At 43.6% G+C, this 144,179-nt stretch overlaps 1 protein-coding gene and 1 pseudogene across 2 annotated transcripts; both read left to right on the plus strand.

The window, feature by feature from the left end:
* Positions 1-468: 468 nt before the first annotated feature.
* Positions 469-62,633, plus strand: LOC147708588 (uncharacterized). 2 transcript variants are annotated; one of them, XM_086927266.1, is made up of 8 exons: positions 469-641; positions 7,615-7,741; positions 22,023-22,133; positions 46,108-46,215; positions 49,584-49,685; positions 57,092-57,190; positions 57,522-57,623; positions 61,642-62,633. In XM_086927266.1, the coding sequence occupies exons 1-8, from the start codon at positions 618-620 to the stop codon at positions 62,310-62,312; spliced, it is 1,344 nt and encodes a 447-aa protein (XP_086783392.1). In that variant the 5' UTR covers positions 469-617; the 3' UTR covers positions 62,313-62,633. The 2 variants fall into 2 exon arrangements, with proteins under 2 accessions (XP_086783392.1, XP_086783393.1); XM_086927267.1 differs by lacking the exon at positions 57,092-57,190 and having other exon boundaries at positions 61,642-62,455.
* LOC147708589 (5S ribosomal RNA) lies at positions 8,073-8,191 on the plus strand (annotated as a pseudogene).
* Positions 62,634-144,179: the final 81,546 nt, after the last annotated feature.

Below are 144,179 nucleotides of genomic sequence, written 5' to 3' on the forward strand. Positions count from 1 at the left end.
CTATATAAAAACTGCAAAACAAAAAAGAACCACAAGAGACGCTTAGAACCCCCTCTAAAACAATCGTCACAAGAACTGCTGCATGAAAAGCGAGCTCGTCGAGTGCTAACCATGCAGCCTCAGTTTAAAAAAAAAGATATTCTTACGCACTTGCAAAGAACCAGCATTTATTTCCCCTTTCTACCGCCATGGCCTGGGCATCATTTAAAGCTATTATGAAGTTGCCTTTCTTTGAGTACAGCGTGCTACTCGCCGTAAAGCGCTTCGACGCCCGTCAGGGTAGTAAGCGCTATAAAATCCAATTAAAATGACATGTTAGTTGCAATGTTAAACTTATCACTCAGACGAGCCTGCAACATAGTAGCCCTGTGCCACTTCCGAGCATGTCCATGGTGATCAGTGTCTCACATGTTGGTGAGTATGTCCTAGTAAGCAGCGTCTCGTGTTTGAGGCATGTTCCGTGGATGACACAGCGGTCCCTCTTATGTTCCTGCTACCTGTATTTTGGGGCTAGGAAGCTGTGTTTTAGGGTTCGATGCCCAATAAATGTTTTTAATTTTTAGTTACGCTCCGACACTAATTTTTCTACTGAAAATATAATCGAAATTGGGAAGAAAATGTTTCGCCAGGATCCAGGTAAGGTAAGTAATGCGTAGGGTTTCAATCTTTATTGAAAACAAACCTGGCCATTTGTTTACGTTTGCTGCACCGGAACAGCCATAGCTGGTGACGTTCTTACGTTCATTCTGTAACACCGTATCAACAGAGAACGTGATTTATCTAGAGTCGGGCAGTTTTAACTACTGATATCATGCATTAAGTCCAATTTAGGAGACCACTAAGCTCTGTTGACTTTGGCCTATGTTTCGTCAGTTTTCTCTGCTGCAACGCAAAAACGCGCCTGTCACAATTGTGCCTGTGTAGTATTCTGATGTGATTTAGGTGTAGGGTGACCAACTGGCATGGGTGCAAATTGAGGACAGTGAATGTAAACATTCAGGACAAAGGGTCAAAATTCGGGACAAAAATTCAGGACATGAGGTCAAAATTCAGGACAAAAGGTAAGTTTGACAGACACATCAGAGAAGGTTGCGCAATAGTATATAAGTAAATAGACAACTACTAAAGTACAAGTGAAAATACGTTTATATTAGGTTGAGACAATTGTGCACGTCATGGTTTGTCAGTATACGCGCAGATTTAAGCAAATGTGCAGGTCTTTTTGTGGTAACAAAACCGCCCCCACCTTTACAGCTCCCAGAGAAAACGCTTGACGCCCGGTCCGGCCAGTCTGGCCTTGCTACCAGCCTCCAATGGCACCCCTCATCTTCACATAGACCCTCTCTCATGTGTATTTAATTTTTTCTATAGTGCTACTCTTCCCAAGTATGTTGGAGTGCATTACAACACACACATATTATACAGAGACAATCACTCATATAAATGTGAAAGTCAATGTAAAGGAAATATTGATTAAGATGATGGGGCTTACATTGTGTAATCATACTTTCATCCATCATTCAGTCTTTCACCATTCAGTCTGTTATTCTATCTGTGTGCCCATCCACGTCCATATTCATCCATTTACAAACCTATCCATCACACATCCTTCCATCCATCATTTCACTCATCCATCCCTTAATCCACCCTTTTACTTATCCATCATCCACCCTTTCACCCTATCCATCCGTACACTCATCCATCCACTCTTCCACCCATCCATCCATTCACTCATCCATTCAGCCATTTACCTATCCAGCCATCCTTTCACTTACTCATTCATCCATCCATCCAGTCACTCACCCTTCCACCCATTCACCCGTTCAGTCATTCATTTACCCATCCCCCTTTCTCTTTCAATTCCCCTTTCACTTAGCCATCCATCCTTCCATCCACCCACCGATCCATCTACTCATCCACTCATGAATCCATCCATTGAACCTATCATTCATCCATCCTTTCACTCATCCATCCATCCTCTCTCATCCATCCACCCTTTCACTCCTTCACTCATCTATACATTCTTTTGTCCATCTACCCGCCCTTTCACTCACTCATCCAGCCTTACATCCACCCTTCCACTAAGCTGTCCATCCATTCACCCTTTCACTTATCAATTAATCAATCCACCCTTTCACTTATCGATTCATCAATCCATCCATCTTTTCACTCATCCATCCACCCATTCACTCACCCGTCATCCACCCATCCCTTCACTTACTTACTCACTCACCGTTTCACATTAATTATGAGACCCATCAAGACCTCCGCCCTCGCTCTAGATCCTAAAGCAAGGAGTGGGGTGGGGCAGGGTTCACTATGCCCCTGCACATAGTCAATCTGAAAAAGTGGAAGGCATGAGTCATGCATGATGCACAGTGCCTGGACGTGGGGCGACTGTGACATGGTGTTGTTTCCAGAGCTTTAAGTGGGATGTAAAAACTAGGGGGGTCTCTCCAGAAGGTTGCTTAATGTAATAAAATGCGCGACTTAAAACACATTAGCTAAAAATCTGTGCTTAATATAATGTGCCGCCAGACTGGTATTTTTGTTGCTTCTGTCATTGCATCCAGATGTATTATACAACAAGTAACGTTACACCTAGAACAAGTAACGTTACACCTACAACAAGCTAGAACTATTGGCTTTGCCAATCGTTGTTAGTTGCATAAAATAAAAAAGCAGTAACCATGGCTGCTATACTATTACTAAATTCCTTTCCTTTGAACTTCTTTCACTGCCTTCCTTCCATTAACTGGATTCCCACCTAGCAGCAGCATGGGCGTTTTTGCACTTCCATGTGACCAAATGCCCTGCCCTGGACTCAGGCTGGAGGAGGCCGCCACGCGTTGTGCCAGCCCAGACTGACCCATTGTCATTCTGTATGTGGCAATCAGCCCAACACAGAATGACAATGGGCGGGTGGGGCTGCTCTTTTGCTCAGAGGAGTGCAAGGCGGCCCCATCAGGGAGCTGAGGCCTTATGCAGGAACAGCTCTGTTGCATGCCTAAAATGACAGACAAAAGGCGTCCATAAAAAGAATCCTCACGGACAACGGACATGAGGTCCAATTTACGGACTGTCCGTGAAATTTACGGACGGTTGGTCACCCTATTCAGGTGTGACCACTTAAATGTTTAAATTTTTCTGACTAAAAAGATGACGTCTGCTCTTCACTTTCATAGTCCATTTGCCGGACAGTAGTCTTTCCTCTGTCTCCATGCCCTGTTGTAGAGCTGCCCTCCTGCTGGTGCTGAGCTGCTGGCCGGGCTTCCCATAGGACAGGGTAACCTCACAGCTAGCTGCCAGTGTGGAGAATGGTTGTTCTTTCACAAGATTCTCACCTCTTTTGGTCGGAGTGCCTGTCAACATGTGGAGTTTGGCCCCCACATTATCCACATTCTTTTTTCTTTTTTCGATGTACTGCTTACTTTTCTTGTTTTTTGAGTGAAGCTGTTTTTCTCTCGAAGAAATGTTGTATTCCTTATTTCATGGTTCATCCTGAAGGGCAGTACAATGATTACCTCAATATGTTCTTCAGGGAGTGAGCGCATTGGTCCCGTAGATGTTGTAATTGAAAGATCAATGTATCATGGAGTGGGCATATCTCTTCCTCTGTGTCAGCGGGAGTAACTGTCATTTCAAGCAGCCTTGCACAAAAAGTGTACAGGGACTGCCCTTAAAAAATGAAAAGAAAACGTTTAATGTTTTTTTTTTAAATGCATCCCTTTTTTTCCTTTAAGGGAATAAAAAAAAAAGTTCCTTTATTTAATAGTCCGAGACATGGTGGGCTCCTGAGCCCAGCAGGCCAGCATCCCTGGGAGGGCCTGTCATTCCTAATGGGCTCGCAAATTGCGAGAGGCTCATTAATATTCATGAGCCTCGCAATTTGCGACCCCATTGGGAATTGCAAACAGTGTTAAACACACTGTTGTACATGCCAAATAGTGCCTTGCAAATTGCGAGTCGCAAATGAGATGCGCTATTTGGCAGGTCGTACATTTGGCCCCACGTTCTTTTGTGTAAAAGCAAGACATGCCTAATTTGGAATTGGCATGTATATGCAGCAACCAGATTCAAAAGTGCAATTTACTGTGGGGGTGAAAACAGTATACCAAGGGCTGTTGTCAGTACAAAATGATATTTTCAAAAATTGGCTTAGGAAAGGGCAAGCGGTCTTGCAGCATTGATATATCTATCAAAATTAGAGGAACAATAACCTATTGTTGTCTATGAACGTGAAGGCCGGAGAGAGATCAGATCACACCAACTGATGGTATTTTTAATAGAAAAGTTATTCTGGCTTGAGGCTGCCTTTAAGTAGTCAGTCTGGGCCCTGTCTTCCCAGAAGGTGACATGGTGGTGGAAATGAGGTTTCTTTCATTTTAATAGATGAACCTTTGGGTAGGATGGCAGAGCTCAACACAGTGGCATAGGGTTCCTGTCTTTTTGGAAGATTCTCAGAATAGTGGATCATTTTCCCTAATTCGTTCTAAGTACTGCACAGCTGGGAAAGGGCTCTACATGGGAAAATGCCAGGGATAGGTCTAAGGGCTCCCACCAACTAATGAAGAGATGCTAATATTTCTAGGGGCTCCCACCAGCGCAAAATCAAAATTAATCTGGACTTAAAATAAGGCGAGAAAGGAAGAAGCCTGTTGCTGTGTCTACCTCATAAAAGATCGATGTGTGGATTTAGTTCTCTCTAGCATTCAAGATTTCGAGGTGTGTCTGAAAGGTCGGACCTGCTGACCCACTGTAGTCCTAGAGAGCTACAGAAAAAAGAAGGGCTTCCTATAGGAGACCAGGCGATCAGTTGGAACTGGGACTTGTGCTGGAGCAATGGCTGCAGAGAGTAGTTGACCCTGTCCCCCACTTCTGTTTCTGTCCTGGAAGCTGTCCATGCCAGCTTGGGAGCTTTAGAAGTGCTCCAGAAGAAAGTGTGCGATTTCTAGCACAGTTGGGAATGGCCCTTTGAAAATGGCTTGAAGCAGGGGGATAAAGATCTGTTTCTCCTTGTAATATGTGGCCTGGACCCCCAAAAGAGCTCTTGGAGGTTATTATTTGAGTATAACAGTCTCAAAGGTATCTGCATATGTCCTGACCTCCTGGCTTGTACATGGCAGACCTAATCAACAAATTAGGGCGACTGTTCCTAAAGAGAAAGAGAGAGGATCAGCAGGTTGTCTGGGGCATATGAAAGGTGGCAGTCAGCAGGACTGTTTCATGTTGCCCTCACACATCTCTCTTTCTCTTTAGGAACAGTGGCCCTAATGTTTTTATTGAGTCATAAACCAAGGAGCACAGGCCCTGGACCTCCTATCTAGCTCCCAGTCCCCCTCCTCCTTTCCTTAGGGAATCATTTGCTACATTGTACATGGTAGAGCCAGGTGCTTGTAACTATATTTTGTATTTGGTGCAAGAATGTCATCTAGTAGATGCTGTAGGTAATGCACAGAGTATAATATTGACATTTAAAATTGCATTGTTCTCCTACTGGTGCTCTTTCACATTTCCTTTAGAATTTTATATTTCCTGAATTCATTATCCGTATTTGGCTACTATTTCACTCAATTTGCTTTCTTAACAGTGTTGCTTTGGGAATTTTACTGTACTATAATGTTTTTTTGGAGCTGCCTAAATACTTTATTCACATTTCTCAGAAGAAAGTCTTTCCCTTTTGTGCCATAGCTATGGGGATTAAACATCAGATTTCTCAGTGAAACTATATTGACATAAGGTATTGCATTATTAACTTTTTGGGTGTTCATACCTCGCTCTTCGTCTAGTCAGGCGCTTTCCCAGTAAAAGGCTAATCTAGGGACCAGAAGTCACAATATGAGATTAAAGAGGTTTATGTTTAACCTGAAAAAACAAAACCATTAAACTGTCATTGTATCAAGTAGCCTCTATGTTTAGGTGGCGGAGATAGATACAAAAAGGGAAATACATTATTTGGGATACTGTTGCACGGTGACCTAAAAACTCCAGAATTAAAAAAAGACACAGACTCGTCTTGGCAATACAAAGACAGCTCTTTACTGACTGTCGCGACAGGGAGAAAGACCCTCCGTACACCCAGGCAGGTTGTTGGTCTCTCTCAAATTGCTGCTTCATGGGCAGCTCTTTTTATAGACATCTTTCATAATACTTTATAGTATACTAATTTACTTGCAGGTTATAGATTGGAGACGGAGAAACTCCCATAGTCTTGTGACCCCATAACCCCAAATTCTGACCTAATCCTCTACACATTCTTTATTGCACTTCCTACAATGCTTAACAAACTAAGTATTCTTCTGCTCATGAACGCATGTGTAATCACGGTAAATGCAATTTAAATGGAGTGTGTGCTTTATCATTGTGCACCGAAGACCTCAGTCTGTTTTAGGATAATTTAATTTTTCTGCACCCTTTGTCTAATCAGGTTAAACAGGTAGATTCATCAAAGACACGTTTTGCGAGTCTGTAATAGCGATTCATAAGGAATCGCTATTACAGACTTGCAAAACGGGATTCATGTAGGAATCGCAAAAAGTATTGTGATTCCTACACATTCCTTATTTGCGATTAGCAAATTGCTAATCGCAAATAAGGAATAACTCCCCATTCATTCCTATGGGCCTAAAGGCCCATAGGAATGAATGGGGAGTATTCCTTATTTACGATTAGCAATTAGCTAATCGCAAATAAGATAGCGATTTCAAGGGTTCCAGGGGTGTCCAAAGGACACCCTGTAGCCCCCCTGAAATGCAAATTTACACAGGTGTTGCGCACACACATGTCCAAAGGACATGTCTGTGTGTAACATGCAAAAGAGAAAAATGCACTTAAGTGCTTTTTTCTATTTTTTCGCAATTTACCACAAAGTCAGACTTCGTGGTAAATAGCGACCAAATATTGCGATTTTGCAACTTCAAATTGGTTGATGAATTGCATTTAAGGAATCTCTATTAGAGATTCCTTAAATCCAATTCCTCGCAAATATGAGACTTCGCAAATAGCGATTTTTGCATTTGGGATGATGAATCCCAAATGCAATAATTGCACTTGCAAAGGGCCAGATTCTCAGAATCTGGCCCTTTGCGAGCGCAATTTAGTTTGATGAATCGGGCTGAAAATCTGTTTTGAAGCAGGGAATGCATGCTGGTGATCTCGTGTGCTAAACCCATTAATATTTTCATGCTTGCTAAACATGAGTTAGCCTTTGACTGAAACCCTTTCAAGTTACATATCCCATTGTGCCCACACGTGAACTGTTTACCTTACTCTTGTCAGCGCAAGACTTGGGCCTAATCTTTTTTTAACCATGCACAGCTGTGCTTTCTTCTTGTGTTTGTTGTTATGCTACGTTCTTGTGTTTTACATTTTCTGCATATTTTATATTGTCTGCTGTGTTCATATTTTACATTTCCCACATACAATATACCCAGGGTAAGAGAGGGTAGACTTGGGCACTACCTGGCCTCTGTGGCAATCATTCGCAGGAAATGAGCTGACCAGACTGGATCTGCCCAACAGTCAATATTTATTGTCAAATCCTATCTTTCTGTTATCTTTTATAGTACATACATTAGTGTTTCAGTGTTTGTTATACATATTGTTTTCTTCCAGGTTCCAGTTACATTCCGGGATGTTGCTGCCTATTTCTCAGAAGAGGAGTGGAAACTGCTACATGAATGGCAAAAGGAACTTTACCAGAATGTGATGAAGGAAATTCACCAAGCCATGATATCTCTGGGTATGCATGCGCAGTTCATTGTTTATATCCAGACTGTGCTTTCTTCAATCAATATGCCTTTTGCTATTCCTCAAAGTTTGAGTTCCACTATCAGAGAAATAGCTTCATGGGAGTGATTGAGGTGTAACCCTGATAAAAGCATTCTCAGGTTGGTAGGGGTGATTTCCTTTCAGACTGGCGTTGGAATCTGCAGCACTCCATGCCCAGGTTTGTGTCCCCAGATCTTTGAGGTGCCTAGCCAATCCATTTTCTCCATCCCAGATTTATGACAAGGCTAAGAAAACAAGAGAAACCATTTACAAACGTTGAACCCTGAGGGCCCTGTAATGTAATCTACGGCCATATCACCCTGAAAGCTCCTAATCTCGTTTGATCTCAGATGTTATGCAGGCTCAGGCCTGGTTAGTACCTGGGTTGGAGACAGCCTGGAAATACCAGGTGCTGTAGGCCTAAAAGCCTAACGCCATACCGCCCAGAAAACACCTGTTCTCGCCTGATCCCTTTAATATTACCATCATACGTTACCATCCACCACCAACTCATCATATTTTGGTTGTGTAATCATCTTTCAATCACACCCAATACACAAAGTACTGCTGTACTTGCAACACCTCAAGTTTGAAATGTACTGGCTTGCAGAAAAATGATTCTGTGCAAAGCCATCTCCTACTTCTTGAAGTTAGGTCTGCTACAGTGTATCTTGGACTGGCACAGAGATCTGCTGACTTTCAGCTATTTTTATGTTTTATAATCATGATATACATACATACTGGTTGAGTAGCGAAAGATAGTTGTCGTTCAGTGGCAACTTTCACATGTGAGACACCGTGGCACTGATCCTGCTGAACTAGTGATACCTGTAGTTTTGAATATTCCTATTCTTCCAAATTCTGAAAGAACTGTATTGCAGACAGGCACTGGCCAGACAAGTCATCACTATCTTTGGTTTCTCAGAAATCTCTTACAACCCAGGAAGGGAGTAGTGCCTTTTCACCTTTAGCCTATTAATGCTAGCCAGGATACCCTTGGTTAACATATCATGGGACCATCTGGCAGCAAAGTTCTATCTACACTGAAATTCACATATGTGTCTATCATCTCTTGCTTTGCTTTATCCAGAAATATGAAATTAGGGCCACCTTGGAAATCACCACACCTTCTCCCTCTGCAACCAGTATTTCTGATCCCCTTGTTCTTACACATTTTATTACTTGTTCTAAGTATTTGTATTAATTGAAACTTAATTCTAGGGGCTTCCCGTCTGTTGCTCTAATGTAGTAACTGATTATAGGTCTGACATATTCTATTCAGTCTAGCAATGGTTTAATTAACACACCAGGACCCTAAGAGGTGTTAACATTAACAATCTGGTCACTGCACCAGAAATCCAAGTAAAATTGTAACACTGTTTTATAAAAAAAAACAGTGTCTCTCTTGCCCTACACTATTCCTGCTGTACGGCACTTAACAGCTTCATTCAATAACATCTTGTGTTCTACCTTCTGGCATGGTAGTGAATACCTATGATGGAAGTGTGTTAAGATCAATCCAGGATATAGAACTTGTCTCTAAATCTTTTATTCCAATCCACCAACATACAGCACAGATTCAGCCTCTGTCGTAACCTCTCTATATCTCCCCTCTCTCTGCTCAGAATGTTCAAAGTTTCTGTGGTGCAGTTTAATGGCTCATGATCAATATGGAAGACCATTAAGCCAATGGCATATACGTTAAAACACATCTCTCTTCCCTAAAATGCAATATTTAAGGAAAACGGGTTACATAAAACTAGTTGGTAAAACAAATATACATAGGTACAGCATAGGCCACAACACCAAACTACATAACGGAAAAGCAATAATGGTGTTGTAGAAATAACAAATCATAAATAGATAGTATTGAAATCAGGTCAAGTTAACAAACGTACTCATTGAAGTAAAGGCACTTCTTGCTCCCCCTAAAGGTTAACCATTCTTCACATCAACTCATAGACATCGAGATACAGTGATTTCCTCCTGTACCGAGAGCTTCCTCGATTCTCCCCTTTGATGAATGTAGACTTATTCCCTGGATTGTTATCATCATCAGACTCATGCAATGGAGGACCAGACCGCTGGGTTTCGGAGCCTTCATCACCTAATACATCTTCTTTTCGTCACCTAGCTAAATGTGACATACTCCACACTCAACATCACTGAGTCTAGCCACATTCTTCTTCACCTGAGTGAAGCGTTTTGGGCCTATGTACTTGGACTTCCCTTAAGGTGACCAAACAAGCCTTTTCACAATGACTAGGTCACCTACTCTCCATTTTTGTTCACAACCATGCCTCTCACCAAATTGTTTCTTATACCTCATTTGATGATTCCTGACTGCACACAAATTCACATCCTTGGTGCACTTTCTATAATCCAACCATATTGGATTAAGCTTGGTGCCCGCCAATCTCTCTTCAAAACACTGACATTTTGATATTTTGGTTAGTGTGTTGGGGTATTGCAATATGATCACAGTTTCTCACATAGAACTATCTTGAGGTGCACCTCATCTCAAATGCAGTCTGGGCACAGGCTCTCACCAGCCGGTTCATGCTTTCCACACGACCATTTGCTTGTGGGGAATGCATCACAGTGTAGAGGTGTGTAAAAGCTAGAACCTTTCAAAATCCTTTCATCTCATCAGAGACTAACTGTACACCATTTTTTCATGATGATGGTCTTTGTTACTCATTCACATGCAAAGACATCTCCCAACAATTCTAGAACGCACTTACTTGGTGGTGACAGAATTTATGCAAGAGGCAGAGACCCACTTGGATGTGTAATCCAACAAAACCAACACAAATCTCTGGCTAGGGGACAGTAACTCAAATGGGCCAATAATGTCCAAACCCAACTTACTCTAAGGTTCTTCTGGGATTTCAGCTGGAGATAACGGAACATCCCCAACTGACCTGGACTTGTTCATACGCGCACATTAGAGACAATCCTGCACCCCTCTTTCTCCATATCTGTCTAGAACAGGCCACCAATAGCACTCATGCAGCCTGACTTGATCAGATTTCTACTTAAGTGCTCTTGGGCAATGTTAACACCTTGGCTGCTAAAGGTATTTTCCTTCTGCGCTGCATTCCCAGATTTACCATTGTTCATGACGAGCTCAGCTCGTCATCAGCACAGCTCAACTGTGCCTCATGACGAGCTGAGCTCGTCATGAGCATGGAAGGGGTTAATGATTTTATTCCACAAACCTACTGGTGGGACCATCCGATCACTACAGTTCATTTCACCATTCACAATGCTCAACTCCCCTCTGACATTCCAGAAACCTTTAGCAAATTCATCTAACCCTTAAAGACTAGGCCAACCTCCCACTACATAGCCCATTATCAACTTTCTTGCATCATATTTTGCTACTGACTTCCACTCTGTCTAGTGAATTTTTGATTCCCTGACCCACATGATTGGATGTTCAGCTTCGGTAAGACTTTATCTTGCTACAGTCCATCTGGATAAACAGTTAGCTGGGGCATTCCTTGCACAAGATAAATACTCAACACAATAGTTGAATTCAATTAGACCCTCCATCCATCTTTTAATTCATGGTGTAGTGCTCTTAATGTTCCTCATACCTAATAGCTGGACCATTGGCGTATAGTCTGTCCTAAGTATAAAAGGTACACCTCACAGGAAAAACATAAAATGATGAACCACCCACATACATGCCAACACCTCCTGTTCAATAACAGAACACCTTTCTTCAGCCCCTCTAAGAGAGCATGCAGCAAAGGCTACACTTTTCTTCTCCATCTGCCACCTGGGACTAAACTGCTCCTAACCCTTTCAAACTGGCATCAGTTGTGGGAATAGTTTTCTTAGAGACATCGAAATGCTCCAGAGTGAGCATCTTCGAAATAGCTTCCTTCACTACCTGGAAGGCTCCTTCACAATCTCTAGACCAATCAAAGTTCACAAGTTTGAGTTGGAGTCATATGGGTTCAATCACACTTGAATCACACTTGCAACATTAGGGATGAATTTGGAGTAGTTCTCCACCAGACCCAGGGGAGATCTGACCTGTTCCTTATTACTGGGAGAAGGTGCTGCAATGATAAAGTTGACTAAATCTAGCTTGGGACTTATTCCGTCACCCAATATCGTGTGTCCTAAATATGTAACAGACTCCCACCAAACTTGCACTTTCCCTTCTTGCATGTTAGTCTACTGTCTCTGAGTCTTGCTAACACTTACCTCAATGTGACGCCATGACTCTGCTTGTTCTACCATACACCGATATGTCTTCTTAGAAAAACATGACCGAATCTACTCCCTTCAGCACACCCTTCATAATTCATTGAAAATACGCTGCAGCTGAAGCTAAACCAATATAAATCTGACTGCCCACAGTGGTATGACAAAAGGTGTGAATGCTTTAAAGTCCTAGTGCAATTTCACCTGGTGATACACAGTGGATAGGTTTTATCACACTGAACACAGGCCCCTTTTAAAGCATGGCCAAAGCTTCAGTAATATTAGCTAAGGGTTGGCAATCTACCCAAATGTACTTGTTAAGATCCACACACATTCTCAACTTATTCCTGTTATCTTTAGGGGCCAAGACTTTGGGGGCCTACCACTCTGAGGATTCTATCTACGCAATTACTCCCATCCGTAACAGTTTTTCAAGTTCCTCCTGTAAAGGTTTCAACATCAGATTAGGTACCCTCATCACCTTGTGTGCCACCCGTTTGGCAATGTTTTTGTAGAATAATTCCTTGTTTAAAATCTTTCAAAGGGTAAAGTTCCTCTATAAACACATTCTGGCATTTCCTCACCACTCACAAACCTTCGCCAATTTTTGCCACCGAAAGGACTTGCCCTGGAGAATTGAAGTTAAGAATGATCCCCAAGTCCCTTTGGTAACACCATCTGAGGAGGTTATCACCTTGTTTAACCACATCAACATTCCCCATGGTCACCCTGCCTTTGAATTTAATGTTCATTACCATGTACCCAATTAAATCAATCTTCAAACCACACTACCCTTCCGGATTTATGCCAAGTGCTAACAACTTAATGCGCTCGCTCTCAAAAGTTTTGTCCTAGATCTTATCTCCCACTAAGGTGAATGGGGAACCTGAATAAGCCAAGAATTTAAGATTCTTCCCACACATCATCATCTCATATTCAGGCATCTTGATCTGACGTTCATCAATTCCTCTCTCCACCTGTATGTTACCTCCCATGGAAGACATGGCTTGCAAAATAGCTTGTTGGCTGACCTCAAGCATTTCTGTCACTTCATGTATCTTGATGTTTTTACACATGTGAGCAAAGTGCCCCCTTTTCCCACAACTCGACAACCAGCATTATGGGCATAACAATTTAGGTTGTTCGACAAATGAGTGGATCTGACATATTTGAAACATTTAAACCTGGAACCTTTCCCTTGATCAAAATTCTTTACCTGGCCTTTTCCACATGGTTTTCTGGCAGTTTTTTTTCATTAATTCCCTTACGGCCTTCGTTTGCATCTTTCACTACAGTGGAATTCGTAACTCTTTCTACAGAGTGCGGAACTAATCCCAGTCTTTCCCCAGAGTGCGGAAGAGAGGCTCATGTATCTTTGACCCAACCGGAAGTGTGTTCCATGGCTTCAACAATATCCATTGCTTTTTTCAAAGAGGGATTTTTCGCTAGAAGCTTTTCTTGAACTCTTGTATCAATAGGGCAATGTACCAATTGATTGATTACTTATGAACTAACCAGTCAGGTCACCAAATTCACATGTACGGGCTAAGCTTTTTAACAAGGCTATATAATGTACCACTCTTTCACTATTGATTTGGTTTCTTGTAAGGAATTTGTGTCTTTCCATCACAACATTTATGCGTGGACCAAAATTTGTGCCCAACATCAAGCCCTGATCTTTGGACTGGGTAAGAGTGGTCTGCTTAATTCAGACACTCTGTTCATCACCACCCCCTTTTCTGAATCATTTTTGTCCACCATAAGCGTGGAAGGGTATACTCAGATGTGAGTCCCTAGCTCATTGCACCATCAGGATTCAAGCAAGCCGGGCCGAAGACGGCTGAAATGCCAGAAACCGGTCCCCGGTAGCTTGTTTCCTTCCCAGTATAAGAATTGGCTTGGTAGTTTGGTCTGCCCTGTTCCCATGATGCACTGGGCCAGGGTCAGACTAATTTGCATATAGCCAAGTTCTGAGCTGGGATGGTGCAGTGAGCTAAAAAACGGTGATGGATCAAGCCCTGATCTTTGGACTGGGTAAGAGTGGTCTGCTTAATTCAGACACTCTGTTCATCACCACCCCATTTTCTGAATCATTTTTGTCCACCATAAGCGTGGAAGGGTATACTCAGATGTGAGTCCCTAGCTCATTGCACCATCAGGATTCAAGCAAGCCGGGCCGAAGACGGCTGAAATGCCAGAAACCGGTCCCCGGTAGCTTGTTTCCTTCCCAGTATAAGAATTGGCTTGGTAGTTTGGTCTGCCCTGTTCCCATGATGCACTGGGCCAGGGTCAGACTAATTTGCATATAGCCAAGTTCTGAGCTGGGATGGTGCAGTGAGCGAAAAAACGGTGATGATCAAGCCCTGATCTTTGGACTGGGTAAGAGTGGTCTGCTTAATTCAGACACTCTGTTCATCACCACCCCTTTTTATGAATCAACATCAAAACTGGCATTTCATTTAAGTCCCTAGGCTCTCTCTCAGCATTGCTAACAGTAATTTCATCCAAGCTCCCATATATATCACGCCCCTCTATAAACCTAAATTGTGAAGTCGAATTCCTTGCAGCAAACTTCCTTCACCAATAGCTATGAGGTAAGAATCAAATAATTTTTTAAATATCTTCCAGGGCAATAATGGTTCGCTATAGCCAGATAAGAACTGCGGAGGCTATGACATAGTAGGAATAGCCATAATGACCTCCAAAGGTAAACTCAAATAACAAGCTAAAGAAATTGACTGACAAAATAAACTAAAACAACAATTCAGAAATGAATAAACTAACACAATGGATCAAAATAATAACTGCATCACCAATATATTGGAATGACAAATAATAACACTAAGAGTTGCATGGTAGAATCAAGAACTGTGCTAAAAATTCCACTTGAGCAAGAAGAAGGTGTTCCAAATCACCATAGTAATACCGTGCAATTCTCCACAATTACCCGGAAAGTCGGAAACTCCGTTTTCCAGTACGTAGCTATAAAGATTTCAACGATTCAGCAAAACAAACAGATAATCCTTAGGTTTTCATACAGAAATTATTAGTGCGGTGTAGTCTTTGTTAATACGGCGTAATGGCATGACCGCGCTATGCACTGTGTGACCTCAATGAGTTATCCAGTTGGCTCTGTGCGGCTAGGCACGCTTGTGAATCTGCATGCGCTGGCCACCAGGGAGACTGCACTTGACCTTCACATGAGGGGTTCTAACTCGCTCAGTGGCAGACTTCCAGATGGCAGCACACAGTGAATGCGGCTTACCATGAAAGATGCATGTTTTAAATGCTGGTCACATACACCTCCAAAGAACCTTCCCCACAGCAGCATGTAGTGAATGCGGCGTGCAACGAGAATAATGCAAGTTTTAAATGCAGGCAATAACAGTAAACTTATAGAAAATCAATATTTTATTTCCAAAGAAAACAAACTCCCCGTATTTCTCATGATCCCCAGTTCCACAACTTCTGGTGTATGGCAAGAGCTTTATTTCAATTATCTCCTACAACTTCATCTCTCTCCAATTAGGGAACAACACACTGGGTTCTGTCAGGATCCTTGAGAAGTGTTGGTGGAGGTACCTCGTCGCCAATGTTAAGATCAATCCAGCACAACTTCAGCCTCCGCCTCCATCATAACAGCGCTATTTCTCCCCTCTCTCTGCTTAGAATGTTCCAAAGTTACCATGCGACAAACCAATAGCTAATGGTCAGGATGGAACACCATTGAGCCAATGGCATATAATTATAACACAGTGTTTACACTTCCAATAATGTCCCTTAAACTGAGGTTCCTGAAGATTCTGCTTTTTCCTTTAATATGACATCCACCTTTCAATGCCTTATTTGTTAAGGGTTGGTGATCTAGAACAAGACTCCAGACACCTGGGACCTTTTTATGATCTACCAAGAGGAAGTCCAAAAAGGTTTATGGAAATAAAATTCTACCCTCGGTCTACTTTCATGAAGATTCTTCTTGGAAGAAACTGATCACAGGTTCTTCCAGTCTTCAGGCTCGGTTCCTTTTTGTTGCCTCTATGTTAGCTCATTCTCTCTTAACTCCTTGCTGACAATGAACCTGCCAACTTCATTCAGTCGGCTTCAAACAATCCATCATTCCATAGATGACATAATCTCTTACTCATCTCAGGATGTTCCTAGAACATTCTCTTCCTCAGTATACAATGCATACTGTTCAGGCGCACAAACAACAACCCATATTGCAGATTAAGCAGTCTTGGATTGTCAGACTGGTACTCTCAAACCTTGGGTTACAAAATGAGCTTATGTCACAATGATGCCATAGATTATCTGGGGGCACATGCATCAATGTAAGGAATTGTGATTCCTTAATAGCGATTTGTAAGGAATCGCTATTAAGGACTCGCAATTCCCTATGCATGTTGGAATCGCAAAATAAATTGTGATTCCTGCACATTCCCTAATAGCGAATCGCAAATTGCGATTCGCTGATAGGGAATGCCTTCCCATTCATTCCTATGGGCCTAGAGGTCCATAGGAATGAAAGGAAAACCATTCGCAATTTGCGATTACCAAAAAGGTAATTGCAAATTGCGCATGCAATTTCAAGGGTGCTAGTGAACCAAAAGGCTGCCCTGATGCACCCCCAAAATTTGCATGTGTACACATGTGGGCACTCACATGCCCCAAGGGCCTGTGTGTACACCACATGGCACTCAGAATAATGCAATTTAGTGCATTGTTCTAAGGAATTGCAACTTACCATCAACTTGAAGTTGATAGTAATTTGCGATTCCTTAATGCAAAATTGCATTCTTAGAAAGCTTATTGCATTGCATTTCGGGAGTCGCAAATCGCGATTCCCTAACTGCACTCGCAAAATAGGTAATCGCAAATTTTGCTATTACAGATTTTGCGAATGGCTTAGGACTTGATGCACTCCAAAAGGCTAATTACCAGTCGCGAAGGGGCCGATTCTGCGAATCGGCCCGTTTGCGACAGGTAATTTAGCTTGATGCATGTACTCCCTGGTCCTGCATCCTGCTCCCATACAAGAACTATATTTGTAGAATGGATTCTCCAGCTGTAGAACAATCTTCTGTTCCTCGGAATAGATTTTGTCTGTACTGATATGTTTATCTTAAAAAATGCATTGCTTTATGTGACCCTAGGACCTACGTGTTTTGCATAAATATTTGCTTTCCTCTTATGATTAGTGAATAAAGTGGTGTTTGGGATATGTTATTGTTACTAGGGTTCCTGTTATACAGGATTATTGCTTATGGTAGTGGTTATTCCTAGACTTGTGCTCATCTCTCTTTCCATGTGCTACTCACTGTCCGTGTTGCACCTCTGAGCGTAGGGCAAGGCAGCTTACCTCACACACATATATTAAAAGGGAAGCGAAAGCTATACAAATTCTCCTGGAGGTACTTACTGTCATTCCTTTTCAATCCTACTTCAGACTTAGGTCAGACCCTGCTTTTTTCGGCCATGCACACCTAGTGAAGCCAGTGAGAAAAACTCCTGTTACTTATCCCCTTACCACTAAGCACCAAATCTCAGCTACGCATTGCTTTCATTGGGGGTCGTTCTACACTAATGCGTTCATAGACTCCAGCTACTCTTTTTTTTAGGTCTGGTGTTAACCAAGACCTTTTGATTTTACTACAGTAATATTTACTACAGTTATGTGTCTGAGATGCATAGTTATAGGTAGGCCTGAGCGGAGTACGCGGAACTCCGTGAAGTGACAAAAAAACTCTGTGGAGTTCCGCAAGTGGCAAGGCGCAGCGTGAACGGCCATTTGCGCTGGTCTTCCTGCCGCTCGAATATAAATTCTACCCAAGCGGCAGCTCGCGCTCGCAACTTACCTTTGGCAAGTGGGGAAAACAACTGTACTACGCGGAGCAGAGTTTTCAGCACTCAGTGAGCTCCGCGGAGTGCAGAAAACTGCATACGGAGCAGAGTTCACCGCTCAAGCCTAGTTATAGGGGCTTACTTGTAAAATGATGCATTTCTCTGGCATGCTTATAGATTCAAAACTGAAGCAATATAGAGCTTACTTTTCTGTTTTGCATAAACCTATCAGCAGTTTGGCTTCCTTATCACTTGGTGCCTTGCTCATGTCTGGACTTAGGTATACTAATTTGATGCACTCTAGTTAGAGAGAAACCCATACCAGAAGTTACTTTATTTATTTTTCCATAACCATTGATGATATTTCAGTTAAAAATCACGACATCTGCATGCCCGAGGTGTACATTTGTAGACGCAGATCTATTACACATGCTATGGTCATGCTCCGCACTGCAGTCATATTGGCACACTGTGACAACTTCCCTTGCGGAAGTTTTTGGCAGGGAAATGTAGCACACATGGGAGATGTGCATATTGGGTCTATATAAAAGGACGAAGCAAACTAAAGTCCCCTCTAGATTCTTGGACCTTGGTCTTATCACAGCGAAGAGATTAATCACTAAGCGCTGGAAATGCAGCGAACCTCCGCAAGCGACGCACTGGCGCAATTCTTTTGATAATTGGGCGAAAGCGGAAAGCGCAACCCTTCATAGGGCGGAAACGGCGGGACTATGAAAATACCCCATAGCACAGTCCTGGGATGACACCCTGAAGGCTTTTCATCAAGCATACCTTCGAAGAGGAGTTCACTAGGCATACCCTTCCTGGCCCTGCCTGGGGGAGTGGCGACACCGGGGGCTATGGGCAAGTACGATCACTTTGTGCCTTACACCTACATACAGAACACCTTTGTAACGCTGCATTGACGCGTTACTGACCCAAACACTAGCAGCCCTACTCCCACTACGCCGTGAGCCTAACGCTGGTGTTGCACAAGATGATGGCCCTTCCCTGCTCGACAGATCCTGAACACAGTAGCAGCATGTTTCCTGGCCTCCACACAGGATATACCCCACAACTAATATCTCGCACTTGCGGTAGCACACCAATGATTTCTTTATTTGTCTATCATTCTTTTCCTTTTCTCTTGCTTTTATTATCTTGTGTTTCGTTATTGTTTTAGTTTTAACTGTTGTTATAATGTTATGAATAACGAAACGTACACATATTGCCCCATACCTGCTTGCATCTGTCAACAATAACTGTTTCGGACGATCCATTCTGTGACTGGTTAATGAGGCAGGCTAATGGAAGCGCATAGATAAGAGCATATCCTTTGTATTGCATCACCAGAGACCATGGCGAATAGTTATTATGGCCATGTTGCTATATACTCTCTGAAGTTCATCTTAGTTTACGAACCCCTTTGGTCATCCTACACCTTGGGCTTTGTTGTGGTTTGCTGTTTCCCACTAGATCCTCCTTTCCTAAATGGACCTACCATTTATTAGATATATATTTCCTCAAACGACACGCCCTTGTGTGCATATTTGATTTGTATAGTATGAAACCAGTGTAATATACTGTGGCAAACTGTTGTTTATACTGAATATTTCTGTATGGCTACTAGATGTAATGTTAAATTTTTACATCTATGTCTATGGTATGCACTGTGAATAAAGAATGAAATGCAATAAAAGATATTCAAACAAAAAAATTGATGATATTTGACTATTTAAATGCTGAAATACTTTTGAAGGAATGGTCACGTCTTTTCCGAAAATTGTATTTCACATATCCAAGATTTAAACAGGGGCAGACTGGGGATCCAAAAGCAGCCCTGGCAAAACTTTAAAAAAACAGCCCACTGCCTAGCTCTTGTATGCTCATAGGCCGAGAGACACTGGACTGGGAGTCCTGGTGATCAGGGAGCGTCAACACTCTCGGACAGATAATGGACCTTACGCAATATATTTGGCTTCCCACCGCACCAGCTCTGGAGGTACCTTCAGCTCTGGCATTGCCTCAGTCTCTGCCTAGGCATATGGCCCTGGGTCTTACAATCCTCTCCTGTGTTCGCCTATCCATGGAAGTGGGGCCAGTTCCGCACTGTTATGTTTAGCTTCTATGGCCTCTTAAACAGAGACACCAGTTCTCCTTAACTCTCTCCATAACCTTCGCAGAAAGTGGCAAGCCAGATTGCAGAGGGACTACGAGGCAGAGGATTGGGCTGCCTTCTTGGAAGCGCTTGACCTTGGGGCTAGAGAGACAAGTGTGAAATTCTGACTGTTTACCTTCCACGAATGGCACGGGACCCCCGTGAAATTGCATGCAGTGGGCTTGTTGCCCATGCCACTTTTTGTCGCTGCCCCCATGAACACTGAGACCTGATGCATATCCCTAGTGACTGTCCCTTGATCCGCCCATTCTGGGAGGCGGTTGGCAACACTCTGAGTGTGGCCCTGTGATCAAGACCCCTCTTTTTCATCCTTTGAGCTTTCAGCATGACATTGCAGATTCCCCTGATCCTTCCCTGCCTCCAGGGCCATCTCCTGTACACGTTGCTCGCCACGGCTAAGATATGTATCCTGCGTCACTGCCAGTCCCATGCATCTCCACCCCACGATGTGGGGCTCACTGCAATGTTTTTGATGGCCTCCTTTGAATGGGTCATCTACAACCCCCAGAACTGAGCTGAGGCTTTCCTCCACACATGGGCACCATTTCTCCAGGGTGATAACCGGTAGTCCATTGAAGTACGCTCTCATTTCTTCCCATGTCTTCCCATGCCCCATCACACATTCTCTTCTTTTTGTTTCTTCGTTTTCCTCTTTCCCTTCCCTTTTCTTTCCTTGTTTTCTAGCTGCCCCTCTTCTCTCTCCGATCCTCACCCCGGACGTGTGGAAGCAAGTAAGACCAACCAACATGCCCCTTTTTCTCCCTCTATTCTTCCCTGCTTGTTCTCAGTATCCCATTCTTTTGTCCCCTGCCACACCGTGTTACGGGTTTCTTCTCAGTAATGTCTTCGCACATGAGGTCCTGTGTGCCCTCCATGCTAATGGCCCCCTCGATCTTCGTTTTGGGAGTATATTGTCTGTTGTTTGGGCACAGTTTTGTATAACTTTGAACTGTAATCTTTGGTACCATATTATTACTATATGACTTGTCATTGTCGTTCCATGCTCCCTCTTCTTTCTTCTTTTGTAATGATATGTGTTGACTTTCTCAATAAAGAATTGCAAAAGAAAAAAAAAGCCCTGCCCAGCCTGGGATTAAAGACTATTCTGGAAAACAGTTTTATTGGACAGGCAAAAAGAAAATTTGATGGGAATTACTTTTTTATCTAAATCTGAAGTATTCCAGAGCAGGAATAGTTTTCAAGTGTCAATAATCATGACTTCTACTGTGTGTGCTTTTTGTCTAGTGAACTTTGAACTGTTGGCTGCATTCTAGTTACAATCTTCCCAGACTTGAATTCATGATGAAACTTGAAGTGAATACAATCCTGAAACAAAGGGCTAGATGTAGGTAAAGTACATTTACCGATTCAAAAAAACCGAATTTTACTGATTCGGTATTTTAGAATTGGTAAATGCAATGTAGGAAACAATTCGGTAAAAATGGAGCCCCATAGGAATGAATGTTAATTACCGAATCGGTAAATACCGATTCGGTAAAATAGGGAAACATTCAAGGTTGGCAGGATGTCACATTGACATTGACATTCAAGGGTGGCAGGGTGTCACATTGACACCCTGTTTCACCCCTGAATAGTGCTTGTGTGCACATGTGGCACACATACATGCCCTAAGGGCATATATGTCTGTCACATGGCACTGTTGAAAATGCACAGATTTGCATTTTCAAAGGTATTTGTTATTTACCACCAACTAATAGTTGGTGGTAAATAACGAATCCTTAAAGCACATGAGCACTCTTTAAAGTGCTTCCTACATGCCATTTACCGATTCGGTAAATACCGAATCAGTAATAATGATTCGGTAAATACCGAATCGGTAAATACCGATTCGGTATTTACTGAGTCATCCCCTACATAGGAAATGGCCAAATACCGGTCGGTAAGCCTGAAATTTACTGAATTTCGGGTTTACTGACCGGTAATGGGCCACCTACATCTGGCCCAAAGTGCTGTGGATAAACTAATAGTTTATGTTTACTTTTAATGACAGGTCCTCTTATCGCCACCTCTGTCTTTTCATTGAGAGCGACAGAGAAGGAAGAGAAGTGTCCTTCTGACCACAATGATCCTGAAAGAAGACACATCCCTGATCTACCAACAAGTAAGTGAGAAGTACACAATAGCTTTATATGTAATCTTACAGTAAGAGTATTTTCCTCACTGCTGCATAAGAGATAGAAACATGAAAATTGTATGACTCAGCACACACTTCAGAGCAATATCCTTTTTATTCAAGACAGCATGACTTTATGGTTATACTATATAATGCACAGACTCCCAATGTCTTTTTACTGATAAAATCATTTCTGTAGTCATTCTTTCATTTAAATTTTATTTCTTATATTGCTGTAGCCTGCTGTAGCCAACGTGTTTTGTCCAAATGAAAAAAAACTACTTTTTCTGAGATTGCTAAGAGCGCTTTGTCTTCGATACGATTCATGGAGACATGTCCCTTCGACCACACATGAACATTTATCGGAGGATTACTTTTTGAGCACGCTCAACCTTTGAACCAGTACTCTATTTTGTACGTGTGTTGCTGTGTTGCGTAATGATGGAGAACCTGTAGTTCTACTTTCTATACAATATCACCTTAGACCAGAAATAACACATATACAAAATCCCTGAAGAAGTAATTTAAGGCAAAATGCATTGCTACAGCAATATAAGAAAAGAAATGTCTTGAATAAAAAGGATATTGTTCTGACGGCTGGTCTTCTATATTCTAGCACCACTATGTTTGCTTAATAATTCACCCACTAATGTGTTAGGTGCAGTGTCTCTATGCCTCAGCCTCTCTTTTGTAAATCGCTTAGAGATAGAAACATGATTTCCACAGGGGTATTAGCCAGCATGTCAGCTGCATTCCTCCCCTTCCCCCATAAGGCTTTTTTTACAAGACTGTTCAATACAGAATTCGAAAAGTACATTTTGCAACATTTATTGTCCAGTCATAAGTGATGTTATAGAATTGTAGGAGCTGAGAGTAGAGCGCTGAACTGGGAGGAAACTAGGGGAATGCTGAAGCCTCATTGCTTCGATATTCCCGGATGGCAGAGGAGGCTGCCTGATAACATAAGAGCCCATAACAGAGGGGCAGGCGTGCGAGCATAGAAGAGCCTGATTGTGATTGAGAAGCCCTCCAAGTGGCCCAAGTCTCATTTATTAGCTGATACCAACACATACACCTCCCCTGAGAACTCAAGCTCACCGCCTTTCTGCACAAGGTTTTTGTTGGTTGTTTGGTTTATAAAACTGATCCCTTAAGCATAGATGACATTACCGAGCCCGGTCTGGTCCTGGAGGCCATCCAAAAGGGAGAGGCTGGAGAAAAACGAGATATGTTCAGGAGTGTGCATAGTTGTGAATCACTAATTTGTCAATGATTATGGACCATACTCACATTCTGAAGAAGCCAATGCAAAGAATTAGAATGTGAAATCAGAAAGGAACGTATACACGGGTGCCTCAATAGTAACTATAAAACTGATACCTTATGACATTGTGTAATAGGCAATCTCTGATCCCGCTATCATCACTGCCCTAGACATCCTCTCACGTCAGTCCTGACATCCTCAAGCTTGATAGCAACGTGCAATTCTCTTCATGTAAACTCAACACAGGAATCTACAACTTTCTGGTCAAAGCCACCACACCAATTCTCAGCCCATCCTAGTACCTAGTAAAAGAACAAGTACCCTCATCTCTAAAACAAGCACTAGTTAGCCCAGGTACCCTAAAATTAAACCTGATTCAAAGGAACCAGGAACCTATCACCTTAAATCCATTGTGTCATCTCTAATATGGGAAATAGTAACATTTACTGTCCACGGCGTAGCTCTGCATCTCTGCCAATTCACATTTAGCCTTGTCAATCTGGTTCTGCTACCTGAGCAGCACATAATGCATTCCCTATCAGAGATCATTGTTTAATCGCCACCTATGACACCAGCAAATTGGCAGCCCTAGAGACTGTGGATCTACAGTCCAACTTTACCCCTATAGTCACAACTAATTAATACAAATCCTACAACATAATATAGGTCTGAAATTATCTATTTTTAACAATATCAACTATTTCCTCAAAAATGCCTCCTATAATGGGGGAATGTTGCTTGAACAATCATTCCTCTTGACCTGTCCGCTCACCATTGCTATTTAATACGCACATATACCCACGAGGGAACCTGAACACACATATGGATTTTCTATCAGATAGTCTGCTAATGATACTCAAGAATTCGGAAAAAAGAAGGTACCTATAAAACCCTTTGATCAACTCTACTATTTTCTGTGAATACAAAAGATACTAAATCCACTTGTATTGTGTGTGTGGAGCCGCAGCAAATCCTGAAGAATCTTCACGCACATACCCCAGATGCATTCCATCCCTCACATCGACCTTTGACTCAACACCATTATCTAGTACTCGCATAAAAAACCCTCATATTGCAGTTTTAATCAACTCTGGCATCTGAATAATGAAAACTCCAAATTGCCGGGGACGACCTCGCATCTGGCCCACAAGCATTCAGCGGGCCCTGGAATACAGTATTTTTTTTGGTGTGGGTATCAGTGGGTACACTATTAATGATCTACATTTAGGGCAAAATCACACAGCCCAGTGCCTCCCCAGTCCTGAGAAATGACGATGGAACTCCCAAACGTGAAATCTCCTAGACTGGTTAGCCTGAAGCCCGAGCTAAATTCAGTTTTCTTCCTTTTCCATCCAAAAGCCTAGATTCCTGGTCTGCTGGCTCTCTCCTCTATCTGAAAAATGTATCTTGGGATTTTACTGCCTTCACTCTTTCAGTTTCTCAACTGCACATAAATATCTTATTCTGTTGCTCCTATTTAATGAGTCAGGCGACTACAGAGCTCCATATCTACTAAACCGGGTGAACAATTGCTGATCTTCAGGAAAAAAAATCCATGAATCCCCTCATCGCCCAGCCACCCACTCCTGTGTGAAAGCTCTATCTCTATTCACTAACATTTCCACTGCATCCAGCACCTAACTCTCTCCACTATACCCTCAGAGCTGACAGTCACTGTTCTATCCACCAGCTCAATCCCTGGTCAACTGTAAATGAATGTAGCTTTGGCTCTGTGCAGCAATCTCTGTAAAACCAAATAAAAACACTGACACTAGTAAATATATAAACAGCTGGTCTACAAATGTGAACTGTTGATGGCTATATAAGAGAAATGAATAAATGATCATCAATATTGCTGTAATTCATCTTATCTTTTTTCTACTGTAGCAGTTAGTTTTTGCTAGTGTAGTAAGAGTAAAGTAAATTCACATCCATAGGTTTTATAAATAAAATTAAAAAAAGAGGTGCCAAATGCGGGTCAGTCACGGTATTGTGAACACTTACAAAAATGTGGCAGACATCAGAGATTGGCAACCATATGTAGAAGCTTGAGCAGGTGTGGTGTACTACCACCAGGATTTTCCATTAAAGCGAAGCTTGCCACCAGATGAGTGGACCAATGAAACAAGGGGGCCGGCTTTAGAGCTTGTGTCACCCAGAGAAACAATTTATGTTGGCCCCCCAAAAAAAGCCTTCTTCTCCATGAATTCCCTCAGTACTGACTCCACCAGTGCCCCTCATCTTTCCATAAACCATCTCACATAAATTTCATTCGTTCTATAGCGCTACCCATACCAGTGTAGGGTGTCAGAGCACTTCACATTACACACACTTTATATAGAGCCATTGAATAATACATGTATAAATCAGTCTATAGGAAATGCTACATTATACAATGAGGATTATAAAATATAGGAGTGACGTGTCACTGATATTAGTAGGCAGTATGTTTTAAGCACAAACTTAGGATTTAAAACGTACCACAGTGGTTGGTGTTGACTTTACTAATAAGTAAGTATTTCTACCCAAATGAACCCTTGGTGGCAAAAAGTAGGATAATAATGGACTTGGGGAAAAAACAAAACATTCTAAATTATACCATGCAGTCTGCTTTCAGCTCTTTAATAGCAGGCCATAGCTCACTGTGCTGAATCAAGGTTGTAACTTATGAAGTGTAATTAACAAAATGATCCACTGACAACAGCAGTAACCCAAGGACCCTTCCACATACAAAATACAGTTAGGTGATTTACGTGGTACAGGTTCTTTGCAGCAGACATACTGACCCTCTACATTATTTTATCATGAGTGGAAACTACCACTTGACAAAACTATGATTTCTCCAGCAGGAATATTCGTCACCAGAATTAGCTCAACGTTTTTGTTGTTGCCTGAAAACTGCCGGACACACAAGGAACTCAACAGCCTGTGTTTTTAAAGCTATGGTACTTCCAAAAATGGCACCCACCGAGATCAGTGCCAGGTGCGGCTGAACTAGTCGCACCACCCTAGAACTGGCTAAAGGTGCAGGCTTGGCTAATGAATATGCATGATTGAGGTGGGTGCTATGTTCTGTATTGCATTGGGATTTTATTCAAGGAATGGAAACGTGCATGGAACAGCAGGCTACCATTCATATATTGCATGGTACAAACAAAGCGTTTAACGTTCTTAAAGACAGGCGTCTCAATTGTAATAGGGAGAGGATTGTGGTGGGTGTGGCTCACCTGCGACCAATAACTTGATCACTGCTTTCCAGGATTGCATTAGCAGCAATTCTGTTTTGTGTGAGGGCCGAAATTAACAAAACTGTTTTGTGAATGTGCTCTGCATTGCAAAGCACTCAAAGGCTATGAGAGGTCATCATACAGGTTTGTGAGTTGTTACATGCTTTGTGATTGACAATTAGCATTTACTGTATTGGGACATTATTTGCACCAACATAAACCCACCAACTGCATTGCACTGGTTTTGGAGACCTGAAAATGATTATTAAGTCATGTGCTAATTGATAAAATAACTATATAATACATGTAAGCCTGAAATCTATATAAGCCTGTCTTTTATTACCTTATTACTGATGAGTTGTGACATCTCTGGTCACCTGTACTAACAAAATAGTGTAGCAGTTCAACTGTAATAACCTATTACAGTTGAGCTTTGGCATAACACTGCCTGCTGCCAGAATCCACAGCAAGTGTAAAGGTAGGACAGGGAGTATAATCAAAGTTTCAGTTGAAACAGTGAAACCTAGACCTGGCTTTTTCTTAAGCTCTTCTTTCTGCTAGCTAAACAGAGATCAGCAGAAAGGAGATACTTAGGCCAAAATTTTGATTTTTTTTTCATTCTTTAGGTAATTGGGTAATATAGGAAACATAGAATGTCTCTACATGTTTCTACAGATTCTGAGCAAGAGTATTTTTATCTGACTTGTATTAAGCTCATTCTAATATCTTTGTGCCACAAATATCCAACTAGTTTTTGGTGTGCTCAATTTTGTACTACAGATTCTACATGTGCCTATGTATTATTAGGAATAAAGTACCCTGTCCTACAATATAAGGATATTGCAAGTCACCTGGGAGTTCCAGGACCTCTGTATAGTCACAGACCTCCTTGGTGATTTGCAGTATCCTCATAATGTATCACAGTGGGTACTTTATCCAATACTAATAGACAATGAACAATCGGGAGTATCCCCGCTTTCCCAACACTCTTCCTAATTATAACTTTACCTTTATTGGATATAATTACATGAAAATAGTTCAAAGTACTACAGGCTAAACAAATCTACACATAATGGGTTGTGTAATTAATTTCTATCTGCATTACTATTGCATTACAATATTTGACGTGTAAAATAAATTTTCTGTTGAATTCATTTTGTTAAATATATAAACTGCCCAAAAATATCCCGGAGTTCCCTTCAATTTCCCAGCTAAGAAATATGCACTGCTGTATTTTTCAGGAAGTGTTCTTTCATGTGTTTTCAGTGTGGGGAGCAAAAAGCTCATGAATATCCTTAACGTACTCATTTGTGGGTGTTCCAGGCAAATTGCATGATCCCCTCTCCTGTCATATTCCATTTTGCACCCTAACATACTTAGTACTGTGGAAAATATACTATGCTAGCGAATAATAAACAATTAACAGCCTCCATAGAATCAAATCCTGGATTCTTCGATATCCGGCTTTTGACCAGGCCACAGCACGGAAACTGTGCTTTTGACAGAGACTGACTCTCTGCGACTTGCACTTGATGCAGGCAGTCCTGCCAGGCTTATGCTATTAGATCTCTCAGCAGCTTTTGACACGGTCTCTCATGCCAAGATGTTGGAGAGGCTACATGAGATTGGGATACAAGGCCCGCACTTAAATAGCTCCACCATTTCCTGAAAGACAGATATCAAAATGTCATCCTTGGCCCCTACACCTCTCGCAAAATGTGACTAGACAGGGGTGTCCCACAAGGCTCTTGTTTGAGCCCCACTCTGTTTAATATCTATATGTCCCCCCTTGCTAAGATCGTAGAACCTTATGTCTTTGATATATTCTCTTGTGCGGATGATACCTACATGATGTTTACATTCGAGTCAGATCTGGCCGCTACTAAAAAGTGCATTGCCTTGGGCATGTTAGCCATCTCCAGCTGGATGAATGTCAATTATCTCCCACTAAATGTAGACAAGATGGAGATTATCCTGTTTGGCAAGGCCTTCCCTGTCTGGTCAGATGAGTGGTGGCCTCCCCAACTGGGACCTATCCCTATGCCCAAACAATCTGTTAAGAATCTTGGTATGAAAATTGACCAGGCTCCTATGATGAAAGATCACATCTGACCACCACCGTATTATGTTATCAGAATATGCATCTTCTGTGCAGAATATTTCTGTACCTCCCTACATCTGCCAGAAGAACATTAGTTCAAGCCCTAGTAGTAAGCAAATAAGACTGCGGCACTCAATCAATCAATTGATTGATTGATCGATTATGGCAATGCTCTTTTGGCGGCAGCAAATGAGACACTTGTAGCCAAATTACAGGTTGTCCAAAACATGGCAGCCAGGCTCGTTTTCAACCTCCCTCCTGGCACCTCTTCTGCCTCAATGTTAAAGGAGCTGCACTGGCTGTCAGTGAAAAAAGATGAATTTTCAAGCTCTGCTCATTTACTTACAACGTGCTAAGAAGCAAAGGACCCAGATATGTTCAACTAAAAATCAAACTGTACATACCCAGCAAAAACCTACGATCACGTGATAAAGCCCTATTGTGTGTCTCCCGGAGATGCGGGGGAAGAGCTTTTTCTTATCTTGCCCCCTTTTATTGGAATAAGCTTCCGCTGCACGCTTGCACCTGTACAAACTATTGCAAATTTAGGAAATAGTTGAAAGCCCACCTATTCTAATTCTATACGACTCTTTCTGCTGATATTTGTTAAATTGACGCAGTGCTGAGATGCCCATGAGTGAGTTGTGCACTATATTAAATTTTAATAAAATAACATAACATTTCTCATTCTACTAAGTTTAATTCACAGCTCTAAATATCAGCAGATCCTGGTCTAAATCTCTGAATTTGTGAACTTAGATAGATTTTTGTGCACATAACTTGATTTAGTACTGATGGGCTGGATAAAACTGTAAACCTTATAGGTGATGGAAAATGGCCGATGGACCATTAAGGTGTTTTTTTATTTTATTGAACAAAATTAATGTATGGTAAATGCATGGGACTGCCCCTTAGGTTTCTATTCCATTCACTCTATAGTCTGCAGTACGAATACAGTATTGGTAAGATCCCCAGATTTTCTTTCCTTTGTCTATGATGTCATTAGTCAAAATGCTTTGAATACTCATCTCTGATCTCATTAATGTACTTTACCTTGCTTATCCCATTCCTTACATAATTAGAGATGTACACACCCTAGAGAAATTTACACTACTGCCTGTCTAAAATAGGTTTTAACTCCTCCACTGTCAGGGATACCTCCAAAGGACAGCTTCTACCCAGAAGTCTCCAGCATAGACTACAAGAGCAACCCAAGAGACCGCGATCTAAGCCAGATACACATTAACTAGAGTAGAATGGTTGGCAGGGATGGGATGAGGAAGAAGAATCATAGTAAAATGATACTGATAAAGTAATAAAAATACTACTTCCATATCACTTCCTCATTCAGACTTGTATCTTGACGTTGAACTCAATCACCCACCATGTTGTCCAATTAGAAATGGCGAGGCAGAAAGAAGAAGGATGAAATCTAGAATGCAACACATCTACAAGCACAGCTGTCAAAGAAAGATGCACTGAATGCCTGTAAGGTACAAGGCAGAGCCAGTTGCACCCAGAATAGCAGACCCACAAAAATGAAGTACCAGAAAACTCTGACTCAGATAAGAAAATATTAGAACAATGAATGCCAAAGCAATGCCACCCAAAGAATCCATCATGCACCTCTCGACATGAGGAAAGAAACCCATTAGGGATCAAAAGGTCAGGAGGGGAACGTGGCTAACCGCAGAGCATGGCGGAAGCTGTTTAGCCGAGTTCCGAGCCCGGGCTGAAAAAATCCTGTAGATCCACCACTCTTTACAGACTATCGAAGCCTGACTGCAGCAGCAATGGAACGGTGTGCCAATATTCGTAAAATCTCCCACCTGCTCTCCCATGAAGCATTGGTGCAAATTGTCATTTCCCTTGTTCTCTCCCGTCTTGACTTCTCCAACTCTCTTTACTGGGGCCTACCCAAGTCCCTGCTCCATCGTCTCCAGATGGTGCAGAACCAGGCAGCAAGGCTCATTTGCAAAGCCCCTAAATGGCAATCAGCAAGACCCTTTCTGTCCAAGCTGCACTGGCTGCCCATCGACCAAAGGGCTACTTTTAAAATCGGCTGCCTAACTTACAAGGCCCGGCAGACCAAGTGCCCGGTCTTCTTGAAATCTCTCATCAACCCGCATTGTCCGGCCCGTAACCTCCGATCTGCCCATCTCCACCTCCTTACCACCCCGGTGGTTAAACTAAAGAAACTGGGTGGCCGCAGATTCAGCTATCTGGCACCTAAACTGTGGAACTCCCTCCCCTTACGAATCAAAACCTCTGACACCCTGCTGAGCTTCAGAAAGAGCTTAAAGACCTGGCTCTTCTCGAACTCCCACTAGCCCACTAGCCCTCTGCCATCACCTTCAATCCCAATCTCAGCGCCAGGAAACCTCCGGTGTCAGTGCGCTTTACAAGTGTAGCTTAACATTAACATTAACATATGCAAAGGAAAAGCAGATCCCAGCGAGGCTTTCACAGGCGGGGAGAACGATTTCCAGTGTTCTGCCTACCCAGCAGCGGGGTATAGTTTTGTTGAGGCGGCCGAGGAACCTAGGAGACCAGAGCCGAATTGACATCGCACGGAGGACCCCGCACGGAGAGTGCTGAAGACCGTACAAATAAGACCCCAGCTCCCATAAAATCAATAACTTTCCGGGGGGGGGGGGGGGGGGGGGGGTGATAACGCTGCATATTCAGAGAGACCGCCCCGACATTGACCCCCTGCGACCTACCGAAGAGAAATCGGCAAGCGGATAGTGCTCCCGGCACCGTACATTCAACCAACAGCGCGGTTTGGGTGCTCCATAGAGTGTGTCTGCCCTGGTCTGGAGGCACTGGAGGGTACTGCCCGTTAACTGACTCCACCCAAGCCCTTCATGGACGAGCCAGAGTGGAGAGACATGCTTGGTGCTCATTGCTGCGTCCCTGGCATTGAACTGGGGTGGGGAGCGGCAAGTCAGAGCTGGACTGCCAATGGCTCCGATGTCTGCTTGCTGCATGTTACTGCGAAGATACAGGGTCTGACGAGTTGCCCGCAGGGACGGAGACCCGGACTGCGGCCCACGAAGAAAGCAGCCGATTTCCCTCCTTCTTACATCTGCAGGTGAGAGGGTTACACAAGGGGGTCCCCCTTCCAAACAGTAACCGTGTGTATCATGAAATTGCCTCCTTCCCCCATGTTACAGCCTATAAGTCGGGGCAGACATACACGGGACTGCTGGGGACTCCCTTTCCACATCCCACTGGTGCATCAATGCTGTGCTCAATAAACACTGTGGGGGTAACCCCAGAGGACTGCCACCGTCATTAGCTGGGGGCATCACATTGAACCCCACGCAGAGAGAGGGGAGAAGCTCCTAACCAAGCCTACTTCCACAGGCAACCCTGTGCACCGTGCGGCCAGCGAATTGTGACTGCCTGGCGGTGTTCCTCAATAGACTGGAATCTAATCAGGGAACCCCAACCGAATGCTGGTGGCCTGCTGGGTGGAAGTGGGATTTTACCACCTTTTCCCTACTGTTGATATAGTATGGGCCTCATAGAGAACATTACATTCAGATACTAGACAGCCTGTGGGAAAATTGATACATCTCCTGTACTCAATAACTGGAGATGCAGCATACATCAGGGCAAAGTGGTGGCACCCAAACCCAGCTGAACTACTGACCGTGGGCATGTGACTCCTGCCTGTTCTGCAATCACACCCATCCATAGCTGGGTGGAGGCCCACCTGCGACAGCCCCTCTACTACGCAACTTGAGAAGGACTCTGGGTAATCACACATAGTCACGACATGGGGCGACCCAAGGGGAAGAACCAGGAGACGACCACGAATACCACGCAACCTGTGGAGGACCCAGACCACACGACAGTCCAGATGTCACTCAATAGTGTCACACCACCTAATGAGGGGGCCCGGTGGACAAGCTGGACGTGATATTCCAGGAGGTCAGAGAATCGCGAAAAGCCATAGAACGCTCTCACAACTGGGCTTACCCTCCTCAAAGCCGACCACGCCAAACTGGCAAACAAGGTGAAGATGCAGAGCATAACTTTGTACGAAGTAGTGCCGCAACATAAAGAGCATATGTCGAAGATTCAGCAATTACAGAAGCAAGTCACGGTCCTCCAAGACCGAATAGAAGATGCAGAAGGTAGGTTCAGGTGTAACAATGTACGAGTCATAGGCCTACCGGAGCGCTGCGAGGGACCGGACACTGCTTGATACATGGAGCAATGTTTCAAAGATGAAGTGACACCTGTGGGACTTTCCACATCTCATTTACGCATCAACGCTGTGCTCAATAAACACTGTGGGGGTTACCCCGGAGGTCTGCTACCGTCATTAGCTGGGGGCATCACATTGAACCTCAAGTAGAGAGAGGGGAGAACCTCCTAACCAAGCCTACTTCCACAGGCAACCCTGTGCACCTTGCGGCCAGCGAATTGTGACTCTGTCTGGCGGTGGGCCTCAATAGATTGGGATTCGGGAACCCTAACCGAATGCTGGTGGCCGGCTGGGTGGAAGCAGGATTTTACCACCTTTTCCCTACTGTTGATGCGTTATGGGCCGCATAGAGAACATTACATTCAGATACTAGACAGCCTGTGGGAAAATTGATACATCTCCTGTTCTCAATAACTGGAGATGCAGCGCACATCGGGGAAAAGTGGTGGCACCCAAACACGGCTGAATGCACATATTGGTTCTGCAGACAAGTAACCACGAGAAAGAATGCGGTGTGTGAACTACTGACCGTGGGCACGTGACTCCTGCCTGTTCTGCAATCTCACCCATCCACAGCTGAGTGAAGGCCCACCAGCGACAGCCCCTCTACTACACCACTTGAGAAGGAATCAGGATAATCACACAGAGCCAGGACATGAGGCGCCCCAAGGAGAAGAACCAGGAGATGACCACACAACCTGTGGAGGACCCAGACCACACAACAGTTGAACTATCTTTATTCATTGATATTGGGATTGGGTGAATATAAGATTAATTAAGAAAGTATAATTCTTGGCTGACACAAAGCAAGACGTTTGTATTGTTTCAAGATAATAGAATGTAAAGCAAAATGTATATTTATATGCTGAACACCATGCTATATACTACCACCTTCTATGCCCCATCTCCGGGGTTACCTGTGGCAGCTCTCAAGCTACACCTGAAGCTAGGTTCTAGTAAATCCAAATCCAGAACCACACAGCAAAGTACATTTCCTTGCTTCAATTTATCAGGGAAGATCTTGCTCATTTGTTGTTCAAGGAACTAAACATCATAAATGCCTCTGGTTTTCGTTGAGGAGCTTTGTTTTGTGAACAGCAAATTGACACTCTGGGTAAAGAAATGGACATCAGGGACAAGTCAGTCACCAGATCGAGGTACCTCATTAAAAACAGACCCAAGCATGATATTTAGAAAACTAGTACAGGCAACATTTGTTGCCAAAACCTTGCATAAATCAAAAATTACTCAGAAAGTAAAATTCAATTGCTATGTATGTTAAGTAGCACACACAAATAGAAATGAAAATACTAATTTAATAAAAACATTGTTTTAATATAACAATTCTGGACAGTTCCATTTTCTGAAGGAAAATGTGAATCAGTCTTTCCATCACAAAAATACATTAGAAAATGAAAGAGTCGTCATTGATATTTATGCTTATTGCCAAAGGCAACATTTAGGTCCGAATGAGTATCCCAGAGCAGCTTCTTACTGCTGTACTGGTTTATGGTGGTGTATGGCCCACTCCCACGTCATCATGTGTGAAAGTTGTGGTTGGGCCTGGTGCAAGCTTCTCACTGTCACATTTTAAGTTGAAATGTCCACCCTCATTAAGTTCTAATATTAAACGAAATAATTAATCTCTAGAAGCATCTATCCCTCTACTGCCCATCAGTTGGGAAAGTATCTGGAGTTTGTGTGAGCAGTGAGTCACTCATACAAAGACTTGAACACTTTTCTAGCAGATTAGAAAAAGCCATAAAGGAAGATACAAATGTGAACTCAAAGGGCCTGATTCTCAGCCTACGTTTTTGTAGTATGTTAAGTTGTACTAAAGTAGTACTACTTACTTACTACAAAATGCAATTCACAAACCTATGAGTGTAAATAGTTTTGTCTGTGGGGAGATCCTCAAACATACTCACACAATACTAAGTCACCCTAAGTAACAAGTTTCAAGTCCTGCAAGAACTAGAGTACGACAGGGACCCAGTAGAAAGTGAGTTGGAGAAGATAAAGAAAACAGTGACATCAACATGCCAAGAGGTACTGATTTCCAAGGAATACCAGCATAATGAATGGATCTCCGTGAGACTCTCCACAAATTCCAAGAAAGAAAGAGAAAGAAAGCTGCAGTCAACACCAGCCGAACAAAAGCAGAAAAAGCGAAAGCTCAAGGCGTATACACCAAAATGACAAGGAAGAAAAGATAAGCTTAAGAGAAGAGTCGTGAAGATTCATCAGTGGTCTTCTCATAGAAGCCCAAGAAGCAACACGCCATAGAAACTTAAAATAACTCTACAGCATAACAAGGAAACTGTCCAGCAGATAAAGCAAGCCAGAAAGACCAGTCACAGACATAGGTGGGAAGAAGATCATGGTTAACTAATGCAAACAACGAAGATGGGTTGTGAAACTGAACTATAGGGCCCACTACCTGGTCTCTGATCTGGATTGTTTACTCCGTGTGGTATTACTTTGTTGACCTCGTATGTACTAAACGTATTCATGCTTTTGCCTCTACGTACGGTGCTCTGAACCTGCAATGGTCATGTTCGCTCTCTATAAAACATTTTAAATAAATAAATGGGTGGAGCACTTTGAAGCCCATGCCAGTGTCCATGACTCTCTTGATTGTAGCAGACCAACCACGGATGAAATATGGCAAGCCATCAAACATCTGTGAAATAAAAAGCAGCAGGACCTGACAACATTCCTGCAGAGGGACTGAAGGCAGTCATTGAAACATAAGTACACACGTTCTACTCCATGTTTGGAAGGATCTGGAAAGAGGAAAAGGTGCCATCAGACTGGAAGGAGGGATATCTCGTCAAGTTTCCCAAGAAAGGTGACCTAAGTAACAGAGGTATAACTCTTCTATCAACCCCAGGCCAAGTGTTCAATAGAGCCATCCTGAACAGAATGAAGGAACAAGTCGACACTCAGTTGCAAGACTAGCAAGCTGGCTTCTGCAAAGATAGATCCTGCACAGACCAGATTGCAATACTGCGCATCATCATTTAGCCATCGATGGACTGGAACTCCCCCCTCTCTGTCAACTTCATCGACTATGAGAAGGTATCCGACAGCTGCACAGAGAGACCCTTTGGAAACTCCACCGCCACTACGGTGTGCCACATAAACTTGTAAGAATCAATAGGAACTCTTATGAGGGAATGACCTGCAAGATAGTCAAAAGAGGACAACTCACGAAACCTTCCAAGTGGGGACCGGAGTCTGCCAGGTTTGTTTGCTCTTGCTTTTTCTCTTCCTACTGGATATAGACTGGATCACAAAAACATCCACAGTAAGGAAAAGAAATGGGATCCAATGGACACCGTGGACGCAACTCGGTGACATGAACTTTGCACACAACCTGGCCCTACTCTACTGTGCCCATCTGTAGTTGCAAGAGAAGATCGACAATGTGGCAGCCACATCAACACAATTTGGTCTCAACATCCACAGGGGAAAACCGAGATCCTGAAGGCTAACACAGGCAGAACAACTGCAGTCACTCTTGCAGGCGGTGCACTGAAAGAGGTTGAAGCCTTCACCCATCTCAGCACTGTAATAGACAATTAGGGCGGCACAGACACCAATGTGAAGGCAAGAATCGACAAAGCAAGGGCTGCCTTCAGTCAGCTAAAGAAGATCTGTAGCTCCAAGGATCCAACGTGCAAACCAAGATCAGGCTTTTTAATACCAATGTACAACTGGTCCTTCTGTATGGAGCAGAAATGTGGAGGACAACAGTGACCACCACCAACAAAGTCCAGACCTTCAGCAACACCTGTCTGAAGAAAATCCTCCAAATCCACTGCACAAACACCATCAGCAACAACAATCTATGGCAGCAAACTTACCAACTCCCTGCTCCTGAAGAAATCATGAAAATACACTGTGACTGGATAGATCACATCCTGTGCAAGCCTGCATCAATTGCCAGCAGTCAAGCCTTGACCTGGAACCCCCAAGGGAAGAGGAAACGAGGCAGGCGAAGAAACAATTGGCACCGAGGGGAGGCTGACTGCAAGCAGATGGGTCACACCTAGACTCAGATTTAAAGAATAGAGATGGCAGGAGTGTCCTGGTTGATGGTTTATACCCCGTGAGGGGTTCTAGGCATAAGAAAGTAAGTAAGTAAGTATCCAGACACCTGTAAGTTACTACTTAGGGCCGATTCCGATGCGTCAGAAATGGCTCTGACAGTCGGTCAGAGCCATTCTGACCGCATATGAATTGCCAGTTCGTATTCCTTTCCGACCGACCCATTTTGATGGGGTCAGTCGGAAAGGAATCCTAACTGGATTTCCGAATGGCCTCTGACGGGCCCGGAGAGCCCGGCTGCCATTCAGAAATCCTCCATCAATCTCTCAGGCAGCATTTTGCGGCCGAGGGATTCCGATGGAAGATTCCCTCAGCCTTTCTCTGCCAGCCTTTCTGACACAGAAAGGCTTTGGGAATCCTACCTTTGGGCTCCCCAGCATTGATCCCATCAGTGCAAGGCTTCTGAATGGTGGCCTAGGGGACACCTAAGGTGCCCCCCTGTTGATCCCTGCACCCGGTGAAAGACACCTTGAGGTGCCTGCCACGGGGTGCAGGAATGAACTGCACCTCTGCTCATTGCAATGAGAGCATGCATTCTGTTCGGAATGCATGCTCCCATTGTAAAGAATAGGATTGCGACCTAACAGGATTCGGTTGTATCCTACTTCCTGGGCTGGAATCGACAACAGGAGGTTGTTCGGTTTCAGTTTCCAAACGTGTCCGTCCGACATCGGAATTGACCTCTTTGTGCCTGATTACAAGTTTGTCTGCGTATTCCGACCTGTGCATAAACCCCTGTTTACACACAGTTTGGAAAATGTAAAGGTATTTAATGCATCCGATAATGATCAGATGCGCTAAATACCTCAACCTTATTGAAATTTCGGCTGGTTCAACTTGCCGAAATTTAACAAGGGAAAAGCGTACAGTATTTACCGTATTATGCAGATTTTGGCATGCTAAACACTAAAATCTGCATGTTATTTCCCACAAACTCATAATAAGTGTTATGTATTGCACCAAATAAATGACATACCACGTGGTATTGTTATTTATCAGGTGCTAAAAATAGCACCTATTCTCGTAATCAGGCCAATAGTATTAAATGTGAGAGGGACCAGGGGAATTTGCTGGTAAAAGGTACATACTTACTACTAAAGGGGAGTGGTTTAGGAAGGAGAAAATATAGGTTTTAGGTCGAAATAACGAGGGGCTTTTACCCACCCACAAAACAATAAGCCGTTGATATTCACAAACTGCAATTACTACACCGAAAAAGGACCCAAAACTGTTGTAAATATACTCCAGCTCAAAGCTGGATTAAGTCCCTTGGCACTGCAAAACCCTCCCATAAAAAAGAATGGAGGTAGGAACTTACAAAAAAAAAAGATATGAAATAATGTTAAATTAAATTAAATATTTGAACTGGTTAAAAATATAAATTATTTTATTTTAATGTTAAACAATTATCTAAAAATTAAACACCTTCATTATTTTAGTTAAAATATTGTGTTAACCTTTCTTGAATTTAATAATTCATGTAACATAAATTTTTATTAAAATATAATTAAATTACTTTTGATTAATTCTATACATCACATTTAATAATGTAATACTTTAAAAAAGATGATAATTTTTTGTTTTACCGTAGGTGATTTTTAAAATTTAAACTTCACAAAAAACATTAGTAATTTAATATATTCAAAATAATTGCATTTTAAATTAAAATTAAGTTATTTTATTTTTTATTTATTTTAGAAGTTTTCTATAGCGCTGGCCAGACCCGAGGGTATCGGAGCGCTTTACAGAGGAAGAGGAAAAGACAGGAATAAAACAATTCAACAAAATAGAGTCATACAAGTGTCAGGATTAAAATAGTCTGGCGCCTGAGAGGCGACTTTGAGGTAGCGATGTAGCGGTAGTCAGAGTTTCAGGATGTGCTTAAGTTCGGGAATGCACGGTTGAGGTAGAGTATTTTTAGTCAAGCCTTAAATTCTGGAAAGGAAGGGGTAGTTCTGATGTCCACAGGGATGGAGTTCCAGATTTTTGGAGCGTTTCCTGCAAAAGAGCGGGCTGCAGTTTTTTGTTTCCGTGTTTTCATTGGGATGAGTAGTAAGGAGTTGGAGCTTCTGAGACTTCTGGATTCAGATTTTTGGAGCGTTTCCTGCAAAAGAGTGGGCTGCAGTTTTTTGTTTCCGTGTTTTCATTGGGATGAGTAGTAAGGAGTTGGAGCTTCTGAGACTTCTGGATTGACCAGCTTTCTTGAGTTTAGAGCTTAAGTATTCTGGTTTCCCTGTGTGTAAGGCTTTGTGTGTAAGGCAGGCTGTTCTGAAGCTAGCTCGCATTTGCACTGGTAGCCATTTAAGATCTCTGAGCGTGGGGGATATGTGGTCGAATTTCTTTGCACCGGAGACCATTCTGGCAGCTGCATTGAGGGCAGGTTTGAGTGGTGCTAGGTGAGATAGAGCTGTTCCGGATAGGGTTACGATCCCATAGTCGAGTCTGGACAACACCAGTGATTGGGTGGCTTGTTTGAGATCTTTCTGTGGAATGTGCGGTTTGATTTTGTTGAGGAGTTTCAGATTGAGGAAGGCGCTCTTAGCGGAGTTCTTGATGTGGTTCGTCATTGATAGTTTGTGGTCGAGGGTGATTCCCAGTGATTTCACCGAGTTAGTTAGGGTGAGGTTTCCATTGAGGGCATTGATGGCTTTTACCCATTCAATGATTTGCGGGTTGTCCTCCTTGTTAGAGATGAGGAGGATCTCGGTTTTTCCTTGATTGAGTTTAAGGTGGCTCGTTGCTAGCCAGTCTTGGACTTCTTTGAATGTCATTATAGGAGGAGGTTTCAATGTAGATCTGCGTGTCGTCTGCATAGAGGTGGAAGGGGATGTTGGCTTTTTTCAGTATGGTGGTGAGGGGTACCATATATATGTTGAACAGTTGTGGAGAGAGAACATATCCTTGTGGGACACCTCTGGTCACGGGGAGAGGGTCGGATGTGAAGGATTTGATTTTAACTCTTTGGAAACGATTCTGAAAGAAGGAGGAGAACCATTGAAGGACCATATCGTTCGCACCTACTCGTTCTTTGAGGGCCTTGATGAGCAGCTTGTGGTCTACCGTGTCGAAGGCTGCTGACAGGTCTAGGAGGATGAGTAGGCAACAGTGGTCTGAGTCAAGTGAGTTGCGGATGTCATCCACTATGTTCAGGATTGCGGTTTCAGTGCTATAGCCTTTTCTGAAGCCTGATTGGTTATGGTCTAGAAGATTGATGTTGTCTATCCGGTTCTTCAGTTGACGTAGCACACATTTTTCTAGGATTTTGGCTAAGAAGGGCAGACTGGAGACTGGTGTAAAGTTGTTCAGGTAGTTCGTGTCTAGGCCTGCTTTCTTCAGAAGAGGTGTTATCTGGCCGACTTTGAGGCAGTCAGGGATGGTGCCAGTTTTTAAGGAGCTGTTGATGATTTCGCACCAGAGCGGAGCAAGGATCAACTTCAGGTCTTTGGCCATTTGGGAGTGGATTGGATCAAGGTTGTGTGATGAGGGTTTGGAGGATGAGATTAGATTGAGGATCTCGGCTTCGTGGATGTGGTCGAAGGAGGACCAAGCGGATGTGGTAGGATCGCTAGAGGTGGTTTCGGTTGTTATTAGGTCGAAATTGCCATGCGAGTGGGCGTTGATGTCGAGAGATAGTTCGATCTAGGCGATTTTATCGTTAAAGAAGGTGGCGAAGCTGTCACATAGGGTTTTGGAGGGTTGGGGATGGATAGTAGATGGTTTGGATGTTTGTTTTTTTGATGATATGAAAGAGTTCTCTTGGTCTGTTCCTAGCTTTGTCCAGTTCCTTGCAAAAGAAGTTTGTTTTTTCGTTATTGATGTGCTTCTTGTAATTTCTTCTTACTGCTCTGAGTTCCTCGCAGCGGCTGGAGGAGGGGTTCTTTCTCCATTGCCGTTCAGTGGCTCTGAGATGTCTTCTTTCTTCGTTGATGTCCTTGTTAAACCAGGTTCTAGATGGGATGTTCCTAGGTATTTTCTGTCTTCGTGGAGCCAATTGATCTAGGATGGCGGACGTGGTAGTGTTGTAGTGAGAGGTGAGGTCAGTAGTGGAGAGGCCTTCCGAGGAGATTGGTAGGGAGGAGGCTATTCTTTCTTCTAGTATGGCTGTGTTGATCTGGGAAATGTTCCTGGACCATGTGGGGGGGATTGTGATGGGTGGTTGGCACAGGATCCGTTGCGTGGGGTGGAATAGGATTAGGTGATGGACTGACCAATCTACCGGTAGGATGTGGTCTATATAGATTGCATCATGTTGGGCGGTGATGGCGTCCAGTGTTGCCCCTTTGTGGTGGGTCTCTTTTGAGCAGTGTTGTGTAAGGTTGTTAGAATGTAGAAGTTCGTTTAGGGAGTGTATTGTGGGACTGTTCTCATTGTTCCAGTGGAGGTTGAGATCGCCTAGAATGAGGCTGTTGGTCTCTTTGAGAGAGCAGTGGGCGATCAGGTCTGATAGTTGTTCAGTGATCATGGAGTTATTGCCCGGGGGATGATATAGTAAGTGGCATTGTAGTAGCTTGTTGTTGGTGGTCTTAATGTTGGTAGTAAGGCATTCGAAGGAGTTGTAGTTGAAGGTAGTGGTTTCGACCACTGATAAGTTGTTGTTGTGGATGATTTCCACTCCTCCGCCTTTTTGGACCTTCCTGTCTTTATTAATGATGGAGAAGCCTGGAGGGACGAGCGTGTCTAGGATAGGTAGGGAGGAGTTGTTTAGCCATGTCTCGGTGATGAAGGCTACGTCTATGTTGTGGTTGAGGATGGATTCTGCTAGTTCTGTAGAGTGTTTTGTGGCCGATCTGCAGTCTATGAGCATGCAGTTGGTCTGGGAGGAGTCTTTTTCTAGTGGTACGGTAGGGATGGTAATGCGGGAGGCTGGGGGTCTCGGAGGTTTTGGGAGGAGATGTTCATTTCTGAAACCGGTGATTGCCTGGATGTTGGATTGGGAGGAGCGTGTGATGGGGGTTGTGTAAGAGGCGGCAGCTCAAGCGCCTCTTTCGCGGGCATAGCTTTCTCCGCTCTGTTAGGTCTCCGGGCCTGTGACGAGGAAGGGGAGTGTGAGTTAGTTGGGAGAGATGATTCGGTAGTCCTGGGGTGAGTGGTGGTGTAGGAGAAGGTGGTGGGGTGGGTGTTAGGGGGAGGGTTACCGAGTGTCGAGAGTTTGGTGAGGATAAGATTCAGGCCTTGTATTATAATGTCGAGTTGGTTTTCGACACGGGTGAGGCGGCGGTGTGATCCTTCCTGAGTGGGGGGGTGTTGTTTTTGGGAATTGTCTCCTAGGTAGGGGAGAGAGGGCAGATGGTTGTGATGGCTTTTGGCGTTAATTAGGCTGTCTGATTGGGTTGTGAGGTCAGATTGGGTTGTGGTCTGGGATTGAGGAGTGGGGGGAATTGAGGGGGGTGGAGTGCGAATTGGGGATTGAGGGTCTTGAGGCTGGTCTTGCGATCCCCAGGTGCTACTTGGAGGGTGTTCGCATTAATGGTGATTCTGGGGTGTGGGCTGTGGTGGGGGGAGGGCCAATTCTTTGGTGGTGTTGGAAGGATGTTCAATGGGGGTTGGTGGTCATCAATCGGGATAGAGTTGGTGTGAAGAGAAGGAAATAGGATGTCAAAGGCCTCCAGATTGGCGTTCTTGGCTTGTATCAGGACAGTGCCGTTGGAATATATGGTCACAGAAGTGAACCCGTAATGGGGCAGGAGGTTGGGGGGGTAGAATGAGAGTTTGCAGCTATGGATCGTCTTAGTGGTTTTGGTAATTTGACCAGTAGTCTGGTCTGGCTGTGTGGAAGATGAGGTCCATTTTTATTTGACTTTTCGAGGGACAGTGATAGACATCCACAAAGAGGGATTCGGGGAACTGTCTGATCAATTTGTGTTTGAGGGATTTTTTGGCATTGTGTGTGAGGTTGGGGGGGGTGATAAATAAGGAGTTTGGTCCATGACGTTTTACGAGGGGGGAGGAGAGGGGGTTGGAGTCTGTTATCATGGTGGAAGGAATTTGGGTTGGGGTGCTCGAGTGAGAGATCTATGTGGAGGTGGATGAAATCTAGTAACCCGTTATGTGGCAGGAATGGCTGTGGGCTATGTGTAGGAGGTGGTAGGAGCGATGTGCAAGGGGTGAAAAGAGTCCGCTTATAACTGTAGGTGGATGAGTCTAACAGCTCGGTGGACTTGTCGTTGGGGGTGAGGAAGGGGAGGGAGTGTTAGAGGATGGGGGCAACTGGGAGTTCGAAAAAGAGAGTGGTGGACTAAGGAGTTAGGAGTACCAGTAATGTCGGTCTAGTGACAGGGGGGAGAGGGGGGCTTACCTGGGAATTTGGGATTCACTCGGAGCTAGGATCTGTGTATCCAGACAGCGGTTCTCGTTGCTCCAGTCTTTTTAGGACACGAGGAAGGGGTTGTTATGAGGAGGTAGGGTATGATGGGGATTACAGGGATGCTGATCCCTGCGTCCTAGTCTCTGTCCTCGATGTGATTATGGGCAAGTGTTTCAGGGTATCTAGGTGTCGGGGAAGACAGTTGGAGGCTCCGTTCCCCAGTGGAGAGCACTATCTCAGTCTAGCCAGGCGATTTATGTTCATTAGCCCACTGAGGGTGCCATCTTGAGGTCAGGCATGGGGGAATAGATGTGGTACAGTCAGTCGCGGGCCGGATCTCCGCGATTTCGGGTCGGTCACGGCGTTTTAACTGTTCCTGTTGTCCATGATGACAGGGGAGGACAGGTGGGGGCTCCGCTTCCCCATGGACAGCTCGGTCTCGGACTTACCAGGCTAATATTATCTTCGATGTCTTACTGTGGGCGCCATCTTGAGGTCAGGTAGGGTGGAGTCAGGTTGTGGCCCTTGTCTCCGGATCGTTGATTGCAGATTCTTCGAGTTTTTGGAGGCCTGGAGTCATGGAAGACGGTCGGAGGCACTTTTCTCCATGTTGCTTGATGTATGGCTTTCTTGGACAGGGTTAGTGAGCGCGATGTCCTGTTCTGGGCGTCATTTTAGGGGCAGGCACGAAGGAGTCGGTTTCGATTCGTGGTTATCGGCGATCTCCGTGACCTGGTTCTGTTGCCGCCTTTTTTTGTTCAGTCCCGCAGCTCTCTTGGGATCCGGGAATGGGTGTCCTGATGTCGTGGAGGGCGGGCGGGGGCGCCGATTGTCTGTGGAGGCAGCGGGCTGCCGGTGTTCTAACTATATTTCCACCCCCATATTTTTGTACACCCCCTACGTCAGAGGGGTGGCGATTCATGCAGGTTCTGCCTGTCTATTCGTGCTTCCTCGTCTGGCTGCACACCCTTCGAGTGTCACTCACTGTGGGCATGCGTGCTTCGGTTTATTGATTTTTTCTCTCGTGACATTATTCCCATTTGTGCGGGGGAAAAATAACCCAATCTGGTCACAGTGGTTGCGGCGGCATTTATAATTTAATTGGGGACAGTAGACACTACTGTCACTGAGTCACCAAATAAATGATAAATGCCGCCGCAACGGACCTGGAGTGCAGCGCGGCCCCCCCCCTCCTCTCCTCGAGTGCAGCGCGACCCCCCCCCCCTGGAGTGCAGCGCGGCCGCCCCCCCCCTGGAGTGCAGCGCGACCCCCCCTCCCCCCTGGAGTGCAGCGCGACCCCCACTGCCCCCTGGAGTGCAGCGCGACCCTCCCTCCCCCCTGGAGTGCAGCGCGGCCGCCCCCCCCCCCCTAGCTACGCCGCTGAGAGGAGGGCTGCTGTAGCAGCGGGTGTGGTGAGGCAGGGCTCTCCTCAGAGCCTCGGCCGGGCCCTGTGGCTGCCGGAGACTCGGCTAGGCAGGAGCTCTCCCTGGTGAACCGGGGTTAACGCTGCTCAAGCAGGAGTAGTGTTCGCCCTGGATCTTGACAGCGCATGCGTTCAATTACACGCATGCGCAGTAAACGGGCAGAAGAGTGGGGAGCTTAAAAATACATGCAGCCAAGACATGGGGTTTCCACGCATGCGCATAATTATGCGCATGCGTGGAAAGGCGGGGGGTGTAAAGACAGATGGGGTGGGTCTATTGATAGTACACCGGCGCTCCTCGTCGCAGGCACGTCTCAGGCTTAACCTGCCCGGAGGTCCGGTGAGTAGTCGTATCTGTCACATTTAAATTGTTCTAGGAGGCAAAAGCATTTCGTGGTGGCCAACCGAACTCCTATATCAAATAACGGGGATCTACTCATACCACCTTAACCCTGAAATAGTACTTGAGTCACTTGTCAATCAATCAATCAATCAATCAATCAGTGACACTTATAAAGCGCTCTACATACCCATAGGGTCTCAAGGCGCTGGGGGGGTGCCGCTACTGCTTGTATGTCCTTTGTGTTACAAAAATGGCTACGCCGTGTTTATAAAGGCTTACCTTAATGTGCCTAATAGCTTATGTTTAGTACATGCAGAAAGCTGGACTGATCCATCTGCATGACCGGTGCATCTGTGTACATCCCTTACTCACAAACGGATGAATACACAGTAGAACTCCCTCAATTCTTTACTTCCTTGTTTGATCAAGTCAGGCGCAAGTGAAGAGGGAAGGCAGACTGTGGTTATTTCTCATCCCTGACTGCTATGCAACGCACCCTATAGCAATGATCATGCATAATACTTCATAAGTGTTGCTTTACTGTCACTTTTGTCCTGTAATGGGGACAAACATGGAAAACAAATGTCTGAGGTGCGGTTCCATTATATCCGTGGTTGGATGGTGAGGAGCCTGTTGGCGTTGGAAACCCTTTGTCACTTGACCCACATGAATAATGGGAAGCACTGGATAACAAACTACCGGGCTCATGCGGGTCCTGCTTGTTCTGCAGCTGGTCTAGTTCATCACACTCGTGGGAAAAATTCACAATGTGTGACAAGCCCCTTTTGAGAGTCAGCCTTTGATGTCTACAGGTTAAAATTGATATCTGTTTTCGAAGTTCTACATCGTTGTTTGGGCTTACGAAAAGTAAGCAGGGGTCATTGATCATAGAATAGAGCAACACAATGGTCCAATGAAAATGTTTATTTTTAGCATATGACACATTGATTTCCACCTTTGTTTAACAGGTGATACGGTCACAAATCCTGTTGGAATGTTTGGAGGAAACAGAGAAGAAACCCTTCATTCAACAAATCCTCAAGAAGAAGAAGATCTTAATGAGCGTTCCACTATAGGTGAAGTTAAACAGTGGGATTCAAATGCTTTTTTTCATGCAGGAAACATTGAGAAGTATCTAATTGTACATCAACTATTGTATGTAGGAATATTTTCCAAACTAGAAACTTTGTGATATTTAAAAAGTAATGTAAAAAAAACTTATTACTTTCTGTGATGCCTAACTCATTTATGAATGGTGAGTAATAACTTTGCTCGGAAAACACCATACTTTTATTTCCCATATCAACTACCGCCATAATATCATTTCTTATTAGGGCGGTGTAGATTGGTGTCTGCATTTTTTTAAAGTGTTTATCCACAAAATCCTTTATAGAATTTGTTTCTGACAATCCACCAGCCTCACTTGGTGTTGGGCTGCCAAGGATCTTCTTTAATACTTTATCGAGTTATTCCTTGTCATAACATTTTCATCCGTAGAGTCTCCTGTGCGAACCTTTTTCTCTGCTGCTTATCCTTTCCCTTTTCACTGCTTTGGTGTCTGTACTTGTTGTGCTTTAGCACTTTCGGGCCACTCTTTTATTAGTGGTGTATTTATATCCCTCTCCCTTTATTGGATTTATAGTTCAATTAGGTCAATTGATCAGAAATCAGGTATCTGCAGCAACCGACAGCAGATTACAACGAGTTACCACCAATTTACCAGCTGCCCAATGTCCAGTATATGTATAAAATAAAACTACAAGTGTCACACAGGATTCGTCCGCACTTAACTCCACGCTCCTGCGTGGCTGCTTTTAAGGCTGCAGCTGCCACCACCCATTCTCCTGTCCTGCTCTGTCTCTATTTTCTTCCTCCTCCTCAAGGTGCTGAATTAGTGAGCTCTTTCACCAAATATCTCTGAGTATCTCCCAATGTCCACCATTCTTGTTTCCCGGCAACATGCACACTTTGCGGCTCACCAGTCTCCTCCCGGCTCCCCGGCTGAGCTGGCTCAAGAGTGGCACTGTAAGACCGCCTGGGTCCTATTTGACGTCACTTAGTTTCTTACTGCTTTTAAGGTCGAGCCTGGACAGCGCTTGCGCTGCTCTGCGAGGTATACTGTACTCTCCGTCAATATTTTTCATTGGCTTGTGTCGTTGTCCTTTGTAAAGGCTGGCTTCTGATTGGTTAATAGGCTTGTTAGTTCCTCCTTAGTACCACGTTGTCTTCATTTGTAACCTCCCTTGACGACTGGCCCTTTTACTTCTGCTGTTACAAGGTATGTCTTATGCCTGTAAGCACTATTTCTTTTAATGAGTTTCTCGTACTGCAGGCACAACATGCTTTTTTGCAACATTCTGCACTCCATGCGTGCTATCACTTTTCAAGCAGCCCGGGATAACGGCGGCCACTTCTTTGAAGTGAAATAGGTCTCGCGTTTAAAAGTTTAAGCTATTGGCATTGTAAATGACAATGCCTTTTATTTATGTGTTAATTATCAAAACAGATAAATAAAAGGCATTGTCATTTACAATGCCAATAGCTCAAACTCTTGCATATGTGAGAACTATTGCATTGCAAATGGTTGTTGATCCTTGCAGCGGCGATGAAACTCCAGGCCCTCGCAGGCCTAGCGGTCCAGAGGTCTAATGGCTGCTGCTGCTAATTCTAGGCCCGCGCAGGCCTAGCGGTCCAGTGGTCTACTGGCTGCTGCTGCTAATTCTAACTATAAGGTTTAATCAGTCTGGTCTCTACCACCAGCTGAGTGGGCCATCACATTTCTTTTTACCCCTCCATCCTGCCAGCCTCTGTATTGCAGCAAGGCAGAAATATCGCCGGAAAGGGAAACGAGTGGTCTGGCGTTGTGGGCGTTACAGTAGGAAAGCGGCCCCGGCATGCAGCACTGTGGGACTTAGGAGCTCATAATGAGAGCCTAGATGCATTGTACACTAACCTATAAATCTCTTAAACTGATACAGAATGCATACATGGTATACACCACAGTGTATATGGAGTGATATATAGTTCAGTTTTAATCTTAGTTATGTGCATGAAATAAAATATGTTTTTTCAGTGTAGGGCATTCTCAGGCTGTATGTTGTTACCTGACCTATAATGAAAACTTTACATGGCTCAATGTCTTTGAGCTTTATTTTAAACTATGGCTAGAAATAGTTGTTCAGTGTAACGTAAACATCACGTGTAGCATGTCCTGGTCTTATTTTCTATGTGCCCCTGAAGGCCCTTCAGGCACGATCTCTTAATATGAAACAGTCTTGTTTGTCTTCACTGTGCCAACTTAAAATGACTTTTTAATTATAAATCAAAATAAGTATTTTTTGTGAGCATTAAGAAAGATGAAATACATATTTTCCTTTTACTTTGAAGTTTGAGTTTTTGCCACTCAAATCTCTGGCTTTTGGACCTTCACTAGTCTAAGATTGTAATCAAGAATAAGGGTGAATGAATAGTGAAATCACTTGGGACCTGGGTTCATTAATTTATATCTTACACAACAGTGGCACCTAATCTAATATTTGTAAAATAAAATGAAGTAGAATAGCAGTTAATGCTTATTTATTGAATATTTTGAGGACAACAATCAATAGTGAACATTGTGCGAGGTGAAAGAAAACGTGCACAGTGCTCATATGTGACACACAAGGGATGCAAAATTGGTGCATCGCACACAGTTAGAAAAGACCCTAACAAAATAACAAAAGTAATAAGGTTTGTGAGTCCAAAAGGTTTACTGCATTTTGATCGTATAGGGATAAAGGATTATCATCAGGACCTATAAATTTACTTGGCCCGAGTAAGGGTAACATAGTGTACTGGAACAGAAAGAAGGAGAAAGAGAGTAAGGAAACAATTAATTATTGAATGCAATTTTTATTTTCTGGTGAATTGAGTCCAATTAGTCTGAGGAAACAGAAGAAAAAATATGTAGAGAAGTGTTACACCAATGGAACAAGGATAAGATAGTCCATCAAAGAGGAGGACTTGGATAAATCTAGCTCACCTAGCCTGCCAAGCAGAGTAAAATGCTTGAATTCCAAGGACAGGCCAATTTTGTTAAATTTGTTTTTACTAATTTCAGATTAGGGGCCACTGATGTGTTAATATATACATTCTTGCAAAGACAGCTCACTTAATCACAGTAGGTGCTATACTGTGATACAGTTCAGTCTCAGTAAAATAAACAGTTTCTTTGGAAGATAGAGTTCAACCTGATTCTGTCTGCCATAGCTTAACTGTTGTCTCTCCTCTCTCTGATCCATCGTGCCTCGAAAGCCTACTTGTGCGACAATCGTGTTTTTTAAATATCACAAATACTGTACTAACTCATGTAAATATAGTTGTAAATTATTCATTTAGATCTAAAATAGAGGCGTTAATTTTCATTGGTCCTCCATATATGTAACAGTTTTTATCTTGCTTACAGGATTTCAGTTTCTCAGTCCTGAACCTTTTGTGAGGAAAGACAAAGAGTCAAGACCAAATGCAATAGAGGTGATTAATGAAGCTGGAGAAGAAATAGACTCAAGTGAGTGACCAAGCACCTGGCTTTTATAGATATGGGGTTGGTTAAGGAGTAACCCATTTTGGACCCAATATAGATGCTTTAAGGTTACTGTAGACTGTGGCCTTGACTGGGGGGTATGACAAGATTTGCAACTGCTCCTGCCCTGTTATCCTATATTAAAGGAAAAATGTTACTACCTAGAGCTCCTATCAGGAGACAGTGATTGTTCTGATGCAAAGCAGACCTTTTTCTCTATTAAGCTTGCAGCTTAGGAAGGGAGGGCTACTGTGAAATTAGAACATTGGAATGTTGGGGGCTCTGTTTAAACAATGGAGGGTTCTGGGTTTCTAATGGCTGTTAGAAGCCTGGAGCTTCATCATTCCAATGTTTGTTCATAGCTGTTGCTGTGGACAAAGGCCTCACGGACCACAATGATATTTCAATCCCTCCAGGCTCCGTGAGCCCTTTGTTTTCATAAATTAGAACATTCTGCCTTCTAGGAGAGGAATGTTTTAATAGCCTTACAGCCTTCTGTAGCAGGCTTTACCTGCCTTTATAGGCCCGCTCCCTAGTTAAAGGCCCTCACCTTTGGTTCGCCCATTTGACGATGGTACAGGCCTTTAATGGCCGATAGAGCCCGCTACAGCGGGCTCTAAGGATATATTAGACTGCATGTCTTTTAGGCTGCCTGCATGTCTTTAGGTTGACCTCCTTCGCCATGGCGAATCCTCCTGAAGTTAATTTAGCTCACAGTAAAGTACACCTTACTAGATAGCAGTAGTGTTGATAAATCAGTACCATAGAGTTTAGACCTGTTAAACCACTTGCAGGCCAATGAAGATCCTCCAAAGCCATGTTATGGTTTTAAATGTAAATTGGTCTTGGTTTCAGTTTCAGTTACTAAAATTCTGTGTGATACTGGCATAAAGATGTGCCCTACTATGCCATTGGTAGAGCTGTTGGTGTTTTGCCAGCATCTCCTCAACACACTCATTTATTCCGACCACAAAACTCCACAGTGAGCTGGGACTACTACTAGCTGATGGAGGCTGAAGGGCTGATGGTGATTAACTGGATGACCATCATGGAACTACTAGTTTGGTAGGGACGGCTGGCTTATAAGTGTGTGGAAGGGCTACTGGTTGCTCATGTTACTACTTGCTCTTAAGGGAGCTGTTGCTAATGTGGAGCCAGGATTTGATGATTGAACTGGTGGAGTTCTACCTGGAGAAATGCATGAAGATCCCATTGGCTGATGCTTAAATATTGGTCAACAATAAACAACGATTACATACATTTGATCACCAAAATAATTTGATTAATTTATAAGTGTCCAAAGGTAAATCAAGTTTACGGAAACCATAGAATGGTACTATATAGGTATTAAACAAAATGTGTGTGAATATTTAAATACCATGGTTTGTGATTCGAGATTAGGTCCTGAAGCATCCTAACCCAAACTGGGGAAAACTCAGTTAAGTACTTGGTGTAAGAAATTGGGTTATTGGTTGAGAGGGGTGGACACCCTACTCAAGCACAAACGTAATCCTTGCAGGGAAAACCACAAAAATTAACCCCACCTCAACTCCCTGTTAGATTGGCACATAAGCAGTCAGGCAAATGTTATGGTGAATGTGTAAAGCATTTGTTGAGCATTCAAACATTAATAAAGTGAAAACACAACACAAGAAAAATCCTAAGCCAATTTAGAAAAATATAGTCAATTTCAATAAATATAACCATCCAAAAACAGCTAAAATCCGATCAGTAGATCAGAAGATTTTCAATTGCAAATGTTTTACGTGAAAATTTTGCCTAAAAACACAAAGCGCCACTTACAGTCATCAGGTCGTGGAGAAATGTCACAAGTTCAGGCTGACTGCAATGGAGCAAGATTCAGATACAGGGATCAGGTTAGTCCTGCTGAAGTGTTACCTTCTCAAGTCCTGCATTAAAAAAGTTCCATTTGCGTTGGAGTAGGCTGCAAGGAGAAGGCTTTCATCGTAAAGAGCAGGTCGTTGGTGATTGTGGATGGTCACTGTCAGCGCGAAAAGCAGGCCTCACTTGAGATTCTCATTGGAGGTCATTGATGGCATCAGTTTCAGCATTAACAGGCCTGTTTGCAGTCATTAGGTGCCCAAACTTCAAGATTTTCACCTTTTTATCTGGGAAGAGCTTCCAATGATGCCAGCTAAGTCCACGACCTGAGGAGCCCCTATTGGTGATCAGGAGTCACTCCATCAGAGGCCAGGAGCAGGGCTGTCCTCTAGCAGCAGGGCAGTCTTTCTTCCATAGGTCCTGGAGTGATCTATTAAGTGGCTCTGGAGGTCTAGTATTTATACCTGGTGTCAGCCTTTGTGTGAGGAGACTCCCTTTCCTACCCCAGTGGCAGAAAGGCTAAGTTTGTTTGTACCAGACAATACCAACTTTCTAAAGGTGGAATTTTCTGAAATGTGACTTCAAATCCTACTTTGCCATTAGAGAGGAGTTTAAATTAAAATTAATTTGATGGTGAACAGAAGATCTCTACTAAGCTCCCTATCGGACGTTAGCACTTATTGAATGTAATAAGGTAACCCAGTCTTAGTCAATGGGAGAGATGGCTTTTGAAGAGAGACAAACACGTTTAGGAGTTTTTCACTGCCAAAACATGTTAAATATACATGTCCTACTTTGTAAATACAATGCACCCTACCCCATGAGCCTTTAGGTACTACCTTAGGGTGACTTATAACTATTAAAAAGGAAGGTTTATCCCTGGCAAAAGGTTTACTTTGTAGGTAAGCATTTGCAATTGGGAAGAAGTCCCCAAAGGACCCTTTCCCATTTGTGTTGCAGAAACCAATTCTTTTTAAGAGCAGGCAGTGGTCAATTGGACCACTGCCTGCTCTTAAAAAATTAAACTTAAAGGCTTCATTTTCTTTTTTTTAAACACATCATCTAAATGGGCTGCATTTAAAGAAACAAAACAAAAATATTGCTTTATAAAAAACCAATCAAAGACATGGTGGTCTGCAGACCACCATCCATGTGATGGCTGCAATTCCTAATGGGTTGTAAATTGTGACTTGCCTCTTTAATATTAATAAGGTAGGTCTATTTGCAACCACTTTAGGAATCGCGAAATGAAGTTTGTAAGTGTTCTTACATTATGAATTGCGAATTCCTAATTGTGTTTCGTAAAAATCACAATTAGGAAATCACAATTCCTATTATTTATACATATAGCCCTTTGTCCTTGTTTAAAATACATGTCCTTATGTGCTTATTTCACCAACTCTGATGATTTAACTACTGTACTTTAAAATAATATTCCCATTACTAAGACTGTGGTGAATCTGTTGGTGAATGTATAAATATGTGACCTACAAGACTCCTTGCTGTCAATTTCTTTGCTCCTATTCAATACCATTTTCTCAGTCAAAGCTACCAATGCACCGAATTTACTTAAAAACAAAATTAGGGAATACCTTACTTGCATCAGTGATGCTTAATATATGAATTCCCGGAGGTCCACATGAAATACTAGTTCTCTCAGACTTTCTGTCACATCTTTAGCTCTTCTGATGTGGAAGGATAGTTGGTTCGATAAGGAAATCTTAGGTTTCAGGAACATCGGACCTCTGTCAGTTTAAGCTTAATAGATACCCCAAAATTCAAAAGTGTAACTTAGCCATCTGACTATGGCTATGAAGGTGTTTAACAGGTTAGCTGTCAATTCTGTGGCTTGTGGCCTCTGACATAACTACAAGGTCTAACTCCTATCTCAGAGGTTCCCAAACATTTTCAACCAGACTTTTTGTTCAATTGCTGACCCATTGGCCATTGCCAGTGGCTCCCCCATTGTTACTTTTTTTGGAGGTGGGGGGATGGAAGCCTGGCCTCTGGAGTACTTTCCTTTTTCTCCATGAAAATAATTGGGATGAAGCTGATGAAGGTGTTATAATCATAGAGGCAGGGTGTTTTGTATAGCTAAGGCAGCGCCACTAATAAAAGATTCCTATTTACACTTCTTTCCCCATGCCTTTTTTAGAGTACCCTCTTAAATGTTTTATCCCACTTACAGTGCTAGATAGCACCTCTATGCATGTAGGCCCCATTGCCAAAGTGTTTCTGCGCTTGAAGAATATTTGCACGCACTTCCATTTATAGGCATGTCATACGTGCCAACACGCACAGCTTTATTTTTGCTATCTCCTCCCTAAAATTGCCTCCAAATCAATGCAAGTAAAATAAATTACTGAGATTTGTTTTTTAAACGTCCTTCTTCCTTGCTTTAAATGTTGGCATTATGCAGTATATGGTGTTTTACTTCCCTGTGTTCAAGTAGAGAGCAGGCCTGTCTGGAAGTGTGTGTACTGAAAGAAATATGTACTGGAAGTACCTATTATTCAAGCACAAATGTCAATATTTAATAATACTTAGTGTGTTTAATAGACAGACAGGCAACTGTACTTTCCTGATAACTTGCATTGGTGTAAAATGCATTTAGAAAAAAATTAAACTGTTAACAAGTCTAACAAAATAAATCCGGCATCTTCTGCCTACTTTGGGAGTGTTGGAGTGTGGGGATCCAGTGAAATATGGAGGTCATCTCCCTCAACTTGCCATCAATTAAACAATACATTTGCAGCTTTAGGCATGTCACTGACAAATCATCAACATCAAATGTTTAAGTCTAATTAGTTTACCTGAAGCCAACAACCCCTTCAACATTAAATGCATTAAAGTGCTTGGTGCGCGGCTCCCCTGGCTAGGTTTGACAGTTCCACAGGGAGCCTCGGCGCACATTTTGGGAACCACTGTCCTATCTCTTCAAAGCCCTACTCTCGGTTGCCTCACTTTGTTATCCTCAGGCCCAGAATTCTATTGATGACATTACAGGTATTTGAGCCCTGGATCATCCCAGAATTGTATGTACAAAAGCACTCACAGAGAAATCTACCATACAGACAATTACTCAAAGAACCATAAAACAGGCAACGCCTATTTGATAAACAGCACTCTACAATAAAGGCTGTTTAGACTAAATAACAAACCAGTACTGTACCAATGTTACTCCTGCTATAACATGTACTCCTATGCAAGCACTGGAATCCTCTTTCTCACAAATTATTTGGCAGTCACAGCGTCTTCCAAATAGAATGGTCAAAGCTGCAGACCTCATTTTGAGCGTGGCACGCCTATGAATCAACTATGGCTGATTCTGAAATGAGCCACAGTGTAGCTGGAGGGTTTGTCCTTCTTTCTTTCTGATTCCCTCCCTGTCGTTTGGGGTTTGCATGCAGACTTTGACTTTCAAGCTGTTTCATATAGGTGTTTAATTGATTGGTAATCAAAGTATGGTCACTGAGATCTCCGAGGTATCACAGGAAACCTGCTAGTAAACTTGCACAATTGATCACTGGGAAATCCACAGTCATAAACAAGCCCATTTGTCTTATTTTTTTCTTTCACTTGGTTATCTACTATTGCTCAAAAGCAACCTTGGTAATTATCCTTAAACTGTCTTCACTTGTACATTGTGGCACTGGCTTCAATGGTAACTGGTTCCAAGTTTTCTATAAGACTTTTTGTTTTTTAATTGCTGGAGTCAAATTTGGCTGTCCCTGGTAATGTGTTTAGTGAAGGGTAATACGTTAATATTTTCTATTAATAGAAACATTTGTCGTTGTTCGGACTTCGTTGTTCAGGTAAGTCGTAATTTAAACTTCGTTGTTAAGGTTGTTTCCCGTTTCTATTTTCAGTGATTTCTGCAGTTTTTTTAACTTTGCCTTAGTTCTGCGGTACTTATACCAAGTTACTTTTACACATTGTATCTCTTCAGTTTTCAAATTTCATCAGAACATCAAATTATAAGCCATCTTCCATCCTCATTGGGGTAGAGTATGTATTGACATCAGTGTGGATTGACCTTTGGAGGAAGACCATCAGTGACTTTGTAATTGCGTTAGGTCTTTTCGACCTACACTACATTTAGATATCTTCAACAATGACAATCTGTTCGCCCCTCTTCGAGATGCTGGGACCATTCTGCCCTAGTTATATACATTCCCAGCCAAACAGCTTAGGCTGTTTCTCTCTCTTTATACGTATGCATTCTGCTATATTTCTTCTGCCCTTCCCTAGTGGTCTGCTGTGCCTCCTAGCCATTTTAACGTATGTGTTGAGCCTCTGTGACTTCATGGTTTTTAAATGTGCTTCACTTTCAATTGTTCACCAGTAATTCCCGATCCTCATGAATTTGCAAGGGATTCTGTGCAGGCATATGCAAAGTGACACTGAAAGGAGGGATCAGAAGCCATTGGTTTAAGTTGAAATCTGATAAGATGGAAATGTAAGAGATAGGTCTTACTACAAAGCCCCACAATGTGTTTGGATGCTATGAACACCTGCCTTGAGTAATGAATGAGGTGAGATATAAGCGGCCTCGCTCAAGTTTGATGGAAGAAGAAGTTGTCCTACATGTTATCTGTGGTGTGCACTTTTATAGACTTCTAAATTACGTAAATCCACTGTTGAGTTTGCTTGACCTTCTCCTGTACTTCTGAAGTTCAACTCATTCAAAACACTGCAACTGTTTCATCTTTTAGCATTTGGAAATTTGAACTTGTCTTTAAGTTGTTTTAAAAGCTGGACATATATAGGGATCCACTTACCCAGTTTTGTTTACCAGCCTCGCCTGTATTTTTAAGTGCAGGCTGGTAAAAAAGGTGGAAACCCTATATATGTTGCACATTGCTTGCATAGATTGCTTCCAAGTGGTCTGTTTGAATCACAGATCCACTAACAGAAGTTACTACAATTATAAAACACAAGCTGATGCTTTGCTAGCCTTCTTGGACTATAAGTGCAGCATATAGCTGTCTGCTGTGCATTACTTCATTCTTCGAACAAAGGATGGCACCTACTGTTTTGTTCTGGCACAATTCTCTAGAGTTACGATTCTCATTTTGGCACCGGACCACAAATTATCTTCATTTTCCATGCCTGGGGGTATAGCCAATGGATTTTTTTCTTCTAAAAATTAGTCCTTTGGATTATTTAACTTTCAGGCCATCTGAATGAGTAAGTCTTAGGGATGAAGAGTAGACATGGAAATCTGCCAAATCGAGATGAGTCTGAGCCAGACTTGCTCCAGAGCATACCAGAGCTGAGGCAGGGAACATGATAGTGCGGAAGTTGTTGCCCAGAAGGACTATGGGACAGAAATCAGAATTACCTGCCCCCAAAAACCTCCTACCTTCCTGACTATCCTATGAAAACAGATTGCCTGTGCACAGAAGGAATACTGTATACTTGACAATGGTAAAAGAAAACCTTCTAACAATAATATGGTTGTTTCGACAAAGTGTTTATCACACACACACCTTAAAGATAGCCCAGCTATTTTTTTTATATATTGTGCATTTTATGTCGCTCAACAGGAATCCCATTTCTTTGTTTACGGAAAGAAGAGCAGCCTACTACGTGTTTAATGAATCGGCTTGTTTCAGAAGAGGAGCAAATAATGGATTCCAGCTCAGGTAGCGCCCAAAAGCTCTACATTTCACAAAACTGTGCTTTGGCAGCGAGAGCCCCTTGTTATGATCTGTATTTTCTTAAACAGTCTATTTTTAATCTTTTCCATCTAATGGCACTTACAGAAACGTGAACTCGTCTTGATTTCTGAATGTTCAGTTCCTGTTTATTTTCCTGTTCTTGCTTGGTCCCTTTAATGAACTTGGAATGTGTGAATGGTTCTCCCTGGCTATGGTAAAGCCTTTTATTTATTTATTGTTTTTACTAAATGGATAGTGTTTCGATAGACTTATAATTGTGTTTGTCTTATATTGTTATGTATGTTTTTAAACACAGATCAGGCAGTTTATCCATCGATTCACATTAAAAAGGAGAAAGAGTCTTATGCTGTTGAACATCATGACAACGCGACGGAAGAAAACCTTAGTAGTCTAGTAGGTGAGTAAATGCACTTGGGCCACTATTTAAAGATGGATGTGTGATGTTGTGTTCCATTTGAACTCCCAATTGCAACTGAGCGATATCTCAGGCTTCCAGAAGGCATATAATAACATGACAGCCCAGTGGCGGCAGTGTTTACCTTGAAATTATCCACATGGTCACTTTTATAGGCCCACCAACCTAGCTTTCTCTCCTTGCTTTTATTACTCCCCGACAGAATGTAATAATTCATAAACTCATTCATACACACTTCAGCTCCTGTACTTCCTACTATAGGCACATCTGTCATACTCTCCCCACAAAGACACTGCACTCCCTTACTGTACCCTCTCTAGCTGTCCAAAATCCTCACCCCATGACACAACTGCCATGTAGTTGGAAGTGCACTGTTAATTCAACAACACTCTTTCACCCCACAACAATATACATCTGAGAACCATTCAAACACAGTTATGTTGAAAGTACCCAGCCATCACTCTCCTAATTTCACTTCATGGCTATTTACATCGGGTTGCTTTCTAGAATGCAATTAGCATAGATTGGGATATGGACAACTAAACACCTAGCTCATAAAAAAACAATTGTTCTTTGGCACAACCATCTATACATTTAAAATAGCACACAGACCTTGAGGAGATTCAAACAAATTTTTCTCTCACATTAACCAATAGGAATTGTAAATTATGTTTAGCAATGTATCAAGCAAAACTGAAACCATGGAGGGGAGCATTTTCTATGTCCAATATATTAGCTTTAGAAATTGGCCATCACTTACGTCATTATTATGAAATTATTTTGTTTCCCTGTGCAGTTGCATGCAATGTACTGGTAAAGTATTTTTGTCTTCTTCACCTTTCACATTCATCATTTCTATGAGTAATCATTCGTCCACTAATTACCTAATGTACCAATGTGTTTCTTTGTGCAATTTTTTATTCTTAAATAAAATATGAAGTTAAGAATAAACACAAGTAACACAGCCAAAAGTTGTTAAAAACCTTCATTGAAAATACTTTCTCTTTCTCTCTGCTGCGTGTGGTTCGGAAAATGTGCTTTTAAGCATGTGATAGGGTAGTAACAGTAGTGATTTTCTTCTCCACACAAACACATCACATTTTTAATTTTTGGTGTTATATACATGTGAAAAATATTGGGGCATTTAAACCCATACATGATATAGTACCTATTTAGACTGCCAGCGGAACCAGAAATGATTTGCCATACCAATTTTTGTTTCCTTAATGAGCTAATTGAGGATTTTGAATTAAAAAAAATATATGCACACATTCAGGCAGGGTTGCTCCAGTATGAGTGTATTCTATAAGAAGAAGCCTTGGGCATAGGGTTGTGGTTATTGTTGGGATGTGCATGTCGCCTGCATCATAAATACTGTGTGTTCCACTTCCCTTAGTGCCCAACTGCATGTGAAATTGATATCCTGTCTTTTATTTTGGCCCAGGTGTCACGCTAATTTAGCACATGTGCAGAGGCCTAGCCCTATCCCTGACAATGTGAGGTCCATGACCTACCTTGTGCCCTGGAGACACGCACCAAAAGTACACTCATATTAGGCAACATACTACTATACTTTCCCTCGAAGAGTGCACCACAAATGCCCTCTTATTAGGCAAAGGGCTACTGTTCTTGCCCTGGGTACATCACTTAAAATGGTGGTGGTGTTTTTGTAGTGTGACCAGTCTAGTGTCTCGTCTCATGAAAAGTTCACTGTTATGTGAAACCTAGAGCCTTGTGCTGTGTGTGTATTTAGAGAGCGTGAATATGCATAGAGCGTTTGTCGCACATGTATCATAGTAGGATTCTTTGTGTTGCATGAGTCTGAGTACTGGTGCCAGTTGGATTCTATTTGGATGCCCCTGGTTTATCATGCAACAAATCCTAGGGGGAGAATAGATTCTCCAGACAGTGAAAGTCTATTGCCTGTATTCCTGTGGCTAGAGGGTTGAGACCCAGACACTGAAATGAGGGGGAAGAAGAAACCTCTCCCTTCAGTAATTCCTTCAGGGGCTTGTTAACAAAGGACAACTGATTAGTACTTCCTGAGCACCGTCAGTTGGTGCATTCTGGAGGCTGAGGGGTGGAACTGCAGTTTCTTTTGTTCAACATGAGGACGTTTCTAGGCAGGGCCTGCCCTTTTGTTTGCCTCTGATTATTACTTCAGGAACCGGATGGTAGCCAGGTGCAGAGAACTCACACTTCATTGTGCCCATGTTAGGGCCACCCCCATTCCCACCTGCTATGAGAGACATCACTTTGCATGAAGGCAGTGTCTGGAGAGCAGCATGAAATAGCATTTGAAAGCAAACCAAGTGTGAAGGCTTAGATAACGGGTCCACTTTCCCAACTTGGAAAGTCTGTATAAAAGTGGGATCTAATTACCCCACTTTGTTCCAGGTTCTTCATGAACAAGGAAGGCAGTGCTCCCCAGATTACTTAAAGGGCTGCTTTGTGGTTAGCTCTTTTGTCTGCATGACAGCCAGACCTCTACCTGTGAGGGAGCATCACCCGTAGTCCTCAGTGTCTGCTGGAGGAGCAGCAGATGTGCATAGAACCTAAAAGCTAAGAGGGAAGGTGCGAGCCGTACCTGTCCAGCCAGCATCTGTGCAATCCCTGTACTAGGGAGGCAGCAACTGCTTAAGGTGGGAAGCTGCCAGAGAAGTCTTTTGCAAGGAGATCTCCAGTATCTCTACATTCAGAAACAAGCTGCTGCCGCTGCTCCGGAAGATCCTTAGCCCGTCTTTACCTGGGCTGCTGCACGTTTCCATCCCACATCCACCAGGACTCCCACTGCTAAAAGCAGGTGACCATAGTGCTTAAGAACTGTGTGAGAATGAGAGAATAAGAACCCGGGATAAAGCCTGCCACAAAAGCTAAAACTTTTCAGTGCTAATATTGAGCTGAAGGAAAAGAGAGCTGATCTTTTGGTTCATATACACCTTGGGGGTGTGTATATGCACCAACGCTTCAGTACTAGCACTGGCCTGAACAATACTCTTCTATGTCTGTTAGTAGATTTTTGAGGTCTGAGCTCTAACTGTGTGAGGCCTGGGATGGCTTCTCCTGGCTGTCCTGGGAGTATGGAAAGGGTTATACTTGGCCCAGTTTCTAAGGTCCATAGTCGAAGGACCCCAGGACTACCAAACATCTTCAACCACCACATTAAAGGTCCAGAAGCCCCAGTTTGCATGTGAGCCCCCCAAACAAGGTCTGGCAGTTACCCTCTGGAGAAATTACCCAAACAATTGGATTTGTTGAAGGAAACAAATAGTTCACTGATCGACCTATATAGTATTAGAACCATCTATGAGTTTTCAGCGGGACTGTCTGCTAATACAGGTAGATAAATAAGGATATTTTTTGTTTGTCACACCTTGCCTTTAAGAATCATCTAAGAGAGATATACCTAATTTTTGCTGCTAGCCACATGTCAGTATAGACGATCACAATTTAACACTTCCTTAGCAAACAATTCCTCTGCAATAGAAGAGCAATGCATTTAGACAAAAAAACATTGATCCTTTTTTATATCACATAGTAAGATCCTTAAGGGCTATGGTCCGATTAATTTACTCTGCGGAAATGTAATGGTTTAAGATTGCCATAAGGTATTTTAAAGAAACAGCATATTCAGCATCTTGCATTTGTGTCTGCATTAGGATGGCATTTCAGACTGTTGTCAGCAGGAGCATAACAAATGCACGGCGAGTCATATTGTTTATATTTAGTTACCCAGAAGGTCAGCTATTTAAAATGAGATGTACTTTAAAATGCTATTACTGTATTCATATCTTCCTGACATGCTCCTTTGCACTCTTTTGTAAATATGTCATTTTATTAAAATACACATCTGAAAAGGTTTAATGCAAATCCATAATTTTGTAATAAGTACATTAGTACTATACATGTTAATGTTCCTGTTTTTAAACCATCTATATCGTTTTTCTGTTCTGATTGATTTTCCATATGCTACAGACTTGATTTCTGTTTTTCTAAACAGGTGATGAAACCATGAACAGTCAATGTAAAGATAATAGTTCAATGGTATTTACAGAACAAACTCAACCTTCCATATGTTCATCAGTACCAACAAACAAAGAGTTGCAGAGGTGTAATAAGCTGCCATTTTCTAGGAGACAGTTATGGCCCCGACGCAACCGGGAATTGGTAGAAAAAAAGACTTCTCAGCGTGAAAGTTTTTTTCAGAATCCAGCGCCTTTCAGTTTACATCATGGACCCACCAAACTAGGAAAGTCTTATAAATGTAATGAATATGATATCAATCAAAGGAATTTGGTTACTGATGCAAGCCTTGAAAACACATTCCACAAACAGAGACAAAACTTGTCTGTACAATATGACAAAAACACTAGCCTAAATGAAAGCTTCATTCATTTCAGAAGAGCACATACCGCTGTGAGTCCACGAGAGAGACCCTTTGAGTGTGCTCACTGTGAGAAAAGCTTCAGTCTAAAAAGTGATCGTAACCGGCATCAACGAATACATACAGGGGAAAAGCCGTACACTTGCGTTGATTGTCAGAAACGGTTCAGTCGCAAGGATCATTTCAATAAACACAGAAGAATACATATTGGAGAGGAAGAGAAAAGGCCCAAAGACCCACATCCAAATATCAGGACACACATGGATCCACAGAGTTGGAAACTTTGAAATGAACTTCTGCAGCTGAAAAAAAAACTTGTGTTCTGTTTCTAATTTAGAAGGACATCTTAACACCCTTAAACTGGGATGAAGTTAGTGGATTAAACCACAAGATCATAAACCAACCTCGAGAAAGTAACGGCCAGTGATTTTACAAAAAACAGACTAAAAAAATAGTAATTTCAAGCATTGGATAGGGACTTAGGGCCCTCAGAGTATCATTTCTTCCCAAGCTGCTATAATATGAGGCACAGTATTCGGATATTGCAGTTGTTGCATAGTCGGACATTGCAGCTTCTACAGAAACAAAGTTGGTAGAATGTCATCCCTAAAATAGACATATGAAAAAACACAATGGATTCAGAAAATCATGAAATAAGGTACAGAACTATACTAACTGAGAGAACCATATTTAAAAGAACACCAATGCAGAGGATAGAGGGTGAGAGGCAAGAAATTGCATGAAAATCCTTGAGGTCTATTGTAAGCACTTTTGTTGACAGGAACAGGCAACTGTTGTATAACAACTAATACATTCTAGATTTCCCTCAGGATTTCTTACAATGGTGTAGCTACTAATTTCAGATACATAATCAACCGCCATGTAGAAATAAGCTGTTTCGAAAGACAAAGGAACCCAATAAGCAATTGGTCAGGGACCTTGGGTGTGCATTTATTTTCTAAAGACAGGGGTCCCTCGACAAATTAGAATACTTTAGTTATTAAATATAGACTAAGTAGGAGGTATATTCTTTGTTCAGCCGTACGGAATTTAATATTCAATAGATATATAACATAAAGTACACAAAAAATTCAAGTGGGACACAGCCAGCGACTCAGGTAACGTGGGAACACCATTGCACAATAAACTTTACAATATATTACATACATATGGTGTACTGATTGTCGATGCCTGTGTACATTCTGCAATTGAGCTGCCGGGACCTTGCCAAACGGATTGAAACCGAGATACCCCTCGGTATTCCTCATTGAAGACAGCTGCTACCTCCCTTGATTCACTGCGATCCGACTGACCCGATCCCCAATGAAGAATTCCAGTTACTCCAGGGATCCTGGTGCCCACTGCTCATTTTGTTACCCCCGACACTACTGACCCAGAGGCACTTAAAGCAACCACGCACTTCCAATCGATGCCTCGCATCGAGCTCTCACCTGGTTTGTGCAATATAGCATCAATTGCAGAATGTACACAAGCATGACTCAATTAATGTCCTGAGCTAACTGTACACAGGCATGAATAATTCAATGTCCTGAAGATGCCCCCCCTATTTTTCCAAGGGATCGAAACGCTGTCGAGTATCTTTACACCATATGCATGTAATATATCGTAAAGCTTATTGTGCAATGGTGTTCCCACGTTACCTGAGTCTGCTATATTGAATGTTTTGCAGACAAGTTCCTCTTGCCTAAACCCTTCCCTAACTGTTGTCCGTCTTTTTGTGTTGGTAGGACGCTGGCTGTGTCCCACTTGAATTTTTTGTGTACTTTATGTTATATATCTATTGAATATTAAATTCTGTTCGGCTGGACAAAGAATATAGAGCCTATTTAGTCTATATTTATTACCTAAAGTATTTTAATCTGTCTAGGGACCCCTGTCTTTAGAAACTAAATGTAGAAATGAGCAGCCAATGAATTTCAAACGTAGAGTGAGATGTCAATGTATACATTCCCTGTTTTATTAACTTTTCTGTTTTGGTAACATTTAGACCCATTGCCACACATTTCACCCCTATACTATGAAGAAGAAAATTCTCAGCTTATGTATACTGATTAGCTGCAGAATAAATTGAAGTGGAAATTGAGGGAAACTACTGTCCAGAGGGAAAATTAGACAAAAACTGTTTTACAGAGTAGAAAGATTATCTAAGGCTCAGTTCATTCTTCTAAATGTATTGATTGCAAACCTTGAGATTTCCACTTACTCTATGTTTCGGAACAACTCAACACCATGCCCAAAACCTTTTTTCACAGATTAAGCAAATTTTCCCACATCCCAGGCATGCGCATGCTATGAACGCCATAGTATTGAGTTTGGCCTGCTATTCACATTCACCCGCTACATTACAAAGCTAACTGGTCACAGCTGTGGAAATGCTGCTTAGCCACTGCATCCCTACCTTGTCACTCTCCTTCACTCCCATGCCTATGTCCTGCTAGTGTGGCAAGGGGGACATAGAGGCCTGGTTTCTCTTCTTGGTCCTTGGAAGGTCTGACATTCATTTCCTACAATTAATCCAAACTTTTGCAGCCAATGTTGTAGCTCAGGCTGTGATTTAATAGAGTGTTCAGAGTTTCTTAAACCCTCAGTTTCCCCATGAGCTCCAGAATCTGGTGAAAATGTTTTTGTGTGCAACACAGAACTCTTGATCTACAAATATTCTGATCTCATGGGAAGACTAACCTCCCTCATATAGAATGATTCTGCCTCTAACAATACATCCTCTATGAGAATTTGGTATATTGATCTGTTTTCCACCCAGCCTTCACCCCTCCTTCCCCTGTACAGCAAAGAGTTGAACTGATTTTGCAGCAGGATGGTTGGTTCTACACCCCAGTCATCTGACAATGCAGCTGCATGTGTGGAGATTGAGCAGTCCAACTAACAACCTTCTGTTTGCCAATGGAAATGGCCTACATTATTGTGGCAGCCAGGAAACCTGCTACAAAATCTGTGCATGCCAATGGCCAAACTTTGTTGCCTAGTGCAAGCTGGAAGATTTTAATCCCTTCTAATATTGCCTCTCAAATGTTCTGCATTTTGCTCTTTCCTCTGCCCAGTAAAGCTTAACAGTCACCACTGTTAAAATATATTTGTCTGTCTTGACCACCTACAAATGTGTGATCACCTTCTCGGTTTAAGTCACCCTAAGTGGCATTTTTTCTTAAGCATTAACTGTATGTTTTGTCCCACACCATTTGTTATTCCACAGTTGGTGTTAACCTTTCTCATGGGTTTGCCATTCCAATGAATGAACAGTTGCCCAATACTTTTTCTCACATTAAAACTGTATTTCTTGTGCTGATGACTTTGGCCCACAATTTACTCCCCTTTCCGTCAAGCCACCTTTAACTGCTTTCTACCCAGATAAACGTGTTCTTTTCACATATCATTCCTTCTTACTGAAAGTCGTGCCTGCCCTCTACATTGTCCAGTCCTCACTTGTATGTCCTTCTTTCTTCCTTCTCATCCCTAAAAGGAAGAGGAGAGACTGATGAACTGAACCCCCAGGCATACAGTATCGTACTGCAACTACTGCACAAGACAAGACAGAGTGGATGATCAGCTCTTTGTGGTGGTTCATTGGAGCTACACCTGACCTACAAAACGCCTTTGCCTTATCCACAAGGGCCAAAGCTGCTTCCACTGCTTTCACAGAGTGCATCTCCGTGGATGAAATTTACAAGGCAGCGACTTGGTCTTTTGTGGAGAAAATACTGTATCACAGCTCAGGCATGCAGTGATATATATTTTGCAAGGGCTGTGTTGCATGTCTTCCTTGGTTAATTAGCACTACTCCATTCCAGGTTACTGTTTAGGCACTCATTCATAAGGGGATCATTCACAAGTAAGAAGTATCCATTAGAAGTAAATGTTATTTACCTTCTGTAAAGATATTTCCAGTGGGTATTTTTCCTGCACATTCCTCAATATCTTTCTTCATCTGATGAATTAGTGGTTTAAATAAATACATATCCTTCCCTGCTGGAGATTTAGCACATCAGATAGCTGTAGCCTTCAGACTGTTGATGGGTATAAGCTCTGCCATTTCTCTCCTGCTCACCTCCCTTTCCTCCCACACCGGAATGACTCCTGGGTGAGCACCCTGGTATGCTGATGCAGAAAGTCAACCTTTTGTTGTCCATTGGTGCCATCGAGAGGGTACTGGACTGAGAGAAAAGGGAATTATTCTATTCATTGTACTTTCTCATGCTATTTTGGTCATTCACCTGCTGAATTATTTTCTCAGGAAGGGCAGGTTCACAATGTTTGCTCTTGCTCAGTGCCTGTCAGCAGTGGGTACAAGAGACTGGATTGACTTGAAGGACGTGTATAATCCATATATCTGTCCTGCAGTCCCACATGTGTTCCCTGCAGTTCAAGGTAGGCCAGGACCACTTGATGTTCTGTGCTCCTCTTAGTCTTTACCGCTGTCCCTTGGGTGTTCACAAAAGTGTTGTCAGTGGTCCCAACCCACCTCCTGAGGTTTAAAGTATGCGTTGTTCCATACCTTGCCCACTGATTGCTGAAGGCGGGCTCATCGCAATCAGTCATAAATCACCTTTGGATGATGGATGTTTGACGAACCTCCGACATTGTTGTGGTTTACAGTCAATGAGCCAAAGGCCCACCTGATCCCCATGTAGAGAACCCGAGAACCCCATTCATTAGGGGTAACTCTTGGAAAACTTGGCATTCAAAGCATTTCCTCTACTGCAGCAAGTCTGGCATATTTAAGATATAATCCTGATGTTTTGGGATCAGTCCTGAGTGTTCATGAGGAAGGCGTTGAGGCTTCTTTGCCTTCTGCCTTTTTTATCCTTCTTATTCTGAACAGTAGTTGGCAATTGCCGGCCCTGTAGTGGACTCTTAGATCTTGGTGAGCCCAACTTCTCGGCTGCCTCTCCAACTCTATTCAGATCCTAAAGGAAATGGCGTAGGACCCAGTGTGGTAGCTGGTAGATGCCAACCTGACCTGCGGCAGGCCACTCTCTTGTCTCCACACCAGATTTCACAGTGGTGACAGACTCATCACGCTTTGGTTCGGGAGGCCATCAGGGTGGTGGTGGTGGCGATCAGACGCCTCTGATCTCTGCTGAAGAGCCAGCTCCATATTAGTCTTCTGGAGCTTTCATGGATCCATCTGTCCTTAAACCCCTTCCAGGCATCCATCAAAGGGAGGTGGGTGCAAGTCCTCAGGGACAACACAACTGCCTTGTGGTAATGACAGAAGCAGGGTAGAGTTGGGTCCTGGGTCCTGGATCCTGTGCAGGAGGAGCAATGCCTCAGGACATGGGTACTTTTACATCAACTATCACACAAATGGGTAGCTCTTTGTGGGTTTCTCCAGGGTAAAGAAAGGGAAGGCAGTGCAAAAGAGGACCCTTTCAAGGTGAATAGTCCTCTGTATTGAAAAATGCTACATGTGGCCAAGAAGCAATATATGGCATTACAGCACATGCCCCTACCATGCATGCCTTTTCCACACAGCCTTTACCACGCCAATGCCTTTACCATGGTTGCCTTTTCCATGCATGGTAAGTATATGTCATCTTAGTAAAATACTTATATATGTGATCAAGGCAGGAAATGCCAAAACACTTTACAGTGTGCAAGAACTAAACGGAGACAGCATTATTAACGCTACCCCCTGTCGGTCTCGTATTGGGATTCGGAAGTGGTGTTCATTTGTATATACATTATATATATATATATATTTTTTTTTTTTAATTTATTCCTATATTTTTAATTTATTCCTAACCTTCCTTTACCACTACCCACAGCTAAACCCTAAAATTACCCATCCCTTCCTCTACCCAGCCCTAAACCCTAAAATTAACTTTACCTCCCTTTACTACTACCCAATCCTACATTTACCCTTATGTCTCCTTTCCTCTGCCCACCCCTAAAACCAACAATTTTTTGTTACCTCCCTTTACTACCCGCACCTAACCCTTTTTAAAAAAAAACATAATAATGCTGTTGTTTTAAAAAAAGTATGTGCGAGGTAAAGGCAAAGGCACAAATACCTGTGTGATACTTACCTACGTGGTAAAGGCTGGGCGGTGAAGGCACTACATGGTATATACTTTGTTGTAAAGGTTCTTATCTGCCAAGAAGCAACCCCCTGTGGGCCCATTCCATCACAGCCGAAGCTGCTACAACGCCTTTGGTGTGAGGGGCATATGTTCTAGACATCTGCTAGGTTGCCACCTGGGCATCAGTTTGTACAATCACAAAACACTACTGCCTTGACAGCCAGGTCTAGCAAGAACGTCTTTTCACCTGCTCAGTTCTTTGGGAATTTATGGTCTGAGTCTGCTCTCCAGACCCTTCACCTTTGGGAAGTACTGCTATTGTAATCCTTTCTAAGAGGAGCAATCCACGGGTGGTAGTATCCCTCAGAAGAACTAGTTACTTACCTTTGGTAGCAATGTTTCTGGTGGCTATTCTAGAAAACCACAAATTCCTTACTCCCCACCCACCAAACCATACTGTGAAGTTGCTTTTTAGCACATAAAGTGGTCCCAAGTTAGAAATCAGTACATTATCTCAGGCAATTTATTCTACTCTCTGCGGGTGTGGAAGGAGAAAGACACAAGGAACTGATGTAGGTGTGCTAGGGTGGTGTTTGTTGCTGCACACCATCACTTCTGGGCCAGTATGGAGTCACTGCAGAGCCATATGGTGCCTGCTACCTGCACATAGGATGATTGCTGGAAGAATTCTCTACTTCCCATCTGGTGCCTGTGGAGATTCCAAGGGTGAGGAATCTGCAGTTAAATATGGTATCCGCCAGAAAGAGTACTAACGAAGGTAACTGAGTTTGATTTTGTTTTTTGTTCTTAAGGGATTAGACCCTCTTCATCCTTTTACCATTCTACTCCTCTTTCTGCGTCCTCCACCCGCACATTATGGCCTTGTTTCTTCCATTTCTTTTTTTTCCCCCAATACACTTGCAATTCCACCCTCCCCTCTCCCTACTCCTGTCTTCTACTGTGTTTTTGTTTCTTCTCCCTCTGTTTTCGTTTTTCCTACCCCCTCACCAGCTTGCTAGACTTCACTTTTGTGTTCCTCCTTACCTTCAGCCTTACTAATTTCTCATTTGGCTGCTATCTCCAACTTTCGTCCTTATTTTTCCTACCTGTGTGAGCGGAAGTAGATATGCTTTTAAGTCTTTTAAAATTAAAATAAAAGCACACTTTACAAACAATTCCTTGTAGCTTTGGAATTATCTGAACAGATTTCTTTCTTTCCCCTGACAAATCCTATTTCTCATCCCAGACAAACCGACGGGTATTTTTTCCATGAAATCTTCCTAATATTCCTCTCTCTAGTTTCGCTTTTTGTCAATTCTGATTTTGGTCACATTTGACCTATCAGAAGTGTATTTGTCACACTTGAAAATCATTCCAATAACTTAGTCTCTACAGAGTGCTCTACAGAAAAAATGACGGACAACCTTGCTTAAATTTCTCCATCTATGTGAGATAAAATAAGAAAGGCGTAATTTCAGGAAATGTAGATCACATGTGGGCCAAAAGGGATATGGAAGGCTGAAAATAATTTTAAGATAATCACAGAGATTTTATAAAAGTACACCCAAAGGTTTAAAGGGTTACTAAGCCTTAGGCAGAATGTGGCAAGGTTTATATTGGCTACCCTCATTTTTCTTGTATTTTTCAGAAGGCGAGTCATTTCTGACAGGTGTGTTTTGTAGGGAAGAACGAAAGGGTAAGTGAGGTTCTGCTCCTTGATGGAAACCAAAATATCTTAATTGAAAAGATTAAAAAGTACTCTCTCATAGTAAGTTTTAGTTGATACTCTTGAATTAAATCAGTTATTTGATATAAAATAATATCTGCTTTCAGTAAGCTGGAATAAAATATCATTACATTTTCAGAATTAGTCTAGTAAAATTAGGTTGGCAAAGCATTAGGCATCTTTGTGAGATTTGTACTAAACCACAGTAAATTTAATATGTTGCTCTGTATGTGATTCTGTTATAAATTGTATATGTAAATTTGTTTGTGGATGTCCATGAACAGAAAAAACTGAGATAATTGACTTTTAAGTTTTATGAATCTAAGCATAGGTGTGAAAAAAAGTAATATAATTGTATTTTTTACTTTATTTAACTTTAAAAGAATATGTGTACTTTTTATTTTGATTATTATTTTGTATGTTTATACAGTGTTTATACAGTTAGTTAGAACCTACACATTTAACAGCAATCGGGATGTGAATCAGATTAAATTATAGCATTGTAAAGCTAAGAGAAATAATCCCGGTATCTCTGGAAATCTGAATGTATATGTTAAAGCATGCATACAAAAATATCAGGGAAACACATTCTTACCATGGAATTTTGTAAACAATCGCATATCTAAACTTCCAGTTGAATGTGTGCATTACTGTGGAATTCTGCACAGAAAATACACAATATTGAAAACTGACTCATTGACTGTGACTTTGAAAATTGTAACATTTGTTATTTCTTAATATGATTTGGAAAACAGAAAATGCAGAACTACAAGAAGAAGCTCTTCCCACTGAGTTTTACATCCTCTCCAAGGTGATGCAGAATATTATTAAATTATGTGAGATGCGATCACATACAATTTGTAATTACAATGTTGAACCAGAACTCATTTTGATAGCAAATGGCTTACCATTCAAAATGTAAAAAGCTCACCAAAGTTCGCAGCTATAAACTTGTAATCATATTTAAAAAGCATTGGCAAAGCCAATAGATCTCGTTTTGAATGAAGGTAGCTGACCTTTTAGCTTTGCCTATGCTTATTGCCAAAGCTGAAAAGCTTTGGAAAAAAGAAAAAAACTAGCATTAACATAGCTAAAATTGTCTTTTGTACTACGGCCGATTGGCTTTGCCAGTGCTTTATGTGGTGGAAGTGAGCACAGATAAAATAATTTGAAAATGTATGCTACCGAAAATAAGCACTGGCAAATTCCAAAAGATCTGGGTTCGTTAACACCTTAGCTGCGTGTAAACATCCCTCCCCAGTGCTGCGCTGTCCATTGGAACCAGTGCTGAATGGACGTCCAATGGTCGTGCGCAGCACTGGGGAGGTAGCGCTGCTGACGACCGTTGGCCGTCAGCAGCACTTAAGGGGTTAAAATGAATGAGCTTTAATGTTTGCTACTTCCATTTTTCACCTATTAAAGATCTCCATAAGACAAATACATGCGTAAAATAGAGAAAGACATTGTAGAAATATGAGTAATGGTGACAGATCTGAGAGACGTGCTCAATGGGAAAAGTTGTTACAGAAAAATTAGCATTAGTGGCAGGAATGGAATGGTTATTTAAAGTGATGACAAACGAACAAAGAGGAGTGGAATGCTGAAAGGTTGAGCAGAAACGCAAACAAGTAAGAGGAAATACAGAACTGTGTCCAGAAGTGAAAAGATTCACAGAAATGTCATTAAGGACAAACATACATAAGTACGTTAACAGTCAGTCAGTCAGTCAAAGTACTTTATTTCGGTAACATACCATAAAAAGGCCATACATACACAATAAGCATAACACAATAGCAAAGGATAAAAGAAGTAAAACCTTGTATTAAAAATCACATACAAAAAGTTCCTGCAAATATTAAAAAACATCGGATATTACACCGAAATGTCGGTATATAAAATATCTAAAATTGGATAAAAAGTGTGGCACCTCCTAAAAGTAGCCCTTAGTGCGAAATATGAGCTTCCAGCTTTAGTATTGCACATCTCATGTACCACATAGATTGGAGAAATCTTGCTGTGGCAAAAACTATCAGGGGGGAAGTGTCGTATTTAAGAATCCTGAAGACCTCCCTGTAATCCCTAAAGCCCCTAGCCACACATAGCCGCAAAATCCATTTCTCCCTAGCCCTAGCATAAGTGGGGCAGAAGAGCAGAACGTGCAGATCTGTCTCACTGCCGCTCTAACACCCCGGGCAGGTACTTGCCATTGAGGAGACGTTCCGCCATTTGTGCGTTACCGCCCTCAATGGCAATGCGCTATGTCTGAACTCGGTGTAAAGTTTCTTAGCCAAGGGGGGCTGGATATCGTTCAAAAAGACTTCAAAGCGGGGATAAGCCTTGATGTTCAAGAAAGTGTCTGTTAGCCTACCCGTCGAGAGATTGGTTGTTGTAGACTCTATGCGGTACCTCCTAAGAGCTACATTCAGTAGTATTTTAGAAAGCAAAGGACAGGAATCTTGGGGAAACGACCACATGTCTCCTCTGCCTAAAGCATGGCAGAGGTGCTTGATGTAATTCAACCAGGGTATTTTCCCCGAGGTCCCCCTCTGCAGAATGTCTCTCAGGTCATCCCTATAGCTCGAAAGCTCAGGAGTCGCCCAAAGACTCCTCCAGTATAGGAGAGGACGATTTGCTGCGATCTCCTGAATTGGGACCAAGCCCAGGTCCAATCTCAGAGGGATCGAAGGCGAGCTCATAGGAAGACGAAGCAAGCGCCTAATAAAACTGTTTTCCGTGAGCATCAAAGGGGCAGCTGATGTATGGCCCCATAGCTCTACGCTATAGAGTGCACCCCCTCTTGCTTGGGCCTTATAGATCTCAAGAGGCGGGCTCAGGAGTTTCAATGAGGTGTCATTAAAAACCTTTAAAATACCACCCAATGATTGGTACGTTAACAAAATTGGCATAAAATCCCATAAATACGCCAGCACGGGTGACCTCTTTTAGCATTACCCAGTCAGTAGTAAGGGAAAGTCAACTTTAAACTTTAGAATGACTTATTTCATATGGTTCAGCTCAACATTTCTTTGAATTTCAAATTAGTTGCCTATCCACAGTTATACTTATTTTAAAAGATGCTAATTTGCCAACAATTGTTTGGCTACTTTATACATTTTTAATGTGTTGCTTCCTTATGGCACAAAAACGTCTCAATGAAGTTAGTTTTTTCTATATAACAACATGCCATTGGATCCGTGATGCAAGTGTCATAAATGCTCATATTTGGAGTCGACTGACAATTTGAAGCCTGCTGAAGATTTTAAATTGCAGTCATGTCTACTAAACCATTGCTCTGGTGCTACTAAGGCATTGGCCCCTCAAAGTGCACTTCATAATTGCAAACATTGTTGACTAACTTGCATCTCCCGTCCAATTGTCAAACGACTAGGTAGAAAACACTAATGATATTGAGAAGTTGTTGTGCCTTAAGGAGGCGGAAGTTACCATTTCTACAGTTCCCAAACGTGTTGGTAAGCTAGAAAAGTAGCAAAAACAAGCATAGACAAATCCAGTAAGTCGGGGTTTAATGTGTTTAGTAAGGGAAATACAGGAATGCAGGTATTTGTTCCTGTGTTAGCAACGAGATTCAAACAGAGGTAGAGGCAGCGAGTTGAAAATGGTCTGTCATGCTCGTCAGTGCATGTACCCAATTGAAGGAGTAAAGAAACTATCCAAACAGCCAATGGCATTAGGTGGGAGTAAAAGGCTTGTCTGAGCTGATGTAAGATGATACTGACACATACTCAAGCCAATGGCCGAAAGAGGATGGTTAATAAAAGTAAATGGGTAAAAGGGGTGGACGGAAAGCCCGCTCTAAGTATATGGTAAACAATATTGGTTGGTTTAGACAGATGTACTGTAGGCATGCAACTCCAATTAGGCTGAAAAGGCTATAATTTATCATTTAAAAATCTGCCAAAGACTTACATTTCAAAAAGAATGTTATGTTATGTTATGTTATGTTGATTTATTATGCGCACAGATACTCCAGCCAAGGAGCGTCCCGGCGCAGAGACAAGGTAGACCATAACACAACAGGAGAGTAAAAAACATAAAAACAGCTAAAACAGAAATGTTTTTATAGCCCTCCGGAAAGTCAAGAGATCCTCCATCAGACGGATTTCAACAGGAAGGGAGTTCCATGCTGCCGCGGCCTTTACACTGAACGAGCGGCCTCCCATGCGACTGAGCCTGAATTTGGGGACCACAGCAAGGGCCAAGCCCTGGGAACGGAGGGTACGGGTGGGAACATAGAAGGAGAGACAGCTAGATAAGATTTCCAGGCCTATACCTCTCAGAATCTTAAAGGCAAGGCACAGAACCTTAAAAAGGATGCGCTTCCTTACAGGGAGCCAATGTAGGGAACGAAGGACACCTGCCACCGAGCTGAATCTGGGCAGTCCGACACTCAGCGAGGACCCTTGCGGAACCCCCATGGCCAGCGGTTGGAAATTGGACTTGAAGGGAGGGATGGCAACACAGAAGCAGCGGTCGTCTAGAAAGGAGCGGAACCATTGCAGTACCTGGCCGCCAATGCCAGTCTCCTCGAGCCGATGCAGGAGGATGCTGTGGTCTACCGTGTCAAAGGCGGCGCTAAGGTCTAATAATATAAGCGCCGCCGTTTGACCAGCATCCAACCTTGCACGGAGATGTTCCACCATCACAAGTAACGCGGTCTCTGTGCTGTGACCGGCACGAAATCCGTTTTGTGTGGGATCGAGGGCATTGGTCCGTACAAGATGTTCAGACAGGGCCAGATTGACATGGGCCTCTGTAATCTTGGCTGGCCAGGGTAGCAACGAGATGGGCGATAACTTTCGGGCTTGGACGGGTCCAGAGAGGGCTTTTTGATGATAGGGGACACCACAGCTTGCTTCCACTTAGCTGGAACCACTCCCGTTTCCAAGGAAAGGTTGACAAGGGAACATACAGCTGCACGTCCCATAAAAGCCTGATCTCGAAAGAGAGCAGGCCTTACTGGATCGGATGGAGATCCAGATTTGACTTGCAACGCAAGTTTGTCAAACCCGTCCAAGGTGAGGGGGGGGAAGACAAGCAGAGTAGTCTGATGGTGGGTCCCACTGGTGCTTTCCCAACCGGACCCCATGCTAGGGAATGTCCGATAGATGGCTTGGACTTTCCCCAGGAAATACGAGGCAAGGGATTCACAGTGGGAAAGAGAGCTTACGGTCGTAGAGGTAGGCCGCTTTGCCATGAGATCTTTTACGGCCTTGAAAATGGCTTTCGACGGATTAGTACTGTTCCGGAATAGTTCTTTAACTTGGGAGCGTTTCAATTAGGTACTCTGAAATTAATTTCTGCATTGCCTGACATTTATCAGGATTCACAGTTTCCAAACGTAAACTTTGAAACATTCATGCCTGCGACGACGATGCTATTAGCAGGGCCAGTGGAGTTATGAAGTTTATGAATAATATTGGATTTGCCAAATATTCTTTTGTCTCCTGCATAATCTGTAAATTTTGACCAAAACAAATTTGTTTCTAGCTCGAACGGATCTAAATTTACTAACAATATGGTAACACCTGTTCTTGCTGTCTGGAAGGCCCTTCGCAAAGGTTGAAAGGTCATATTTCAGTTTCTTAATGCTATATTTAAATGTTAAATTGGTATTAATAATGTGAACTCTTTCAGAGACAGTGTTCCAATGTGTAAAAATTGAGGCAATACCGCCACAAATGTGCAGCGTTATGCCACATAATTTGCTTTTTCTTGACGCATAATTTAGTCAACACTGCTGCATAATTTGGTCCTCCTCTGTCGTATAAATCCAGTAGTAGTGAACAAAGAGGCAAGTCAGTTGTCATGTGAACCCCGCTTAGATTTTTAGAACATTTGAAGTAACATTAAAATGCATTAAAACATATAAAAGTGACCTTTTTTTTAAAGGGCACATGCTAAATTGAGTTTTTTTTTAAGGTACTCTTAAAAGAGACAATCAAAGACATGGAGGCACAGTGAAACAAGTTAATTATCTAGAGTAAAACAGATTTTGCTTAGCAGGTAAACTATGTTTGAACCCAGATTTCTTGGTTTTACGGTGCATAATTTAGCCACTAGATGAAGAAGAAGTGGCTTCATGACTGATATAAGGGCGTGGGTGGCAGAATCCACAAGAAGTCTTGTCCCGAAGTTCCAAGAGGACTTTTTCCACAGCCAGAGCTTGGCACCTGGGTCTGGCCTTAAGTGACTCTTCCACCTCTAGAAAGTAACTTTTGGAATTGTTCTAAAGTTTTACATTGTGTTGCAGGGTCAGCTTCGATAACCACAGTTCATATTATAACCTGAATCCCCACTTGACAACTGCCAAGGATAAGGTGAATTACGTAGAGCAGGGGTCTCCAAACCGTTCCTGGAGGGCCGGATCCATGCCAGATTTGTGGGATATCCCCATTGAGATACATGTAGTTATTTTAAAAATCTGGCATGGATCCGGCCCTCCAGGACCGGTTTAGAGACCACTGACGTAGAGTGTCTAGGGATATATAATCCTGCATTCACACAGCTCACACTACACTCACACAGGTTCACGAGTCACCCTCTGCTCACACGGGCTCATCGTTTACCCTCCCCAGCAACTCACAAGAGCACGCTGGTCATTGAGTACTCACACGGGCACACCACTCACCCTGCACTTACACAGTCATTCATTTCACCATGCATTCACACTGCTCACTCTGCACCTACACCACTCACTGTCACTCAGCACTTCCAGACCACACCTGTAACACAGCACAGATTAAACTGCCAAACACTTGTGAACATGCACATGCCTAAAAATGCAGTTGTAAAATATCTGTCCTTCGTGCAGCACTAGATGCTTATTCAGTTCCATCCGTAACTACAACTGCAATGCAAGAGGGGAGAGTGTACTTAGACTGTGTGATTGTACGGGAAAGGAGATTGAGCTGGGCCTGTGGGGGCTGGTGTGGGAGCGGGGATCAGTCTCAGGCTGTGGGGATCAGCCAAGAGGGAGTGGTAAAAGCAGGTGATGGCAGCAGGACGGGGAGCAGCACAACAGGCTTAGGATGACACACTGCATCTGTGGCTGTGATCTGGTCCGGGAGTTGACTGGTACTGCTGGCTAAGGGTGTGGTGCAGGTGGGGGAAGAAATTACAACCCAAGAAGTACTTTTGACCCTGCAGTGACCCTCATTGGCCTCCATAACACCACACTGAAGAAAGATGGGGAGGGTTACCTGTGGCCAGACATGCAGTTTTTGTTGCTTCTGAAGCCATGATATAGGCTAACATCTGGGCCCTGTTGGCCTGCATAGCAATAGCACTCTGTAGTTGCTGGTATTTGAGGGAGAGCTTGCTGAGGCTACAGCTGTTGTGTGAGATGGGAGCAGTCCCTCAAGGAGCCAGTGAAGTTGAGGAGAATAAAGTGAGGTTATAGGTTGGTGTAGGTGGAGGTGGAGGGACGAGGCTGTTATGCAGGACCGCAGGCTAAGGCTGCAGTAGGCTGCACGAGTGCAAGGAAGTTTGGGCAAACAAACTTTTGTTTTGAATGTCACTAATGCAAATGAGGAAGAAAAAGCAAACAGGCTCTGATGCTTTGCGTCTTCACGCTAGACATAGCAACTGTTTTGGATGGGCGAAATCCCTTGTTGCTCTGTTCACCAATGCTTCTATCAATCAATCGATATACTTTATTTGATTTTAAAAACAAAGTCATTAAAGTCAGACACAGTATAATACATTAAATAAATGATAAAAGCAACGCGAATCACAGTTTAACTTGCTTGAAAACACCAAAAAGATACCAAGATAAAAAAAAACATACTGTGGGGGTAGTTAAAAACTGTAAAAACAATAGCGCAGGTCTCACTTGATAGAAATTCATGGGCATCAAAAGGGGCTGTATGAATTGATAGCACAAATAGCTATACCTAGGGCAAATCATAACTATGATGGAGACATTGTAACATTAACATAGAGGAAGCATTGAATCCTTATAACAACCATGATTAGAGGACAAACGCTGTAGGAATAAATTAAGCCTAAAAAAGGTGAATTGTTTTCGATGGTACCTTGACATGTCTACAGCAAGATGAGGCTCAACACCACTCACAGTTTTCATCACCATCGCATGGCGTACTGAATGCTTGCTCAGGTCTAGTGCCTCGTGTTCTGCTAGCATCTTACCTCTAAACTCTGGTTTAACCCATATATTATCAGTTTTGACGATGCAACTTGGCTCAGTATAAAGCTTAAGTCTCCCTAAAGTTTTCATGATGGTGAAAACATAATGCAACCAAGGAATTTGTAATGAGTTGTCCAGTGCTAGGCAATCTTGCACGATCAGTCTGTTAAGTCCCAACTCACCCTTCGTCCAAACAGAGACCCATTGTAGCAAAGGGCAAAGACAAATAACATTTATAACATATCCCATGCCCAACTTTTTGTGGACTACCTCAGAAGATGTACGTTGTGGAACCCTTAGGAGCTCTCAAGGAACTTATTTTTGGCTATTTGAATTAGAGTAGCAGACCCATAGCCCCAAATCCCACAACCATAATTGACCAGCCGGATACATTTTGCTTGAAAAATATCCCAAACTGTCTTTATTTGGGTGTGCCCTAACCGGCGGGAGAAATGTCCTATACTGTTCATAGCCCTATTAAAAGCCATTACACTGTGATTTATCAATGGGCTCCACTGGGACACCGAAATATCGAAAAATTCCAACCTGGCTAATGTGGTGACACTCCACCATGTATCTAATAGTTTTAGTCTTAGACGGACTGAGCCTCATCACATGTGATTTGGGGGAATTGGTGGACAGGTCAAAGCTATTAAAAAAAAATCTATAAAAAGATCTGAAAGTCACTGTAATCCCCTGGCGGTGAGTGCAATTAAAACAGTGTCATCTGCATAAAGCAGAGCGGGGATTAGTCGGCCTCCAGTCCAGGAACATCCACTTCTACCTGTTGGCTCACAGAGTAATATTCTTTTTCAATACTATCACATCATTGTGGAGGGGTGTTCTTCTTGCACACTGCCACATAATTACGTTTTAATGGTGTAGCCATGTTGGGTGAAGGAACACCACTCAGGAGTAAATAGAAGTGCAAAAAAAACTACGGCACTCTTTCTCAGCAGCACCACACAAGTTCTGCCCAATCAAATGCTGTAATCAAGGTAAACATGTGGTTGGAGCTAAAGTCTCTCTGACGGTTGTGTTTCTTAAAGCTTTCTCAGAAGTATTGAAACGCATTCAATATGGTGCTTAAAAACTCATCTCATAGCACTATACATTAACTTTAGTACATTAACGCTTCAAGAATTACCCAAGGAGTTATGCCATGTATTGTAGAGTACTGGTGATTATCCAAAAGTTGTGGTTTTTAAAACCGTATCGGTTTAATTCTTAAAATCTTTGTTTTCTTTCTTTTTCTTCAGTTTCATTTGTGCCTCTAACACCATTCTTTCCTGAACCCATTTTTCCCTTGACTCCCATTGAAAACTTAGTATTAAGTGAATGACAGTGATTATATAGACTTAGGTGACATAGAGTGTATAGTTTTTTTGCTTTTTTTCATACATACATATAGACACTTCAATCATGTATTACATTTCAATTTCCTAGTCATCTTGTCTAATGAAAGTCCGCTATCATAAACCATACAGGCATTCCCTACCTCCCTCTTAGAGTCCCCGGTGTACCCTCCAAGCTTCCCGGATTTTCTCTCCTTTCTTGGGGCACCCTCTACTTTTATAGATCACTGTCTCGGCTTGCCAGCACCAGTCAAGATCATTTTCCCATTCCTCCAGCATGGGGGTGGCTGTTGCCCCCACTTCCTAACAATATTACGCTTGGCTACTATTGCTGCCAATCCTAACCAAGTCTGCACATGTCTAGTCCAGTCTTCGCTCACCTCCGTAATCAGGAGAAACCACTTGGGGTCCAATGTAACCTCTATCCCCACCACCTCCGACATTGCCTTAGCAATCTTTATCCAAAATTTGCGAATGCTTGGGCACTCCCACAGGAGATGATAAAAGGATCCCTCCAACCCACACCCTCTGTGGCAACTCGTATCTTCACACCTGCCCATTTTATGAAGCACTGATCTGGGGTAATACACTCTAGGCAAAATCTTTAATTGCAGGAGTCTGAATCTGGCCCAGGTCACTACTTCCCTCTGGCCTTGGAGCACTTCCACTCATTGCTCATCTTCGAAGGTAATAACGTCTTGTTCCCATGTTTGTCTGAGGGTGGACGTACGGTCCAGAGTGTTGTTGATTCTTTTTTTTATAGAATATGGAAATTGTCTTGTCCCGTATCTGCTCTGTGAGTACTCGATCTTCTAGCGGGCCGGCCTCCCCTATTGTCTCTCCTTCCCTAATATGTTCCCTAAGCGCATGGCCTAGACAGAGTGTATAGTTGGTCACCCCGAATACATATCCTTTCTGGCAGAGCTCATGATTCAGATCCAGTTCATCAGGTATGGGGCAAGCAGCGGATACTGGGCCTCAGTCGTGGGGACAGGGATGGTTTACCTCGGATGTCCTAGAGTCTGTACTACTTTTGCATGTATAGCCCCTTCAGAAATTGACTCTCAGTGGTAGCACTTTGGAGCTTTCACACACTTCTCAGGAAGGTAGTGCAGGGGTATGGAAACTCCGATCACCCAGCAGAGCAATAGCTGTTTGTCCAACACAGTGCTTTATTTGGATAAGAAGCATACTTAATGGACACCCTTAAAATGGTATATTGAAGCAGGTACAATAATATGCACTGCACTTAGGCTACTGCACCTTGCTATAAAGTTTTTACTGCCTTCCTCTTCTCGCTTTCACATGACTCCCACCTCTAGTGAGTCTAAGCAGATCCCCTTAGCTTAGTTTTGTGAGACATTAATCAAGTCTCAGGTGCAGGTACCCCGGTTTAATTATGATTGTGATGAGCTCAGTACGGACACCTAGATACAGCCGCACCACAATGCAGGTCTCTATTTGTTTCAGCATCTCGTGTCTCCGATCTCGCCCACTTCTAGGATGAGACGGCATGTTTGCAGGAGCAGGCCTCAGTCTGAGTAGGCTGCAGCAGGATGGGACAACCGGAGCTGGAGCCGCGAGTCCTTCGGTGAATGCAGATAATGGAAGTCAGTGAGGGCTCATGTCAGGCATTAGACATGCTTCTGGGTTACTGTGCGGCAGATGAGCCACCACTTACATGTGTCACAACAGCATGCTAGCAGCCCTTGTATGCACTTTGTAAATAGTGCTGTGATGACTGCTATTTGTACAAGTCTTGGCTACTACGGTGACATCCACTATGGACATAGTGTTTTACATCTGTGGCAACGTCTACCACAGGAACAGCTCTGGGCTGTGGTGGCTACATTTACCATGGGCACTGCTCTTGATTTAAGCAGTGAGCTCTACCAGCATTGTTCCAATTGCAAGGTTGACTGCCCGTGTTTCCCTCTTGGAGCCTCACTTCTGTAGAGACTGCATCCACTCTCTTTGAACTCTCAGATTGCTTTCTGCTGTCTTCTTTCTCCTGGCAAACCGGAACTCCACACTAGAGTCTGACAGTTTCTGGCACTACCTGGACAGTCACATCTCCTGTGGCTTGTCAGGCCCTTTCACTCTCTGAGCAGGCGGGCTTGCTTCCAGGTGCTTCAGGTCAGGGGTATAGCTCTTCCAGCAAGTAACAACTCCCGTTGATGTACCCTTTCCTCTGGGAAACTGTCTGTAACACAGACACCAGTTCTGGTTGTTGTACAGCAGTCCTCAAGTATGCTGCAGAATACTCCCTTCCTTGGTGAAAGGATTTGGAACTGAAACAACAAAGATGTAAGTAGATCCCACTCTTATGCAGTCAAAGCAGATAAGGAATGTGGATTCTCAGCCTGCAATCTAGAAATAGGTTTGCGGCTGTTCTTGTGTCAAGTGTCCTCTCTAGGCAATTCTTCAGACAAAGCCTTTGTGTAGAGTGATGCTCTTCACATCAGGGTATTCTCCAGCCTAGAGTGCTCACAACAAAGGCTCAAAGATGTGTGAAGTTTCTGCAACTGGCTTTTCACCAGCCACACTGAACAGTGATCAGGATGAAGACAAAAGGCTGGCTCTCACCCAGAACAACAAAGATGAGTCCCACCCCGAACACCTACCAAATGATAGTGCCACAGGAAAACTAATCAGCAGCTCAGCAGGAGCTGTGTAAGTGAATTTTAAAGGAGCCATGTCGCCTCCCTCCATTTTCAGGAATGGCAGCAATACTTTTATACTGTCTGTGAAAAAAATCTCATCTACATCTTGTGCACAGGAGCAGGATAGAAAATTGTTTGTAGCTCAAACAAACACAAAGTTACTAAACACATGACAATGCATGTTCCTGTGCTCTTGAAGGCCATTTGCAAAGGTTGAATGGTCATATTTCAGTTGCTTAATGCTGTATTTAGATGTTAAATTTGTATTAATAAGGTGAAATCTTTCAGAGTCAGTGTTACCACGCGTACAAATGAGAAAATAATGTGGTAGTACTGTCACAAAATGTGCCGCATAATTTGACTTTTCTTTACTCATAATTTAGTCTACACTGCTGCATAATTTGGTCATCCACTGCCACATAATTCCAGTGGCCCTGGCTAGTAGTGAACCAAGAGGTATGTCAGTTGTCAGGTGAATCCCACTTAGATTTTTTCCAAATTGGGACCTGCAGGCCTCCATTACTCTGGATCACTCATGCACATACTGCATGTACTACAAAAGCCACAACACACGCAATCCGCTTGGATGTTAGTACTAGGTTCTAGGGTTTACATTGAGGCAGAACTTTACAAAACAACTCCACTAAACCAAACAAGCTTTGAGCCAATCGATCTTTCTAACCGCTGGCCAATAACAGACTGTTTTTAGTCAAAATGATAGAACGATCGAAAGGTTTGCCTTAAAATATATATCTACATTCTAAGAAAACAACCTGCTTTAAGATCACCAAAACAGATTCTATAATGGCTGAGGCACAGAAGCAGCAGTAATTTCCATATGGGATCATGTTAAAGCAGTGGATTAAAACTGGAGTACTGGCATGCCTATTACTTAAACTCTCCCTTGGGGAAACAGCCATTACAACGCGGTCACCACACGTGACCGTTACCACAATGTCATTACCACACATATTCCTTTCTTCCGCATGCCTTTACCACAAATAAAACGATAAAGACTTATGCATGGTAATGGCATTGTGTCTTAGTGTTTAGGGTTGTTTTTAGGTGCTGCGCTTGTGTATTAGTGTTTAGGGTTGGTTTTTAGGTGCTGAGCTTGTGTTTTAGTGTTTAAGATTGTTTTTCAGGTGCCACGCTTGTGTCTTAGTGTTGTTTTTTAGGTGCCACACTTGTGTCTTAGTGTCTAGGGTTTTTTTTAGGTGCCACGCTCGTGTCTTAGTGTTTAGGATTGTTTTTGTTTTGGTGCCGTCATACAACCGATTTAAAGTTATAGGCTCACATTTACCCTGGGGTTCCCAGCACTACATCCGCAGTGCCCAGAAGGAGAAAAGCAGTGGAAATGAGTCAAGGCAGCGAGTCCAGGGCAGCATCACTCTGCTCCTCACTTCCAGTTTGATGCGTGGTTTCTGCCCTGGCTTTCACCCTCAGTTCCCGAACTCTGCACTCCGTTTCCTTTTTGTTGGACATTAGCCCCTGTGTGTGCTGCAGGAGGCCCATTGGTTACTGTTGGTCAATTAGCAGTCAGCAAGCGAACTGGGCCTTGCCAGGACGACCATCATCTTTTACAGTAATTTTTCTTTTTTTAATCTCTTCCCCAATTAACACAACCACTGAGATTCAGGTGATTTAGTTTAAGGCTTACCTGCAAAATCTTCACAATGCGAATGCTTTTACCAAACATGCCTTTACAACAAAATATTTGTGGTGAAGGCATGCGTGGTAAAGGTTTTTGCGTTGTGAAAATATAAGTTATAAAAGCATGTGTGGTAATGACGCATGCGTAGTATAGTTGGCATGATAATTGCATGCGTGGTTCCATCATACAATCTCTCCTTTGCCTTTGATACTGTTCACCATCCCAAGCTACTACATAGACTTGACAACATCTGAGTGCAGGGTGCATAACTGAAGCAGATTGCATCTTTTCTATCAGACTGACCATCATCTCACTGCTCACTTCATGTCAGCTCCATAAATTCACAACTAATGTACCAAACATCTTTACCCCATCTTTAACATTTACCCTAGCTCAATATTGCACCCAATCTGCTCCTTCAATTTCAAGTGTCACTGTTAAGCAGATATTAAACAAATCATACTTAAGTATGAAAATTCATCTGAATTTGACTCACACTCAATCGGACAATATCTCAAAGCCAAATAATGGAAGATATCTAGCCACAACAAAATAAACATGTCACAAATCCAAATATCCATATGCAGTAAATGTATCAAGCACATTCCATAGATAATGTGGCCTCAGAAAATAGGCCTGCCAACAACAACTTAGCCTAAGTCAGGTGTCTTAGTGTGGCATACACTAAGTGGTATTGCATTGTCTGCTGTTGATGCGGTAGTAAACAATAGTTGTGTGGTTAGTATTGCAGAGGGAACTTTGAAGTTTGTATAGTGGAGATTTATTTGGGTACCTTTAGAAAGCGCAGCTGAAGAAGTCCAGATAATTTTCACTTGATTGAGGGTGGAATATTGCTGGTCGATATTCTGCTGGTAGCAAATGAATTCTTTGAGTGGTTGATTCTATTTTTTCCTTTTAGTGGAGCAGACAAGCAGGTTGTTTATATGTTTTTCAAATCTTGTTCATCTTTTAAGAAACCTTTGTAATTTACTGCTGATTATTTTTGCAAAGGGAGGGTCAGTCATAGGAGTTATACTGACATCACAGAGAACCGTGCTGGCATTGGTCAGCATGTGTGAATCGTCACGAAAGAGTGTGGTGCTGTTATTGGTTGGTTGGTGTGAATCTCGCTGGTATTGGTCAGCGTGAACAAATAGCATTTGTGGAAATACAGAGGACATTTTCTCTGTTTTGCTTGTTTTTTTTCTGGCATAGCAATCAAAACAAAATTAAGTTATTGAAATTGATGAATATTTTGTTTAGGAAGGATGAGCCTATACCTATTAGGTTCCGCCTGAGGGTGCTCCTACTTAATTTATTTCCTTAGAACGAGGATATCACGCTTGTTCACAACTGGAAAATTGGGTGAAATATACTGAAGGATGTGGGAATATGACGTTTCCAGAGTATGGTGCTTTTAATGTGAGGAGTTTAGAAAATTTGTGACATCACATGAATGAGTTGAGACCAAATCCTAGACCTATGCAGTATGAAGCACTTGAAGAATAGGAACATGAGTCTTACAAAAGAGACAGAGACAGATCTGAGTATAAATAAAGAAATACAGTGAGTAGATACTCAGAGGCAAAATGGGATGCCCAAATGAAGAAGTGGAGAAGAGATATGATAGCAGTAGCTGCAGGCTTATATTCAGTTGTTGTAACAGAGGATCAAGAAGGAAGAAAGTGTAAAGAGAAAAAGATGGATGATGAGTTGCTGGATGAATTGTTGCTAAATAGACCTCCACCCTATCAGGAAGAACAAGAAAGAAGTATACCAAGGGCTCCATTGATTCAGGTAGAAGTTCCTCAGCCTTCTCAAGTGAAAAGTACAAATATAGTGAGCCAAGTGAAAGATGATTTGACCCAAAAGATTACTCAATTGAATTTGAATGCAGGAGCTTTATCAGTTCCCGTGACTATTGGTCCCATAGTTCCATTGTATGGGAAGGGTCGGAATATTTCACAAGTGCATGCATTGACAATACCTGTTAATAATAATAGGACTAGTGGTGGTGCTAGTGCAGGTGAGACAGTATCATTGATTGACATTTCAGAGAGGTCAGTAGAAACACCAACACTTAATGTGCAAATAGAACCAAGGAGATTAGTGCAAAATGTGAGAGAAGTGACAACTACATTAAGAGGTTTAATAGGAGCCAAAGGGATGAATGGATTAGAGGGCTGGTGTCCAATAAAGTCGATATGAGTATGGATTTGAGAAAATTAAAAGCAGATTTGGAAAAAATTATTGTAGGTACGATTAGACCTGAAAGATTGAATTAATATCAGAAAGAAGAGTTATTGTTTTTGTGTAAAAATATTACAATGAGAGCGAAGAGTCTACATAAGAGATTTGCTGAAGTCGCACAGACTTATGGCGTTGACATAGAAAAATAGAAAGCCTTACACAAGTCATATAGATTGGATTTAAGTGACAAGGATTTGGAGAGTTTAAATGCTTCAGGAAAACAGTTACAAATCAAAGAGCTGATTAATACATGGAGACAATGGGGTGAACTAGAAAGTTGGAAAGGCAGATGGGCTAAAAAGAAAGAAGAAATGGCTGCAAATCAAGGGGTTTCATCTGTTTTCCCAGTGAGAGAAACAGATACAGAGACATCAATGACTGAAATGATATATCCGATGAGAGAGGTACCAGGAGGTGGGTATGTTCACGTTCCTTGGTCAAAGGCAGGATATATTGTCTTTTACAAATGAATTTCCCAGATTGAGAGAAGAACCAGTTGAGTGGTACAAACAAATAGAAAGGTTTGTAAAGGTTTCACAGGACTTCAATGGTTTGTTTAATATTGTTGTTCCAGCTGATTTATGGGTAGAGTGTAAGATTGCTGTAGATTGGCCAAAAGAAGAGTATCCCAGAGATGCGAAGACTGGAGCACCATCAGATGAAGTGATGAAAAAATATAATCAGGTCATTACCTTTTTGACGGGAAAGATTTCACCAAAAGCAACAGATTGGGTAAAAATAGATAGAACAACTCAAGAAACAAAGAAACAGTGCATGATTATTATGAAAGGCTTCTACAGGTATTTAAACAGTTTAGTGGTTTTGAGAACATAACAGATAAAGATATGGGACATTTTGTGTCAGGTTTGTGTTTGGATTGAAACCATAGATTAGTAACATGATTTAGCAGCATTTGATTTGTTGGCAAAATAAAAGCATAGATGAAATCCTGTGGTATGCAAAATACTTTAGTGATAATATTGAATCGAGACATAAGAAGTTGAAAGAGAAATTAATGTGGGTTCAGATGTAAACAGCACAGAAAAGTGGAAATTTTGTAGACTTCACTCAAACAGGTTTCCAAGGAAATGGTCAGAATCAGAATATTCAGAATGGTCATATTTCTAACATGGGATGTGTCATGGTGAATGGTGGTGTTTCTACTCAAGGAAGAGGTAGGGGTAGAGGTAATAAAGAAGAGATGAAAAAAATGTCTGTGTTATGCGTGCGACAATTTGCGACATTGGAAACATAAGTGTAAGGTTTTCTAAGGGAATAATTAAATGAATCAGGATTTTAATCAGTAAATGCAAGTTGAGGTGAAGAGAAATCAACCGCAACAGGTGGTTGAAATGGTTCAAATACCTCAAGCCCTGATGCCAAATGAAAATGTGAATACTCAGGTACAAAGACGCATTGCAAATGTGGGTTTTCATGCGGGTGAATCAGCTTATAATAATCAAAATGTGCAAATGGTTTCACAATAATGGATGCAGTGCCAGGAGAGTGATTCAGATACATCTCAATGACGGTGCCTGAGGGGGGAGAAGGAGTGTGGGCTTGGCGCATCTCTGGATATAGATCAGTGTGTTCCCTTTGTCAATGGAGAAGTGGAAGATAATGTGATTACATATCTTGTAGACACCGGTACTATCCGTTGCACTGTGAGAACTGAGGAAATCCCTAACCTAACCATCTCGGGAGATACTATCCTAGTCTTAGGTGTTTCAAATCAGTTGATCAGAACTCCAGTGACAAAACCAATGAAGGTACACATTTGAGATTTTCAAGACTTGCATTGTTTTGTGGTGTGTGATACAAGTCCAGTTAACCTACTAGGTAGATATTTGCTCTGCAAAATGAATTGTACCATCTATTGTACACCAGTTAGTATAGCATTACATACGCAGAATGAGGATGTGGTGTTCAAAATGATGATGGCGAGGCAAGGGACAGAAGTGAATGATTTATGTCCTTTATTTACAGCAAAGGATTTGCATGTTGAACTGAGAGACACAGTGTTGACTGGTGTGTGGGATGTTTCAGGGAAAGACTTTGGATTGATGAAAGGAGTTGATCCTACTTAGATTTCAGTCAAACAAGGTGCAGAATTCCCAAAAATTCCCCAATACGAAATGAGTCCTGATACCATTGCAGGAGTAACACCTGAAATTGAATTAATGATTGAACACTGCATTTTGAGAGAAATACTAGGGAGTTCTTGTAATTCACCTATTATGGGAATTAAGAAACCAAGTGGTAAGTACAGAATAGTTCAACATTTGATGAAGATCAATAAAATAGTGATACCCTGTTGCCCAACAGTGCCAAACCTTGCAGTGATTCTTTACCAGAATCTTTGTGATGCCGAGTGGTTTACTGTGTTTCATTTGTGCCAAGCATTTTTCTCTTATATTTGTTTGCGTTCCGGTTCAGAGACCGTGTTTTGGCATGGTGCCAAGTTCCTCAAGGGTATACAGAGAGTCCCTCAATCTTCAATCAGATTTTGAAGAAATGCTTCGAGTCACTGGTAATGCCAGAAGACTCAGTTTTGGTGCAATATATAGATGATTTGCTTGTTGAATCAAGGACAAGAAAAGCATGTGTGACAGATACTATTGCTCTACTGAACCATTTGGCAGTAGGTGGGCATAAAGTATCAACAGCAAAGTTGCAATTCTGTCAAAAATTATTTTATATTTGGGACATAAAATTAAGAAAAGAGTCGGGAATGTATCACAAGATTGAATAACTGTGATCTTGCAAATGAATCCACCCAGAACACTGAAAGAAGTTTGAATATTAAAGGATATGGATGGATACTGCCGACAATGGATCAGTGGCTTTTGACTGACAGCCAAGCCATTACAGAGATTGATACATGAAGATGTGACCAATCCAATTAAACTGGATGAAGAATGCATGAGGGCATTTGTGGAGTTGCAAGATAGCTTTTGTCGAGCACCTGCATTAGAAATGCCAGATTACAGCAAGGATTTTGCTTTGTTTTGCTGTGGGAGAGAGATGGTTGTTAACTTTCAGTTCTAATGCAAATGCATGGAACAGCACGTCGTCCAGTGGCATATTTTTTTTCAACAATAGATTTAGTGGCTGCAGCGATAGCGGGATGTTTGCAAGCAGTTACTGCTGCTTGTGTGAGTTTGGAACATAGCGAATCAATTGTAATGGGACATTCTGTCAGTCAAAGAACTTTATTTCGGCCATAGGCCATAAAAGCAGTACAAAGATTAAACATCACTGGACTTGTCTGACATATAAAGCTAAAACAAACATTTTAACATAAGATATTGAAGTTATGACTGAATAATAACAGTAAAATCATTTAAAATAGTTTTTAAAAATGTTGATGAAGATTGGTCGCAAGCAGTGCTATTTCACCTATTTTTAGGTGGGGTCATTAGATACAGACGGGGGAAGCTGAGTTTGTGTGTCTAGTCACTTGCCGGCCCCCTCCTTATTTTTGTAGAGATGGGAACCACCTAGGCGCTATGACCAGTATCAAGCACCTTGAGGTTGGCCCTTCTTTGGCACCACATGTAGAATAAAAATCTGGATGTCACAAACACCAGTAAGGGAGAGGTATCGTATCTTAGGATACGGTACGCTTCCTGGTAGTTCCTGATGCCCAGATTTTTGCAGAGTTGGATGATCCATTTGGCTCTTGCGATGGCGTAGGAGGGACAGAAGAGTAAGACATGTAAGTCGGATTCTACACTGGCAGTACATCCTGGGCAGCCCTTAGATGTTGAATTTGCACCTGCCCACTTGTTCGTAAAGTCCCTTACCGGTAGTGTTCCGTGTCTAAATTGCACATAAAGTTTTTTTGCAAGGGGTGGGTGGATACTGTCCAAAAATTGCTCAAAATATGTGCACTTGACCTCCAAAAATCTTGAGCTTAGCACCCCTATATCACTGTTCTGTAATATATTGGCCAGGTGGTGTTCCTTGAGTGCGAGTGCAAGAGATTTTTTGGATATACGGGGACATGGCTGTTCGGGGGTGAGCCACAAGTGAGTACTTACCAATGAGTGGCATAGGTGTTTGATGTGCATGAGCCAGGGGATCTTCCCTGCACCCTGAGAGAGTAAGAAGTCCTTCAGTTCCTTCCTGTAGTGGATAAGTTTGGGGGTACACCAAAGGTGTCTCCAATAGAATAAGGGGCGGTTAAAAATTGTATCCCTGATTGGGGTCAAGCCAACATCTAAACGCAATGGGAGTAGAGGAGTGCTCTGGGGGAGACGTAGTAGACGTCTCAAAAAATCGTTCTCGGACGCTACCATGGTGGTTGCGTTAGCATGGCCCCAGAATTCTACTCCGTACAGCGCTCCTCCCCTTGCTTGGGCCGTATATATTTCTAGTGGGGGACCTAAGATTTTCTGGGGGCAATTGTTGTGTACCTTCAAGATACCCCCTGATACCTGTGCAAGTTTTAGGTTAGCTTTGGCCATGTGAGACCACCAGTCCATACGGTCGTTCAAGGTGAACCCCAGGTAAGAAAATGTAGAGGTTCTTTTCAGGGCCAGACCGTTCAGATGGGGATGAGGACAGTTTACCGTTCTGGTGTTGTAAACCATATATTTGGTTTTGGAGAGATTAATCTCCAAGTTCCTTAGAGAGCAGAATTTGCAAAATGCTTCCAATGTTCGCTGTATACCCATAGATGATTTGGATAGAAGCAGCGTATCGTCAGCGAACATTAGAGCTGGAACAAGACGGTCTGCCAGGTGAGGAGAATCTAGGTCCTTTGATCCTAAGAGGTGGTCTACCAGCCCATTAAGAAATAGGGAGAAGAGTGTGGGGGCCAGGACGCAACCCTGCCTGACCCCCTTTTCGACTCTAAAAGGAGCCGAAAGCTCTCCCATTTTTCCGTAGCGGACCCTGGCATAGTTGCCTTGGTGCAGACTTTGTATTATTTGGCATAGGTGATGGGGAATGCCCATTTCTTGCAGTATGGCCCAGAGCTTGTCTCTTTGTATGAGATCAAACGCAGATCGGAGGTCTACGAAGATCAAGTACAAACTACCTCCCCCCGTGATCACCACTTTCCAGTAAATTAGCTGTAATCGGAAGAGTTGGTCTGTGGTAGAGACCTTAGCCCTAAACCCCGCCTGAAGGGGGGTAAGAATCTCGTTATCTTCTATCCATAGCTGTAGCCTACAGAGTAGTATTCGGGCGAACAGTTTTTGCAAGATGTCAATGAGGCTAATCGGTCGATAATTCACCGGATCAAGGGGGAAGCCCTTCTTGAAGATGGGGATGATTTCTGCTCCAAGCCAGGTGTGCGGGACCTTCATGCCCTGGAGGATGGCATTGAACAACATCCAGATATATGGGGCCCATACCTTCTACTCGCTAAGGAATAGGTCACCCGGGATCCTATTGAGTCCCAGTGCTTTTCCTGAGGGTAGAGACCTCAGGGCTGCTCGAACTTCTAGCATGTTGCAAGTAGGAATCCCAGGGGCTGGGTTTTTGGGACCGTTACACTCTGGAGGCTCATCTAGAGACCTCAGGCCTGCTCGAACTTCTATCATGGTGCATGTAGGAACCCCCAGGTCTGGGTTTTTGGGATCTTTACACTCTGGCGGCTCGTCTAGGGGACAGGTGGGGACCTCAAGGGGAAAACCGTTAGTTTGGGAGTACAAGTTTTTAAAGTGCAGGGTCCAAGCCTCTTCGCTTACATTAGGGACTATAGCAGGGAGGCCGTCGGCCCTGCCAGATTTTACCAGGTTCCAAAAGGCCCTATGATCATGATTGTACAATGCTGTTTTGCTGTCGGCCCATCTGTCTTCCATCCAATCAAGTTTGGCCTTTACGACAGTGTTCTTGTAGTGGGATCTGGCTAGTCTGATTGTATCAGTAGAACAGCTTTTAACCTCCCTTAAGAGACGGGATTTCGCCTGTCTACACGTTGAACTATACCATTTGTTTAGACAGGGAGGCCGATCATTCTTGGTAACAGTGGAATAAAAGAAGGTAGCCATTTTATCAATGAACTCTGAGTGGATGTTATATAAGACATATTGGTGGACAGTTTCTAATGGATCACTGACATAATATCGTTGAGCACAATATCGAGTTGCAAAAATATCGGCGATATAATATCGACTACCATTATATCAACATCCAATACTTATTGAAAAACCTACATAAATACCGACTACTAAATATCGAATATAATAATTATCAACAACAATAATATCGAAAGACAAAATATAGAATAAACAAATATTGTGTATTACAAAATTAAACAGTACACAACAAAAATATCGACACAAAATATATAGATAACACTAATATCGAAAATAATGGAATATCGACTCAATAAAAAATAGCTAAAAGGTTTTAAATACAATCCAACTATACATTTTAAATATATAATACACTCCACAATAGATATAACACAAAGAATAAACATTTTTTACCACGCATACAAAAAATTATAACTTTTTTACATTTATCATCCAAACATTGCAGTGCATTTATAAATAAACAGCATACTGTTTACAAATATGTGCAAATTATTATTACATACATTTTAAAAATAATAAAAACAAACCTGGTTTACTGCAAAAGTAGTAAGTAAATAGCATTTCCACAACACCAAACATATTAATTGAATGTAAAAAAAATCAAAACAACCAATGAAAAGCTCCCATTCTTAAATCATCCAATCAAATGAAGTAACTAATCAAATACACACTATAAAAAGATTACTTTGCTACTGCTATTTCCTGCTTCTAACTCTAAAGAAAGAAGGTGACACTCTGACCAACTGTTTCCTGAGAAAACTACTTTTCCAGACAAGACTCCTACAGAAATAATTAAAGTAAGTTAAACGAATTTTTAAATAAAAGTAAAGTAGTAGGCTAAAAGTGTAACTATTTCTCAAAACAGATTAAATAACATTTTTTTTTTACCTTTTACATTTCTGCTACAGACATCTCCAAAACACAGCAATAAAAGTTGAACGGATTATATACTACAAAATCCTTATTGTAAGTATTTGAAAATGTTCTGTAACACACCAACTGCATTAATTGAACCTAAATTTCTAATACACATTTTATCTTCATTCTATCTTCTTAACAGAATTTTCGAAGACATCCAAAAAATTACTCCAATAAAGCTAAAGACTACACAAAATAAAATAGTAAGTATATTTTGTAAATTAGTTAAAAACCCTAAAATGCTAGCTACAAGACAGCTTCCCCCTAGAAACCGTTAAAAATGTTGTAAAATAATAGATTATCTAATTACTTTCATTTTCTACCAACAGAAATATAACAAGAAAATACAAGAAAAAGCTTGAAAACACCTTCTCAACATTTCGAATTACAACAAAGAACAAATGTAAGTATAATCATTGAAATATGAATGCATATAAAACATGTATAGCAGTATTTAAACTTAAAATATATTTCTTTCCAACCTTTCCTAGCACTACAAATAGAAACATGACTGAAGGTGCAGAGTTTGTTATGTCGCAGAAAAACAAGCTTTTACTATGTTATATGGGGTATGTTTATACCCAAGAAAAACAGTCAGGACGCAAAGTATTTTGGAAATGTAGCAAATATTACTCTAATAAATGTTATGGTAGGGCTACAACAGAAGAAGCTAATGTACTATCTACCAAAGAACACGATCACCCCCCTAATATAACTGAAATTGAGGTCAGGGATGCCCTTGAAAGCATAAAAGAAGCAAGTACAGGGACTGACAAACCAACAACCCAAATACTAAAAGAGGAACTCTTAAAAGTTCCTCAACATGCTTCTGGCCAACTCCCCTCAATTGATTCCCTAAAACGCACAATTGCAAGACAAAAAAGAGTCACAACAACTACTCAACCTAACCCTAAAACGTTAGAAGAAGTTGTTATTCCCCCTGAACTGAGTATAACACATAATAAGGAACCATTCTTACTATTTGACAACAAATGCCCTACCAACTGAATTATAATGTTTGGTACTGCTAACAATCTAAGAAAATTACAAGAGTGCCAAAATTGGATGATGAATGGGACTTTTAAAACATGTCCTAAACCATTTTACCAACTATACAGCATACATGGATTGTGCCATCATTCTAACATCCCTATTTCTTACTGCTTGTTGCCCAACAAACAACAAAATACTTACACAGAAGTCCTAAACACAATAAAACAGGAAACAAATACTTATTTCCCACAGAAAACAATTATTGATTTCGAACTAGCTATGATCATAGTATATTAAAAACTTTTCCACACACAGCAATACAAGGATGCTATTATCATTTTAATCAAAGCATTTGGAGACATCTCCAAAAATCTACATTAAGCATACAATATGCTACAGACAGCACCTTTGCATACCAAATAAAAAAATTAATAGCCCTATCATATGTCCCTGTTACAGACGTAGCAGAACATTATAACATCCTAATCGATAGCCCATATTACAAAAAATATGAGAAAAAATTAGCACCACTCCTAGACTACTTCGAGGATACTTGGGTGGGAAGGCTACATAGATTGGGACACAGACGCCAACCTAAATTTCACATAGCTTGGTGGAATGTATATTTAAGTACACTGAATCAAGAAGCTAAAACTAACAACAGTGTAGAAGGATGGCACAATGCATTTCAAGCTACCACTAGCAGAGGAAAACCCACTGTCCAAAAACTAATAGAAGCTTTACATAAAGAACAGAGCTACCAAGAGCTACGTATACAACAATCAGTAACACAAATAGGACCAAAACTAACTAAACAAACAAAACAAATGTTTAGACTACTCCAAAGCCAAGTCACCCTATATCCTTCTACAAGAGGCCTAGACTATCTATCCTTAATAGCCAAAAGCCTACTGTGAATTATCTACACACAAATAACAATACTCTCATTTATTTAATAAAATTGTGATAAGTAGCATACAAATTTTATATCATAATAAATATTCCATAATTGTCTAACATATTTATGTACCAAAAAAAGAATTGTAGACAATTAAGCAATATTTAATATGATATAAAATATGACAATAATAATAACAATCACATTTCCCACCCAAATGAAAATAAAATTAAATAACTTACAAATCATGTTGCAGAAGAATATGTAATCCAACCACTTGCAATCCGTGTACTCCACTGTTAATCCATTACAAATCCAATTTGTGAACCCTCAAAAACCAGAAAACAAGTAAAAATAGGAAAAAACGCTCCAGGAAATCCCGAGAAAAAAAAGTATGGTCACTTTATTAATTAAAGTAACATACACACACTTTTGTTAAAAAAAACGCATAGTCTTCTCCCAATCCAAATCGATACCCTCAAAAAGAGTAAAAATCGATCCATGAAACCACGAAAAAAGAAGAGAGTATAAATATAATACTTTAATAAAGTAATACAATCTCTTCTCCAAAAAAAAACGCATCCTTCTCCGGAACGAAATGGCGAAATCCCGGAACCTGTAAAAAATATCAAAAACAAAACCACCCACACAAAGCCCCCAAACATTTCCAAATATACATAAACATTACTGTAAAACATTATAATACACATATTTTTACAATAAACTCAGAAAATACACTAGTCCTCAAACACTCACGATACCTCCGTAAAAGCCAAGTAACACCTAAAACATACCAAAGCCACAACTATACACACACAATAACACTACACACCTCCAAAATACACTCAAACACTACTAATCTATAACATATAATAGTTACAATTCACCTTACCTTTCTCAACGCCACGCATCATCCAACCGCGAGCTTCTCCAGTCCTGAATGAAGCAAAATAACCTTACACGGTTAAAAAATAGTCTCATTTAAACACTAATAGAAACTTAAACATATTAAATGCAATGTTCAAAGTAAAAATAAAATATACTACTATACTTATAATTTTATACATTTTTTCTACCACTTATAAAAATAATCTTACAATAAATCTCCTTAGCAAATTATTAATAAATAATAATAACGTATTATTATTTTTTATTATTAATACTTAATTTAATATATTTACATTGTAATAATTACATATAACGAATAAAACTTCAGTTTATATATTATTTACATTTAAGTTTTATTTTTAAACTTACTATAAAAATATGTAACATTTGTAAATTAATAATAATAAATAATAAATATTATTTATTCTTATTATTAATCCTATTTATGTATATATATCGTAAATAAATACAAATCCGAATTTACACTTCAGTGATTATGTTCAAAATATGTTTGTCATTTTTTAAAATATTTAATAATTAATTTACATTTCTAAATTAATAATAATATTTATTATAATATATTAATTATTATTATTAATAATTGTATATATGTATGTAAATAATTTAAAAATACATATCAAACATTGTATGCAACTGTATAAATGATTTACTGTTTTATATTGTATTAATATTTTTTTTATTTAAAAGCTTAGTATAAACTTAATAATAATTAACTACAAATATTAATTATTATTAACAACATTGTATTTAATATGTATAAATGATATACAAAATATATTTAGCATGTAAATGTAGCAAATATATACTTACCTGTTTATTATTTTCTGTTCATGTAAATATTCGAAATATTTAATTAATAAAATTAATATATTATATATTAACATTATTAATTAAATATTTAATGAAAATGTCAGAAAAATGTTTATTAAAAAAGAATAAAAAGTTTATAACTGTTGATAAGCTTTATAACAAATCTGAAACAACACTGTATATAATTTTTGAGTTAAACTGTTAAAAAGAATTTTTTTTAGAAATGTAAAACATTTATGAATATAAATAAATGTAATGTAATACATTCAATTTACCTAATTGTTTATAAAAAAGAGTACTTCATTTTTATATTGTACTGTACATATTATAAATATGTAAATGAAATTCAGGGAAGGTGCTGGACAGTGACCCAATATAATTTACTATTCCAATTCCAGTCAGGTGAAAAACAGGGAAGGTGGTGGACACTGACCATATACAATTTACTATTCCAACTCCAGTCAGATGAAACTCAGGGAAGGTGCTGGACAGTGACCCAATATAATTTACTATTCCAACTCCAGTCAGGTGAAAAACAGAGAAGGTGCTGGACACTGACCATATACAATTTACTATTTCAACTCCAGTCAGATGAAACTCAGGGAAGGTGCTGGACAGTGACCCAATATAATTAATATTCCAACTCCAGTCAGGTGAAAAACAGGGAAGGTGCTGGACACTGACCATATAAAATTTACTATTCCAACTCCAGTCAGATGAAACTCAGGGAAGCTGCTGGACAGTGACCCAATATAATTTACTATTCCTACTCCAGTCAGGTGAAAAACAGGGAAGGTGCTGGACACTGACCATATACAATTTACTATTCCAACTCCAGTCAGATGAAACTCAGGGAAGGTGCTGGACAGTGACCCAATATAATTTACTATTCCTACTTCAGTCAGGTGAAAAACAGGGAAGGTGCTGGACACTGACCATATACAATTTACTATCCAACTCCAGTCAGATGAAACTCAGGGAAGGTGCTGGACAGTGACCCAATATAATTCACTATTCCTACTCCAGTCAGGTGAAAAACAGGGAAGGTGCTGGACACTGACCATATACAATTTACTATTCCAACTCCAGTCAGATGAAACTCAGGGAAGGTGCTGGACAGTGACCCAATATAATTTACTATTCCTACTCCAGTCAGGTGAAAAACAGGGAAGGTGCTGGACACTGACCATATACAATTTACTATTCCAACTCCAGTCAGATGAAACTCAGGGAAGGTGCTGGACAGTGACCCAATATAATGTACTATTCCTACTCCAGTCAGGTGAAAAACAGGGAAGGTGGTGGACATTAACCATATCCAATTTACTATTCCAACTCAAGTCAGGTGAAAAACAGGGAAGGTGGTGGACACTGACCATATACAATTTACTATTCCAACTCCAGTAAGAATAAATTCTGAGAAGGTGCTGGATAATAATCATATGAACTTTAATAATCCTAATACCATAATTTTAAATTAAAAATAAAGTATTTATGTCTCACTCTATATCTCATAACACATATTAAACAAACCTCACAATGATATATTATATAACTGTATTAAAAAATGTTAATCATTTTTTTAACATTCCAAAATATTTTTCGATATTATAAATTACTAAAATATTTTTTTTAATTAATAATTAGAAATTTGTAATACTTTTTCAAATTCCTAAAATAATTTATACATTTTTTTCTAATGTTTGTTTTTGAATATTTTTAAAAAATTACATTATTTATAAATATTTAATTATTTTTTTCAATTTTTCAATTTTTTAAAATTCTCAATAAATTTCAATGATTTCACTATAAAATATATATTCTAAAGGTGAATAATCACCATTAAACACAATTAACCCATATACATTTTATTTAATTTTTTTTAAAAAAATTCTAAATTTAAATTTGAATTTTTTGTTTTGCATATAATTAATTTTTTTATTTTTTACATAATATTAAAAAATTATATACATAGTTTGAAATGATCCCCACCCTTATCCCTTATTAACCCAACATCTTGCTCCTAAAATAACATAATAAAATATTACATTTTATACAATTTTTTGAAAAAAAATTTTTTTAAAACACTCCCCACCTTTATCCCCTAATAACCCAACATCCCGCTCCTAAAATAACATAATACATTTTTAAAAATACTAATATTTTTGAATTTTTTAATAAACTTTTTTTAAAACACTCCCCACCCTTATCCTCTAATAACCCAACATCCTGCTCCTAAAATGTAAAATACTTTTAGAATTTTTTTTAAAAAATTAAGGGGCCGATTATGATGGGGGACGGACCTGAGTCAGTCCGCCACCATAGAGTAGGAGGGACAGTCCGCAGGGGCTGCGGCGGTCCTTCCGTGCAGATTAGGATGTGACCGCCAGGGTGGCGGTCACATCTCAATCTTTAACATTGCGGCGGGTGCAGCTTCAAGCTGCACCAGCCGCAATGTTAAAAATGCATGCACGGCATTTGCGTGCACAAAGCAGCGGGCACCGCGCGGTGCCTGCCGCTTTGTCCATGCAAATGCAGGGGGGTACCATAGGTACCCCCATGTGCACCCCCACCCCCCCTTCACCCAGGGGACCCGCAACGGGCCCCCGAAGTGAAGGTCCGTATGCTTTTCCGTAAGCATCCTTTGTACTCCATCCTAATATGGCTGGCGGTGTCTGATAGACACCGCCAGCCATGTTAATGCTTTTCCGCCGCAGTCGGAAGGCGACCGCGGCGGAAAAGCGGAGGATAGATTGTAAGACCCACCAGCCATCCTAATTTGGCGGTGGGTCTTTCAAACCTCCGCAGCGGTTTTCCCGCATCCTGCAGGCCAGCGGTGGCTTTCGCCGGCCCGGTGGAAGCGGGAAATCCGCCATCGTAATAGGCCCCTAATTCTTTAATTCTCTAAAATTTTTACTATTTTTTAAAAATAATTATTATTTTAAAACACTCCCCACCTTTATCCCCTATTAACCAAACATCCCGTCACTAAAAATAAACATAAAATACAGAACTAAAATAATAATTACTTTTAACATATTATAAATTTTTTACACATTCTACAATATTAACAATTTTTTTATATATTATTATTAACATTATATACATTTTTCGATATTTTTTACTGTCTATATTTTTTTCGATATTATTTATATTCTATATATATTATTTCGATATTTTTAACTACACTAACAATTCGATATTAACACTACACAATATTTTTGATTCGATATTTTTTACTTCGATATTTACTTAATGAAAACTATAACGATATTTTTAACATCGATATATTTTCATTTGATATTTCTCTACCATCGATATTTTTGACTCGATATTTAGTCCATTCAATATTTTGAAGTCGATATTATGCCCAGTTACCTTTCTAATTTGTTCACCCGAAGTGGGAGGACTCTCTCAAGGGTATTTGCGACTTGATGGTACATTTCCGCTACCTTATCATGTGATTGCACAAAATTACCCCATCTGATTCTTGTGCCTCCACCAGTTACGATTAAATTATGGTGGGGATGCCCCTCTTCTCTACGGGGGTTATAAGTGGAACCAAATGGGTGCTTTAGATCTAAAGAAAGAAAATTGTGATCACTGTCTACTCTAGGGATAACTGCAAATGCCCTAATGTGTGACCAGAGTTCAAGCTTTACCATTATATAGTCGATAGTGGTGCTTTTTCCTGGTCTATTAAATGTAACCTTGCCAGGGGAGTCTGTGGGAAATCTTCAGTTGCAGGCTCTAAGGGAGTGTGAGATGGTTAAACTGTTTAATTTTAGGACAAGCGGGGTCCAGCCCTTTGTAAATGGAATAGTCGGAAATGGACCACACTGTGTCCTCCTCCTGAGTAACAGGTGTAGTGCCTCCCAGAGGTTCGTAGTGGCAGTTGAAATCGCCCCCTAAAATTTTGTGGGATGAGGCAGGAAGCAGAAGTTTTTCTAGTTGGTTTAGGACCGATAGGGCCTCTGTCATTGGTGAAGGGCAAAGATAGACGTTGACTACTGCCACCTTTTGGCCATCTGGAAAGTTAAGAAGAATGGAAAGAATATCGGGGAAGTGGGTGTCTAGCACCTTCACAGAACAGCCCAGATGGGTAGCCACCCAGATACAGTCACCCGTGTGGTCTGCCCTTTCTCCCCCTAAGGGCTGTTGTACAGAAGGTTGCAAAACCTGCTCTGTGGGGGGCGACCAGGGCCCAGGTCTCTTGGAATAGGCACAGATCATACTGGTCTAATAGGTCCCCCCACTCCGGATGGTCGAGCTTAGAATTGATCCCAGCTAGGTTCCATGAGGTGAGCCTGAAGGTGGGTGACTCCTCTTGTGGTGCTGTTGGAGCAGTGGGGGAGCTATTCACACTGTTTGGGGACACCGACTCAATGGGGTTGTTGTCAATATATATGGGGGATCGAGGTGCAGGACGAGATTGCATCAATTCCAACCTCCCTACTTGGCCGCTGGCCTAATAAGAGGGTACCGCGGGTGGGTTCCCTTCATCTCCCGGTTAGAGCCATGGCCAGATGTAATTAGTTCGCTCACATGGGTAGGTAATGGTGTTAGTCAATCTACAGCGTTCAGGGGATTGAATCTATTTGCTAGGGGGAGAAGGAAATCATTCCTCTGAAGTCCAAGAGGATGATAGGTTCTGGAACAGTTTCTAGAATTTGCATATTCACTGATGGTTTTGGAGATGTCCATGACTTTCTTTGGATTGGTATGGCAGATGTGATGCTTTTTGTGGGTCCAGGGGCTAGGGGGGGAGGTAAGCTAGGGCTGGGGGTAGCATATTGTGGAGTCTGGGCACTAGGAATTATATTGGTAAACGGGTCGGGCAGTGTGTCAGAGATATCCAGGGATGACACAACTGGGGACCCTTGCGGCAGTAGGGCTTCAGGAATTCCGGGGGTGATTGATAGGCGTCGCTCGGTGTTCTCTATAGCTGAGGACACTACACCGATTGCCTTCTGCAGCATTTTGTCAATGGCCGTTACACTGGGAGATTTGGCGGTTGATAGGGTTTTTAGCCGGGTCTTGGGTCGGGTAGTAGAGGGGTTAGGTTTCCCCATGGTCAACCGAGAATAAATACACTAGATAATTGCTGTAACCCTGTGGTTATACAGGATATAAGGATACCTCACTCACTCACTCAGGTTTAGACTAACCACTCGCACACTTTCTTGCCTCGTAAACATAATGTTGACCAACAACTCGTAGTTAATATAGATAGAACAGTCTCGTTAAAATACCGTGTAGTATAGGGGGTGGCCCAGTCCAGTCACTCCAGGTCACGAACAGGCCCGCCCTTTATCCCGGACTTCGTCCCGGCTGCGACCCGCGGACCGCTCCGCGGAGCCGGGGGGGTGGCTTATATGCACGATGTCCACGCCTCCCCCTGAGCCAGTACAGGTGTGTGGGCACAGGTGCACCCTGGGGAGTGTAGTCCTGTCCCCGGGTGTGACCGCAGTTAGGTCGGGTTGGGTCGACGATGACAGGCAGCCCCCTGTGTCCCGCTGTTCCACGCTCCTCTCAGCCTTTCAAAACGTATTCTAAGCATACATCCCTCCTTCCACGTCTTTGCACCACCAAAAGTAATGGGACATTCATCGAGAGGTATGTGCCTCATTCTCTTTAGATCTTGTTGACACAAACTAGAACACAGCATTTTTCTAGTAGTCGATTGACAAGATATGAGAGAGTGATTCTGGAAGCGGAGAATGTGACTGTTACGAGATGCATGAATTTGAATCCAGCTACTCCTTTGCCAAGTCCAAGTTGTGAGGAAGTGGTGGACGAAGCTGCTCATGATTGTCTGGATGTGACTGAATTGTGTACAAAACCAAGGCCTGATATAAAAGACACACCATTGCCTGAATCAGAGTGTGTGATATTTGTAGATGGATCGTGCTTGAGAAATGATAAAGGTACCTTGCGTGCTTCAAATGCAGTCTGTACAGTGGCCAGTGTCCTTGAAGCTTCATGCTTGAAAGGAGTAAGTTCTGCCCAAATTTCTGAGCTGGTCACATTGACCTGAGTATGCATAATTGGCAACAATTTGAGAATAACCATATTCACTGATGGTTTTGGAGATGTCCATGACTTTGGACAATTGAGGTTGCAACGTGGATTTTATAATGACTATTGTGCAATAATTGTGATATGGTACTGTAAAATTTGAGCTTTTATGGGTTTTTTGTGCGCACAATTGAAATCCGAATAAAGCTAAATTTGAATTGAATTGACATTGTCTGTTTCCCCAATTCTGAATGGTAATTATGTTAAGGAATTATTAATTGCACTACAATTGCCCAATGAAATTGGAGTCGTGAAATGTTCAGCACACAAATCTGAAAATCATTATTTAACAAACGTAAATCAATATGCAGACCTAGTTGCACGATTTTGTGCTCAAAATTCAATTTCGATTAAAAAAGATACGCAGAAATCTAATACAAATTGTCATCTGATGTTTTCTTCTGTGGAGACATGAGAAGAAGTTAGGCAATTACAGGAAGAAGCTAGTGAGGAAGAAAAATTCATTTGGCTCAAGGCAGGTTGTTCATGTAGGGCTAAAGATGAAGTGTGGGTTTACATTGATGGAAGACCAATAATGCCAGACAGCCTGTTGTCACAAATGGCAAGAATGTACCATGGTCTAATACATGTAGGAAGAGACGCAATGGTTAGATTATTTAAGCAGACATTGTGAAAATCTAAGTTCAGGGTCATTGCAGAAAGTCTTTGCCAGAGGTGCATAGCTTGCCAGCAGCAAAATGCAGGGAGGAAAACTGTTGTCAGTTGGAGACGAATTGGAAAAGCAGCAGGTCCATTTACTAGGCTACAGGCAGACTTCATAGAACTTACTCCATGTAATGGATTGAAATATGTGTTGATAGTGGGCTGTCTGTTGTCTTGTTGGGTGGAAGCTTACCCAACAAGACGAAATGATAGTCTAACTGTTGCTAAACTGCTACTAAGGGAGAGAATTCCACAATTTGGATTTCCCTTCTATTTAGAAACTGATAGAGGTACACACTTCAATAATTAAATAATTTGAATGATTTGTGCAGCATTGCAAATTGAGCAAAAATTACATTGTGCCTATCGACCAGAAGCCTCAGGTGTGGTCGAGCAAATTAATGGTACAATTAAGTCAAGTCTTTCTAATGTGTGTGCATCCACAGCACTATAATGACCAGATGCTTTACCTTCAGTTCTGATGAGTCTGAGAAGTATCTCTGATAAAAAGACTGGATTATCGCCCTATGAAGTAATTATGGGAAGAGCAATGAGTCAGCCAATAATTCCAGGAAATCAACTGAAGAATATAACTGATGATCTAGTGCTCGATTATTACAAAAGATTGGCTGATGTGGTGCGTTCTGTGTTTCATCAGGTTGGAGAAGTTGCAACCACAACACAGCAAGTACAAGTGCATGACCTGAGTCCAGGATAGTGGTCTTTGTGAAGAAACATGTGAGGAAGTCGTGTTTGGAACCACGTTGGCATGGCCCATATCAGGTGATATTGGTGACGAAAGCAGGGATGTGTGGTGGCTTACCAAACTGGATTCATGCAGGTCACACAAGAACACAAGAAGAGTCCCAAATCCACTTGAAAGAACAGAAACGAATGAAAATGATAAAGAAATCAAGATCAGACTGGAAATCGAAGAGAGTCTGAACAGAGTCGAATAAAGTGGGCACCAGCTACTGAGTCTTGTCAGACTGTTGACAATGCCAATGCAGCAGAGAGTTTGATTCAAGAGCAAGTGCAAACAAGAAAGGAAGCAAACAAAAGGAGTTTCGAATCAAGTGTTGAATCTGGCGACTCTGTGCAAGCGAAAAAGGCAAAAAAAGGAGACATATGGCCAAAGGGAGTGAAAAGACTGAAATACACTCTGACTGGAAAGGTTCCAAATACAGTAATAGAAGTATAGAGCCAAACAGAACAAAGTGACTCAGAAGAAGATACAGTTAGGTGAACAAAAAGAGCAAGAGTTCCAAACAAGAAGTACACAGCCCCTGAATGGACAGATGTGGTGGCTGAAGCAGTTGTACCTACAGATCATTGTAAGAAAAAGACTGTTGCAGAATCAAGTTACAAGAACTGTTATGCGCCACCTTAAATAAACTGTGTCAAAAATTGGGGTGAAGAAGATTGCAAAGCTGTTCTGAAAAGTGCAGAAAAATTGAGCTGGAACTCATCTAAAGGCTGTAGAAATATTTAAAAAAAGAAGGGAAAAGCAAGAAGGCTTAAAGAAGGTGCTTGCTTTGATATACTATTACTAAAGGACAAGGGAACCCTCTAGGTAAGCAAGGACCTGGGGTATCAGTTAAGCAAAAGACAATGGTCCTTGACAGGGAAAAATAACAACTACAATAATTATAGGCCACAATATGCACTATAATAAACAAGCAGTCCAGTCGGACTTTAGAATTTATTCAATATTCAAATAAGTTAGATCAGACGAAAAACAATGAAACAGTGGGACACAGTCCTGCATCCACAGTGCTACACATACATTAAACAATACATATACTTAGGGTATTTCAGGCATATAAAGGAACAGGAGCAAAAGGGCAATTTTACAGTGTATATGCTTCACATATGTCGGAAACACATGGTTTTTTGGCACATAATAGTGAACTAGTGTTTAAACCACATATTGTGTTGACGGCGTTTCGATCCAGTTAACAGTAATGGATCATCATCAGGACATTCATTGCCTGCCTGAATTTAAAAGCCTGTATAGACAGGAAGGAAAGGGAACATATAACAATTCATTAGCCAACGGTGTTACTCATAGGACAGTTCCAATGCAAGCTCATACCATGCTTAAGGTGCTATTGGTCATCCATGTGAAAGGGGTGTCAGGCAACCTGTGCCAACCATCCACGGCGCAGTGGTGATCAAACCATGCCACAATAGGGTTATGTGTCGTGAACATGATGTATTCAGATTTAGTGCCTATAGCATGCCCAGGTGATATATATCAAAATTATGGAGGGTGGTGGACCATTAATACAAGTACCCCAAAGAATTGTAGGAAGGGTTAATTACATAAGCGCGAAATCTCGTGAAGTCAGGAGTGCTACCGATTCTGGCGCCTGTGGATGACGAGGTAGTTCAAGCTGATGATTCAATTCAAATGAGCAAGGGGTATAACACCTAAAGAAATTAAGCCAGGGATTACCATGGGCTAGTTAGTTATGACGGGCAGCAATTAATTGGTTCCCATGGAGGACTAACTTACCTAGTGAACCGGATTTATAATTTAACCTGGAGAGGATGGTCTACAGCCCGGTCGATATGTCGGAGGGCTGACAAGGGCGCATTAGGCCTGCGGAGAACATACAAAACCCAATCAGGTTTATGGAATGCCCTTATTTGATTAGTAAAGTAATATTAGGTTGCAGGGCTTACCACACAATAGAGTTAGTAAACATCCAATGGGGCTGAGGTACAGCAAGCTGCCAAGGATTGTGGTCCGGTTGGTTTACAGTAAGGAAAAGGGGACCCGGAGACGGTACCTAGGACCGGAAATAATGACATTGAATTAAAATTAACAACCGTGTCACGGTACACTAAGTGGGCCGTGAGCAACAACACGCCATAATCCAGACTGCTTACCTCCGAGAAGGTGATTAAGGCTCTTACTACGGAGCAAGGTGGCCTATGATGGGGCTCCTGGGGGAAGTACGGTATTGATTGTAGTAACCGGTAAAAGTACCTAGGGCCGAAAATGGTTAATTTTAACAACCGTACCGCGGTGCACTAAAGGGGCCGTGATTACATTAAGGGGGCCGTGAAAACATCAGAACCCGGAGTCCTTACCTACGGGTCGGTGTTTAGGGCTCCTGCTGCGGAGCGAGTATGCCTGTAATAGGGCTCCTGCGAGAAAAAGATTATGGAGGGGCGTATAAAAATCCATACTGACATAGTATGCGATGGATATTCATAATAACATAGTGTGCGATCAAAGGAGAGGTTGAGAGAACCGCTTACCACGCGTTCACGATGGAACTCAGAATAACGTCCCGGTGCACAATTACGGCGTGGAACGTCTGGGTGTGGGCATGCTTGTTGGAAATAAGCGAACCGGCCATAGTACAGTGGGAATTGGCAAGGTGTGGTGGCCATATTGGTCGGGGCAGACCCAGAAGGAGGCAGACATATTGGAAGGGTGATTAAGAATGACAAGGCTGTGCTGATAGGAGTGAAGAGATCATATAAGCGGCGGGGTGATTTCAAAAGGGCATGCAGGTGACTTGAATGACAATTCAAAAGCAATAATTTGAAATTACATATTTACAAGCATTTGGTAGGTCTACATTAATACAGAAGTGTGGTCCAATCATTAGGTTTACAATATGCTGAATTGATTTAGAGACAAGGCAACTGATTTTCACAAAAGTGAGGTCCAATCCTCATTACGATTAAGACCACTTCGTATACTATCAGAAAGTAGGATCATTTTGAGTTCTTCTCTGCTAAGCAAAAGTCCGATGTCACCTCCACGTGGTGGTAGCTTCACGGTTTTGAGGACAGTCCATTTCAAATCATTATCTGTATGTCCTTTGTCTGTGAAGTGATCCACCAATGGAGCGTTGGGAGTTTTACAGCGAATTCGGCTGCGGTGTTGACAGATCCTTGTCTTGACTTTTTGTCTCGTTTGCCCCACGTATATAAGTTTACAAGGGCAGTGGATCAAGTAAATCACATCATTACTATTGCAGTTGGTGAAATTTTTACATTGGATAGTGACTTTGTCAAATACAAAAGATTTGCCTTCAATGGTAAACTCACATACGTTACATGAACCGCATTTGACATGTCCCACTAGTGGTGTTTGGGTCCATAGGGAGTCTATTGTGCTCAAAATTGGAGGATTGGGGAGAGCAGCTCGGACCAAATGGTCTTTCAGGTTAGAGCTTTTTTTGAAAGCAAACAGAGGTTGGTCATAATGCAGAATACCTGCGCTCAGAGTGGGCCAGTGTCTAAGTATGCTTTTTTTCAATTCATTTGATACAGGCGAGAACGTTGTTACGCAGGCTAGTCTTGTGGTGGACTCTTTATCTTTAGGGCAGAGAAGTGCTTCCCTGGGGCAGTACCAGGCGCGTTTGACCGCTGTTCTTACTAGTCTATTGGGGTAACCCCTATGCTTTAGTTTGTCTGACAATACAGCAACCTCCTTAAAATAGTCTTCCTTGGCGTAACAATTCCGTCTGATACGGAGGAACTGTGAATAGGGTAAGGAATCCCTGAGGGCTCTGGGGTGTTTACTATTGTAGGATAACAATGTGTTCCTCTCTGTTGGTTTACGATGTAACCTTGTGTGTAAGTGGCCATCGAGGTGATATATGTTTAGGTCCAAAAATGGGATGGATTTGGTGTCAATGGAACTAGTAAACGTGAGCCCACAACAGTTGTTGTTTAACCAATGGATAAATAGATTCAAGCCCCTTCAGTGCACCGCGGTACGGTTGTTAAAATTAACCATTTTCGGCCGTAGGTACTTTTACCGGTTACTACAATCAATACCGTACTTCCCCCAGGAGCCCCATCATAGGCCACCTTGCTCCGTAGTAAGAGCCCTAATCACCTTCTCGGAGGTAAGCAGTCTGGATTATGGCGTGTTGTTGCTCACGGCCCACTTAGTGTACCGTGACACGGTTGTTAATTTTAATTCAATGTCATTAATTCCGGTCCTAGGTACCGTCTCCGGGTCCCCTTTTCCTTACTGTAAACCAACCGGACCACAATCCTTGGCAGCTTGCTGTACCTCAGCCCCATTGGATGTTTACTAACTCTATTGTGTGGTAAGCCCTGCAACCTAATATTACTTTACTAATCAAGGGCATTCCATAAACCTGATTGGGTTTTGTATGTTCTCCGCAGGCCTAATGCGCCCTTGTCAGCCCTCCGACATATCGACCGGGCTGTAGACCATCCTCTCCAGGTTAAATTATAAATCCGGTTCACCAGGTAAGTTAGTCCTCCATGGGAACCAATTAATTGCTGCCCGTCATAACTAACTAGCCCATGGTAATCCCTAGCTTAATTTCTTTAGGTGCTATACCCCTTGCTCATTTGAATTGAATCATCAGCTTGAACTACCTCGTCATCCACAGGCGCCAGAATCGGTAGCACTCCTGACTTCACGAGATTTCGCGCTTATGTAATTAACCCTTCCTACAATTCCTTGGGGTACTTGTATTAATGATCCACCACCCTCCATAATTTTGATATATATCACCTGGGCATGCTATAGGCACTAAATCTGAATACATCATGTTCACGACACATAACCCTATCGTGGCATGGTTTGATCACCACTGCGCCGTGGATGGTTGGCACAGGTTGCCTGACACCCCTTTCACATGGATGACCAATAGCACCTTAAGCATGGTATGAGCTTGCATTGGAACTGTCCTATGAGTAACACAGTTGGCTAATGAATTGTTATATGTTCCCTTTCCTTCCTGTCTATACAGGCTTTTAAATTCAGGCAGGCAATGAATGTCCTGATGATGATCCATTACTGTTAACTGGATCGAAACGCCGTCGACACAATATGTGGTTTAAACACTAGTTCACTATTATTTGCCAAAAAACCATGTGTTTCCCACATATGTGAAGCATATACACTGTAAAATTGCCCTTTTGCTCCTGTTCCTTTATATGCCTGAAATACCCTAAGTATATGTATTGTTTAATGTATGTGTAGCATTGTGGATGCAGGACTGTGTCCCACTGTTTCATTGTTTTTCGTCTGATCTAACTTATTTGAATATTGAATACATTCTAAAGTCCGGCTGGACTGCTTGTTTATTATAGTGCATATTGTGGCCTATAATTATTGTAGTTGTTATTTTTCATTGCTTTGATATACTACACATGTTTACACATTTATAAACAATATACATCCTAGTTTTTAGTTTTTTAAATTTTAGTTTAGTTTTTGATTTTTCTAGAAAATGGCAAGGGCAACATTTCAAGAGACTGGATTTCAAAATCAAAGTTTTAAACATAGATGTATTAATGCATGCTTTATAAGTGGAATGGAAGAGCATTTATAGAGCGCATGGCTACCCGGAGGCCTCCCAGCGCTAAGTCACCGACACAGGGAGTCAGGGAGTTAGGGAAAGAGCGGGGTCTTGAGTTGCTTCCGGAAAGCCATGTGGTCCGAGATTACGCGAAGGCAGAGGGGCAGGGAATTCCAGAGTCTGGAGGCATTATAGGAGAAGAGTCTGCCCCCACTCCTGGATCTCTTGATTCTAGGAGTCTCTGCCAGGTGAAGATCATCTGATCGAAGGTTCCGACTCGCTTTAAAGGGATGGATCATGGTGGAGATAGTGGGTGGGCTAAGTCCTTGCAATGCTTTGTGTACAAGGCACAAAGCCTTAAACCTGATCCGCTCTTGAACCCGGAGCCAGTGGAGGGTGCGGAGGGCCGGTCTGGCCGACAGCCTTTTGGGAGTACCTGTCAGCAGCCTTGCTGCGCTATTTTGGACGGTTTGAAGTTTCCTGACTGCGGAGATGGGAGCGCCTAAATACAGTGCGTTCCCATAATCCAATCTGGAGAGTTTAAGGGATTGGACCATTATTTTCTTTGCCGTCGGTGGAGGGAGGGGCAGGATCTTTTGTGCCATTCTCAGTAGACCGTAGCACAGAGCTGCAGTTATCCTAGCTTGGGTCCTGAGACTGAGATCCTTGTCCAGCCACACTCCAAGACTCTTATTTCTGATTTTGGGGTGGGGGCAGGGCCCATGCTAGGGGGCCACATCAGACTGGGGATAAAACTAGTGGGATTGCCCAGGATCATGATCTCGGTTTTTCCTCCATTAAGTTTGAGCTGGGACTCATCCATCCAGTTTGAGATGACACTCAGGCAAGAGTAAAGGGTATGGATTTCTTGATCAGATTGATTGAGCCCTACCACCAGCTGAGTGTCATCAGCGTAGGTGACTATACAAATCCCTTGAGGGTCAATTACGTCTGCTAATGGGGACATGTAAATATTAAAAAGGGTAGGGTTAAGCGAGGAGCCCTGAGGCACCCTGCACTGAAGGAGCGTAGGTTTGGAAACAGTGTTTTCATCAAAGACCTGATAGATTCTTCCCTCTAGGAAGGAGGATAGCCATTGGAGTGCCGTGCCATCCACTCCTATGTTCCTGAGTCGCTGGATCATAATCGCATGATTTACTGTATCGAAAGCGGCGCTCAGGTCAAGGAGTAGAATGGCAGTGATTTACTTATGATGTTTGTTTGGTTAACATTAATTGTTGTTGTGCCCTATTTTATGTACTCTATTAAGAATAATATTACTGATAATTTGGTGAGTGAAATAATAGATGTGGAAAATCTTAAAGAAGATCCACAGACTAACATTAAGAAATTAACAGCTGATAATTTATTACACCAAGATAATTCTATTAATGATTTTTCGTTAAATGTCTTTACTAAACTATTGTACGAGTATGTGGATACTATGGATGCAAGAGAATGTTACAAGTGCATGCAATTACTGTTGTCTGTGTCTGAGAGGGTGACCTATCATCATCTGCCTTTAACATATGGAGTCTCAGGTAGTGTACTAACAAGTCTGTTCTATGAAAAAGCTTTCTTGCAGTATTTCTATTCAAATTATGATTTAGTCTTCTCTGAAGTACCTATTTGAAAGAATATGAATATGATGAGTAGTGTGAAAAACGCTGAATATGTTGGTGAATTTTACTATACTACTAAAACAATAGATGCTGTGTATGCACATCGTAATAATCTAATCTGTAGTTTGTGTCAGGGGGAGAGTGAATTCATAAATATTGTGGAAGGTAGGAGACAGACTTTTAAGAAAAAGGCTGCTGAGCAAAAGTCCCATATAACTCAATGGGCTTTTAGAGAAGGCAATTATAAAAAGGGTGAGACATATGCTGCAATGACTCTGGATTGGAAATATAGGGTAAAGCTTTGCTTACTTAGACAAAGAACTGACTATAATAATTATTTCATTGGTTCTAGTGAATGTGACCATATGTTTCTGATCAAAGGGGATTGGGGAATAAAAGGTGGTACAGATCCTGTTTTTCGTGCTATATACTATGTGTGGTAAGAATGCCTATTATAGGTTACCTGCATGTTGGTAAGGGTGTTGTTATATGGGTATTGTCTTCCCAAAGGTGTATCATATGGATAAAAGTCATGGAACCAATGAAAAGAAAAGTGGACTAACTCTAAATATAAGGAGAATTGGTGCTGCGAAAATTGTGGGTGATATTTTTGGAGCATTGATACCTTCAGTTGTAGTAATCTTGAATTCACATAAAATTTGAGAATTGTCCACGGTGGTTGATTGTTTATCAACAGACACTGCTGGTGGGTTCTTAATGATTGATACAGAAATGGTGGCCATGAGAACTGTGGGCCCGATTCACAGAACTAACTTACGACAAAATCCTAAACTTACTACTCATGGTATTCACAGAATGCACTTACTACTGTCCTAAGTTTATGTCCGCACTAATGCCGGAATTTCCGCACCCAGAGTGTAAGCTCTGCACCCAGAGTGTAAGCTCCACACTCGGAGTGTAAGCTCCACACCTGGAGCTGAATTTCCACCATTGGGCCGGAATGTCCGCTTCCAGGCCGGAATAACCACAATGCATCAGATATTGTCAATTCACACCAGATTGTGGGTATTCCGGCCCGATAGTAGAAATTCCGCTCCGGGTGTGGAGCTTACACTCCGGGTGTGGAGCTTACACTCCGGGTGCGGACATTCCTGCCCGAGTGCGGACGTAAACTTAGGACAGTCGTAAGTGCATTCTGTGAATACCATGAGTAGTAAGTTTAGGATTTTGTTGTAAGTTAGTTCTGTGAATTGGGCCCTATGGTTTTACAAAATCGGCTCGCTCTTGACGTATTATTGGCAAAAGAGGGTGGAGTCCGTTGCATGTTGAAAATTCGACAGTGTTGCACATATATCCCTGACAAAATTAAGAACCTAGAGGGATATATTACAACTATTACGCATTCACGGGAAGATTTAACTGCACTGAAGGTTGACGGTGCTTGGGAGAGACTTGGTAAGAGTTTCTCTTCAGTAGGTAACTGGTTTTCTGTTTTGCTAGGAAGAATACTAACACCAATAATTGCTGTTGCTACAGGGATATTAATGCTGCTATTAATATATAAGTATTGCAAGTGCAAGAAACAAACACTAGAGACTAAGCGGAGATAAAAGAGAAGAGAGAAGAAATAGAGTTGGAAGACAGAAGAGGAAATTACTATAAAATAGTAAAAGACATAGATAGGGTTAGGTTGTAACAGAAGAAAACTACTGCTTTCTAGGTAGTATAACCTGATGACAAACAGGTTTTTGAGTTTTTATGATGGCTCAAATCGCCATCAAAGGGGGGATTGATGGAGTGGGGTTTTGCGAAATAAAACCTGCTCTGATCAAACTTCTCATTGTGTGGATTAATAACACAATAGTGTGAAAATGAACAGTGTAAAACTAAAAAGGGGAGATGAAATTGTGCAAATGCGTGCTGGAAAGAAATCAGTATTTCCAGTGCTTTCGTAGTAGGCCGCAAATGTGAATTAATGATGCAGAAATAACAACCAAAGAAAATAATAATAGAAGCCGTAAGCTTAAAAGAGACATGATATTTTCCTTTTCACTAACTGTTTAAAAATAATGTACATAACGTGAAGAGAAATGCAAAGCATTTTCAGAAGCAATAAAAGTGAAGTTTTTAAAGTGACAACGCTAATCACATGTGTATTTGTTTTTCATAGAGCACATTTTACTGTTCTGCAGAGAAGGCCTGTGATCGTGGGGTTGGAGCAGACCGGAATAACAGGCGTGGAGGCCGTATATAGTGGGCACTGACTTCACTTGTTTTATTGTTTTATACAGCAGTTTGTGATGGTTAGCGTAGAAACACAAGGATGACACAGGAAGGAAAGGGTCCTCGGGTTGTAGCTTGACTGGAAGACGTGAACCGTGGGAGGACAAGGATGATGCAGGAGGGAAAAGGTCCTCGGGTATCTGCTTGACTGGAAGTCGGGATGTTGGTTCCTCGCTGTGGGCTGCTCCCGATGGTGTCCTCGGAGGTATAGGGAATGAGAGAGACAAAAGGGCTGTTAATCCACCTGACCGGGACTGATCGAGTCTTCTCACCAACACCAGGGGGGGGTGCGGGGTTGTAATATAGAGAGCGTGAGGGAGGAGGGGATGGGATAAGAGTTGGGAGACTAAGAGCAGGAAGTCATAGGGGTGTAGGGGTGAAAGGTAGGTGAAGGAATATTCACAATAGTGACAGTGTGACCCAAGGCTGCTGTACAAGAATTATATACAGTGCGAGATGCGGACCCAAGGTGGGTTGTTTATGTTTACACAACTATACAACTATGTACACGACTATGACTAACTCCAGAAAATAAGGAAGGAGATAGGGTACTCACATGCCCCGCCGCAACTCTTCCGAGAGTTGCGGCCGCTCTCCAGCCACCTCCTGCGGACTCCACCAGTCCTCGCTCCAGACGTCTTCTTCGTCTCTTCCGGTTGCCTTCTTGGGTTCTCCGTCCTCTTCCTCTCCTCCCCTCGTCTTCTCGGGTTCTCTGCACGCTGTCTCCTGCCATGAGTCCGCCGCGTTGAACACTCCTCCTTTTCCAGTTCCGTCTTTTCCGTGTTCTGGCTCCAGGTTGAGGGAGGGACTTCCGGGGTTACGGGAGGGTGCTTCCGGTCTTCCGTCTGTTCTGATTGGGTCCTGCAATGAAGGATAGAGGGGTGGAGCTCGGGATGCCAGAGACGCTTCAGGGTCGGGTTCAGAGGCCGGGGATCGTGCGGGAGGATGCCGTATCACAGAGGTAGGGGACGGCACCATTTCACAAGGCCTCAAGAGTCTTTTTTAGGTTTAATTTGCTTTCTAAAACGTAGGCTGCAAAGAAATGTATTTTGTCCTTCGTCAGTTCCTGAATGGCCAAGGCTGTGTGGAGGAAGTAATGAACGTTATTAATGGAATTTCCTTGCCAACCGAAGTATCAATCAATCAATCAATCAGTGACACTTATAAAGCGCGCTACATACCCGTAGGGTCTCAAGGCGCTGGGGGGGGGGGGGGTGCCGCTACTGCTCGAACAGCCAGGTCTTCAGCTTCTTCCTGAAGGAGAGGTGGTCTTGGGTCAGGCGCAGGTCGGGAGGGAGGGAGTTCCAGGTCTTGGCGGCCAGGTAGGAGAAGGACCTTCCTCCTGTAGTCGCTCTCCGGATGCGGGGGACGGCGGCAAGGGCGTGGTTGGCTGATCGGAGGTGGCGTTTGGGAGCGTAGAAGTTGACTCGGCTGTTGAGGTAGCTCGGGCCTTGGTCGTGTAGGGCTTTGTGTGCGTGGGTGAGGAGGCGGAAGGTGATTCTTTTGTTGACGGGGAGCCAGTGAAGGTCTCTCAGATGTCCGGAGATGTGGCTGGTTCGTGGGATGTCGAGGATGAGTCTGGCTGAGGCGTTCTGGATCCGCTGGAGTCTCTTCTGGAGCTTGGCGGTGGTACCGGCGTAGAGGGCGTTGCCGTAGTCCAGTCGGCTGGTGACGAGGGCCTGGGTGACGGTCTTCCTGGTCTCGGTGGGGATCCACCAGAAGATCTTCCGTAGCATGCGTAGGATGTTGAAGCACGCCGAGGAGACGTTGTTGACTTGCCTGGTCATGGAGAGGGAGGAGTCCAGGATGAAGCCCAGGTTGCGTGCATGGTCTGTCGGTTTGGGTGCGGTGCCTAGGGCGGGAGGCCACCAGGAGTCGTCCCAGGCGGAGGGTGAGGAGCCCAGGATGAGGACCTCCGTCTTGTCCGAGTTCAGTTTCAGGCGGCTGGTCGTCATCCACTCGGCTACCTCTTTCATCCCTTCGTGCAGGTTGGCTCTGGCGGCGGCGGGGTCGTTGGTCAGGGAGAGGATCAGCTGGGTGTCGTCGGCGTAGGAGATTATGTTGAGGTTGTGTTGGCGTGCGATGGCCGCGAGGGGGCTCATGTAGACGTTGAAGAGGGTGGGGCTCACAGAGGATCCTTGGGGGACGCCGCAGATGACTTCGGAGGCCTCTGACTTGTACGGTGGTAGGCGGACTCTCTGTGTTCTTCCGTCGAGGAACGAGATGATCCATTCCAGCGCCTTGTCCTGGATTCCGATGTTGCTGAGGCGCCGTACTAGGGTGCGGTGGCAGACCGTGTCGAATGCCGCGGAGAGGTCTAGGAGGATGAGGGCCGCTGTTTCTCCATTGTCCATCAGGGCTCGGATGTCATCGGTGGCGGCGATGAGGGCGGTCTCGGTGCTGTGGTTGGCTTGGAAGCCGGACTGTGAGGGGTCGAGGGATCCGTTCGTCTCGAGGAAGGCGGCCATCTGCTTGTTGACGGTCTTCTCGATGACTTTGGCTGGAAACGGGAGGAGCGAGATGGGGCGGTAATTCTTGAGGTCGGTGGGGTCCGCTGTTGGTTTCTTGAGTAGAGCGCTGAGTTCGGCGTGTTTCCAGCTCTCAGGGAAGATGGTGGTGTCGAAGGATGTGTTGATGATGTCTCGCAGGTGGGGTGCGATGACAGCGTCGGCCTTGTTGAAGACGTGGTGAGGGCAGGGGTCGGTCGGTGATCCGGAGTGGATGGAGTTCATCGTGCGGATGGTGTCTTCGGTGCTGATCGGGGTCCAGGCGTGGAGGGTGGTGGTGGGGGGTGGTTGTTCGGTCATGGTGTGCGTTGGTTGGTTGTTGTGCTACAAGTTTGATACATTAGTGAGTTGAAGAAATGTGCAAGCGGCAGAAGAGATTAGATCAGACAAAGGAACTGTTGAAAGTTAGATACAATGAAAGTGGAGTGACCAGACACCCCCTAGTCTAGTCCAATGGGATTTGAGGATTTGTTGTACATGGGGGGTTGGATCTTTGGTAAATTAGGGTATAATTCCTAGTGTTAGAATTTATAATTAGGCAGGCTTGGGAGTGAGATTTTGACTTGCGAGAGTAGAGAGCCATGTTGCTATTTCCTAACTTAACTGGCTGGCTGTTGTTCTCCTGATCCTGATTCCTTGACTTTGCTCCTCACACCTTCTTGAGGGTGCCCCAGCTTACTCTTCCAGCCGGTTCGTATGACATTCTGAATTTGCATTAATTTTTTTTTGCAAATGTTCTTTACTCTTTTGTCTCTTCGCCTATCCACTCTCTCATGACATGGTTTTGAGATGTTATTATGTATTACTATAATGTTCTTTCTCTTATTTGGTGATCTATGTCTCGAGCTGGATGGTGCTTGATGAGCATTCATATTAATATAGATAATAGTATATTGATAAGTAATCAGAGTCTGTCTTTATTAATGACATTTGGTTATATTGAATGAATTATTTCTTTATTTAGGTCCTCATTGTTAGAATTCTGTCAGTCCTTTGCCAATCCCTGTCAACTGTACAAGAATCATCGGAGAAAGAGAGGACCAAAATAGACATGGGAAGGAGACTGCCTTGTTGACTGTGTTGGACGACCTTCGTTTGCGTCCAGACAAGGGTCAACATGCCATTCTGATCCTGTTAGACCTGTCTGCCGCATTCGACACGTTCAATCACAAGGTTCTCCTGGAACGATTGGAAGGAGTGTGGGTAGTTGGCCAGGCACAGAAATGGCTCCATTCCTATCTATCTGACAGATGTCAGGGGGTGGCTCTTCCCCCTTTCAGTCCAGGTCTACCAAGATCCATCATGGTGTGCCGCTTGATTCTGTAATAAGTCCCATTCTATTTAACGTCTATATGCGTCCCCTGGTGGATGTCATTAAATCCTACGGCATAGGCCTGGTAAACTATGCGGATGACACCCATCTGATTCTATCTCTGGAGGGAGAACCGTCATCCACTTTGGAGAACTTCCATGTCTGTATGCAGAATGCGGTTCATTGGCTAAGAAACAACTCTCTGTAATTCAATGCAGATAAAACTGAAATCCTCTGTATTGAGGGTGGGAGAGTGCCCTACCCCCTCCCAGCCGATTTCTGGCCTATTCCCGCTGATCCCCCATTGGTACCATCCAAGTTGGTTCGCAATTTGGGAGTGTGTTTTAATGAGAAGTTGACCTTGGAAACTCACATTAATAAGACTGTGGGGAGTTGCTTCTCCCTTATTAGGACCCTGAGGACAATATTTCCCCTGCTCCACACACATACACGCTCCTTGGTAGTAAGGAACGTGATTTTGAGCAGGCTGGATGATTGTAATTCTTTGCTGCTAGAATCTCCCACGTATTTAATTGGGAGACTGCAGAGAATTCAGAATATGGCAGCCAAGTTGGCTTTGATGTGTCCTCGCCAATCTTCCTCCTCTCAGGCCCTCACAGAGCTGCATTGGCTCCATATATTGCAGAGGATTCACTTCAAATCCCTCTGTGTTGTATTTAGGGCACTGCATGGTCTGGGGCCTATACCACTGCAGAGTAAATTTTGCTGGTATGTCCCCACCCGTTGCCTTCGGTCCTCCTCAGCTAATTGGGTGAAAGTACCCTTGGTTAGAAGAGCTAAGCTGGGGGGGGTGGGCAAGCTTTCAGTGTTGCTGCTGCAAGACTCTGGAATAAACTGCCCATGGAGCTGCGACAGATGAAAGTTATTTTGCCATTTCGTAAGCAAATAAAAACCTGGCTCTTTCCCAGAGTTTAATGCCTACTTGCTTCTGTCATAGGTGTCTTTTCCGTCTTTCTAGCGCCAGGATGCCTGATGGGTTGCAGTGCACTTTATAAGTATACCTTACATTACATTACATTACATAATAGAATTTGGTAACATGTTTTAAACTCATGCAGCGTGAAAGGGACTGTTAAGAATTACATTTTGATAGTACAATTTGGTAAAAGCCCCTTCCGCTGCATCATGTGCCTGGCAGTCCATGGCTTCCTGGACAGAAACACAGTGTCCCTCAAGGGTGACACACTCTGTAAGTGTCATAGAGAGATCAGCCTGGTGCAGGTCTCCTGTCTGCTGTCTCTGAGATAGCTCAAGCAGCACCTCCAGGTCAGAAGTGCCTTCACCAGGGTCAGTTTTGGAGTGCTCTCCACTCAGAGCAGGTAACTCACACTGTGGATATCATCCACCTCCTACCCCTTACTCTTCATCTGGACCTCTCTACCCTCCATTTAGGGCCAGCGCCCCTAGGAATCTGTGCATTCGGGTTAGGGGGGACACGACTCCCAACTCTTTTCTCAACAGTGGGAACTCATTGCCTAGGATGCAGTCAATGGACTTCTGATGATTGACAATGGCCTCCTCTGGGCAAGTACCAGCTCTCATTCTGAGGATACCATGGCCATAGGACTGACATACTACTGCCCGATGGCCTAATTTACCCCACAGACCTATCCTGGCAGTTACTGTTCTGATGAAACCATCCTTGCTATCACCATGGTCTGGCTGACACAGGTATCCCGCACTGCAGAGACCCCATTCACTGCATCTTCCTAGAAATGTTACCCACCCCTCTCAGGGATCACCAGCTTACATTCCGGATCCACAACCCAACTAAAGGATACTAAGGCATGGCCTACACTCTCCTCCTAGGAATAATTTCCCATTATGGCTATATTAGCCAACCTGTGAAGTGCCCACCTGTGGGGGTTTCTTCGTACATAGAGTCCCCCTTCTTGTGCCCTGACTGGAGACAGTCATAACACTGGGGTGGCCTGGGCTTCGGGTCATCAAAACTGTTAAGTATCTTGAGGATATATACTAGGACTACAGGTTTAGACGCCCTAACCCACTAGCACAAGGACTGATATCAATACGCTCTGTATGAGGAAGATGAGTCTGGTTTACTGAAGACCTGCCTTCTGTCTCATTTTACGGGTGAAGACATGCTTTGTAGTTAACAAAAGAGTCCCTCCCTCAGGGACACAGTAGTATTCAGGAAACCCACGTTTAGCACTTAGAATGTCATACTCAAGCATCTGCGCTAATAATGACAAAGTATGTTTAAAAAGATTTATTGTAGTATTCTATTACCTGGTACAAGCACTGTGAGCACAAGACATATGAAACAGATTGTGATTGGAAGATTTACATTGAGAGTGAATACTACAAACATTTATATCATGGTTTTAAGCACTAGGGTTTCCTAATTCCTAAACCCACTCTTTTCTCTTACTCTGAGAGCATGAAAACTAAGCTAACGTTGCCTGCAGGGAAAGTTTTATAATTGTCACTCTGCACACCTGCGCACCGAGTGCCTCTGTTTTATCAGAACTTCAGCCAAGAGGGCAATGAGGAAAAACCTTAATGGTCAAATCTCACTCATTGTTTATATAATAAACTGACCACTGCATATTTTAACTGATAGTGCATGACAGCAAGGCAAAGACACTGTGGAAAATTCTAGCCAGAACCAGTATGCTTAATATGAGTCACCTCTATGCACATATTATCGTTATATGTCATATATGTACTCGATGACCCTGAGATACAGATATAAAGTCATCTTGCCCAGACTCATGTCTTCTATTCTGTTGATAAATTAACAAGAAACCATTGTTGTTCAAGTTAAAGATGCCTTTGTATCATGAAAATTTGTAAATATCTTATTTAAAGCTGACAAAAAGGAATAATGAAAGTCAGGCTAACACTAAGTATATTTCAAAATGGAGTCTGGTTCAGGAATCCATATCAAAACCTCCCATCCTGTGCTCTAAAGAGGACTTGGAATCCAGTAGCGCCCAATGTGGGGATTGAGCAAAAGGGGCGGTAGGAGTTTTGGAGGGACATAAATTACATTTTTTTAAAACACTTACCTGCCTTACCTCATCGCACCCTTCTCTTCTGCAAGCACAGGCTCCCAGAGTGCACTGCGGTCAATCCTGACGCTGCTTTCATGCTGCTGAAGCAGCGTCAAGATTGGCCTGAGTGCTGATGATTTGTGCTCCCAGTTCGACTGGGAGCCTGTGCCTGCTCTGTCCAACCCGGCAACGCAGCTTGGGTTGGAGAGGGCTTCAGTGCGCATTACAGTTTGGCCAGCCCGTCATGTGCACTGAATAGCAGTGCAAAACACTCATCCAACAGCCTGTCATCACCCTGGCCCTACCCCCAAGCCTCTGCTCTGAGACAAAAACCAGGGTTTATTATCATTTTATTTTTCATTTTATTGGCTGCTGGCAGGTGAGGCGATGCTCCTCCGCCATAGTGGAGGAGCCGCCGCTATTGGTATCAACCTTCTCAAAACCCTTTTGGGACCCTTTTTAGAACTTCTCTATATTGGCCTTCCTCTTCTCTCTGTGGAGAGGAACATGAACCACCCTTCCTGTTTGCACTCCAGGCTATTTTCTTTGATGCTCTGGTGAAGTATACAGCCTGTACTATTCATGCTAAGCAATGCATGCCATAACAACGCGGTTGTTACAACGACCACGTTGTTATTTCGCATACCGTTACAGCGCAAGTCGGAAAAAAGACTTGCGTTGGGGGGCAGAAAGGGTTGGATTTATAATCCAACACCATCCCTAGTGTCGCCACAGACTTTAGTTGGATTAGTAAATTATACTATTCCAACATCCAGCGCCCCCTAAAAGCAAGTCGTTGTTCCGACTTGCATTGTAACAACGCGGTCCTTGTAATGACCGCGTTGTTATGGCATGCAAAAAAAGGTCTATATTCCTCTGGTGCTGATCCCAAGGTCAGCTTCCTTCCCAAGCTCTCTGGGCACAGTGAACTAGGTGTCTATCAAGTGCTGGCACAACTCAGTAAAACAATTACTTAAAATGTGGTGCCTCATGACCAAATTGTACAGCCTATCATATTTAACTTTTCTGTATTTTACCCAACCATCGAGTGCCTTGCTAGGCAAATCCACAAAATGGAGCCAGGACTGGTGTGACTGCTTCTGGCTATCCCTGAACTTCAGATGATACTTATGAGGGATTACATTAAACTTACTGATAAGGGCTTACTTCAGAGGGGCATATTTTATCTGGTCAGCTACCACTAGGTCGAATAGGGTATCCCTCGCATCAATGAGCATGTGCTTCCACAGACATGCCCCCAGTCTACCTCTGGGACTCTATGCATACTTAGGGCCACTCCCTATGCTGCAAACCACTCATATATGTCCTCCCCCACCAAATAACCAGCTACAAGGTATTCGGATGTAGACTCTGTTACTTGCATCACCATACTCAGATGCCCTCTGGAGCCTCAAGTCCATCTTGCACTGGCTCCCTCTTAAGGGCCATCAGGACCTTCTTCTCTTCGAAGGCCAAGGTAAACGTTTACTCCTCTAGTGTAAGGGTTGCTGCTGCCTTCTTCTCTTCAGCAGCCAGAGCTGCCTTTTCCCCCTCAGCAGTCAACTTACTCTCCTCAGGGACAAGGGTAGCCAGTTGCAACTTCGTGGGCCTCTCAGTCTGTTTTCCCTCCAGCTTTGATGGGAACAAGCTGCAAGAGGACACACTGCAAGCTGCTCTTTACAATGAAGGTGATGCTGCTCCTTGGGACAACACTCTAGACACTGAGGCTTCCTCAATGTCCTCTTCATTTCCTTCTTCAACCTCATCCTCCTCCTCTGAAATGAACTGTAGCTGATGGACTTTCAACTCAGGGTCTGAAGGCAAATTGATAACACTCCTTCTTGGACTGCTTGTTACACATCATTATCCTTCGCTTGCACATGCTCCTGAGCCCTGCCATACTAAGGCTCTCCACGTTAGCCAGATCCACCTGCATGTTCCCAAAAACGTAAAGTGCAAAAATTGAGGGTAAGGGCAAATTTAGAAAAAAAAGTAAACAATGAAACAATTAAAACTAAAGGCCAATTGAAAATCCCCAAAAGTTAATTTTTGCTGCCAATTTAAAAGGGATTGTAAGCTAAACTCAAATCACTGCATAGTACTGCACAAGACTGTCCTGGACCCCATAGGTAAACACAATCGTAACACTATTGTGGTTTATTGTTTGGGGTGGGTGATTACCCATTGCTTGGAATAATCACAGCTCCTGTCAAGGTGAACCAACAAAGTAAATAAATTAACCTGAGCTCAATCCCCTGGTAGCTATGGGGGAGAATAGTTTGACTTAACTTAGGTCAATGTGTAAAGTAGTTACGCAGAACCAAAACAGTTAGAAAGTCAAAATGCAAAACAATAAAAATCCCAAACTGAAATAGAAAAATTGAGTGATATTTAATCAACAAAATTACAGCGAAATGACAAAAATACATAAGATAACCCGGAGTATGAATTTTTAAAGATTTAGTAGAAAATAGTGCCAAAAAAGTACAAAGTGCCAATCATAGTCTATGGTCACAGCCTAAACGCAATTTGAGACTGACTGCGATGGAGCACGGGTCAGATACACCAGCCAGGTTGGTCCTGGTCAAAGATTTTACCTTCTGACTTAGTCTTTTAAGTCCCAGTCCACCACAGGAGTTCACTTCTAAATCCACAAGGACATCAGGAGAGGCACGTAGAGGCTCACATGGTATCAGGCAGAAGGTCAGCCTTGTGACCCTTGGAGTCCACATCTTTATCCTGGGTACAAGAAGGACAAGGGTCAGTCCTTCAGGGCTCCTCTCTAGTCACAGACAGCAGGCCCAGTTTTCTTCTGATATTCCGCTGGTCCAGGAAGTGTTCTGACGTGGGTGCCTGGAGGTGCACTGGCACTAGCTAGTGGGTAAGAATAATTCCTGGGCACGCCCTAACCAAAGGGGTAAGAGTTCCCAGGATCCAACCTACCCATTTGGGCATTTTCAAGGTGTCAAAAGTCTTCAGCTGCACACTCATATTGGGCTTTCAGGGCTGGGGGAATGTGTGGGGAGTATACTATAGTAATCCTAGTGCCCTCCCACATCTAACACTAAATTCCAGTTTGTAGCAGGTACTGTATCTACAACAAACACAGAGACAATAGTCTGGTGAGACAAATGCAGGAATTCACAAGAATTGTCTCCCATTTTAAGTGTGTCCCAAGGATTGTATGTAAACCCAGAGACAGGAGTCAGTAGGGCAAAAGCAGAACCTTCAACAACTAACAGTAGATTCACAAGAATTGCCTTGGCATCCTGTTCTTTTCTATTTCAAGTATGTCCCAAATGTTATTGACAAACCCAGAACACCTGCCAGAGCGTTTGACACTGTACCAGGGTGTGGGGCTGTAGCGTCAGAAAGGATGCCCATAGCCCCCAACCTTCAGTGGAGTTCATAAGGATGCATCTCTGCCCAATCATTTCAGCCTATTTATGCTCCTGCGAGGTATTTCACACATATTCAAAGCAAATTACTGGCTGGGAGAAGCTAGAGAGCCTATGCAAATAAGCCTCCAGGGCCTTCAGGCATAGAAAAGGTAACATTTCAAAAGTTAATGTTCCTTAATATTTATAAAAAATAATGCTTCACCATTGAATTGGATATTTAATAACTATTAGAAATGCCACTGTAAAAGTAGCTTTTTAGTGCTAGTCACTGTAGGGATATGTTAATATTACATTTCTACGTGTCTTACATTTAAAAACCATGGCCCCTGACTTGTGGGCTACTAGGGCTGCAAAGGGTGACTAATTAATATTTAAAAAAACAGTTTTTACCTGTTGAAAAGGGTTAATTTTGACAGGTTGCAGTGCATGTTTTGCCCTATTACAGTCAGGCTACAGTGCTAGGCTAGAAGACATGTTTGCACTGTCACTGTAGTTGATGGTACAACAGGTGCAGAAGTCCACTAATGGCATTGGAATCCCAGGCCCTGGGTACACCTTGTACCATATATAATGGACTTAGAGGTAAATTAATTATACCAATTATGAAGAAGCTAATTCAACCATGTTTAAAGGGGAAGCACATGCACTTTACTCCCCTTTAGCAGGAGTAAAATGCGCTGGTTTCTAAAGCCAGCAAAAGGCAGATCGCTTAAAGATTGTAACTGTTGTTCTTTCAAAGATGGCTTGATAATGTCACTATCAGTCAATGAATTGATGTTTGCGTCCATGCTGAACAGAAATGGAATCTACACACCTTCAACTTGAATGTCCAGGGCTGATTGCTTAATGTCATCATGAAGACGCTGCTTCTAATGGAGTACATTTTGTATTTATAGATTTCAGCTTCCCCTGATGATGAGTTATTTGCTAAGCTACCCTGTCATAACTTTCCTCACTTGTTTTTTCGCATTCATGTGTTGTTTGATCATTTGTGTCACATCCAATATGACTGGGGACAAAAGACTGGGTACCTCCTTGACAGAGACTAACTTGGGCTTTCACATTTTCCAAAAGGGACATTAATCTGCATCCATGGAACTTCTGCTTCAGAGCTGGATGCGCGTTCGTATGAGGATGATGGTAGCAACAGGTACCAACATCAAGAGTCTGCATTTTGAGGACAGTCTTTTATTGCGATACAGAGCACATTGAACTACATCAGAGCCCCTAGACCGATCATCCCCTCCACATGGAGGACAGCAGTGTCCGCAGCAAGTGCCAAACTAATTTCTTTTTTAACTTTCTTGTTTTCTGTAAAAATTTCTTCTGTAAAACAGACCAATCACAGCAGTCAAAATTGCAGTCCTTCTTTTGCGCTATCAAGCATGTAACTCAAGAGGTAATAGTAATCAAATGGTTCTGACACATTGAATGGGAGACATATCACTTATAGTGTAGGTTTTTCTAATGCAAGAAATACTTTGTCAGGCTGTATTTTTCAGGTTGGAATAAGTGCCAGACTGTTCAGAAACAACATCATGAGTGTTGGCCCCATATGGTATAGCAGAAGGCCCTTCTTGTACTCACTTTCTTCAACCACATGGCAGCAATGAAGATCTTGAAGTACTAAATCCATGTGGCACACAAAGGTCCAAATTCGTGGACTCACCAGCATCAAAGTGTAGCAGCAGAACATGTGCTAGGGCATAAGATGGTGTAATGTCACTTACAGCATCACCATTCAGCAGCTTCATTTTGTTCTGTGGTTACCACTCAGCGACACATTGGGAGATGACACAACATGAAGACTCAATAAGTAGCTAGCTGTTGGCTAGCATGCACGGGGGAAATATAATGAACTATAAGCTGTTTTATGAACTGCCTCGTTGTCTATAAAGCTCTCACATTCATTACACTTGTTTACTTATGAGCTAACAGGAACATCTATGTAGCAAGATCAGCATTGCCAGCTGGTCTCTGTTGTGACTAGAGGTAAAGAACCTAGCTGTATAAACGGATTTGCATCAAAAAGGTGTGTTTGATGTGGTCCAGAAATACATAGCACTGCACCACTCTTAGATCTTCACAAAAGTTCTCCTACGTATCTAGCAAGTCGCAGCACGCCTCAACCCGCAGCAGGTTGGGATGGCCCCTATGATGAAGCATGTCACCTTGGGGAAACCCTGGTGAGTGAGGGTACTCAAGAAAGGACATTTTTCTTTTCTGGATCACATCAAACACACCTTCCTAATGCAAATCCATTTATACAGCTAGGTTCCTTATCCGTATTCCAGATTTTTTTGTATGTACTACTGTAACAGGGGGTGAACCTAGCATATCCCTCTACCTCCCCCCCCGTTTTTGAATTTGTGACTAGAGGTGAGCAAGCCAACACATTTACAGGGAAACCTGAGCGAGAGCTGATCCAAGGTTCCATCTTGGCTCTAAGAGCCCATGCCCGAGCGGAGGCCAGAAAATATTTGGCATCTAAGTCATGCAACAAAAATCATTGTAAAATATGATGAAGCTGCTTAAAAAAATATTTTTTTATGTATTCTTTAACATGTAGATTTGTTTTAGTGCTTCAGATTATATAACTGCATTGCGTAGTATTTATTAAAAGATTTTAAACATGAACTTGCCATTAATGACCTAAGAGGAAAGTCAGCTGTCATGCATACCTTATATAAGAGGTGTAGATTTGTATTACTGGCGGAGCAACATCATAACCTATAGCAAAAAACAAGGAGACAGATGTACAGGCCCTTTGTGACACTTTTGCGCCGCAGTTGCATCACTTTTTGGGACGCAGCAGCGGCGAAACAATGAGCCACTTTGCGGCCCATTTACAACGTGGCGCATCCAGGGTAATGTATGCAGGGTGGTCGGTCCTACGCTGGAAAGCCTTGTAGAAGTGACGCAGTGATATCTAAAAGATTCTTCTTCTTCTAGGATGCCACTGCCTCAAAAGCCTAGGCCTGCTTGGAGCAGGCATAAGGAGTGACACAGTGTATTAAGAATATGCCTCTCCATGCATTGTTGGAGTTACATCATGTTTGCGACAAGACTCAAGCAATGCGTGACTTTTGCGCTGAGAGATGCATCAGAATTTCTGACGCATCTGTCAACCATTGCACCATGATGTGCCGTATTGTAAATACGGTGCATCCATAGTAGCGCAAGGGTTTCACATGCAGATGCAGGGAAACTGACGCATCTATAAAGATGCGCCAGTTTCTTGTATATAACCCCCAAGAGGTTTTTAGAAAGCACGCATCCTGAAAACATGTATTTGAAGGCTCTCTCAAATGAGATGATGAAAAAGCTGTATTGGTGAAATAAAACATTTTGCCAAGAATCAAACAATTATATCAAGCGGAGAAGTCCGAATTTCTTATTTTACACTGTGTAATTCGCCACTAGATGGGTATCTGTTTCTCTCTTGTACTATAACAAAAAATATGTTGTTAAAGACTTAAATTTAGTTCTTGGTGCTGAGATGACAGCCTCAGTAGCAAGCAGCAGACACTTGAAAGTTCAGCTTGTTTTAGGCTTGAGAAGTCGAGAGTACCTTGAGCCACGAGAGTACCTTGAGCCAAGCCACAGCCAAGACTCTGGCATGAGCGTGGCTGAAGCTTTCAACGGCTCGCCCCCTCTAGTTGGGACGCCAGCTCTTCCAAGCACATCTGCCCCCACTGCTAACTAAATGAGAATCCCTTGGTCCCACCCCTAAGGCTTTAGGTCTGCCTGCATGTTTGCCTGATACACACATTGCAAATATGTGTACCATGTAAGCTGTAATCTCATCAGACCCACTCGTTCATTCATGTTTTTCGTGCGTGGGGTGCGGCTTACAGGAGCCAAAAAAAGAGGGACTGACGTGCATGAGCTGAGTTTCCAGATCAACATACAGAGTCCTTTTTTGGTTGACGCTGCACCTGCTCTGCACGGTATAAGGCCCTGTGGCGAGCATGTGGGGCTTGTGTGTGTCAGGCATTTGCTACAACACATCCCAATCCTATACATACCAACAAACCCTATTCAAATAGGAGACTCCTGATTTTTTAAGCCTAAAATGGCTGTATTTTAGCTGTCTTCTACCTAAAATTGCCTCTGCTTCAATATATGACAAAGGGGAAAATAAGCATAGAGGTACTACAGTCCCGCGTTTGGTACCTAGCCGCTTTTAACCCTCTCATAGGTAAATCATCTTTCACCTATTTCAACTATTTATGAGCTGTAAAAGAAGTGCCTGTTGGTGGCTGGGAGGGAGTAGCTGCAGCACAGAAATTATCCTGCACAACATAGCTTTAGGAGCATGTTAAACTATAGACAACCACATATAGACAACCCCTATTAAACAAGTTACACTGGCTGCCTGTTCATCAGAGGGTGAAATTCAAGATCTGTTGTATTATTCATAAATGCCTTGTCAGGACTTCCGCCCCGACTACTAGGCACACGGAGATAGGAGCGAGTCTGGGGGTAGGGTTTACCAGCTTTATTAGTACGTTTTGACTTTGGATGCTCTGGCTGGCTCATGAAACAGATTAACACTCTCTTTAGGAGTTCAGTTGTACAGTCACTGTGTTATTCACGAAACAAACGAAAAGGAAGTCTATTATAAAGTATACGGGCACTCTGCCCCAAGTCTTGATTCTTTTATCCCTTCTTCGGGTGTAGCTGGGCTTTATGGCGATGACGTAGACCGGCCTCCAGAGTCCAGAAGGGGAAGGAAGGGAAAGAAACAAAGACAAGCGTCAGGGTCTCTGGCTTTACACAATAAATGTAGGGAAGGGGATGTGCGCACCTTGCACCGGTCCCTAACAGTGTAGTGCCTAAGTGGGGGGGAAATAACAGTGCTAACGACGCAGTGAGGTGCTCAGGCGGCCTTTCCACCACCCTTTAAACCAACCCCCGGTCTCCCCCGTCACTTGCCTGTTGCCACGGTCCCAGGTGACCGTGGTATCGTGAGATCCCGCCGCCTCTGGTTCCTTCAGGGGGCCGGTCTCGCTCGTGTTTTCTGGGGGTCTTTCGGTGTCTTCGGGTTGGTCCCTCGGTCTCGAGGCGTCCTCAGGGTTCTCCTTGCTCTCGTCGGCATCTCCTCCTCGGTCTCTTCTCCTCGGGTCGTCTTCGCAGGTCTCCTCTCGTCCGTCCGTCTCCCGCTCCGGCTCTTCACCCTGTGGTTCTGTGGACACCGCCATTTGTGTCCACAAAGCGGATAGAGCGCGTTCTGAGTCGACGGCTGGTACGCCGACCTGACTTCCGGTTGGGTCCAACCCCGCGGCCATCTTGGGTTGGGTCGTGAATCCCTCACACTGCCTTTCCCCCGAGAATGGACGATCGGGCCATTCGGTCAAAGGACACCGGGAGAGAAAGTCCACGTTGTTCTGCATGCTCCCCGGCAAGTGGAAAGTGCTGTAGGAAAAAGGCTGGAGGGCAGGAAACCATTGCAAGACCTTGGGGTTAGTGTTTTTATGCAGGGCAAGCCAGGTTAAAGGTGCATGATCAGTCAAGAGAATAAAATGACGACCCAGGAGGTAATATTGCAATGCTTCAACAGCCCACTTAATCGCAAGGCATTCTTTCTCAATTGTGGCGTAGGACACCTCCCTGGGGAACAGCTTGCGGCTGATATACAATACCGGATGGAGTAGGCCCTTCTCGTTAGGTTGGGACAAGATGGCAGCCAAACCCCTGTCCGATGCGTCGGTCTGAAGTACAAAGGTTGTACGGAAATCAGGACAAGACAAAACGGGGTCTTTACACAGAGCTGCTTTCAGGTCCATAAAGCTGTGTTCTTGAGCAGCAGTCCAGGGCATTATGTCTCTTGAAAAGGGCTTGGTAAGCAGGTCTGTTAATGGACTGGCCAAAGAGGAAAAGTGGGGGACAAAACGCCGATAATAACCCACCAGGCCTAAGAATGAGCGACCTCTTTTCTCGTGGTGGGGCGAGGAATGTGGGATATAGCAGCCACTTTGTTTACCTGGGGGCGTACCTGTCCTTCCCTGATGTCGTATCCCAGGTATTCAATGTGATTAGCACCTAGTGTGGTTTTCCGGGGATTGAGTGTTAATCCTGCTTCCTGAAGGGCACTAAAGACCTGATGTAAATGGAACATGTGGGTCTCCCAATCCGGGCTATACACCACGATGTCATCCAGATATGCCCTGGCGTACTCTCTATGGGGACCCAGGATAATGTCCATCAGCCGCTGAAATGTCGCGGGTGCTCCATGGAGGCCGAAGGGCATTACTCTGAACTGGAAGAGACCCAGGGGTGTTGTAAAGGCTGTTTTGTCTCTGCTTTCTGGGTGCAGGGGGATCTGCCAATATCCTTTGGTTAGATCGATACAGGACATGACCCTGGCCTGCCCTAATGTCTCGACCAATTCGTCCACCCGTGGCATAGGATATGCATCGAATTGGGATACCGCATTGACTTTCCGAAAGTCGATGCAGAAGCGGATGCTTCCATCCGGCTTTGGTACTAAAACGATGGGAGAGGACCAGGGGCTTTTTGAGGGTTCTATTATCCCTGCCTCCAACATTGTTTTAACCTCTTCTTCTATCGCAATCCGTCTTGCTGCTGGGATACGGTAAGGGGCCTGTTTAATGGGTTGGGATGTGTGAGTGATGATAGTATGTTCTACAAGTGCTGTTTTCCCCGGTTTTCCGGAGACCACCATGGGAAAAGAGGCACAGAGGGTCTCTAGTAGCTTCTTTTGTTACTTCGTGGTCTGGGAACCCCAGGAGGGGTTTTCAGTATTTTCGTGGGTATAGCATGACACTTCTAAGGGTTTGTTGGTGACAACTAACCCTACGCTTGTTCCGGAACCGGAAGGGAGTGAATCCGGCTCTTCCCAGGCTTTCAGAAGATTGATGTGGTAAATCTGGGAGGTTTTATGGTGGTGTGGAACAGCCACTCTATAAGTGACCGGCGTGATCTTGTCTAGGACGGGAAACGGTCCTTGCCATGTGGCTAACAGTTTCTTATCGGAAGAGGGCAATAGAATGAGCACCTTGTCTCCCACCTTCAACTCTCTCAATCGAGTATTCCTATCATATAACCGTTTTTGCTGTGTTTGTGCATTTTCTAAGTGCGTGTGTGCTTCTTCCCATACACCGGACAGGGTTTCTTTGAGAGTTTCGCTATATTGAAGCAGGAGTTTTCCTTCGTCCTCTGTTTCCACCCACTGTTCCGCAGCCATGTCCAGGAGTGTACGGGGCTTCCTTCCAAACATAAGCTCAAATGGAGAGAATCCCGTCGACCTCTGTTCATGGGTGCGGATGGCGTAAAGGCCCAGGGGTAGCTGACGGTCCCAATCTCTTCCTGTTCTATCGATATGTTTCCTCAATAAGGTCTTGATGGTCTTATTGTATCGTTCCACCAGACCATCAGTCTGGGGGTGATACACTAAAGTCCTTAGCTGCCTAATCTGTAGTATGTCACAGACTTGCTTCATCAGACGTGACATGAAAGGAGTCCCTTGATCACTGAGGATTTCATTGGGGAAGCCCACCCTCGAAAACAGTGTCACCATAGCCTGGGCCACTGCCTTAGAGGTTGCGGTGGTCAGGGGGAAAGCCTCAGGATATCGCGTGGAATAGTCCACAATGACCAAGATAAAGCGATGTCCACAGGCAGAAGGAACTAGGGGTCCCACTAAATCCATTCCTACCCTGGTAAAGGGGATATCGATGATGGGCAAGGGATGAAGGGGGGCTCTAGGTAAGGTAGGGTTATTGACTAACTGACAGCGCACACATGCAGCACAAAACCTGGCAACCTCGTGATACACCCCGGGCCAATAAAAACGATCCAACAGATAATCAAGGGTCTTTTCTTTACCGCAATGGCCTCCCCCTGCTTGACTATGGGCCAGCAACAGGACCTGAGGGCGGAACGGACCTGGAACCAGAAGCTGTTCCCTTTTCCCCATGGCCGTATGAGTCAGGCGGTACAACAAACCCCTTTTAACCACAAAATAGGGTCCTACCTTTCCCTCTTGCTCATCCTCAGCCTGTGTCCATGCATTCTGTAGCGAGTGGTCATCTCTTTGGTCGGCCCTGAAGTTGCGATAGGTACTCGGAGACTGTTCTGAGGAGGAAAGAACATGCATTGTGGGCTTATTCTGTGCTTGGGAATAAAGCAGTCTCTCCTCCCTCTTCTCCTTTTTGCTTTTTATCTTTCGGTCCGCTGGTTGTGCTATGGGGTGTTGGAAAACGGGGCATGCGTCAACCACTCAGTTGGCGAGGGAGACCCTGTGAATGTCTGTAAGTAGTCAGAGAAACGAGGTAAGTCAGTTCCTAGGAGGACACGTTTGGGTAGCTCAGGGATCACCCCTACTTTACGTAGCTGGACCTCCTTTTGGATCTCCAGCGCCACCTCTGCAAGTGGATACAACTTATGGTCTCCATGCACACATGTGACTTTCACGTGGGTGTTTGGTATCAGAAGAGCTTTGGGCACCAAGTCCGCGGCTACTACCATTTGTTGGCAACCTGTGTCCAGTACGGCTATCACTGTTTCCCATTCACGTGTACCTTCATGTTGTATGGATTGACGATATCTCCTGTGCTATAAATCTTCCCCTTTGTAAACCCCACATCCATAGGTTCCGGCCCAGGGGTTCTAGTGGGATAGTTGCGTGCGATATGACCCCACTCGGCAAAATGAAAGCCCTGGGGTCCTTGGTGTGTAGGGACGGGGGACTGAAACCTAGGAGTTATTCTACCAGCAAGAGGGGTGCTCCGGGGCTCAGGTATAGGGTTAGGTGGGCGCAGAGGAGGACGAACTGGTGTGAAGGGGGCGCGTTGCGCCAGGGGACGAAAATCAGGGGCAGGATGAAAAGCACAAGCCAAATCAACTGCTAAAGCTATTGTAAGATTAGGGTGTTGTCGTATCCAGGCCCGGGTGTTGCCGGGTAGAGCCTCCAGATACTGTTCCAAGACCACTTTTTCTGTTAAGTTCTCAACAGAGGCGTTGGACGGTTGTAGCCAACAACACCCAAGATCGCGAATGCGATAGAATAAGGTTCTAGGGTTATCGCCTGTAGACCATTTTTCTTTCCGGAAGCGTGTCCTATAATACTCGGTATCATATCCTAATCTTTCTAGGATTGTCTTTTTGATTTCCACATAGGGCGTGCTTCCATCGGGGTTGGCAGCCTGGTAGGCCGCCTGTACTTCTCCAGACAGCAAGGGAGCAACATACTGTCCCCATCGCTCGGGAGGCCAAGCAGCAGTGGTGGCCACCCTTTCGAAATTGACAAAGAAAAAGTCAGGATCCTCGCCTGTTTGGTATTTCTGAAGTACGGCACTGGGTACGTTGGGATGGATCCTTGTATTGGCCACGACGTCCGATAAACGTAGAATGGCCGTGTCCTGTACTTGCTGATTGTTAACCAGCAAGGAAGCCTGATCTCTGAGTGCTACGTGTAGCTCCTCTCAGTCCTTCTGGGCTTGTTTTCCCTGCTCCTCCACCATCAATTGCAGATGGCGTTGTCCTTCCGCCAGTTGGGTAACTATGGTATCCATGGTGGTGGGGTCCGACGGCGGTGTCGCTGTCGAAATCCCACTTCTGACACCACTGTCAGGACTTCCGCCCCGACTACTAGGCACACAGAGATAGGAGCGAGTCTGGGGGTAGGGTTTACCAGCTTTATTAGTACGTTTTGACTTTGGATGCTCTGGCTGGCTCATGCAACAGATTAACACTCTCTTTAGGAGTTCAGTTGTACAGTCACTGTGTTATTCACGAAACAAACGAAAAGGAAGTCTATTATAAAGTATACGGGCACTCTGCCCCAAGTCTTGATTCTTTTATCCCTTCTTCGGGTGTAGCTGGGCTTTATGGCGATGACGTAGACCGGCCTCCAGAGTCCAGAAGGGGAAGGAAGGGAAAGAAACAAAGACAAGTGTCAGGGTCTCTGGCTTTACACAATAAATGTAGGGAAGGGGATGTGCGCACCTTGCACCGGTCCCTAACAGTGTAGTGCCTAAGTGGGGGGGGAAATAACAGTGCTAACGACGCAGTGAGGTGCTCAGGCAGCCTTTCCACCACCCTTTAAACCAACCCCCGGTCTCCCCCGTCACTTGCCTGTTGCCACGGTCCCACGTGATCGTGGTATCGTGAGATCCCGCCGCCTCTGGTTCCTTCAGGGGGCCGGTCTCGCTCGTGTTTTCTGGGGGTCTTTCGGTGTCTTCAGGTTGGTCCCTCGGTCTCGAGGCGTCCTCAGGGTTCTCCTCGCTCTCCTCGGTCTCTCCTCCTCGGGTCGTCTTTGCAGGTCTCCTCTCGTCCGTCCGTCTCCCGCTCCGGCTCTTCACCCTGTGGTTCTGTGGACACCGCCATTTGTGTCCACAAAGCGGATATAGCGCGTTCTGAGTCGACGGCTGGTACGCCGACCTGACTTCCGGTTGGGGCCAACCCTGCGGCCATCTTGGGTTGGGTCGTGAATCCCTCACATGCCTGTTTGGTGTTGGTCCTAAATACCTATCTGAAATATTCAGACCTTATGAACCAGGCCGCTCCCTACGCTCTAAGAATCAAGCTCTACTTCAAATACCTAGGATCAAAAAAGAGAGACAGAGTGGCCGAGCTTTATCGTATAAAGGCCCCACCCTCTGGAACTCCCTGCCCCTCACCCTCAGGCTAAACCCCAATCTGACTGCATTTAGGAAATGCCTAAAGACCCATCTGTTTCTGACCTGGTAATTTCCCACCATTCCGGCCTGATTGTCTTTATGCTAACCAGCTTGTGGTAAGAACTCAAGCGCGGAGATACCCCTTCGGGGGTCGAATTCCTGCGCTATACAAGAAACAAAAATAAAAAAAAAAAATAAATAGAGCCTCCTGCCAATTAACTGTCCTGAATGTGTGATTGAAAACCATGCTGGGGCCCTCTACTGTGGGTATGGCTTTGGTGTTTGTTTCTTCGATTAAACCTGGTACTCAGTGCACACATATTGTCAGATCAGTGGATAGAAGCACAGGGAGGGTACGATTTGTCCAGCATAGAACAGTTTGTTAAAGTAGTAGACCTAAGACTGCAGCCCACTGCTACTTGCAGCAAAGTATACATTTATCAACATATTGCATTGTGGTTAATATATTATGAAAATAGGCACTTCACCCCTCTTCCCTAGGTAATATCTACGCTAATGTTTCAATCACATGCTCACTAGCAGCTTTTACACTGATTGTGATGCCAGTAATCTTTCAGAATGTCTGCCAAGATGGCCGCTGGAAAGGAGCTCCTCTAGGAAGCTCAAGATTTGGGATAAAGCATCACTCCCAAATCTTGGTTTTAGCCTTACCATCCACCTCCCTCTCGCTCCAAATCAACTCTGCGACACTCTTCGCTTACTCAGGGCTGTACTGCCGGCGGACTCCTCTTCCTGGATCGACGACCCACTGGGGACGGACCTCTCCCTCTGAAACTCCCTCTGATCGATGACCTACCAGAGACGGACTTCTCCCTCTGAAACTGCGAAGCACCTTTCTGTCCATTGGTTGCGCTGCGGTCAAGTCCTTGCACTTTGGGAGAACGGACCCCTCCCACTGGTTTCTGCAGCGCTCATCTCTGGTCGTTGGTTTCGCCTCAGGCTGGTTCTTCCGCGGACTGCGGCCCACGGAGACGGTCCTGGTTGCTGCTGCAGCTCAGACCCCATGCAAACCCTAGCTGATTGCTTGGAGGACTTTGCTCTGGTGGGACTGGGCCGACTCCTGAACGTCCTCCCCGTGGGCCGTGCCTGACTGCTGCTTTAGTCGCCTCCGCAGCTCCATTCCGTCCGTTGTGTCTGCCACTGCTTTCGCTGATACCCCTGTGCAGGGCCGGATTGGGAACCAAAATCGGCCCTGGCGAAGTGCTCGGCCGGACCCCCCCCATAACCCACTCAGGGGGTTGGAGGTGCCGCCGAGCGCTTTGCTAGGGCTGGTTATCGGCGGATTTTGTTGCAGGGCAGTTTTTGCAGGCCCTGTAACAAAATCGGCCCTCAGGGGCTCAAAACCAGCCCCCACCCTCGCGGCGCACCGCGGGATTGCCCGATGCCCGCTATGGCCAGTCCGGGCCTGCCCCTGTGCCTGTGTCCTCCCGGATGGCTTCTGTCTGCCAGCACTGCCCTTGTTTGCTGGTGGCGGGAGGGTGGTTGGATGCCGGATTGGGCTCACCCGGCATCTCACGACTCATACTGACAGCACAGGTCTGGCGTTTGCCCCTTTGGGCCATGCCTGACCACTACTTCATTTGTTGTTTGGGGAACAGTTGAACTCCTCCGCAGCTCCGTTTTCCATGGTGGTGACCATCAGCTTGCACTGCGTCCAATGTCCTCCCTGGTCACCTCTGGCTGTTGACGCTGCCCTAATCTGTCATGGTTTGACTGTTGGGTCGGATTCCTGACCAGGCCTGAATCTACGCTGCCCGGCTCCCTCGGGCTGCGCGGGCCTGACTGCTGAGGTGGTTGGTGCTGTTTTTGGCCCCTCTCCTGGGCTCTTGGTTGAGTCTTTCCTGGCTCCAGGCTGCTGCTCTGATCGTCACGACATTGGTGAGCGCCACGCCTGGTGCCCTCATCATTGCTGACAATTGTTGTTTCTCCTTCGTGCTCTGGTGTGCCCCCCCCCACTGGGGTCCTATTGCCTCATATCCAGGGAATCGAGTGGGTGTTCGCGGCTGCCCGCTGGGTTTGCCTCCCATGACTTTTCTGCTGCCTGTGGGCCTCCCACTTTCACAAATAATCCTGCCGGCTTGTGGCTGTGTTTCCTCGCTGCCTCTCTTCCAGCCCGGGAAGGGGGGGGAGGGTGACCTGCTCTGCCACAGTTCCCTTGGCCCTCTTCATCACGCTGAGTTCCCCCCGTTGATGCCTGGTTTCCCTCACCACATTGTTTCTCTTGGGTCCTAGGTTCTGTTGCCTCATTGTGTTGTTCTCTGCCTGAGCCCTACTCTTGTTCCCCTATTTCCAACACAATTTTGATTGGTACCTTTTACCCCCTCCCCCACCCTCCATTTTGTATGCCACTCACTCCTCATAATCACATGAAAATAAACAAAGGACTCTCCTAACACTGAACACTGCTGAGGTATGACTGCCTTTATCTATGCTGGATTAAGGACTGCCACTTTTGGATCAAGGTCTTCGGTAGCCTTACTTGGATAAAAAAAAGAATTCCTTTGCTGTTGTTGATGTTATCTTAATATGTAGTCATCACTAGTTTTGGCTGCCCTCCATTTAATTTTGTATTCTTATTCTGATGTAAATGTTTTCTTATGCATTGCCTTGAGTACTTGACCTGCTCCTGTACTTGTGCTGTTGAGCACCATTTTCGAATATTTCACTGTACCTCAACTCTCCCTGCACAATCCCCTTCCTTAATCTCCATCCTTCAAATTATGCTGTCCCGGTTCTCAATATTGATTTTCTCTTATTATGGATATTTTTAATTGTTAATTATTTTGACATTTCATCCCTTCTATCTCCCTGCATTGGACACTCCTCATTCTCAAATATTCACCCACCAGAATTCACTCCTCTATCTCGGATTTCTATATCCTCCGTCCTTTCCCCCGTCCCATTGTGCGTCCGACAACGTCCTCCCCCAATCCCCCCCTCATTCCACCTGATCCTGTTTTCTCCAAAAATGGCCCCAACTCATGGAACATCCTTTACCCGTCTAATCTCTCCAAAAACGTCAAGAAAAATTTCAAACATAAATTATTGATATGTCACCCTGAAACGCTAATAGTCGATACCTACGGCAGCCTGTCCTCTCCAATGAAAACAAACTTTTTTTTCTACTCCAAACACCCCACTAAATGGAAAAACACTTTCCTTCTCCACCTTCTAAATCGAGCAAAATTATGTATGGATTCAAACTGTCAACAACCCCATCCCTAGCCTTTTACAGTGATTTCCATATTCAAAACCGGTAACATTCTTATTCAAGCTTCTGAATACCACCTCAACATTTTCAACAACCATTTCAGTACCTTGTCCTATCAACTCTCCCAACTATCAATCAATCAATCAGTGACACTTATATAGCGCGCTACCTACCCGTATCAAGGCGCTGGGGGGGGGGCCGCTACTGCTCGAACAGCCAGGTCTTCAGCTTCTTCCTGAAGGAGAGGTGGTCTTGGGTCAGGCGCAGGTCGGTCGGGAGGGAGTTCCAGGTCTTGGCGGCCAGGTAGGAGAAGGACCTTCCTCCCGTAGTCGCTCTTCGGATGCGGGGGACGGCGGCGAGGGCGTGGTTGGCTGATCGGAGGTGGCGTTTGGGAGCTTAGAAGTTGATTCGGCTGTTGAGGTAGCTCGGGCCCTGGTCGTGTAGGGCTTTGTGTGCGTGGGTGAGGAGGCGGAAGGTGATTCTTTTGTTGACGGGGAGCCAGTGGAGGTCTCTCAGATGTCCGGTGATGTGGCTGGTTCGTGGGATGTCGAGGATGAGTCTGGCTGAGGCGTTCTGGATCCACTGGAGTCTCTTCTGGAGCTTGGGGGTGGTACCGGCGTAGAGGGCGTTGCCGTAGTCCAGTCGGCTGGTGACGAGGGCCTGGGTGACGGTCTTCCTGGTCTCGGAGGGGATCCACCAGAAGATCTTTCGTAGCATGCGTAGGATGTTGAAGCATGCCGAGGAGACGTTGTTGACTTGCCTGGTCATGGAGAGGGAGGAGTCCAGGATGAAGCCCAGGTTGCGTGCATGGTCTGTCGGTTTGGGTGCGGTGCCCAGGGCGGGAGGCCACCAGGAGTCGTCCCAGGCGGAGGGTGAAGAGCCCAGGATGAGGACCTCCGTCTTGTCAGAGTTCAGTTTCAGGCGGCTGGTCGTCATCCACTCGGCTACCTCTTTCATCCCATCGTGCAGGTTGGCTCTGGCGGAGGCGGGGTCGTTGGTCAGGGAGAGGATCAGCTGGGTGTCGTCGGCGTAGGAGATTATGCTGAGGTTGTGTTTGCGTACGATGGCCGCGAGGGGGCTCATGTAGACGTTGAAGAGGGTGGGGCTCAGAGATGACCCTTGAGGGACGCCGCAGATGACTTCGGAGGCCTCTGACTTGTACGGTGGTAGGCGGACTCTCTGTGTTCTTCCGTCGAGGAAGGAGATGATCCATTCCAGCGCCTTGTCCTGGATTCCGACGTTGCTGAGGCGCTGCACTAGGGTGCGGCGGCAGACAGTGTCGAATGCCGTGGAGAGGTCTAGGAGGATGAGGGCCGCTGTTTCTCCATTGTCCATCAGGGCTCGGATGTCATCGGTGGCGGCGATGAGGGCGGTCTCGGTGCTGTGATTGGCTCGGAAGCCTGACTGTGAGGGGTCGAGGGATCCGTTCGTCTCGAGGAAGGCGGCCATCTGCTTGTTGACGGTCTTCTCGATGACTTTGGCTGGAAACGGGAGGAGCGAGATGGGGCGGTAGTTCTTGAGTTCGGTGGGGTCCGCTGTTGGTTTCTTGAGGAGAGCGCTGAGTTCGGCGTGTTTCCAGCTCTCAGGGAAGGTGGCGGTGTCGAAGGAGGTGTTGATGATGTCCCGCAGGTGGGGTGCGATGACAGCGTCGGCCTTGTTGAAGACGTGGTGAGGGCAGGGGTCGGTCGGTGATCCGGAGTGGATGGAGTTCATTGTGCGTATGGTGTCTTCGGTGCTGATCGGGGTCCAGGCGTGGAGGGTGGTGGTGGGGGGTGGTTGTTCGGTCATGGTGTGCGTTGGTTGGTTGTTGAAGCTGTTGTGTATGTCCGCGATCTTGTTGTGGAAGTATGAAGCGAGGGAGTTGCAGAGGTCTTGCGATGGGGTGATGTCGTTGTTCCCTGCGCTGGGGTTGGAGAGCTCTTTCACGATGTTGAAGAGCTCCTTGCAGTTGTGAGCGTTGTTGTCCAACCGGTCCTTGAATGCTGTTTTCTTGGCGGCGCGGATCAGCTGGTGGTGCTTCCGGGTGGCAAGCTTGAGGGAGGTCCTGTTGTCCGGTGTAGGTTCCCTTCTCCAGACTTTCTCGAGGGCTCGGCAGTTCTTCTTGGAGCTCTTGAGTTCGTCGGTGAACCACGGGGCTTTCTTGCTGCCGGGTCTGCTGGGCGGGGTCCTCAGCGGGGCGAGCTCGTCCGCGCAGTTGCTGATCCACTTCGTGAGGTTGTCGGCGGCCTGGCTGGGGTTCGCTGAGCTGGCAGGAGGGTGCTGGCTCAGGGAGGTGGCGAGCTGGTCTGCTGTGATCTTGTTCCAGCTTCTGCGGGCGGCCTGTTGCTGGTGGCGGTGGGTCGTCGTTCTCTTGAAGGTGAAGTGGACGCAGCTGTGGTCCGTCCATTGAAGCTCTGTGGCGTGGCTGAAGTCGATGTCTGGGCTGGAGGAGAAGACTGCGTCCAGTGTGTGTCCGGCGAGGTGGGTGGGGGTGGACACCAGTTGCTTGAGTCCAAGATTGGCGAGGTTGTCGAGCAGGGTGCTGGTGTTGCGGTCGTTGTTGTTCTCCAGGTGGAAGTTGAGGTCGCCTAGGAGGATGTAGTCAGCGGAGGGGAGGGCATGCGGGCTGACGAAGTCGGCGATGTCCTCGCTGAATTGTGTGCGTGGTCCCGGGGGTCGGTAGATCAGGGTGCCTCTGAGGGTGGTGTTCGGGCTGGTGTGGATCTGGAAATGCAGGTGTTCGGCGGTGTTCAGGGTGTTGTCGGTGCTGGTCGTGAGACGGATGGTGTTCCTGTGGATGATGGCGATGCCTCCTCCCATCTGGTTGGCGTTGCGGTCCCTCCGGACGATCTTGTAGCCCTCTGGGATGGCGATGGCGATGTCGGGAGCTGAAGAGGCGTTCATCCAGGTCTCCGTGAGGAAGGCGACGTCAGGGGCTGTGGCGTCTAGGAGGTTCCAGAGTTCGATGGCGTGTCTGTGGACGGAGCGGGTGTTGAGCAGGATGCACTTGAGGTGGGTGCTGCTGGCGTTCGACTTGGCGGGTGCTGGTGCGAGGCAGGTCCGGATGCAGGTGAACTTGCAGGCGTGGCAGCTGAAGGGTCCGTGGGTGCGCCGTGGAGTGGCTTGATGGCATTCTGGGAGTCGGCCGGTGTTGAGTGCGATGAGGGTGGCGGCGGAGTACGTCAGGCGGGTCGGCCGGGGTCTTCGGGGGCCAGGGGTCCTGGCGCTGGTCGCGATCCGGTCGCGGACGGGCGCAGATGGGCTTACCTTTGGCGCGCCTTCGGCGCACAATCGGTGCGCCCGCTGCGCGTGACCGCTGCGCGTTCGCACGGTCGCCATTTAAGACGAAGTGCGCGGGTGGGCGGAGCAGCTGGGAGGCGGGAGCGGGGAGGGAACAGAAGAGAAAAGGGGCGGGGCCAATGGCGGTGGCGGGAAGCGAGAGCGGAGGGCGGCGAGGTAGGCGGGCAATCAGGAAGGAAACTGGACACGGCACAGAGGATGCAATTTAAATTAACAGGCACAAATGGAGGGCAAAACGAAGGAAAACAGAAGGAAAAACGAAGTTACGGCAGAAGGAAATGCAGGCACAAATTACGGGCAAAACAAAGAAAAACAGCTAAATAAACGAGCAGACGGCAAAAATAAACAAGCACAAATTTAGGGCAAAACAACTGGTAAAAACCAGAGGTGAGCGAACACGGCGTCAGCGAGGCCGGCGGCGAGGCAGCAGGCAGGCAGAGGGAGACACACGCAGCAGCTGGTGGCCGTGCGGCGCGGGGGTGTCCCACAAGTGGGTCACACTCACCTGCGTCGCACGGTCGCCATTTAAGGCCAAGTGCGCGGGTGAACTAGTTCTTAACTCTTCAGTAACCCAATTGCCTGATGCCCATATGTCGTCTCCCACCACCCCGGTTCAGGCCCTCCTTCCCCCTACCCTTCCCAACCTCACTCACCATGTCTGGTGAGGCCTCACTCCTCTGCGGAGGACCCCTCTATTGCCCAAATACCATTGAATCTCTCTCCTGCTCATACCATCGACTGCTCCTCCTACTCCTACCATCTTCCCTAACTCTCCCGCTAACCCTTCTCCTACTCACCTGCCCCTTCCCGGGATTCCCCCTGCACTCTTCTCTTTTTTTCTAATCCTTTTCCTCCGCCTCCTACTCTTACCATCAATCTCACTCCTCCTCCCCTACCACCATCCCTGACTCTCTCCTTAACTCTCTACCTACTCTCTTGCCCCCTCTGGGGTCACCCTCTACCCTCTCCGCTATGTCTAATTCTCTGATTTCTCCTCTTGCCATCAATCGATTCACCTCCTGACCCTTCCATCTTCACAGAGTCTCCCACAAACTCTTCCCCAACTCACTTACCTCCTCCTGGAACTCCAGCTGCACTGTCCTCTAGATCTTATGCTCCTACTCCTACTCTTTCTAGCGACTGATCCCCTCCATCCCCTATTATCGTCCCTTTCTCTCCCTTTAACCCTACTCCTACTCACTGGCCCCCTCCCTGGGATCTCCTACTGTACTCTCCTCTACATTTAATTCCCCTTCTCCTAATAGCCTCCTTCCCAATCAATCTGAAGTGGTTGATCCATGCAATCCTCACTCTCTCTTGCTCTCTCCCACCACATCTCCTGATTCTATTACTGACCCGTCCCACTGTATGCAGAATTCTTTTTACAACAGTCTGAACACTGTTCTGACCCCCTCCCTGGCCTTACTCCCTCGTTGGACTGCCTTCCCCTGTCAACTCCGGCCCCACCTAATCCCCTTCCTCCTTCTCAGCGGGTTTACCCCTCAATCTTATAGCACAGACACAAAACAGCATATAACTCAAACTCTCTGCTATGACTATTGAACTAACATGGCTCAGAGAGGATATCAACACCCTTAACTCCAGGGCCTGCCCAAATCACGCTGATACCTTTCACTCTTGTGCCCATAACTCTTCCCAACACAACCAATGGCTGACTACACCCCTCTGCAGTCGAACACACAGGCCTCACCGTGCTGTTAGCTACCTCTCCACTTTTGACCTAATTAACCTATGTAACTCCTACCTACCTAAGCCTCTGATAACGGATCACCTCCCCCTTACTCTAGCATCCCAGTTATTGTGGGCGTTACCAAAATCCCTTCTACACCCATCTCACCTAGACCTCCAGCACAACTCACCACCATCCACTCTCATAAGCCTGTTAAGGATAACCCTAATCCCCTTTCTTGCATGCTTGTTAACTGCAGATCAGCAGTCCCACATGCAACTGAAATATCAAAAACCATCCTCAGCCAGGCTATTGGCATCGCCTTCCTCACTGAAACCTGGCTCAATGACCACTCTACGGCTATTCTTGACTTACTCTCCCCCCCCACCCCCACCCCTTGGCTACGCCATCATTAGGCAGGACAGACCTGACAGAAAAGGGGGTGGACTAGCTATAATCTATAAGAGTGAATTTCAACTCTCCCTTTCAAAGAACACGGATCACTTGACGATTGAATACCTTGGCGTTGAACTCACTGTCAAGGGCTCCTCTCCGATTAAACTACATAGCATCTACCACCCCGTGGTTGAACCTCTCCTTGTCGCCGATGAATTATTTGACCTTCTCACTCACTCCTTTCTGCCTCGAAAAATCTCTTTTTAGGAGACTTCAACATCCACTGGAATAATTCAGTGGATCCCACTGCCGTGCGCCTCATTAACCTTCTTGAGATGAATGACCTTATGCAACTATGCCATAATCCAACCCATATCAAAGGGGCCACACTTGATGCTATCATCTCCAACACTTACTTGGCTTCCCTTTCCAACATCATCCCCATCGGCTTGTCTGACAATAACCTCATTCTGAGTAAGATCGCAACCAGTGCCCTACCCCCTCCTGCAGCAAATAACAAACCCATGAAGTGGAACAGAAACCTTAAACAAGTCCCCCCACCCGGCGTACTTGAGTCTAAACTTCAAGCTCAACTTCGTCACACCCCTCTCTCCCAAAATGGTACCGAGCTCACTGAACATTTCAATAAGACCATTAGTGATGTCCTGGACCAAGTCGCCCCTCATAAACTAAAACAACAAAGACAAATCCAATACAGATCTTGGTTCAATCCTGAACTCAACAACGAAAGACGACAACTTAGACTTTCAGAAAGAACATGGAGACAACACCCCTCACCCTCCCATCTTGCCCTCCTCAGATCTGCTAGATCAACCTATAAGAAGCACATTTTCAATGAAAAGGCATCGTTATTTGGAGCTCAACTTGATCATGCCAAAAACAGGCCCAGAGAGCTGTTTAACATTGTTAGAAAACAAACATAATCTGCCCCTCTAGAGCCGACGGCTTCAATTGAAAGATGTGAGGAAATTGCCAACTTCCTCTAGGATAAAATTGTTATAATTGACCAATCCGTCCCTCAAAACCTGGACCTGCCCAGTCCCCAATATGAAATAGACGTTGCCATAGACATACCTCCTTTTTCGGCACCGTCTCTACTGCCTAATCCTCCCACTCACCTACCCATTCAAACTTCACCCGATGAAATCCTTTCCAACTTACAACTGAAAAATAACGCCTCCTAGTATAACTTCCGTCCTATGACTGAGCTCGAAGTCTTTAATAGCATTGCTACACTAAAGCCTACCTCACACACCAAAGAC

This window comes from Lissotriton vulgaris, chromosome 6 (genome assembly GCF_964263255.1).
Source record: "Lissotriton vulgaris chromosome 6, aLisVul1.2, whole genome shotgun sequence".
NCBI classification, from domain to species: Eukaryota; Metazoa; Chordata; class Amphibia; order Caudata; family Salamandridae; genus Lissotriton; species Lissotriton vulgaris.

Coding starts and splice junctions, on each gene's coding strand:
- LOC147708588 (XM_086927266.1), top strand. CDS start 618: ATGTTTCGCCAGGATCCAGGTAAG. Junction 7,742..22,022: donor CCAAGCCATGATATCTCTGG/GTATGCATGCGC, acceptor TTTTAATGACAG/GTCCTCTTATCGCCACCTCT. Junction 46,216..49,583: donor TAATGAGCGTTCCACTATAG/GTGAAGTTAAAC, acceptor TCTTGCTTACAG/GATTTCAGTTTCTCAGTCCT.